Source organism: Eretmochelys imbricata, chromosome 10 (assembly GCF_965152235.1).
Source record: "Eretmochelys imbricata isolate rEreImb1 chromosome 10, rEreImb1.hap1, whole genome shotgun sequence".
In the NCBI taxonomy this organism is placed as follows: Eukaryota; Metazoa; Chordata; order Testudines; family Cheloniidae; genus Eretmochelys; species Eretmochelys imbricata.
In genome coordinates, this window is record NC_135581.1 from 12616249 (window position 1) to 12729285 (window position 113037).

The window sequence follows — 113037 nt, forward strand, 5'->3', positions numbered from 1 at the left end:
ATTGTGTCAAATCAGTTGTGGGGTGTGTGCAGATGGTTAGTAGGATGAGACCAAACACATTTTACTTATAACCGAAACTAACCCCGAAGGGTTGAAAAGGCCACTGGCATTTATAAAAAGAAAAGGAGTACTTGTGGCACCTTAGAGACTAACAAAACTGGCATTTATGTAGGCCTTAATTGTTTTACCGATGCTGGGTGCTGGAGCCTCTGAAAGTGTGATTCTGCTCTAAGTATCTCTTAAAATGGAAGGGGGGGGGAGGTTCCCATTGTTGTCACGTGTCAATGATTCCGAATCTTTTTTTCTCATCTTATGAGTAAAAAGTGCCTCCTTCACCTCCCCTCCCCCAATCCCTTCACTACCAGCCCAATGAACCCAAGATCTGACAGTCTTACCCAGATCACTTTGACATCTGGCAGGCTGGGTTCTTTCCTTCTCACCCATTCTTGCCCGTGATGCAGATAATACAGGTCCAGTTCTGCTCCGTTACTCCTCTGCAGCCATGCTTCACCTATGCACCTGTAACGAAGACTAATTGGGGCAGCGGAGGTCGCAAAGGTGTGAGCGCAGGATGTGATCTGCATAATGTTTGTTAAAGGAGGTGATTCATGAGCAGGAAATAACCCAGCTGGACTGCCTGGGCCTTGGATGAGTTTGTGATACTGGCTGTTGGAAAAATACCTCCTTCCTCTTGTAAAGTGATCAGATTTGATTGAGATACAAGTATGGAGCCCCTCCAGGCCATTTTGAGAGTTGTTTTTCAGAGTAGAACCACATCTGGAGTTTGGCACGCTTCAGTCAGAGCTTTTTTTTTTGTCCATGTGTTAATTGCCCTCATACCTACAGCTTTGCCTCCCAAATGTTCTTGGGCATTTGGAGGATTGGGAGGGCATGTTTTGTTGTCTTGGGGCCTGACAGCAACATTTTCCTTTCCTATTTTCTTAAGAGTGTCTTGTTCTGTTTTGTCTCTTCTCCAGGCCACTCATGATGCTATTCCTTCCCTGCTTTCTGGGGAGATGCATCTCTCTTGAATAATTTTGTTATCAGAGTGAGTCATCTTGGCTTTTAATAAGAAGCTTCAGAAGTTTTTCTCACCCTCCCTAGGAGTCTGATGAGCCGTGATGGAAGATGCACTCAAGTGCTCTGTGTTATGGTGCTCTTCAGATTGAACTGTAGAACTCTCTGCATTTGTACAGCCCTGTATGAGTGCCCCATCATCAATTGGGAAGGAGTCTATTATTCTGAAAGGTCTCTGAGCCAAAGCCAATGGGAAGACTCCCACTGACTTCAGTTGGCTCTGGATCAATAAAGAGCAGAATCCAAGAAGCTGAGTGTTTGGAGAGCAGGCAGGAAAGATGGAGGCCCAGATTCTCAAAAGTATTTAGACTCCTACCTTCCATTGATTTCAATGGAAGGTAGAGCCTAAATACCTTGAGGATCTGGGCCAAAGTGCCTAGGGTCAGTTGGCCGTGAAGGTGGCTTCCTGTTTAGTTTTGGAGAGTTGAGGGGTTTTCCCCCCTCTGAGTGTGCGACTCAGTGACCAAAATCAAAACGCCATAGAGCTGCCCTGGGACTCTCGACCGGTGTGCAGTTTTCAAATAAATAGGCAGAAACCCAGCAGTACAACTGGAGCAGGAGCTCTCTGTGTCTCAAGACTGCTTTTAGCATCCTTACGTGCCTGGCAAAGCTCTCAAGACCGTGCTTGGTGGAGCTCAGGCTGTCCATTCAGATTCCCAGCAGGCGTTGGGTTGTGAAATGGTTTTGCATCCCGTATGGCCTTCCTGCCTCAGACGTGTGTTCACATAAAGGGGTGGGAGCTGTTCCTGAGCTGCTTAGGGGAGAGAATCTGTGTAGACTGCCATTCTTGCTCTGTATTTGTACCGCACTTAGCACGCTGGGGTCCTGGCCCTTGAATGGGGCTCCTAGGTACTACAATACAGTCCATAAATCACAGCCTTAATGGGCAAGTCTTCTGGGTCGAGATATCTACAGTGCATCTCCTGCTTTGACTCACTGCAGATAGAAGAAACAGGACTAGATAGTAATATGACTCTCTTGCTTCCTGTGTCATCACAACCTGCTGGCTATACCAATGCCTCATAGATTAGGTGCTAAGGCTTTCCCACCCCGTGGTGGAATATTGTCTGCATTTGGATTGCTTCATAAAACTGCTTCACTCCTTCCCAGAGGACGCAGGAGGGGTTGGAACCAGCCTGGCCGCCGCCAGCTGTCCAAGCACTAACGCACAGCTACTGTACCAGGCTGTTCCAGGGCTGATCACAAAGCAAATAAGGAAGGGCATAGCTATTAAAAACCAAACAAAATCTTGACTCCCTCCTCCACATTTCCACGAATCCCGTGCTATCTGTGCCATCCTGTTAATGTTTATATGGCTGGGTCTCTGGTGTATCAGTTTGTCCAAAGGACAGCTCCCTGCTCTCCCTTGAATCTGGGGGCTAGAAATGAGCTGTGAATCCAACAATGTTTTTGTTACACAGAGAAAGCTGGCAGTCAGGTGACTGCTTGGTAACTCGATCTTCTCCTTCACTCCACCTGTCTTTTTCTTTCTCTTCTTTCCCTCTCCCAGGTACAGATGTTCTGGGGGTGAACTCTGAGCCCTTGCCAACGTGAGTGGCAACACCGCCTGCAATTGGGACCTCTCCACTTACATGTAAATTCTTCTCACCCAGCCCTTCCCCTGTCAATGGTGGGGGAAGAGATATTTTTAGTCACTGGTGCATGTGGCTGTTGGCTTGACACCATCTGAATTTCCTTTCCTGCAAGGTAGGAATTGTGCGGGGAGTGGAAAAGGAGGTTGCGTGGAGAATTCTTTCTTTTATCATTATTTAAATAGTTATTAATAGCAGGGATCAACCTCTAACACGGATCTTTCCTCCCACAAGCCTGTAGGAGTTTTGGCAAACAAAACTTCTGGGTTAGCTTCAGGGAGATGCAGTTAATGGGGAAAAAGGAGAAATCTATTAGTTTATCCATTCATGGGAGAAACTTGTTAAAGACTCTTTTTAAATCTAAGTGTTGTTAAACTATTTGGATTCCTGGAATACAAGGTGCTACACAGGCAGTTTAGCTGAAGAAATGAAAGGCCAAAGATGGCAGATGGGGTGTCTGGAGGCCTTTGGGTCTGAGGCCACGCATCAAAAGAAGTGTATTGTGAGGTCGGTCCTCTCTGTGCCCAGACATGGGAGACGTGGTGCCCAGAACATGCTGACGGTTGTTTGCTCTGGAAATACTTTGTTCTTTGCCTTTATAAGGTCTGGCTTGGGAAGGGGAACCCTACCAGACACTGACCTGACTCTGTTGTGGTGATTGGTGGTGGTGGAGATTTTCTAAAGGGCTGCTATGCCCCAGCTGGGTTGCAGGACTCTAGTCTTGAGAGATTTCTGCTATGCTCCAGGGTTGGCAAAATAGAATTTTTACATACATCCCAAAGTGCTTGATGAGCTATGAGATGCAGCCCCACTGAAATGCAGCTGGCTCTGGGTTGGAGGACGTTGGCCAGTGCATGGTACACTGACCACACAGCTAGGTACAACAGCTATTTTAAGTGTTAAAAATGAGACATGAATTCCAGTTTGATCGTGGATACATAGACACAATGGGAATTGCAGCCAAGGGCAGAATCAAGGTGCCCTTTGTGTCTTAGAACCATAGTGGAATGAGGCCACCTTGCTTTCCCTGAGGATTTTTTTATGCGTCACCTGGCCCTGAGGCTGCTGTCTTGAAACCATCTGAGATGGGCAGAGATTGAACAGAGAGCCCATGTCAGCTCCCTGATCTTCTATGCCCTCAGAATCTTGCGGGAAATGGTGGGTAATTTGCCAGAGATTCCTGTTCTTATATCCTACCATTAAATGGTTGTAGCTTTTATTCTTGCTTGGCTTGTGGCTCTGGGAGCCATGGGCAGTGCCAGTCCTCTGGCTTCTAGGGTAGCACCAGTGTTCACTCCTGGTGCTAGACCACCGAGGAGAATGGGAGCCAAAATTTCAGGCAGCCACAAGTCTTTCATGCTGCTAGTCCATTCCCAAGGCAATGGTGATGTGTGCACAGCATGTCAGCAGGAATTTCTTCCTGGGCAATCGGTGCCTTGATGATTTATCGGCAAGGTTCTACCTCTGTCTCTGAGTGGAAAAGGGTTTGAGGTTCTATTGATTGACTGAGACCGGTCATTGCTCCCTCCCTTAAATCGCTGAGCCTGACTGGCAAGGGAAATGGATCATAGGGGACCCTGAGCAGCAGGTCAGAGACTTTTTTCCTTCCCTAACGTGTGACAAGCCCCTACCAGGACAGCACAGGGAAGAGTAGGAGGAAAGACCAGGAAGTGTGTGCATGAAGCAGAGATGGACAGACAGGGAACAAAGCTGACTCTGTGTACAGGAGGCTCCGCTCCTGAAGGTGGTTCTACTGAGCTCGTGGGGGGTTTTGGGCGTCATCCCCAGTAGAAGCGAAGAAGCAGATGATGTAGTGATTGGTTGGTTTTTAAAAAGAAAAGGAGGACTTGTGGCACCTTAGAGACTAACCAATTTATTTGAGCATAAGCTTTCATGAGCTACAGCTCACTTCTTCGGATGCATAAAGTGGAAAATACAGTGAGGAGATTTATATACACACAGACCATGAAAAAATACACATTGTAAGGAGAGTGAACACTTAAGATGAGCTATTACCAGCAGGAGAGTGGGGTGCGGGGAGAGAAAACCTTTTGAAGTGATAATCAAGGTGGGCCATTTCCAGCACATTTCCAGGAGTTAACAAGAATGTCTGAGGAATAGTGGGGGCGGGGGGGGGGGGGAGGAATAAACAAGTATAATACTTAGTATAATGACTCAACCACTCCCAGTCTCTCTTCAAGCCTAAGTTAATTGTATCCAATTTGCAAATTAATTCCAATTCAGCAGTCTCTCTTTGGAGTCTGTTTTTTGAAGTTTTTTTGTTGAAGGATAGTCTTTTTGAGATCAGAAATCGAGTGACCAGAGAGATTGAAGTGTTCTCCGACTGGTTCATGAATGTTATAATTCTTGACATCTGATTTGTGTCCATTTATTCTTTTACGTAGAGACTGTCCAGTTTGCCCAATGTACATGGCAGAGGGGCATTGCTGGCACATGATGGCATATATCACATTGGTAGATGTGCAGGTGAACGAGCCTCTGATAGTGTGGCTGATGTGATTAGGCCCTGTGATGGTGTCCCCTGAATAGATATGTGGGCACAGTTGGCAACGGGCTTTGTTGCAAGGATAGGTTCCTGGGTTAGTGGTTCTGTTGTGTGGTATGTGGTTGCTGGTGAGTATTTGCTTCAGGTTGGGGGGCTGTCTGTAAGCAAGGACTGGCCTGTCTCCCAAGATTTGTGAGAGTGACGGGTCGTCCTTCAGGATAGGTTGTAGATCCTTGATAATGCATTGGAGAGGTTTTAGTTGGGGGCTGAAGGTAATGGCTAGTGGCATTCTGTTATTTTCTTTGTTGGGCCTGTCCTGTAGTAGGTGACTTCTGGGTACTCTTCTGGCTCTGTCAATCTGTTTCCTCACTTCAGCAGGTGGGTATTGTAGTTGTAAGAATGCTTGATAGAGATCTTGTAGGTGTTTGTCTCTGTCTGAGGTGTTGGAACAAATGCAGTTATATCATAGAGCTTGGCTGTAGACAATGGATCGTGTGGTGTGGTCTGGGTGAAAGCTGGAGGCATGTAGGTAGGAATAGTGGTCAGTAGGTTTCCGGTATAGGGTGGTGTTTATGTGACCATCGTTTATTGGCACTGTAGTGTCCAGGAAGTGGATCTCTTGTGTGAACTGGTCCAGGCTGAGGTTGATGGTGGGATGGAAATTGTTGAAATCATGGTGGAATTCCTCAAGGGCTTCTTTTCCATGGGTCCAGATGATGAAGATGTCATCAATGTAGCGCAAGTAGAGTAGGGGCATTAGTGGACGAGAGCTGAGGAAGCGTTGTTCTAAGTCAGCCATAAAAATGTTGGCATACCGTGGGGCCATGTGGGTACCCATAGCAGTGCCGCTGATTTGAAGGTATACGTTGTCCCCAAACGTGAAATAGTTGTGGGTGAGGACAAAGTCACAAAGTTCAGTCACCAGGTTTGCCGTGACATTATCGGGGATAGTGTTCCTGACGGCTTGTAGTCCATCCTTGTGTGGAATGTTGGTGTAGAGGGCTTCTACATCCATAGTGGCCAGGATGGTGTTTTCAGGAAGATCACCGATGGATTGTAGTTTCCTCAGGAAGTCAGTGGTGTCTCGAAGATAGCTGGGAGTGCTGGTAGCGTATTCTATCTGCTACCCAAGATCCATAAACCTGGAAATCCTGGGCGCCCCATCATCTCAGGCATTGGCACCCTGACAGCATGATTGTCTGGCTATGTAGACTCCCTCCTCAGGCCCTACGCTACCAGCACTCCCAGCTACCTTCGAGACACCACTGACTTCCTGAGGATACTACAGTCCATCGGTAATCTTCCTGAAAACACCATCCTGGCCACTACTGAATTGGAATTAATTTGCAAATTGGATACAATTAACTTTAGGCTTGAATAGAGACTGGGAGTGGTTGAGTCATTATACTAAGTATTATACTTGTTTATTCCCCCCCCCCCCCCCCACTATTCCTCAGACGTTCTTGTTAACTCCTGGAAATGTGCTGGAAATGGCCCACCTTGATTATCACTTCAAAAGGTTTTCTCTCCCCTCACCCCACTCTCCTGCTGGTAATAGCTCATCTTAAGTGTTCACTCTCCTTACAATGTGTATTTTTTCATGGTCTGTGTGTATATAAATCTCCTCACTGTATTTTCCACTTTATGCATCCGGAGAAGTGAGCTGTAGCTCACGAAAGCTTATGCTCAAATAAATTGGTTAGTCTCTAAGGTGCCACAAGTACTCCTTTTCTTTTTGTGAATACAGACTAACACGGCTGCTACTCTGAAACCTGTTGGTTTTTAAGAGACTCTTGAGTGATGGTGGGTGACCTTCCCTATTGGATAAGAACCCAAAAGCTGCTGCTTCTTTGGGCTATGTGGCCTGTGCAGTGGGCCTGGCAGTCTGATGGGAACCAGTTTTCTTGTAAGAGCCCTGTGATGCCCACGAGAGTCTGGCTAGAAGTACCCAGGGAACTGCCTTGTGCGCAATATTTACTCCTTCCTGTGGGCAGAGCCCAGGAAAGAGGCTTCCAGAGTTTCTTGTGCATTTCAGTAAATCCCTGCTTCAAGAGGAAGGCTACTGGGAAAAGGTTCTAATGTTAGCCGAGACCTTGATCTGACAAAGGATGTCGGGAATAAAAACATCTATTCATCTGCCCCCTCTGCTGAGTATTTCCCTTTGTGCTTCCCCTGCTGTTTTCCTCTCTCCTCTCCTTGTGCTTCCCCACCCCTTGCTCCCCCAGCCCCTCTGTGCTCAGTTCATACTGACTCCTGGTATTCCTCCTCCTCCTGCTGCTCACTGCTCTACCTTTGCTCATTGCCCCCTCTCTGTCTGCTGCTTTGTTCTCTAACTGCCTTCCTTGTTGTATTTACATTTGCTCTCTCCTCTCTGCCAGATGAGCAATACCACACACACCAGCATGTCCGCTCCCACCGAGGATGGTGTAGGCGTGACCAGCATGGCTGGCAGCATGCTGCAGACCAGGATCATCCCTCTGACAGACTCCAGCCATCTCTCCCCTAAAGACGACTCCCTGCTCAGGACCCTCCAGAACTACTCCCAAGATGGCCAGCAAATTTTCCTGACCACTTCGGCAGCGCAGGTGATCTCCGGAATCTTTGTGTGGTCGGCACTGATTCTCACTATCCACCAGGTAAAGGCAGGGCTCTGCAGGGAGAGGGGTGTTCCCCTGGACCTGGGTGTGTGTTGTCACCTGGGTGCGTGCACACGTGGGGGTGGGGGAGGTAGGGCAAGGGGAGCTGCTCAGGACCTCAACTGAATCTCAGGATTCTTGAATGCCTCCATGCCTGAGCTAGTTACAGACTATTTCCTTGTCTCTAACTGCTTCCCTTACTTCCAGCGAAGCATCTCCGTCTCCTGGCTATGGCCTCCCTCCTATTATAGTGTCTACAGCAGGTGCCTCTGCCAATTTCAGACCACCACGTTACAGGGAAAGATGAGTCCAGCCTTTTCAAACCTAACAGCTTGGTAGAGCAGACTTTGTCCTTCAGCTCCCCTGAGCGGCTGCCTGCATGGCCTTCCTCGCTGTGTTTATCTGAAGTGCTTACCCCAGAGGGAAGCTGTAACAGTTCCTAGAGTATCAGCGGTTCTAAGGTTAAGGGAGTGTCCTCCATTCTCCTTTCTGGGGAGCCTGGATTTCCTAACGTCCCCATTCCCCACTTAACAACACGTGACACCTGCTGTCTGAGGCCATGTGTCCTCTGGGGGGTTAACTGAAATATTTGTCCCCAGAGCCCAATTCTCAGTATGTAGGTGTAAATCTGGAGTAACTCCACTGAAATCAGTAGAATTACTGCAGATTTACACTGGTGTGGCTGAAAGCAGAATGTGGCCCAGCGTTAGTATTTGTATGGCAGTTAATTCCTGGGCCAAGTGGTGCAGTGGGGTAGACACACTGACTCTTTACCCCGCAGACCCAAATTTAAAATTGATTGGGGTCACAAATGAAATGAGTTATTTGATCTCAGCCCACTTGTTTCGTGGTGTGGAATTCTCCCCCCCTTCCCCCCGGATCAGCAAAGTTCTTGTACTCTTGGTAATTGCTGCTTAGGAGTCCCAAGCTGAAATAGTAGATGTGCTCCAACCCTCATCTTCTATATTCTGTGTGACAGGTCAGGTTTGCATTGGCGAAGCTGTAGAGGAACTGGGACTGGAATAGCAGGGTGCTTGCTGGTAGGACTGAGGTGTGGGCAGTACTTTGTGTGGAGATTTTGTGCCTCTAGCCAATGGGATTAATCCTCCCACACTTACACTTGCTCCCTGCAGGAATGCTAGTCTCTGATTTCCTCTGCATAATGTCTTGGCAGCATGTGTTATGTGCTTCCTGCAGGTTGCAAGGACCATGTGGTGGCGGGTGGAGTCTGGCAGGGTATCTGGTTGGATTCTGATTCAGGCGTCAAGAGATCTCACTGTAGATCTGTTTCAGGGAGCAAGAAGTGGGCAGGAGGGAGACGAAGACTGGAAAACCACATAGGGACACTCCTTTCTGCACCCACAAAGCAGAGGCCTGATGGCCTGTTGCCACGTCTGCTTCTCGGCTTCTCTTCGGCAGGTATCTCTTATGGGCCTAATGTCGCTGCATTGCCCGGATTGTCTCTCCCTTTCCCCAGATCTACATGCACCTGAGGAACTACACTATTCCTAACGAGCAGCGCTATATTATCCGCATCCTCTTCATTGTGCCTATCTACGCCTTTGACTCCTGGCTCAGCCTCCTCCTCATTGGAAGTCACCAGTTTTATGTGTACTTCAACTCTGTGCGTGACTGCTATGAAGGTGGGCAAGGCGGGGTGGCATCTATGGGAGAGGTTGGGAGGAGAATGGTGCAGGAGGAACCTGTGATGGAGGGCACAAGGGTTTTGTCTGTCTCTCCCCTCCAGTGGAAGCTAGGCAAGATGGCACATCAGCATGACTTGGCATCTCCCCCTCCGCCCCACCCACAAATCAGATCACAGTGTTTCAGGGTCCAAGAGGGAACCCAGGGAGAGTTTTCAGGTTGCCTGATAGTAACTCTTGAGTTTGTTGTCATAGAGACCAATGGAAACGATCAACACCCACTCCTCTCCCTGTCACCAAAGCTGGTGCTGAATGGAGATGGGCCCCTAAGCTGCAGTGATGCACTGGAGAAGGCTCTTGCGAGTCAGGGTGGGGAGATGAAGGTTCCTGGGAGCCCCTGGTAAAATTCCATACCAAACTGAAGGGGAGGGTTGAGGTGACTACTTACCTCTGGAGTTCCACTTGGGGCAGCTAGCAGTACCTTGCCAGAGATGGCTAAGAGCAAAACGGAATAAAACGGCCATAGGCTCCATTATCCCTGTGGCTCAAATACTTCTGAAGAACAGAATTTTCGTCTCTGGATTGTGCCAGGGTTTCATCAAACGGCAAATATTTCCAATCCTTTTCCAAGGGTGGATACTGCCAGCTGCCTCCCTTCACATCAAATCCCAGAGGTCAGACTCCCTGCTATGCAATCAATACGCTCAGAATATATCAGGAGCAAAGTCTGTGTTTCCAGCAGTTTAATAGATGTTTGCCTGGGGGTGGGAGGGCACTGCCTCCCTCTTCGGTGATCAGTTTCAACAGGACTATACCGTGCAGTCCCTCCCAGGTTAGCTGACTGCCTGATTAGATGAGCTGCTAGGGTCTTTCTCATCTGCAACCTCTGAGAGACACAGTCACGCTGCATGTGCTTGTTAGCTGGCTGGCTGTGCTAGGGGAGGGGGTTTGAAGTTTTTAAGTTGCTTGGCTCACCGGGAGTGGTTTATGTTAAATGGTACTGCTGGACTTACGGGCTTTGGGGGTTTTGTGTATGATGATTTAAATACAACGGCACCCGGTGTCAATGAACAGACACCATCTTTTAGCATTTGCATGCATCTAAATGAAATCAAATCCCAGGCAGAGAGAGCCCAGTGGGAGTCCAGCCAGGGAGCAAAAAGGCCTATGAACAGGGACCCATCACACCTCGCAGAGCTCTAACTTGTCTGCAGGCTCAGAAACACAGCACTGTCTATCCACATTGTATCGGGACGGATTTTTTTTTTTTTTTTAATGCAACCATTTGTGGCAGAAATGCAATATTTGTAAAATGAAGGTTTGAGTCCTTGAGAAATGGATGGACTCAGCCAAGAAGTAGGTGACACTGGGTCATTTTGAGCCCTAAGCCCACTGGAGTTTAAGTTGTTGGTTGGTTGACATCATTGCATTTTATACTGTTTGGAGTAAGAGTCTGAAGGTGAAAGGGGAAAAATACCAAATTGGGTTTGTTAATGAAACTTAATTCAACTAGCTCAAGCTGCCAAGGAAATGAGCTGATTACAGGTCAGACCAGTCCAGGAAGCTCCACCCACAGAGCTCTCCCACTGCGATTGTTACATCATCAGGAGGAGACAAGGGGAGTTTGTTCTCAGAAGGCAGGACATGCTTAACTACCAGAAAGCAGCTAATAATACTAATGTGTAGCATGTACGTAGCCCTTCCATGAGTACCTCCCTGCCTCGTCAATCCACTGCTCACATACCCATCTTTGTCTTGTCAGCATTTGTAATCTACAGCTTCCTGAGCCTCTGCTTTGAGTACCTGGGAGGGGAGAGCACCATCATGTCTGAGATCCGGGGGAAGCCCATCGCGTAAGTCAGAGTCCCTATCCCGTTCTTTGGCCCCCTTCACTGGCTTTATCTCTAGGGCCAACATCACCAATTCTCATTGTGTTCTGATTCTAGGTCCAGTTGCCTTTATGGGACCTGCTGTCTGCAAGGAATGTCCTATTCCATTGGGTTCCTCAGATTCTGCAAGCAGGTTGGTCTCTGGCCTGGACTGTTTAGCTCATATTACGTAGATTAAGGCTAAACGAGAGCCCTGGTCCATCAAATTGTAGGGGTCTTTCTGGGCAGGCTGTTCTTCGCTGCCGCCTTCTGGAGGCGTTCATGCTTCCCTCCTGCGCCTGAGTTTTTGAATTTTCGTCCAAAGTGAGGCAGCGCACCCAGCCCATTAGGCACCGAGCCAGCAGCAATCAGCTGTGCTTGGTGTCATCTGCTCTGCCTCTTGACTCATTGCTGAGTCAGGGTCCCCTCCCACTGGGGTGCCTAGATCCTGTTTTAGTCCTCCCAGGCTCCTTTAGCTATTGGTACTGATTACCCAAGGTGCCTACCACCAGGCAAGTTTTGGCACATATCTGTGCGGGTGCTGTCCTGGGCTGGAGGGAGGGTAACTTCAGTTATCAGTTATGTATCCTAAATGGGTTTGCTGCTATTCATGACAATCCCATGGGGCTACAGCCCTGCTTCCTTACTGTGCTGCTCATGTATGAGCCCAGGGGGAAGCTCCTGAGGGTTTGATGAGGGGCAGGCTTTAGTTGATAGGACTGGATTTCTTGGCACAGGAAGGCCACAGAGAGACCTGGCAGGTGGGGGAGATGATTGGTTGGGTTGGAGCACTTCACTGGGATGCCAGGGAAGGCTGGATGCATGTGGGGGAAGGGATCCTGCCAGTAAGGTGCACTGTGGCTGCAGACATGCCACTTGCTAAGGGCTGGTCTATTTCACTCCATATCACTGGCCACCCTTGCTAGTGGTGTAAGTGTTTGCTCCCTATCTGAAGAGAGGGAGGAATCTCTCTCTTCTTCTTTCTCCCCAAATGTCAGAGCTCCTTGCCCTCCAGCCTGGGAGTGGCGGGGACCAGTACACACTCAGTTCCTTTCTCTTGGGGTCAGGTGGAGCGGGACTGTGCGTACTGCGGTCCCAGCAGCTCTTGGGAGAACAGCAAGTACCTCCGGTGGGAGTGTGGTGGGATCTCTCTCGAACACAGAGCTGGAAATAGCACGGTGTCTTTTCCTCTCTTGCTGCAGGCGACGCTGCAGTTCTGCATTGTGAAGCCCATGGTGGCGATCCTCACCATTGTCCTGCAGGCATTCGGGAAATACCACGATGGTGACTTCAAGTGAGAATGCGAGGGCGATGGGACAGCCCATTGCCCCTGGGCTGAGATGGCTGCATCAGTCCTCTCCTCTAAGAATAGGCAAAGGCATTTCCCCTCCCCCTCCCACATCCCCAGGGCACTCTTTGTCAAAGGGGGCTGCTCTGGGAGTGGTGGGGACAAGAAAACCAGATATGGGGAAATTAAATGCTCTTCCTTGGGGCTGCTGGATCAGCACCGTGCTGTACTGGGGACCCCCTCTCCGCTCTTCCATTGCACTCTTCCTAGCACAGCGAATGCTCAAGGGGGTTGCGGTCTATGGAAATCTTAACTCCCAGGAGCAACAGGGCCCAGACAAGCCTTGGAATGGGGAGAGATGGGCTGTTGCCCTTTCCTGTGCGTGAACTTGAAATGGTATGTCCAAGAGCTCTAAGCCCTGTGATGGTAACCATGGCCATGGGTTGTGGGGGGGTGTGTACTGGGGTGAGGAGGGCTTTGCCTGCCTTCCATAGATGTGCAGTAGGGGGCGAGGCCTCGGAATCAAGGAAAGATTTTTATGCTGTTAATCCAGATACACAAACCTGGGCGTCTCCCACACTTCTTTTAACTCCAGGGCTAGACTGTGGCTGGTTTGTAAAAATACACCCACTGTATTTGTTCTAGCTGTGCACTTTAATTTTTGGACCAAGATCTTTCTGGGCCTTTAACCTCCCATCCTGCTACCAAGGAGCCCTTAGCCTAGTGAGCCACCATGGTAGCAATTTCCTGTGTTTCTGTATGCTGCTTGTCACCCAGCCAAGCACAGCCCTTTGCAATAGGGCTGCAGGTGCCTTTATCCGAAGTGTGGAGGAGATGCTGCAGCTGGAGAGAATCAGTTCCAGTATGTAACACTCCCTCATGATCTGGTTCTCTGTAGGCTCCGGGTAGCCTCTGTGTCACAGATGAGGAGTGGCTGCAGCTTGTCCCATGTAGGTTCCTGGCGACCTGCCAGTGTGATCTGTGATTTGGGCATAGTTCCAGCAGCCCAGCTCAGTAACTCCCTCTCTTCAGCATTCACAGTGGATACCTCTACATCACCATCATCTACAACTTCTCTGTCAGCATGGCCCTGTACGCGCTCTTCCTCTTCTACTTTGCCACCCTGGAGCTCCTGCGCCCCTTTGAGCCAGTCCTCAAATTCCTCACCATCAAGGCCATCATCTTCCTCTCCTTCTGGCAAGGTGGGTCCTAGGGCTTGGGGTCTCCAGGAGGACGGCCCTTCTTCTCTCCCAGCACCTGATCACTCCACCCAATGAGTTGGGAGGCAGCAGAAGGACCCATGGTAGCTGTACAACCTACTGGACGCCCTGAACCAGAACTCACCCCCTTTCTGCGTCTCTTTACAGGGATGCTGCTGGCCATCCTGGAGAAGTGTGGGGTGATCCCTGAAGTCCAAATCATTGATGGGAAGGAGGTGGGAGCTGGGACGGTAGCTGCCGGCTACCAGAACTTCATAATCTGCATTGAGATGCTATTTGCCGCCATTGCTCTGCGCTATGCCTTTACCTGCCAGGTATACAGAGAGAAGAAGGAAAACTCAACAGGTAACTGAAGCCATCCTCTCTACACTCGAGGGGCCCCAGGCACATAAGCAATGAGGGGATCCTGTTCTCAGTTGAACAGTAAAGAGCCTTAAAAGCCACTTGGCTCTCTGCTGTTAAATCCTCCCTTTAGGCTCTTTTCCCCATGATGCCTTCAGGCAGTGCTAATGGCTGGGAAGAGCCCTCTCAGGAGGGATTGCTGGGACAGAGGATTGTTAATATTACAGATAATGTTGTCAGGAAACACCCGGTGTCAAAAAGGATTCAGATTCATCAAGTTGTGCATGAAGCTGACCTCTTGAAATGTGTCATGGAGTCCCTCTCCCATTCCCTCCCACTGCTTGTTGTCCTGGCTTCTTGCCTTGAATTAGGCTGCCTGCTCTTGTGTTATGAAGACATGGCTGCTGCTCACAATGGAGCCCTGATATGGAGGGTGGCCCCTGGGTGCTGCTGTAATAATGGTGACAGTTGTTCTCTGTAATAGCATCCCTTTTTATAAGGGATATTTCAACCAAGCTGGTGGGCTATCTCCTGCCAAGCCCCAAACTCCACTTTAAATCCCATGACTGGCCTCTGTCTCCAGAGATGGGAATGTTGCAGTTACTACACTGGGTGCCCATGGGAACAGGGAAGCCTTGTGTTGCTCCAGTAAGGACCGGCATTGCTGCTCAAGGAGCAGCATAGCCTCAGAAGACTTCCCATCCAGCCTTTGCTGCTGGACCAGGGTCTCTGTGCCCTGGGGTCCTGTGGTGTAGGTGGCAGTGGTTTCAAGGAGTTGGACTCTTTATAAGGGGGAGGTATCTGGCTGGTCCTTGGTGTGCTCTGTGGCCTTGGGTCCTTTACAAACTCCAAAGGCTGAATGTGCAAGAGAGTGAAAAGGTGGGGGAGTTGGGGAAGGGGCTAGTTTGGCCTCTTGTTCCTCTCCCCACAGGAATGGCAAACAAAACCCTTCACCTAAATGGTGCTGTGGGATGGGCATCCTGCAGGGATGGCTTCCTATCTTCCTAGGAAACTTAGAGAAAGATTTACTCTGCTCAGAGCATCCTCTTCTGTCACTGGCTATTGACCTGCCTATGATCTCTGGGAAGAGCAGAGTCAGAGCAGTTGGCTTGGTGTGGGCAGCATGCAAGGAGATGGATTTTATCCTTTTGTTGGAAGAGGTGTTTCACCCTTTGTATCTGGACCATGCTGTATCTCTGCATGCTGCCCACCTGCTACCTTCCACATAGGCTGTACTTGCTCATGGCTTGAAGAAAAGCACCAAGCTTTCATTTTTTGCTAGGATTGGAGTATAGAAGGGATATCTCGGTCCACGTTTCTAGTTGTCCATTTAACAATGACACAGAACTTTTCATCTGTGGATGGATTTAGATGGCAATGGATTTAACCCTTTCTGTTGCACATTACCCACTCACTCATCTCCAATTCTACGAGGGCATATCAAACTGTAACCACTCAAAAATCAAACGTGTCCAGTGTGCTTTGATTGCTGCACGTTGGGACTCATTTCCTGTTGGCCAGAGGTTTTATTACATCGCTAGGCTCAGGACCTCTATGTCTGGTCCCTCCTGCCCTCCCATCTCCCTTGCCTAGCGAGGCACTTCCTTTTAATAGTGGATCACTCATAATAAGTCTCTCTGCTTTCAGCAAACGTGGCCCCAATGCAGAGCATCTCTAGTGGGCTGAAGGAGACAATGAGCCCGCAGGACATTGTCCAGGATGCTATCCACAACTTCTCCCCCACATACCAGCAATACACTCAGCAGTCCATGCAGGAGGCGGAGACAAAAGCTCCTGGGCAGATTGGGCACACGGCACCCAAAGCTGATGGGCAAAATAGGAAAAGAAGCAAAACCATTGAGAAGAGAGTGCTGATGCTCTCAGACGATGACCTGTAGGTGAGAGCTGAGAGGACAGCAGCCCGGGCAATGTTTAAAACCGCATTGTCCCTGCAATCTGACTGGAGCCAAAAGAGAGCAACAGATCTTGACCAGAGAAGCCAAGACCAGCTGTTGTTTTGGAAGGAAAGAAGCAAGAACCAGAGAGGGGTGGGATGCTGAACTGTGCTTGTCTTCTGCTGTCCTGCCCCTGCTGATGTTGGAGATTTGGTTCTTCTCTATTCCCATTAGGCCCCTGTACTTTTGTCGTTCGGTGGTTCCTGTCCACCAGCCTGCCCCACTGCCCGTGTTCTGACGCATGACAAGCATCTGTATCGGTGCTGTGGGAATGACGTGACAGGAAGCAACCAGGACTCCTGAGAGTTCCTACCAGTGCTGCAAGATGGAGGCTGGAGTCCAGCTCGTCCTCTCACCGATGAACAAGGGCAAGGTGGGGAAGAGAATTGCTCTGCGTACCATGACTCTGCTCTAGTGACTCTTGGCCTAAGTAAAAAGACTAACAGCTCTCAAGCCCCCGGGGAGAAGAGCAGACTGGGAAGCCAGCTGCACATCTCCTCCTGCTCTGACATTTTGAAAGTTACCAAAGTTTATTTTGGTTAAAACTTGGGGGAATCTCAGGAGTCTTGTAGGAAAGGGAGGGAGGGAGAATGAATGAGCTATTTTCTGGTACCTACCTGCCTAAAATTTAATAATCCCCAAGGAAGAGGCTAAAATGAAATTCAACGGCTGCCACCTGTACTGCTTCTGGAAGGGGGAAACCTCTTTATTTGTGTCTTAAAAGGACTATGATCCACTTGGAGTGGATCAAAAATTAAATGGATTCCAATGGGCGTATTAAATTGCTTTTCAGGGAATTGAACTGTCACAACTGTGACTGGCAGGGTTAGGAATTCACTTACTGGAAACGATACTTCTTGAAAACATTTGCTATTAAGCTCCCCTCCTTAAATTTAAGAAACAGCTTTATTTTAATGCCTACACTTGGCTTCATCGAGACTGGAGAGAACCAGAACTATTTACAAAAATTAAATACCACAGACCCATCTGTGGGAAGTGTGCGTGCAAACCCCTGCCCAGATCTGCCCTACTGGGGTTACACTGATCACATACCAATCTATTGTTAGGTTCACACGGGCACCTTTATAAAAGAGGCCATGTCCCCTCTGTGAACAGAGGTGGGAACCTAAATGACAGAGTGGCTCTGTTCTAGGATAGTTGGGGAGTGAAATATAAATAGGCCTGTGTCCTCTTGCTGTTGACCTGCACAATGCCAGTTGTGGGAGACAAATGTCCTAACATGGGATCAGCTGGATTAATTCCCCTCTGCTGAACAGCAGCAGATAGCGCACCTCATTCTGTGAACCTTCCCATAACATCCCACCAGACCTGTATTTTAGATCTTTGAAGACAACCATACTAATTTCAGTCTATACTCCCACTCTCCTACCAGAATGACTGCTGGAAACTCATTTGGTGTTGGCATTGCTTTGTCTTACTTCATGGGGGGGAAGGGGACAGTTTGTGTGTGTCTTGAAAGGACCTCTAGTGCCTCAAATTGCTGCCATGTAATAAATGTACAGTTAACGCTTATGGTTCTGTTTAGAAGTGGACCCTTTTTAAAAAAAAATCTTGACATTTCCCCAGCTCTGAGATCCCTTGAGCCTGAGAAGTGGAAATTGTAACTTAACAATCCCGCATTTTACTATTTATAAGGTTCTTGTTTTTCCTAATAAATGGATGTTTCTATTACCACTCCAGTGAGCGCTTCATTTGGCAAAGCCTTGTTACCCATCTGGCGGGGAGGGTCTCTGATGTGATCCAGCAGCTCTCTGCCATCCAACACTGACGCTCATAAATTCAGAAGCATCGCATTGGCCTCTACACACTATGGCAACTGGGGCACTAGGAATGCCTGCGTGGACAAAATGTACCATGATGCCCTAGCTCTGGTGGGGAGTCCTCCCATCTCGCTGGCTTTCACATCACCTCTTCCAGGCTGGAAGAACACAGTGCTCTCCTCTGCATCCCTTCTACCTCCTTTCTTGTGCTCTGGAGTTGTCAGAGAGGTTACACCCAACCTCAAACTGGGCTGAGCAGCGTTCTGCAGCAGTGATCGGACAGTAGTAAACAGAGTTGATCAGAGAAGCTTCCCCGTCTCGCTGAAAGCCTGTGATAGCAATACTGTAATAGCAGCATGTAGCTGAGACAGTCTGGCGGCTCCCTCTGAGTCTCTCCAGCACTGCTTCTGCCTCCTCAGCTGGAGAAGCGGCTTCCTGCAGGCTGCCTGTTGGGAGGTATAGCTAGAGCCTTATGTAGGACTCCTGCATGCAGCAAATCTAGTCTTGGGAGGGGTGGGAGCATTCTCCTGCCTGTCTAGGTCTAGCTCCAGCTCCGTGACAAGAGAGCAGCTGCCAGGCATGACAAGGTGCCCTGTGCGGATACTGACAAAGCTGTTCGGTTTTACAGCACAGGCATCAAAGAAGCAACATGAGCAAAGAAGTCACTTGAGCTGAACACATTGGTCTTCCCTACCCCAGCTGGCTGGGGGGTAATTATGTCAGATCTGGGACAGAGGTTGGTTGCTTCAACCACTGGGGTGCGGACAGATAGCAAAAGTGACTATAGCACAGCTGTTAAAGGACTTGCCTAATGTGCTAGGATAAAGACTTGCACAAGAATATAAACTTAATGTAACTTACATCCCTGCATGGAGTCTGAACTCCAGGGCATTCATCTCTATTGGCAGCAGGTGCAAGTCCCTGCTACAGACCATGACAACGGTCTAGCGTGGCCAAGCCCTCATGTATTAGATGTAGGCCAGCTCTTGTTCTCAAAAAACGCACTCTGATGTACCACCAAAGTCAAGAGTGTGCCATCGGCCTCCAGCAGCCCTGTGTGTAAGGCTGAATGCTCGTGGCTGCTGTGCCCCTAAACAGCAGGCATGACCCACTGCATAAAATGATTGGGGTCTGTCTGAACTCTTTGCTGCTCTTTCATTAGGGTGACCTAATTTCAATGTTGAAAGAGTGGTGAACATGCATGGAGAACAAAGACCTAGGAAACACCTTAAACAGAACGCTGCCTCTCCTCGCAGATGAGTCCCAGGCTCTTATGCCAATAAACAACCCCTTTCCCGGGGTGGCCAACCTGAGCCTGAGAAAGAGCCAGAATTTACCAATGTACATTGCCAAAGAGCCACAGTAATACGTCAGCAGCCCCACATCAGCTCCCCCTGCCTCCCGCCCACTGGCAGCCCCGCTGATGAGCACCTCCCCCTCCCTCCCCACACCTCTGGATCAGCTGTTTTGTGGTGTGCAGGAGGCTCGGAGGGGGAGTGGGAGGAGCGAGGGCACGGCATGAAGGTAGGCATAGTGGTCGGTGGGTTTTCGGTATAGGGTGGTGTTAATGTGACCGTCACTTATTTGCACCATGGTGTCTAGGAAGTGGACCCCCCCGTGTAGATTGGTCCAGGCTGAGGTTGATGGTGGGGTGGAAGCTACTGAAATCGTGGTGGAATTCTTCCAGGGTTTCCTTCCCATGGGCCCAGATGTCATCAGTGTAGCGTAGGTAGAGAAGGGGTGTGAATGGACGAGAGCTGAGGAAGCGTCGTTCCAGGTCAGCCATAAAAATGTTGGCATATTGTGGGGCCATGCGGGTACCCATAGCGGTGCCACTGATCTGGAGGTATATATTGTCACCAAGTTTGAAATAATTGTGCGTGAGGATAAAGTCACAGAACTCAGCAACCAGTTGTGCCGTGGCATCATCAGGGATACTGTTCCTGACAGCTAGTATTCCATCTGTGTGTGGGATGTTTGTGTAGAGAGTCTCTACATCCATGGTGGCTAGGATGGTGTTTTCTGGAAGATCACCAATGCATTGTAGTTTTCTCAGGGAATCAGTGGTGTCACGGAGATAGCTGGGAGTGCTGGTGGCGAAGGATCTGAGTAGAGAGTCTACATATCTGGACAGTCCCTCAATGAGAGTGCCAATGCCCGAGATGATGGGGCGTTCAGGATTTCCGGGTTTGTGGATCTTGGGTAGTAGACAGAATAACCCCGGTCGGGGCTCTAAGGGTATGTTGATTTGTTCCTGTGTTAGTGTAGGGCATGTCCTGAGTAGATGGTGCAGTTTCTTAGTGCATTCCTCAGTGGGATCTGAGGAAAGTGGCCTGTAGAATTTGGTATTGGAGAGTTGTCTGGCAGCATCCTTTTGGTAGTCAGACCTGTTCATGATGACAACAGCACCTCCTTTCATCAGCCTCTTTGATTATAATGTCAGGGTTGTTTCTGAGGCTGTGGATGGCATTGCGTTCTGCACGACTTAGGTTACGAGGCAAGCGATGTTGTTTTTCCACAATTTCTGCCTGTGCACGTCGGTGGAAGCATCGAACGTATAGGTCCAGACTGTCATTTTGACCCTCAGGAGTCGTCCATGTGGAGTTGTTCTTCTTGTGCTGTTGGTGGGGGTGGTATCGGTGTATCAGTGTGCTGTTGTTATTCTGAAAGTATTCTTTGAGCCAGAGATGGCGGAAAAAGGCTTCCAGATCACCGCAGAACTGTATCATGCTTGTGGGGGTGGCAGGGCAGAAAGAGTCCCCAAGATAGGACAGGTTTCAGAGTAGCAGCCGTGTTAGTTTGTATTTTCAAAAAGAAAAGGAGGACTTGTGGCACCTTAGAGACTAACACATTTATTTGAGCATAAGCTTTCGTGAGCACGAAAGCTTATGCTCAAATAAATGTGTTAGTCTCTAAGGTGCCACAAGTCCTCCTTTTCTTTTTGCAAGATAGGACAGACTCTTCTGCCGGGCTGAGTGTGTAGCTGGATAGATTGACGATATTGCTGGATGAGTTAGGGGTACCACTATTGTGGCCCCATGTGGCAAGTAGGATTTTAGACAGCTTACAGTCCTTTTTCCTTTGTAGAGAGGAAGTGTGTAACGTAGATCTCCTGTCTTATTTTAGTAAAGTCCGTTTGTATGGAAGGTTGGTTATTTATGAGAGTTTCCAGGTTGGAGAGCTCTTTTTTGATGTTTTCCTGTTTTCTGTATAGGATGCTGATCAGGTGGTTCCTCAGTTTCTTTGATAGCGTGTGGCATAATCTCTCACTGTGATCTGTGCAGTATGTAGATAGCAATGGATTTTTCACCTTCAGTCCGTTTGGTATGATGTCCATCCATTTGCCTTTGGAAAGGAAGATGGTATCTGTCTGTACTTGTGCAAGTTTCTTCATGAGGTTGATGGATTTCCAGTCCATACGGCTAAATGCAGAGCCTTGCATGGCGTCAAGTATCAGAGGGGTAGCGGTGTTAGTTTGGATCTGTAAAAGTGGCAGAGTGTCCTGTGGCACCTTATAGACTAACAGACGTATTGGAGCATAAGCTTTCGTGGGTGAATACCCACTATTTAGATTGTATGCTCTTTAGGGAAGGGATATAGGATTGTGGTAGCATGCCACGCTCCTGGTCCATGCCTAGCACTACTATGTGCTAGGCACTGTACAAACAGAGCAAAACCAAGAGAATTAAGGGAGTTTAAGCTTAAAGCTGGGTGTGGCTTTGTATGATTGGACTACCACAGTGGGGCAGAGAGAGAGCTACACTCCACTAAAAGCCAGCGTGGTCCCTACAGAGCAGGGCAGCTACCTTCCATCCCTGTTCTACTGAAGCTTCTCTCCTGCAGGTTGTAGCAGTTTCCCTGCAATTCTCAGGGGAAGGGACTAGTCTATCTTTTGCAGGAGCTGAACTTCTGACTGGTACTCAAGGGGCAAGTTAGGTCATCTGAAGTTAACTCCTTCAATGTTGCAGCCATCCGCTCAGGCTTGCATCCTCCTCCTACACTGAACGGTCACTGAATCTAGTCCCTGTCTTCACAACGTTAACAGTTGGGTCAGAAGAGGAGGAGTTTGGGGGTGGGGGGAGAATCTACTTCTACATCAACCACCCCAGCCACTCTGACTCCTCTAGTGCTCCTATCGGGTCTTACCAAAAACTAAGCCTTCCTCGTTCAGGCCACATCACGTGTGTCTCAGCCACCCCACTGAAGTGTCTTTATCCACTAGCATGTTTAATGTGCTTATCCTGGCCTAAAGCTCCTATGCAGCTTTAGTACTCCTCTAATCAAGTCTGCCTTAACTCCCCTTTTTAATTAATGCCCTGGTCTATTAAACACGTGCCTAACCTCCATTCAACTCCCTCCGAAGGCTACCTACAAATAATGAACTAAGGGATTAAAAGGGACCACCTCAATCACCCTGTTTTCTGTAACTGCAGTTCCTAAAATGTGGTCTGTGACCTATGGCAGCTAGTGCTTAGGGTACCAGCTGTTTGGAGAAACAAATGGGAAAGGGGAAAAAAAAGCAACCCCCCTCCCCTCCCCCGGCATCATATTGAAGGTTTAAACTATCAAATATTTTCCCCAGGTGCAAGTGCTGCCCTTAGCTAGTCACAGACAGACAGGGAAGGTGGGGACACACGTTTGAGGAAAACCCGTTCTACGGTGCGAGCTCTCCAGGATAGGAGCCGTCTTGCAGAGCAGCTAACGTACTGTCAGCACTTTAACTGGGTCCCTGTTGACTGAGAAGGAAGAATACAACCTATTGCAGTGGTAGCACATGCTGGTTCCTGGGGGGCTTCTTCCCATCAAAGTACAAACAATGCCTGTTGACTATAGGTAGAGACTGCATGGCTAGAGACCACTGTGAGTATGCAAAAAGTGCAGCTTGGTGCAGAGGAACGAACACACACACACAGTCAATTCCAGATGAATCATGAAAGTAGAAGCAAGCGGGCCAGGGAACATGCTGAACCAGATGCCACTTCAAAATGACTAGGGAACCAAAAATTGTCAGTGGGGAAGCTGGTTATGAAGGGAGTGGAGTACACGCTAGCTCCCTGAAGCACCTAAATCATGGCTTTGAGATGAGGTGAGTTGACAAACCAGCAGCTTAGCACAGGGGTAAACAGTTTGTTGCTACATGGTCAAGAAACCTGGGTCTCCTACAACTCCTCACCAGGCCTTAGCAGAGTAACACCTGCACGTGCCCAGCCTGGCTTTTAAAGGCAAGGGTTGGTTTTTTTTTTTTTAAATAGCAGGCCCCAGCAAGCTATATAACGTACAGGCTGAAATAAAAGATTAGGTTAAGGAAAGTGCTCTACTGAAGATTAATTCAGGCTCCAAAATGCTGACCATACACCAGCACAACTCTGAAACCAGAAAATGCTTTATTGGAAAGGTACAAAAAACCAGTCACTGCAGCTAAATTTACAGCAATAAATTACGTTGTGGCTGTCAAGAGACCGTGGTGGACACATACACAGGGCTACACGCCTTACAAACAGGAATCCACATTACTTGGTATATCAATAATTTATTTTATAATAAAAAAAGCAGCAAAATAAATATTGAAATGAAATTACTGAATAACCACAGAGGATAGAATGAGTTGGTGATAAACTTAACAGAAGATCTACCATTTAAAAAAAAAAAAAGAAAGCAAAAGACCCACCATCTACAGAAACACCCCAGCAGACTGAAGTACAGATGACAAAGGAAAACAAACCCACATTACAAAAGTTTTTTTTCTTTAAATGAAATCATGACAAAGTTTAAATGATCTGAAAGAGAAAAAAATGCCTCCTCCTCGGGCTTTGAGTCACACTGTAGCTTGAATGTCCCACTATCCCAGCAGTGCATAAACCTTGCCACTCCCTCGCCCCTCCCAGCCATTATTCATTTTGCCTGCTGCCTTCCCTCGCCTGTCCCAGAAAGATGTGGCATTACAAAACGCACAACCCTTTTGCTCGTTAAATGTTGTTTCCTCAGGCAGAAGATATAGCTGGGCAAGAGCAGAGACGCTAACTTGCTTCAAAGGGCTCTGACGCTTCTCTAGTGGGAAACTATTCCCAGTCAGGAGCACAACAAATGCACGTACAGGAGCACAGAGAAGCCCCTGATAAGAAGGACCTGTTATTGCTCAATGTAAACATCCCACAACGCCCCAACTGTGGGTTGGGGACACAGCGCTGGCTGCTTCTAATGTCCCCACCTTCATACTGTGGTTCCTATGCACAGGTGGGTATCGGAGGAAAATTCTGGGCCTGGGTTCAGAACTGGAGCCTAATCCTCATGAAATTAAGGCTCGTTGCTTCCCTCTAGTGGTGGTGTGACAAGATAAGAGGGGCAAGAAAGGAGCCCTAGTTACTGCAGTAAGGAGAGACAAGCAGGAAGTGGAAGGAGGGTTGAAGAGAAATAATCACTCCTTTTCAACAGGGCTCTCCTACTGATTCTGCAAGCATTGGCCCAATTCCCCTCATGTGGCTTTTGCCCTGGGCATCAGACTTGCAAGTGCAGGACGGAACAGAAACAAACCCCAGAGGAAGAAGGGAGAGGGAGTTGTCTCTCCAATGTGGTGAGCAGCTTTCAGATTGTTACTCCCTCTAGGTTACCTTGCAATTCTGACCCACCTGTTGAAGTTAGCCAGCATGCCTCCTTTCCCCCCAAATCACCACCCAAGGAGCCCTGGACTGGCAATTTCTTTTAGTAAAGATTTACAGTATCAAACTTGGAAAAAAAAATTACGAAAAATCTGTATGATAAAATGTATATAATATATTTATATATATATATATATTTATTTCTCTTTTTAAATATTTCCACGTGGTCCTTATGGATATCCAATATGGATTACCTACCATGGTTATGGTATCAGCTTTAATAACACCCAGGTCTCATTCTTGATTGAGTGATCAGAGACTACGCGCCTACTAGCACTAAATCAGCAATCACTTGGACAAGCCTTTGGCACGCTTCTGAGAACTGGAAAATGCTCAGCCACAATGGAAGTACTAGCAAAGAACTCAGATCTAGTCCTCATCTCATTCCAACAGCAAGAGAACCCCACAGAATTACGTATAAATTCCCCATTACACTCCTGTCTCGATCTCATTTCCTTGGTGCAGTGACGGATGCCCCGGATGGTGGTGGGGTGGTGGTCTTATCTGTTCAGGAATGTCAAAACTTTCATGGAGCTATTATAGAAATGGGGAACATTCAGTCATTTCCAAGTCCACCGGATATTTTTCTGTTTTTCTCTTTTCAAATCCCAACAGTGCTAGGAATCTAAACATTGCCTGTATTAATGGTGGCACCTTAAAGATCTGGGAAGGTTTCCAAATACTTTTGAGTTACAGAACATGAAAAGGGTCTTCTCTTCTCTTCCTCAGCTTCTGCTGGGGGAGCCAATAACTGGTATCAGGACATCAATCTGCCTGTTAGGAGGTGGTAAGGAAGTGGAGGAGCTAAATACCATCCAAACTATATTTGTTGGTAACTTCCTGTTTGCCTCCTCCAGGAGGAGATTAATCTGGTGGGGTAAAAGCCATCAAGGAAGCATTACTCTTACACATTCTATGGCTCAGTAAAGTCATCAGTGTAGATGTTTAGGACTGAATGAGAATCAGGTTCTGCCTCTCTAACTACTTGACTTAAGTACCTTCTTGGGAAACCCAGAGATTCCCAGTAACTGGATAAAAGTGAGCCAACAACAACTTGTGTTTGTCTTTAGAAGAAAGACAGAGCTTCACTAAACTTGTGCATTCTTCTTGCTATTCAAGACACAAGATGACTTCACAGACGGTATCCTACACTGGTCTAGGATGCTAATTTTCTATCCTCTTCAATGATACAAGCATCTTCCTTTATCCTTTTCAGTTAAACTAGAACACCAATCATTTTTCTCCATCTTCTCCTTTGTACCTTACTCTGGAACACGAGTCTACCAAACTCTTCTGAATATGAACATCAGCCATCTCCTCCAGTCACCTTAAACTTCAGGAGTCTCAACCTCTTCTCACCTGCTTTAGAACAGGCATCTGACAGCCCACAAATCTTTGACCTACTCTGGAACACCAGGCAATCCCTTTTCTTTCCTACTTCAAACACACAAACATGAACATAGTTATTTACAATCTGACCTGGAAACTTAGAATGTCTTTTCAGTCCTGTTAAAGAAGAGTGGACTCTTCTCCCTTTGGCTTCCTCTTTTCTGCCCACTGCTGATCCACGGTTACCTCTTCCCAACTGTCCTTCAGAACCATAAGCCCTACTTCTCGACCCCAATTTTACTATCCCCCAAAAGCCACTGATTCTAATCCTGCCCTCCATGCATCTCCTGGGATAATTCACACCCCCAAGAAATGTTGAGTTTCAGGGTTGTCTTCAGACAGGTTCTCTCAACCCTCCCAACACAAAACACTATAGGTTTTTCTACTCTTTGGAACCCAGCTTTAATGACTGAGATCGGGTTAAGAATCTTTCTTCTTTTCAGCTTCCACCCAACATCCCATACCCCATCTCTTGTTGGCAAAGACTAGTGTACATGGCCCCTGAGGTTAGGATGGTTACTGTTCTAACAGGCAAAGGCTTTAACCACCACTACCTCGGTCATCCAGGAGTCTCTGCTGGCTTTGATCTTCTTACACATGTACTATTGGCCTTCTCATTACTTCAGTGTTTTTAACATCTTTCTAGCATGCTCTACGGAAACACCTTTCCACAGGGCTGATTTCCAGAAGAACAACTTCCCCCACACAGCAACCTACTCTGCCTCAGTCCAGCAAAACTTTAGTATTTCTCTCTATGCCCCCCAACATACCTCCCTTCTTAAATTTTACTGTGCCTTCCTCCTTTGAGGGTCAAGGAACCCTGAATATGCCACTATTACAAACCTGTGGATCATCTGGAAGAAATAAACTGCATAAATATACCCAATTTACAGGCACATCTTGGGGAAGGAGCTCTTGGTAGACTTGGCTTTGTATAAGGGAGGCTGCAATTTAGCTTTATAGGCCACACAGGTATGGGGTGCATTAAAACATGTAAACTGGTAACCAGTATGGGCTGAAGACAGGAAGGTTTTTCCTAACTGGTGTGGTCTGACCCAAACATATTACCCCTCTGTATAACCAACCCTCCTCTCCTCCCCGCAGTGCATGGCAGAATGCACTCTGCTTCAGAGTTTATTTCTCTGCCACTGCTATGACAGATGAAGGTGGTGGTGGGGTGAGGTAACTTCTTAATAGGAGTTGGATGCCACTGAAGGAAACTCTTCTCTATACATTCACCTCACATGATTTCGACAGTCCATCTGTTAGCTGGCTCTTGAACATCATTCACGAAGACGACGAAGGCTCCTCCAGTATCTTCTCCCAATTGAGAAGCTGCCCACAGCTTAAAGAGGGCTGGGGAGGCAGGGAGAGGAGGAAGAGAAAGCTCAAACTAGGTACAGAGCTCAAATCCCAGCCACAAGAGTTTCCTGGAACCACTAAGTTCACGGAGGAGCAGCCAGTTACATTCCCTTTGTAGATTTTTTTCTTTTTTTTGCACTTTTGAAAGAGAAGGAATTGTTAAAATGCCAATTCTTGAAGTGACCAAGGACTCTGGAACGGTGCATAAGAGCCCTTTCCGCATCCCTCCGAAAGGCTGCTAGTTCCCCCATCTAGGGCACTAGGATGCTGCTGAAAATGGCACAGAACTGGATGAGATTTCAGCTGATTTCACAATGGTGATGACACTAGTGGTGGCGACTTTGGTCGGGGTAATAGGCCCCCGTGCAACGGTACGAGCAAAGGTCTGCAACGCCTCGTACTTGGAGCGCAGGGCATCCAGCTCTAGCTTCATGCTGCTGTTTTCTCGGGCCAGCTTCTCCACCTCTTGCTGCAGCTCAACCCGCTGCCTCTCCAGCTCCTCCTTCTGTGTCACACGCTTGATGCGGCAGCTGGCAGCATAGCCCCGGTTCTTGAGCGTGCGCCTCCGCTGCTTCAGGCGGATGACCTCTTCTTTCGTGAGACCCCTCAGGTGCTGGTTCAGCTCCCGGACGGACATTGACACGAGTTCATCGTCACTCAGCACTGGGGCGTTCTCTCCCGACTCCTCCTTTACCTACAAGCATCAATTTCACAGAGATAACAGTCAACAGCAAGCAACCTGACCAGGTATTAAGCAGCCATCCTGGCTAAAGCAAGAAAGCAACTATGCTACCCTGCAGTAATGTAACTATATTCGTATAGCACCTCTCCAGACAGAATGATCCCAAAGCACTTTACAGGCTATTCATACCACTGAAATGCAGCCACCACTCAGTGGCACATGGCAGATATTTTAGCATAGTATCTTCAGGGCGTACAAACCACTGTGATGGGAGTTGGCAGAAAATATCTAGAACATTACACAGCCATTTGCAGGGGGATACAGCAATGGATTTCTTATCCAGATAAAACAAGGAGACTTTTAGGGAGACTGGAGTAAAATTGTTTGAGCTGAAACGTGCCACAGGATCTTTATGGCAAGGGGTCAGGACCATAGCTTTTCATCTTATCTCCAGCAGCACCGTGCCTTGCAGGATTATGCTGAGGCATTGGGTCAGTACTGACCCAAAACAAACACCGCCACCTCCTGCACCTTGTGCATTTCTTTTCTGAAGGTGTCCCATCCACATACTATCCAAACCCAACCCTATTTAGCTCATAAGACCACATCCTGAAGTGGTAAGGCTGCAGGCCCATTTACTGGGCCACAGTACAGGGAGGTTAGATGAGGCAGACAGAGAAACTCCCCCTCTCTCAACCTTTAAGAGGTTATTTATTTGTTTTTTATCCATAGTTATTTGCAGAACTTTAAAGGGGTAAAAAGAACGTCTACAGAGAATGCAGGGCACCTGGAGGAGAGACTCAAGACACTAGAAGGGATTTCTAACAGGCTCATCAGCAAAACGTGCCATCGAAGCCATGAGGCAAGTGTGTCTATGAGGAGTTCACGGCCTGCTCAGATCTATAGGTAAGAGACATCTGCAAATCTGCAGCTTCCTGATCAAGGTGCGTGTGACCCTAGTAGCAGCAGTCTCTCACGCCCGCAGACCGTACGTTTCGCGATGCTGTCAATACACCTCAACCCCCGCCTGGTTAGACGTGTCTCCTTAATACCAACACAGACACTCCGGTCTATGCGCAATCCCGGAGACTCTTGTCCTCCCCCCTCGCCCCCCCATTATGTCATCAGTGCCCCTCTATCCTTTCTTCCCACGTGCTTCCCGGCTGATACCAAAGAAGCGTTCTGACACACTAATTTGCAAGCAGAACCCCACAGAGAATAAATGGCTTTTGGCACTATCGGCATGGCTCCTTGACCCCATCCCATTTACCCAGAATCATCTCAGTCAGGCTCCCACCACAGCCTTACCTTTAATGCCTTGTTCGGTTTGGGATTAGTCGTCATAACCTGGGCACGGTCTCCTGGACAGAACTGGTCAGAAATTGCAACTGGAAAAAACAACAACAGGATTTTCAAAGGGAATAGGGAAGGAAACAGACCCAACATTCAAGACATAGTGACCCATCAACCTTTAGGACCACCAGAAGGATTCAGAGAGGAGTGTCTTCCTCCAGCCACGTATGGGAGGGTCTTCTTTGTATTGCCAGCAAGTGCCACATGTAAATACAGCTTGTTTTGGTTTTTTGAAGTTAAATGGGGCTTGTTTTAAATTCTTGGTAATACTTTTGCTTAGAAAAAGTGCGAGGAAGTAGATGAATACTGGATTCCATCCTCAAGTAGCAATTGTGCTGGCTACCATACACTACTGTGGCAATGTGCTATCTCACCTCTAAGGGCTAGAGGGGAGTTCAGTCTCCATGAGCCAGTCAGTTCTTCATCTGCCCTGTGGAGGATTTTGAGATATACAGATCCAGCCGTTAGGGACTGGACTAAGACTATCAACTCATTTCACAAAAGACACAAAAAAGCCACCAGACAGGAACGCCGCCGCCACCGCTCCCCTCCCATTTTGGTCATTACTGACCTGGATTGGCTTTGAACCAGCAGCCTGGGGAAGAAAGGTATTCCATTACTAACCCTTAGCCCCAGACACCGCAAATATATCACTTTTAAAAAAGCAGGCAAAACCGATTATTAAGACACGGGGCGAGTTTCTGTGCCTCCTGGTAGATCAGGACTGTTGCTTCATGTCTCACCCTAAGGCTGCGAGAAGTCACCTGTCTGATATTCCTAGAGGAGTATCCATTGACAAAGAATGTCCTCTGCTGAGAAGCTGCCCTTCACTCTCACCTTCGCTGCTAACTTCTCCCCTTCAATCAGCACTTTAGAGAATCCGTCCAGGGGGACCTTATTCCAGAACCTTCACACCCACCAAGTTGGAGAGATGACATTGCCAGAGTGATTGTTCGTGATGTACCTACCACAGAAGAGGGCACTGCAGCTGTGACATCACAGCATCTGCCTATACTTTCCCCAGCATCTTGGCTACACAAGCTGGGGAGGGTGCGAGGGCTCCAGCTCTGACACAGAGTCTGTCCCTCCCAAGGAGCAGCTGGAGTGGATTTCAAAGGCTGCAGTGGTGCTGGGTGTACAGAACACACAGACTGTCTGGCAGGAGTTCTGCCCCCCTCCCCATCCCATTTCCACGTCTGCATCGTGTCACACATTCTAATCATTGATGAAAAATACAGCCAAAGCATCCCAAGCATGATTCCCTTCTGATAGTTGCCATGGTGACCTTGGGAAAGTAGCCAACCCTGAGCCAGTAACCATGGAAACAGAGAAGCCCAAAAGCAATGATGACTTCAGGTCATGTCTGTGAAAAGACATCATGAGGTCGTCAGAGAGTAAACAAACTCATTCATATCTGCAAACAACCCTGGAGGTGGGAGGTCCAAGGGCATATGAAAGTGGGGTGCAGGAGGTGACAGGGAGTTGTGCGGGTAAAGGAGGCTGTCTCAGTTCAGGCTGCTTTTGCTTGAATTGTACCAGTCAAGATACTTCATCATGTGACATGCACACAATTGAGGGAGAGGAAAGACAAAGAACAAAATCACAAAGTAAAACCATTTCCCTGGATTGCAGAATGTTTTCAATAAAGCACCTCATCTCTTTGTCAGCCTGAGACAGAGATAGTATCTCTCCATCTGCATGTCTCGCCCCCACCCGACTGCCTCCTATCACGCAGTACACGAGCCAGACCAGCGAGAGACGCTTCATGATGAATGGGCCACTTAAAGCGACTGGTACGCAGTGTCTTTTGTGCGGCACCACACAGGGTGGTGCATTGTGTCGTATTACACCCCATCCTCACAGCAGTGCCAGCTACTCTCACCTCCTCCCCGGCAGCAGGAGCAGACTCAGCAAAGCCCACTAAAAATGCCCTGGACAAACGGTCATTATTCATCATGGACTGAGTAGCACAAACCCACCTGGGAGGGCACCTCACCACTTACTGAGGGGGAAAAGGGATGGGTGTGAAGCTGGAGTCTGACCTCTCTTCTATGTGAAATACAAAACTTGCAGCGCAACTAAGAAGCCTGAGGGAGGGTTGAGTCTTCTCTCTCACACGCAGACATCTGTCCAGACATCACTTCTCCCCCTTTGCAGTTCTCCTCTCCCTCACTTCCCAGTCACAGTTGGTATTCACTAACTACGCCTAGCAGGAGCATGCTCCTGCTCAAGCCAGAGACACAAACACACATCATAAGCACAGACAGGAAGAAGGAAGGGCTCCTAGACCTGGCCAAATGGCCCTAAGGAGTAAAAGGAGCAGCGAGTTGCCCATGTATAAAGAAAACACACTGCACCCCCTTCTCTTCGCCTGCGCACGCATGCACACACAGCCTCAGGCCTGGCAGTCAGTTGGTGCCATAGCTATGCAGTGAGTCACCAGCTGTTTACAGAGTTGGAGAGCTAGAGCTCACATTCCCACAGACCCAGAAACCCTTCCTTCCTTCCCTCCGCATCCCCCCCAATCCCTGCAAGGAAGGGGCACACCCGGCACCTGGCCCAATGAAAACGGAAAAGGGAAGTCAAGAAAGGAAGGGGGGAGGGGGCAGAACATGACTCGGTCACACCCACCGATTACACAAAAAGGCTTTTGATCCTCACCCAGTGAGTCTTCAAAGCACTTTCTACACCAGTCGATGGAAAAACTGAACACTCCACTGGCTGCTCAGAGAGGGGAAGAAATGTGGAATATTGTGGAAAGCAAGTGCTGAGGGTGGAGACTTCCCCGGGGATCACTGTTGGGGGTTAGTCTGCCACCCAAAGTAACTCTGCTTATTTTTAAAAGCCTCCTGCGACTCTGTGTGATGAACCCCCCTTCTGGTCACCTGTTGCTTTGTGCTGGATGTCTGCTGAAGGGATCTCTATTTACATTCCACACTGCTCAGAGGAAGGTCCTAGACTCCTCCATGTTTGGTACCAGACCAGGCACTCTAGTGCACACAACAATTTAACAAGGGCCCAGGTTGTTACAAGTGTTATAGGTGGCAGTCATTAGATTACCTGTAAATAATAAGCAAAAATCAGCATCTGGAAGAAGACCCCACACAGGAATTTGGTTCTTGCATAAGCATCAATTCTCAAATACTGGTTCAAGCACAGACACTGGAGTCAAGGTCCACTGCTATTTGAGAACAGACTCCTACTTGAGAGTTTAATATAGTACTGTTAAAAGCACCAGGATCACTCGAGTGACTGAATATCCCACGATAAATTTATTTTATGCCGGTGATCATCACGTGGTGTGGTCTGAACAAGACTTAGTACCATGAATTAGGTTGTAACCCTGACAGACAATTATGCACTCTTAGGCCTAGAGCAAGTTACTTAACTTCTGACTCAATTTCCCCATCTGTATAGCGGGGGTGGGTGGGGAATACTTACACAGTTGGTGCTGTTTATGGCTATTTATCATCTACAAGTGGTTAAATACACTATAGTATGTGGCATTTCCTGTACACAGACTGAAAAAAAACCAGAAAACCCTTTAGTAAAAAGGTACACACAGTGCTGCAAACATTCAATTTTTAATGGTGTCCAGTGCACATACCTTATAGGGGTGTCTGCAAGGCTCTATATAAATGTGTGATCTTATTACGATAAACATTTTCTTTCCCTATTCCTTGTTAACTGCATTTGCAGCCTCCTATCTCAAGTTAGACTTCAAGCTTTTCGGAGCAGGGACCGTTACAACTTTTATTCTGTAAGCCGCATGGCACATTTCTGAGTGATATATAAATATGTACTAAGTATTATTATGCCCTTGGTAAAGGGACAAGTGTTTCTATAAGGTTGTGCTTCTCATTTATATTTAAAACAAGTGTTTTTATTGGAAGTATACAAAGAACCACAGTGCTAGTGTTTTTATTATAAGGTTATCCCACAGCACTTCTGTCCAGGGCCGGATTTACACCTTATGTGCTCTTAGGGCACAGCATCTTCAGCACCCCCACTCACAGCTGACCTTCGTCTTGCACACAGTTTTAGAGAGGTAAGTTGCGCCTAGAATGCCTGCGCCCCTAGGCACGTGCCTACTGTGCTTAATTGGAAATCCAGCCCCACTTCTGTCAACACCCTTGCAGTTGACCCTCAGATGGCTCTGATCTGACTTACAGGATCCTCATGAGAGCTTGAAGTGCTCTTCTTATTTAGCCCAGGATCACACATTTGATGGTTTCAGTTTGGCACACACTGCAATACCCACTATTTTCCTTTGGGGCTCTCCTCTTCCCCACCCACTCAACCAAGACAACCCTTACTAGTAGGATGAGGTGGGGCAGCACTGCTGTGTGAGAAGAGCACAGCAAATGAGATCAGAATTTGGTTTGAACAGCACTTTTCACACTCCAGTGCTCCAAAGCACTTTTCAAAGGATGGGGTTAGATACCAGCAGTCACTGTGTAGCTAACAGCAGCCATGGATGCACTTGTTTGTAGTTCATACATAGCCTTGGATGTTAAAACTCATTTTAGTACAAAAGGGAACATTGGCAAGGACATAAATTATCCAGTAGGAAGCACCACAGTTCTTTAGGTTCCATTCACACATGAAGCAGCACGTACAGTAATATGAGACTATATGACCCTCACCCCAAACCTGCAACAACTTTTCCCCTCCTAAGGAGCAGACAGAGGTGTACAGTTTAAGCAGGAAGGAATTCTCAATTTTATCTGACAATTAATCATCAATAGTCTCAATTAAGCACAGAAGATTATGCTAGGAATACACCCTGTCCAGCCATACTGAAATCCAGCTAGATCATTTCCAATGAAATTGTTCTGTGACTTACCCAAACTTTCCGTTTATCCACAAGCTATTTTCAACTCTTGGCTCTTCCTGCTTCTGCCTGTAAGTCTCTTTTAAGATTTAAAAGGCTGGCTACTTGGAGCTGGAGTGTGGCTAGTCACCATGAATGAGTAATCCATAGCCAACAGCCTGCCCTTATGTCAGAGGCCAGACAGACTGCCCTGGCTGCTGCGAGAAGCTGAATAGCCACGCTATTCCTGGCCCCTGCAGAGCATTTCAATTTGACAACTGTTCTCATCCAGTGAAAAGCACACACTTACCCAATCCCTACCGTCATACCTCCACATGCCATACCTGCAAGATGGTCACGTCAGTTAACCATGCCTACAAAGCTGGCCACATGACACATCCACCAAGGAGGACATCAGGTCTGACAGGTGAGGGAATGACAGATGCTTAAACCCTAAGCCCTGTGCTTCCGTCCCCTGGAGACATAGCATAGATTTCCAAGACACTGCAGTGTGGAATGCAGAGAGTATCTTTCCCTCCATCATTCACAAGTCCTCCTCCTGCTCTATCAATCCTCACACACACTGAGAGGCAGACTGACACTTGTCATTCATCTGTAACAGAGAAGGGGAGAAGGATACACCGATGATGTGAATCACACAGAGAGCAAGCATACATGAGGCAATAACTTCTACGTGAATGGACAGAAGACACACAGGAGGGGTGAGTCACTGTGTTTACTGTTCTAGAGAGAAGCTACACAAGAACACTCACCCAGCTAGCCAGCTTTCCATTTCGCTTATGGATCAGAACCAGCATCCAGAAGCAAAGAACAGATTCAGAAACCTTCAGACTGAATCAGACTGCTGTCAGGACAGGACTCTGAGGCTCTCTCTGGGGAAGCCTGGACAGGGATCAGACAGTCTTCAGTGGTTTAGTAAACAACTGAGTCAGATGCTGCAGAGCCCTTGTGGTTACAGAGCAGAGGATTCAGGGTATCATGAGAGCGTGGCTGTGTGTCACGTTACAGAGACCCTGGAGTTTCAGGGAGGGGAGACTGGGAGCTACTGAGGTCAGATGTATTGCAGACAGCTTCTGATATAAAGAGGGTACAGAGCTCTGATTTCATGTGCATTTATAAAACATAGTGATACATAATGTTCTACTAATATCAGTTAAATCTCACACCAGCTCCAGAGGCAAATAAATATTCCATTTTACAGACACTGAAACTGAGGCCCAGCACAGTGAAGTGATTTGTTCACAGCCACAGTGGGATTTAATGGCAGAACTGGGATTAGGATTTATGAATTCATGGCTCTTTGTCATCCTATGCTCCAACTATTCTATCACATCTTTCTCAGCCTATATAGTGATAGTTAGCAAGGAGGAGAGATAACAGTACTGTTATGCAGTGTCCCATATGTTGCAAGCCAGTGGAATTTGCTGCAGATCTACCTCTTGCTTCAGAACTGAGCAGCAGGATCATGGCTTTCATTAAGGAGAGTTTCCAGGCTTTACAGTCACAAGAACATCTTTCCAAACATGAACCAATGCAGTATTACCTGCCTGAGGCTTTAGACAGCCTGAAACAATCGCTCAGCAAAAAGCGAGAGGCTTATTCATCTCAATAGGGTCCTGAGCTTGGGATTTCTTGATAACAGAGAGTTAGCACTGTTTTAGCAGGCATCTAGCTACGAAATACTCAAAGTACAGGTATGTTTGTGGGATAAAAATCAAAACAAAACTGCACACCATGCCATTTCAGCCGCCAAAAGCCCCAGGCGTCCCACCTTCAGTTCTCAAACTTCCAATATAGTTACACGTTTTCAATAGAGCACCTGAACACTGACTGACAATGTAGACTGAACCAATCGTTTACAGTTAATTCAATAAAGACATAAATTTTGTAATGTCTAAGTCTGCCAATCTGTTGCAAAAACAATGGAGGCTAAGGCACAGAATTAGGGGAAACTTATGCAAAGTGCACAGCCCTCAGACACTAGAAACAGAGTTTGCGGATTTCTGCTTCCATATTTTTTAGATGCTGCACTTTTGCGGTGGGGTCTGCGTTAACCCTAACGTTTCAAAGAACATTTAGCACAATTAAGCCAAAGTGTGAGAGCAAAGCCCTGACAAATTTTGCCAAGGGTCCTGCTAACTGGATCCAGCACAGCCCCTGCACTCTGTAACCATATCCTCATTAATAATTATCCTCCACATTCTCTCTGAAGAAAAGGAGTACTTGTGGCACCTTAGAGACTAACAAATTTATTTGAGCATAAGCTTTCGTGAGCTGCAGCTCACTTCATCGGATGCATTCAGTGGAAAATACAGTGAGCAGAATCTCTTTAGGTACACACAGGGTTAATTCTCCCTCCCCCTCAGCCCTGCCCAGACTATGCACTGTCATTGGATAATAAAAGTGTCCATCATCTTTAGGAAGAGACAGGAGGAGGCAGGCGTCTCTGCATTAGTTTACACACGGAAGGGGAGAGAAAGAGAGCAGGCGACAAGCACGACTCCATCAGTGCGAAAGCAGCAAGGTAAATAAATTAAATACTAAACCATGGCAGCAGCATAATGGAACATACCGGCTGGGCTGGTGTTGGGAGCAGGGCTGCACCTTTTCCAAAGACACAGGGCCCAAAATCCCACAAAAAGGGATGCAGTTTTCCCACTGTGTGGGACAGGAGCATTTGCTCACTACCTCTCTGTTCTTCTTCGCAGACCCAGCTTTGCTCTAGTGAGGAGCTACCCAGAGGGCAAACAGGTCAAGACAATTAATGGAGCCCTTTCCATTTTCTGTAAAGCCCCTTTGCCCAAAGGGGTTTGTTCCCAATTTGAGATCTCCTGGCCTGTTTTCTGCTGGGATCCATAGAACAGGGCCCCTCCTTCACTAAGCAACACACAGAGGAATGGGGGGAGGGAGATAGAGGAAATGGCCCTTGGCAGCAGCAACAGATCTCTCTAAAGTTGACTAAATCATGTTTTTAAGGTTCAGAACACCTCCCTTCCCCCCTCCTTTGTCCCCTCAGCAGGGATGTTTCTCTAGCTTGTGCCATCTCCTTCCCTGTCTGAAGAAGATAGAGGAATAAGGTTTCCCCGCCCTTATCTCGGTCTAAAAATCCAAAGTGATCAGATGTATCCTGCACAGTCACCAGGCAAATCTACCGCAGAGCAGATGCTCTGAATGTTAAAGTCCCCCTCCCCGCTCACTCTTCATCAAGGGTGTGGTCTCTGAACTGCTGGAGACCATTTTCAGATGTTTCCCCTTTCCAGGTGTAGCCCTCCTCAGAGTCATATTCATCAGGCCAAAGGCCAGACATGAGACTATGTGCAACTCTATGTATCTAAAGGATTGTGGGGTTTGTTAATAAGCATCTCCTTCCCCTCAGAAGGGGAACATTTTGCCTCCTCGGAATTCCCATTCTCAGCCAGTCTAGGAAAAGAGTGGACCAGGAAACCAAACCTGCATTTCTCACATCAGCCCAGAATATTACTGTTAGCCCAGAAAAAAGTCTTTTCTAAGCAAACTAATGTATTTTGTAGGGAGGATAAAGACCACCGAGATGCAAACTGCCAGTAGTAGGGATGCCTGCTTATCAGTGTTTCCAGATCCTCCTTGCTCCACTCGGAACTGTGGACCCATACTGATTTTACCCAGAATTCTCAATGCTCTCTTTACATTTCAAAGTCAGTCATATTTAGAACTCCGAGTCAGAGGGCACAGCTTTGCTAGAACCGTGTTCAAGAACCATTCAAAATTAGACAATCTGTATACTTGTCCTATGGCACAAGCTAATGAGAACCACCACTACAATGTGGGTACAGAGTCCCCTCCTCCACTAGCTTAAGCTTTTGGCCTTCCCAGTGATAGAAAACATGCCAGTTGTCCGTAGCGAGGACTGCTGGCCATTTCTGATTCAAAATGCAAGGCATCTTATGTTACTACAACCATGTCTAAACCAGGAGGCTCTTTCAGTCTCATGGGTGGCCATGTGGAGCAGGTGATTAAGCAACATGTGCCTTACACAGGGTTTCAACACCCCAAAAGGTCACATGAAGGTGTGTTCATTTGTCATGGTTAACACAATGCAAAGAATTACAAAAGTATCTAGGGATGTGCAGTTTCCTTTAATGTTGTAGTAGTAGGGTTCACAGGAGCATCTGAATTCTAGCAGTTGCCCTTCCTCAGGTACTTCCTGTGTGCCACCAACATGCATGCATAGAGATTCCTTTGCATGTCATTCGAATGCTTGATGATGGGGCTGCATGGGTTCTTTAAGGGGACAGAATAAAATCATTCAGAGATGAGCTATGCACAAATGCTAAATTCAGAAAAAGCATCACAACTTGGAGATGTTACACCAGCAGCACTATCTAAATTCAGAAGGATTTAACTGAAAAGTTGCTTTGCTGAATCATACAGCTTGCTAACACTACAGCCTGTTCTAGTGGATGCAATCCTTCCAGCCCAAACATTAACTCCCTTCAGGCTTTGTGTTCACTCCAGCTATGTCTACACTGCGCACCTTACAATGGCGCGCCGTTGTAAGGTACGCAGTGTAGCTGTTCTTTGTTGCCAGGAGAGAGCTCTCCTGAGGACAAAATAAAACCACCTCCAACGAGGGGTGGTAGTTTAGTCGGCGGGAGACCCTCTCCCACTGACAAATCGGTTTGTCCACACCGGTGCTTTTCACACCCCTAGGCGACAAAAGTTTTAATGCCCAAAGTGCCATGTAGACATAGCCTCACTCCCAACTACCATCCCTCTCTACTCTCCTTCATGCCTGCCCAGGCGCTCTCTCTCCCCTATTCCAGACTGGAGAGGATAGGCAGGGGATTGGGGTCTCTGGCCTAGTTAAAGTCTCCTGTCCCAATGCCCCTTTGGCCAGGCACCCCCTCCTCAGTTAAAAGACCATTTCAGACTCCACTTTTCATCTTGCCGGAAACTCTGGTCCTAAGACCCTCCCAATCTTTCTGATCCATTCCATTCACCTCCCCTCTCTGCTCAGATTTCCTGCTCCAATGCCCCATTGACATAGTCCCACCAGGAGAGTGCTAATCCCATATACTTCTGCCCTCTTCTCCCCAAGACCCTTGTGCCACCTGCAGTCTATGAGCCACGATTGCCCCTCAAATGCTCCTGGTACCCTCCCTACTGTCATCCAGCTCCTTCTCGTCTCCCCTCCTATCCCCAGGAGAAGGGGGCAGCATCCCCGACCCCTCACCGAGCCTCATTAATGGCCCAGATCCCGCTTCTCGCCCTCGTGCCACACTCCATGCACCCAGCCCCTCCCCCCAATGCCAAGCCGGCCGGCCCCCACTTCTCACACCCCACCCGGAGCCCCACTGCCCTCTGGTCAGAGCCACCCCGGCTCCTGCCGCTCCCCTCGCAGCCGGCGCGCCCCATGGCAGTGCGCCCCCCACCCCGCAGCGCCCCCCACCTGCTTCTCACCCCGCCCGCGCCGAGCGCGTGGTGGGGCCCCCGTCCGGGGCAGCCACGTGTGTGAGAGCCGCCGCCGCCGCTCCCGGCGCGGAGCCGGACGCAGCACCACTGTCCGGTCCGGCCCGGCCCGGCTCGGCTCGGCCCGGCCCGGGACGGGGTGGACAGACACCACGTGTCCCACGCGATGATGACTCAGCGAATTTCCAGCTCCTGCTACAAAGTGCCCGGCCGCTCCTTGCCCGGCTCGAGGGCTCCGCGCGGGCCGGACCCTGCCCCACCCCGCCGAGCCGAGCCGAGCCGAGCCGGACCCGACGGCCGCACCCCGGGGGCTGCGTCTTACCTGGGCCTGTCAGGAGCGCCCGGGGGGGAGGTGGCGGTGGAGGCGGGGACGCGCGCGGCGCGGGGGAATGGTGGCGGGGACGCGCTTCTCAGCCGCCCTCCCTGTGTGTGCGAGTCCCGGGAACAACAACAAGCGCGGGGCCCCCCCGCCCCGGAGCCGACCAACCAGGGGCCGGGCCGCTTCCGGGATCGCGCCTCACGCCTCGCGTCATCTGGCCACGCCCCCTCGTCGTTGCGCGTCGTCTGGCCACGCCCACCGCGTTCATTCATGGAGCGCGGATACGGCAGGGGGAGGAGCCGGAGTGGAGACAGGCGGGGCGGGAGAGCGCACAGGGAAGGGGTCGGAGGATGGGGGAGGGGCCGGGCAGGAGGGGCACGGGGCCCGGCAGTGGGAGGGGGGCAGGAGGATGCGGAAGTGCAGTTGGTACAAGGGGGGTGGGGGTGGGGGTGGGAGGGGCAGTGGAGGCAGGAGAGTGGGGCGGGGCATCCTTCCCGTGGTAGTGTGGGTGGGGCAGATGAGTGTGGTGTGAGACAGCCCAACATCTGTCTTGTATTGCTGACCCCCATGAGGAACATCCCTAACCCTGCACACCCCGCCCTGCGGAGGTGCAGCCACCTCTGGGGCGGGGGGGCGGCGGGTAGCAGCTTCACAGGGTGGCCAGAGACAAGCAATTTGCTTCAAACCCTGTCCTGTACAAAAAAAAAAAAAATGCCCTAGACCCCCTAACGTCCTGGCAGAACTCGGGCATACAAGGTCTTGCCTGAAAAGCCCCCCACGCAGTAAACTGCAGGGTGCCTGCTCTGCCTAACTTCTTTCAGACCTCAGGGGGCGTGGGGCATTTCAGATGCAATGTTTAGAGCGCTGATCATCATCCCCTTTGGCAGCCCAGGGGGGCTGAGTTCAAGATAGCTGTACGGGCACGACAAGGTAGGTAAGTGGTGCCAAAGGGAGGCTACAATTTTAAGAATCTAGGATACAGCTGCACAGCCGTGTTGGGCTTCTGTAGAATAATGCACTGTTCATTTCTAAAGTAGTGGCTGATTGTCATGTGTTGTGAAGCTGTTTTCACCATCTCTTCTTCCGCAATACTAATAAGTGAAAAGAAAAGGAGGACTTGTGGCACCTTAGAGACTAACACATTTATTTGAGCATAAGCTTTCCTGAGCTACAGTTCTCTTCATCGGATGCATCCACTGAATGCATCCGATGAAGTGAGCTGTAGCTCACGAAAGCTTATGCTCAAATAAATTGGTTAGTCTCTAAGGTGCCACAAGTACTCCTTTTCTTTTTGCGAATACAGACTAACACGGCTGCTACTCTGAAACTAATAAGTGAGTTTACCTTCAATATGGAGAAGGGGGTTTCCTTTAAATTTATTCTCATCTGGGCTCTCCAGTGCCATTTGTCATCTGTGTATGTTTTTTAGACTGTAAGGTCCAGAGGGAACAGACTGTCTTTATTGTTGTGTATTGTACAGCACCAAGCACCTAGTCAAATAATAACAATCTCTTTCACATCTTCTAGAATTAAGCAATTTTTCTTCCTTGCTTTTTAATAGAAGTTTCTCATATTATTTCTGAGATCTTGTGATGTATCCTTGTTCCTTATATTTTTGGCAATGGAGGAGAAAATGGCTTTCAGTTTCAATTTTTTTCTCAGTCACATGGATTTCAAAGTACTTCCTCCTTGAGTTTCAAGTGTGACTTTTATGCAATACTAAAGTCCACAAGAGGAGAATACAAGTGTCCAGTTACCATATAACACTATATTTAGGCTTGTAAGGATTATATTTTTTATCAGCTAGTGTTAGTAAACATCGATATCATGGTACAAGCACACCGACAAAAAAGTTTCCACAAGTAATTGAAACGTACAGATAGGCAAAGGAAGAAAAATGTTGCTTGAGAACTTAGCATTTGATTTAAGGCTATTTACTTTATATAGTTTGACATGTGATGTTGACAATTTGTGTTTTAATAATTATAAAGCTTTAACTTTTTGAATTTCAGTGCTTACTGTTATTAGATAATTGTCTGACCCTGCCCGAATTTCCCACAACTGGGAAAATTTAAATTGATAAAACTTGAAATAAAAAGCATGAAACCCACAATTTTGTGCTACTGTGAAAATTAAGCCAATAAAAAGATTTTAAAATGCTTAAAAATAAATATTGATATTATCAGTTGAAATTATATTTAAAAAAAATTGAATTCTGCCAAGCTTAGCTATATATCAGACTGGAGTCTAGTAAGAGAAAAGGAGATCTCTATATAGTGCTTATAAAATTTTAAGTCCCCTCCTCTTATGAGCAACTACTGCAGCAGAGAGAGACAAGATACAATCTGGGACAGCAATAATAGAAAGGGGTGAAATTTGTTTTCTTTATTTGCTGGAGTCAAGAGACTCTGAAATGACAGTGGTGGCCAGCAGGGTTCATCCAGTTATCCTATAACCATGTCATCAATATTGCCAATCCCTAGTGTTCAAAAAATTATAAATCAAGTCTCAAAAATCATGAGATTTTTAATATATAATAAATGTTGGGTTCTTTTGATTTGTCTTCTGCTTTTTGAGCTGTTAGGATTCATGTTAAGTTTTTCTCCATAACCATGAGGGCTAGAAACAGCTTTCATTTTAAAGAAGCGAGAGTCTCATGTAGTCAATGACTTAAGGAGCGAGAGCTTCAAGGCTGCAGCTCAATAAAATCCTGAGATTTGGCAACACTGCCCTAACTGAATCCAATATCAACAATGTGCTCAACCTTTGAGACCTCAATAGCAATACATCTACTTAGTTTTAGACTATGATGATGAAATATCATGGACTGTTAGCTAGAACAGTGGTTCTCAACCAGGGGTCCGGGGCTCCCTAGGGGGCTGCGAGTAGGTTTCAGGGGGTCCACCAAGCAGGGCCAGAATTAGACTCACTGTGGCCCAGGGCAGAAAGTAGAAGCTCCACCAACTGGGACTGAAGCCTGGGGCCCTCATCCCCGCCACTCAGGACTGAAGCTGAAGCTTGAGCAATGTAGCTTTGTGGGGGGCCCTGTGGCATGGGGCTCCAGGCAACTGCCTTGCTTGCTATCCCTTAACACTGGCCCTGGCTTTTGTATGCAGAAAAGCAAGCGTTGTGGCTGGCACAGGTGGGCCATGGAGTTTTTATTGTATGTCGGGGGGGCTTAGAACAAAAAAGGGTGAGAACCCCTGAACTAGAACGTATGAAAGGCTGAGTGTTTTAAAATCAGACTTTCAATCTGTCTCTGCACTTGGTCTCGTATGTTTGAAACTGTCTGTCTAAGCCAGTGATATTAATCCTTTTCAACCTGTGGGCCAAACATATTATTAAAAAAAAAGATCAAGAGGCTACAATTAATATTTTAAGCCAGACTCATTGCCTTGTGCCACTCCCTTTGCACTACCCAAGCGGTGCAAAGGAGCAGAAACCACCTGCAAGTTTCCTGTTGGGGATTCCTCTGGAATAAGGGGAGTCTCCAGCAGGTGCAGAGCCAGCATACCCAGCTCCTACACCTCCCCTCCTCACAGCCCTATTTTAGGAGACATATTGAGAGCAGGGTGGGGAAATGGCTATCACAGTGCATTGACTGTCCCCCTGCTGATATGTGGTCCCTGTGGACCTATAGTCAGGTAGTACAAGTTACAGCATCCCTAGGCTGCTCTAAGCTTTGCTGAGGCAGAAAATCAGGGAGCTGATTCTCAGCTTCTCCTCTTTTCCTCTCCTGGGTATCCCAGGACTTTAAGAATCACATCCTTTTTGAACTGACTTAGCTAGGTTGGCTAAAGCTCTAGTACTTTAAATAAAATAAAAGCTACTGCCTAAGACAGGATCAGTGCTGCTTGCCGTCAAACCTCACAAGTTTACAAAGCGTGTTCAAAAACTGCAATAGACTAACTACCATGCTACGGACCATGGTCCAAGGCCTGGAGTGTGCCTAAAGAGCATACATACAGCTCAAGCTGAGGGTTCAAAGGCAATTTTTTAGTCATCTTTGTGCTCCCCCATTATGGGGCCATTGAGCATTGGGTCATTCCCAGCCACAGCATGGCTGATCTAAATTAGGCTGACTTCCAGAGTCCTGTGGGGGCATTCTGGCAGATAGGGAATGTTGGCCCACATGGATGCCCTAGGCATACCCTGGTTTCCCCAATCACACCCTCCAGGTCAGCAGCTAGGAGGCAGGATGCCGTAGGAGCCACTGTGGTAGTTCTCCATCACCTGAGGATCCTCTTACTTGAGTGGTATCCTCAAGGAGTTGAATCTACTGACTATTAGGCACTCATAGGTCAGGCTTTGTCCCTATGAGCCTGACTCTCCACTGTCTTGCACCTTGTGTAGCCATTTACTCCTGTGCAGCCATTTATCAGAAGAGAAGCATTTTCCGCTCACTTTACACAGGTGTAAATGGCTACATAAGATACATGGCAGTGGAGAATTAGCCTCTATGTAGAGAAAAGTAGCTTGTAGCATGGGTTTGGCTAGCTACAGCCATGTCAGAAAATGGTTGTCCAGCATGGTTTGAGATTCATCTCTGAACACAGTAATAAGTAGCACAGTTCAAGACGTAGGACCAGATCTTCAGCTCTGCTAAGGCTACTTTGCATTAGTGCAGTGGCACAAAGCAGCCTTCCACCTGCTCAGCTGTCCAGCAGAGGATTCTCCTTGTTGGGGCCAGTCTACAGATGGCTTTAAACCTGAAATTCCACACCCAGGTGAAGTGACCAATTCACAGCAGCCCCTACTTTATGGCTTGTTTGTTCTGATATTCATATTGCACAGGGAAATCCACAGTTAATCTGAAGGGCTTCTGCATTTTCATAGTAATCTCTAGACTCTGATGGCTTTTGTTAATGAACAGAAAGAAGTTCTTCAATCTGTATTCTACAGTGAATGTAGCAGAGAAGAAGAGCCTTGGTGGAGAATGTAAAATTATGTACTTGATTTCAGCAAGCGAGCATATGTACATGTGTATTGGAAAGGGGTCCCAGGCAGAAATCTGGATCTGAATGCACCCACACTTCAGGGAAGTTAGGATCTGGCCCATCTGTGACTCAGGCCCATCTGTAGTATGTACATCTGTAGCGAATACATAATGTAGCTATATATGTCTATGTGACATATCAAGATACAATCCAGACTAATGAGAAGCTGTGTCATCCCTGCTCTCTAACCTGGGACCCTTTACAATGCTTTGCTGCTGTAGCCTCCAGCCTGGATTTCTCACAAACAACCTCCAGTATGCAAGTCAGTCCCAGCTATGTCTGGGTGTGAGCTTCAGCCAGCCACACCTTGGCTCTTACCAGCCTTGGTTATAGTCCGTTATTGCTTTACTAGAAATAATATACACATAATTTTCCACCCTAAATGGAGTTTCCCAGACACTTCCATTTAAACACACTGGATTAGATAAAACAATAAAACACGTTTATTAACTACAAAGAGAGATTTTAAGTGAGTACAAGTAATGAGGCATAAAAGCCAGAAATGGTTACAAAATAAAGATAAAAATTCTACTAGTGTTTAACTTAACAAACTATGTTAAATTCAAAGCAAAGTTTTCTCATCGCATGCTTTCAACAGTTTTACTGAGCAAACTCCTTAGGTCAGAACCCCTTTTCCAATCCAACAAATGCTTCCTTCGTTGCTTCTGGTGTCATGAATGCAATAAGCAGGGACGGGGGGTGTCTTGGAGTGTTTATCCCTCCTTTTTGTAGTGTCAGTCCCCCTCTTGAAAGCCATTTCCAGCTGAGATTGAGGAGATAGAGTCTATAGAGAAGGATGTTCCCTGTTGCTTTTTCCTCACCAGTTTGATGACTGTGTTTACTGGTTAAATGCAGATTAAGCAATGCACACATTCCTTTGTTTGAGTCAGCTCTTTTTGCAACCTCAGTTTGGAACATGTGTTAATAACAACATACAGTGGCATCTCATAACTTCACATACAATGTTGCCACACCCAATTTTCAAGACAATAATGACCTGCAAATTATGAGTTTTTAAATGAAACCTCACAAAGATGATTACCAGTAGTGTGTGGGGTGTGGACACAGGGGTATATCCTATCAGTCTATATCTGTCTATCTTATTTATATAGGGGAGGCAGCAGGGTCCTATGGATAAGATGTTGGACTAGGAGTCAGGAAACCTGGATTCTATTCCTGGTATTGTCACTCACTATGTGGCCTTGGGCAAGCCACAACTTCTCTGTGCATCTGTGCAATGTGGATAATAATGCCTATCCATTTTTGTAGTGGGCTTTGAAATCCTTTCTAGAAACTCCCACTGAACTCAGACAAGGGAAAAGCTCCTAATAAACTTTGTATGACCTAATTGATAGGAATATGGCTTTATTAGAACTTTGAATATAAACAAAAGGCATTCAGGTAGAAATAATCTAACTTCCTTAGGTACCCAAGAAATGTACAGGAAGTTAGGATGCTTGCGCTGCTAATAGACTGAAGTGGTAGAGCCCATGTGCCGGGCTTCTTTTAGGAGGTTTATGGTACAGCAGGCACGAAGTGCTGCAAGCTGGGAGACCTCACTGTCTTCCTGAAACCACAATGTCAAGAGGAGACAGGTGTATGTAAGCTTCTTAGCTCTCACGGATCAGAGGCAGGGGAGAGCAAAATAGCTAAGTATGTTCAGCAGGGATTTCCAGAGAGAGAAATGGTGGCCCAGTGCATTGGCAGGGGGGATTTTTAATACCAACTGTTCATAGCGATCCGTTCAAATAACAATTTGGGGTCCTGTGTTCCACCAGCCTCCACTGAGGTGGCAGGCCAAGTCCGTCTGCACCTGTGAACCCCTGCGCCCAGGGGCATTTGGTGCATGGATCAGGTTACTGCATTTTCGCAACCAGTTTGTTCATGCAAATATCTGCACACACAGCTGCAGAGTTTTGCATCAGCATATGGCTGTATTAATGGAGTCAATAGACAAGGTGGTCCTGAGTGTCTTGGGGAATATGCATTAAATAAAGCTGCTTGGCTGTATGGGGCAGGGATTGTCTTTTATTATATGGCTGTATAGCATCTAGCACAATGGGGCCTCACATGATTGAGGCATCTTGGTGCTACTGCAGTGTATATATTAAATAAAATATTTAATTGTACATCAAGAAAAGTAATTTCTCTGTGCTTTTGTTTTGCCTGCAGAATGCAGATTTGGTGTGAAAAGCGTTTGAATTAGTATATGTGCAAATCTATGTTTTAGAGAAATAATGGCTGTAGTTTAAGGTGTTGGGAGATCTCTCCCTTTCCTGCAGTGGCAGCTCAGCAAGGCTCTTTGTTTGCAAGGAGGCCCCAGAGAAGATGTTTGTATGTGAGATTTCCAAAATAGTTCTTTAGTCATTTATAATGGGATGGAGGCTAAGGCACGTTCCTGCCCCAAAGATTTTACAATGTAAAGTCCAGTACTCCAGGGAGCTGGAGATCTTCAATGCCAATTGTTTTCAATGAGAGCTGAGCGTGCTCAGCACCTCACAAGGATCTCAGAAAGCCACAGCTGTGGTAGGGTGGGTGGAGAAGGGCTCAGCCCATATAACAGACCCTGGAAACATTATCGCTCCCTAAACTCAGAAATAGCTGGAATACCTCTGGAGAGCACTCACTGGAGTAGCAACTGCAACATCCTTAGAAAGGCTTGTGTGTGTGTGTCCCACCACTTCCCTGGCTTTGGTCTGTCAGCTTGTGCAGGAGGCTAGCTACCTCTGCTGGTAGTGCTCTTTGTTTCTCTAGGTGCTCAGTGAGAATGCAGACTTAAACAGCAGCTGTTCCTTGTACAATGTGTACGGGAGGGCTCTTGGTAGATTCTCCCAACCCTGTGAACCTGTGCAGGGCCTGGACTTACATTAGGCAAAGCACTGAGCAGCAGATCGAGTAGGGCAGGGTCCTGTTTTCCACCTTCAAACCCATCTCCAGAGTCAAGAGTTATTCTGTATGTTCCGCACAATGCAAGTATTACGGCAAAGGGACCAATGACCAGAGCTGCAGGGATTGTATGTTGCTCTAAAGTTATTATGAAAAACAGTGAGCAGGCAGCAAGACAAGGCAGGGAAATTCAACCTCGGGGCTATGGTATGGTCTGATGTCACTTATTCTTCATGATGATTATTCTCCTGTGGAAGAATCTCCTCATCAGTAGGGTAGGATTTTCTCTGCCAGTTCCTTCATTTGGTGCTTTATTCCCTCCCTCATTTTAGCACATGGAAGATGAAGTCCTACCAAAAGCTGGCAACAGACATCCCCCAGCCTACAGAATCCTATGCTGAAGAAGAGAGCATTGATGGGAAGCCGCCCTACCTTTGGAAGTTGTCCACTTGGTGGTTGGGTGTTGGCCTGCTGCTGATGGTAGCTGGCCTGCTGAGTGGAGTCACCATGTGGGTGCTCAGACAGGCATCTGGGGACCACTGTGGACAGACACCCCTGGAGAAATGCAGCGCTGTTCCTGAGCCTCTCCGCTTTGACTGCTACCCTGAGAGGAACGTGGTGGTGACGAAAGAGCTCTGTGAGAGCAGGGGGTGCTGCTTTATTGAACGTGACCAGCCTTTGGGGAGCAGGAGTGGAGTGCCCTGGTGCTTTTACCCCCCTGACTTCCCCAGCTACACCCTGGAGAGCCTGAACCAGACTGAGCTGGGAATGGTGGGTTTGCTGAGGAGGAAGGTGAAGGCCTATTATCCCAGAGACATTGAGAGGCTGAAGCTGAGCGTGGAGTTTGAAACAGATACTCGGTTACACATCAAGGTGAGCTGCCTTCTCTGGTGTGTGTGTCCCTTCCCTTCAAGGCCTCCATGCCTAGAAGGGTCCTAGGTAGGGCCTCTCAGTCCGGCTAACTAAATCCCCTGGTCTCTGCAGGCTGACACCAGCCCCTGGCCAGCAATAGAAACCATCTCATGTCTTAGTCTAGGGTCAAGCCAGACATGGCAGCCGTACCCCCTGGCACTAGTTGTTGCTGTCTTCTTGCTGAGTTTAGCTTGCTGTCAGGTTGCCCCTCTGAGCCAATTAAACACTCCTTTGCCTCCTGCTTCGCTGTTTGTAAGGCATGTTTTCCCCCTTTTATAGATCACGGATTCCACAAGCCCTCGATTCGAAGTCCCCCTGGAGGTTCCTCAGGCAATGAAGAGAGCAGAGAATCCCATATACAGCCTGGAGTTCTCCAAGGAGCCTTTTGGCCTGCTGCTGAGGCGCAGAGCCTCTGGCACTGTGCTGTAAGAGTTCCCCCTCCTCTTCTCTCTCTCCAACTTCAGCAGCTGACCCCACCCGTTAGCTCCCCCTGTGGGGGTACCACAGAGCTGAGGCTAGGAGGGGGGAAGGAACTGTCTCTCTCCTCTCCTAAGCCCAAGTCCGCCACCTGCTTGGTTTATTCACCTGGGTTTGGGTGGGAAGAACATGAGCTTTGCTGTGTCAGCATGACCTCTAGGCTGGGGGAGACAGCTGATCTCCCTCTTCCTCCTTCCTCAAGAACCGCGGTTTCAGACACCATGGGGATGGGCACTGCATAAGAACCTAGAGAGGAGCACATCACTTCCTGGGTCTGGGTAGAAAGAATGCAGGGCTGACTCTCGGAACTTGGTCAATGTGGTCATGATGTGGCTTGGCACGGAGAGGAGAAGAGTTTGTCCTTCTGCATTTACAAAGTGCTTGTTTGCATAATGTATTAATGACTTAGTGATTGTCCGGTGCCTTCCAAATGTAAAGCATTGTGTAAGTGCTAAGTGGGATTGTTTTTACGCTGCACACCAGATGGCCTGTGGGGTGCAAGTTTGGACTGAGGCCAGATACTCTGGGGAAGAAATCAGTGTGAGGGCTGTAAATCTGGCTCTTTTCTCGCACACGCACACACACTGGATTTGCCAGGGGAAGGGCCAAATGCCGTCCTGGTGTAAGTATGTACAGATCCATTCTGTGACCTGCCCACAGCCTTAAGCATGTGGCCAGTTCTAGCAGGACGGGGCATGTTAGAGAAGAGCTCTTTGCTTTGCTCTCCACCTCAAATGCACCACCCTTTCCTTATTTTACTGTTGCTTAAAACTTTGTGTATTTGCTAAACCGGTCCTCTTCGGAGTAGTTTGCTGGTGGTTAGACAATCAGGAAACCTCACTCCTGTGTTGTTTCTGTAGCTTAGAGAGTTAAATATAATCTCCGAGGAGACTTTCGCACCTTGACTTGAAACCTAATCTCTGGATCAGACTGAGTTGTGTCCTGGCTCTGCATTTGGCTGGGTTATGAGAGTTCACTCAAATTGCTGAGCCATGGGATTTGTAACAGAATTTAGGAGTCTGTGCGCCAGGGGTGGAAGGTACCTAGTTTGTGCAGTAGTTTGAGATCCTGGAGGGAAGGTGCGGTGATTGCTATTCGCAGCAGCAGAGGAGCAGGCTGACATTGTTTTAATGATATTTGTCCTCTCTTGCTCCTGCTCTGTCCCTCACCCTGCTTCTTGCCCACTTTTTGTATCTTCTCTCACTCCCCTCCCGCCACTCGTCCAGGTTAAACACAACCGTGGCTCCCTTGATCTTCGCTGACCAGTTTCTCCAGATTTCGACCGTCCTCCCTTCAAAATTCCTCTACGGCCTCGGGGAGCATCGGAGCAGCTTCCTGCACAGCCTGAACTGGACCACCCTGACGCTGTGGGCCCGGGATGTCCCTCCCATGGTACTATGGTCCCCTCGGTGATACGTGCAGGGCCAGAGTCTTGCTATTTCAACTCCGCTGTTGCCCATCAAAGGTTCCCCTCAGGGGAACAGACCCAACCTGCACAGCTGCCTTACATACAAGAACTGTGTTTGCTTCCTTCCATAGCCCAGCTCAGAACCCGGCATCAGGTTACTTCTGAGCAGACACATGACCCATCTGTGTTTTGGTGTAGCAAGTCCCCTCCTGTGCTGGTTTGGCAGCCCGTCCTCTCCCCTCTAGAGCAGATAACACCCCTCTTCTGGGAATGGCTCTGTGCCACTATGGTGCACAGAGGTTTTTACTGCTTCCCAGTTCCCTCGGGAGTTTGATGGGTGGAGTCTGACTACTGGCAACTCCTTCAGCAAAGCTGGGTGAATTTCTGAGGAAGACAGAGCTCTGATGAGTGTTTTAGACCCCGAGTAACAGTGAGATGTGGGCAGGCTAAGAATGTTATGGTGTCTGCTAAGTCTTTTAACATCCAGAGGGCTTCCCCCCTTCCTCTCTGTGGTTAACTTGAAGGGTTACGGGAAGGTCATGCTGGGTCAAAGGCGACCAGGTTCAAAGGCGACCTCTCCACTCAGCAGCAGAGGACTCTTGAATCACCTCACCAGCTTAGTCTGGGGTCTCTGTTAATAGAGACTCCTCAGCTGAGCAGAGTTCCTTTTGGTGTGGGACACGGGCCATTAGGGATGGAGCTGAGACACAGCAAACTTGGGTCACATAGGAAGGAAACATCTTTTCCCTTTGGGTTTCTCTCGCCCCGTTTTACGTTTGTGTCCTTCACTCCCCTCTAGCTCTGTTTAAAGATGACTGTGTCCCATACATGGATTTATTTAATCTGTTGCCATGGGCTCACATGGCAGCCATTTGTATCTTTGCCACTGTGAGAGAAGTATGGTCGTTGTGCCTGGCAGCCCTACTTATGCATAATTCCCTTGCTTTATGATGCCTTCTAGAAGGCCCTTTGTAGCTCATCCTGTCCCACTCCATCACTGATCCCTTCTGTTACAGTAGCTTCCGTTTTGGTTTTTTTTTTTTTTTTTTTCTCTGCTGAAATACCCCAAGCCCCTTTGGCCTTCAGATGTAAACTCTGCAATGATTCTGGGTGCCCATTGCCCCTTTCTCTCCAGGCTGATCACGACTCTCCTACATATTGGTGACCAGAACTGACATGCCTAGCCAAGGTCTAAATCACGCTGAGCCAAGAGGGTCCAGAAGGCATCTGTCAACTGCTCCCCATGGCTCATAACTCTCCTTCCTAAGACACCTCCCTTGTTATCCATTCTGCCTTCCTTTGGGTGACCCTGACATATTGAAAACAAGTTTCTTATCAGACAACTTCTGTTTTGCAGGAGTCATACAACCTCTATGGAGCTCACCCATTTTACCTGCTGATGGAGGAAGGGGGAGCTGCTCATGGTGTTTTCCTCCTGAATAGCAATGCAATGGGTACGTGCTTTCTTATGCTACATTGGGGTGGAGCAGGCATTCAGGGCCTGATGAGGGAAGCCCCCTGCTTTACCAGCCTGCAGGCCCTGACGGTGGCATCTCATAGATATTGGTGCTATTCCTATCATTAGAAAAGGGGCCTGCTGGCTTTGGGAGCTGGAGCTGGCCAGGTTGGGAGGGCTGACCTGAGGTGGCAATTCAGGAACTTGGGGAAAAGAGGAGCAGTAAAAGAGAAAGAGGTGGTTTCATGGCCCCTTTATTGAGCCAGACATCTGTTTCCTGGGTAAACTTAGGCTCTTTAGCAACTGTCGAGCGGTTTAACCACACAGGCAGCTGCTGAACTGTAGTCTGAAAAGCCAGCTTCTCTCATGCCCCTGGTCCAGCCGTGTTCTCCTCTAATATATCTGCCCTTTAACTACGTGGAGAGTGCGACTTCTGGTGCAGGCAGGGATATAAATCTGCTGGCTGCTTTTCTCACAGTGGTACCCTGCTGATGCCAGCTGTGGCTTCCACAGAGAGCTGCTATAAGGCAGCAGCCTGTCCATGCCAGCTGGGACTCCAGAACTGTAAGCATCCGCTCACCGATGGCATATTGGTACCAGCCAGGACTCCAGCAGGGTGAGCTTCCTGATGGTCACGCCAGGCCAATGTCAGCAAGGGCACGGACACTGTGAGGTTCTTTACACCAGTGCCCTGTTCGTGCCACCTGGGACCCTGATGTTATGAGGCTCCTCACACCAGTGCCATGTTCGTTCCACCTGTGTATGTTTTATTGCAACAGAACTCCCAAGAATAACTGGGCAGGGAAGTGCTGTGAAAACACGCCAGCTGTATCGGAGGTGTGAGAGTTTACACATACAGTGCACCCTTTCCAGCAAAGCCCTCAGTCCGACAGACAATCGCTCTCACATTCAGCTCTTAATTTATCATTCAGTTGTGTGAGCTCTGGAATGGGTTCTACGCTATCGAGACAGAAAGCACTGTTGGGCTTAGTTCTGGAATGGAAATGGTGAGAGCGCCACACCTTTCAGGTCTAGAAAACAGATTTTGTAATAATCCTTTGCACGTCTGTTGCTCCTGAAATACAGTGATACCAAGTCACGCTGCAGCCTTTAAGCCTCCAGAGCCCCCGGTGCAATACAGAGGTGCTATTACTCCCACTTTACAGATGGGGAATTGAGAGACGGGGCTATAGACGTATATTTTTGCCTATGGTCACATTTGTCTGTGGAAGAGTCATGATTCGAGTCTGGACTTCTGACCCCATTTCATGCTTTAGCCATTGGACCACTGTTTCATTGTCTCTATTCTGTCACTTTCCAAAGAGGTGGCTCTGCAACCAGCTCCTGCCTTGACCTGGAGAACCATTGGGGGAGTTCTGGATTTTTACATCTTCTTGGGTCCTGATCCCAACATGGTCATCCAGCAGTACCAGCAGGTGATAGGTAAATATCAATACCCCAGCCATTCCCTGTGCATCTCACCCCCAAGACAGCCTGTTGAATAACCATTCCTTTGTATGCTTAGACATGCCCATCATCTCCATCCACTGCCATTGCTGTCACATTTAGACATTAGCACCTGTCTCACCAGATTTATCGTGACGTTCTCCGCCACCAGGGGTGTTGCCTCTTCCTCATCTCCACCAGAGCCTCCCTCTCATTCAGAATTGCCCTAGTCATTACCGCCTCCATCAGGGTTGCCAAGTTCGTCATTGTCTCCATTCCAATTGTGTTGTTCCAGGTTTCCCTGCCATGCCACCATTCTGGGGGCTGGGGTTCCACCTGTGCCGCTGGGGCTATGGGACAAGCAATGAAACCTGGCAGATTGTGAAAGCCATGAGGAATTATCAGATACCACAGGTAAAATAAATACCTGCTGTCCAGGGGAGGCTAGGCAGCTCCACAGAAGCATTTCCACACCATGCAATTCTGCACCTCTTCTTTGCAGGATGCTCAGTGGAATGATATTGATTACATGGAAGGGTACCGGGACTTCACCTTTGACCCCATGAAGTTTGACACCCTCCCGCAGTTGGTGGAAGACCTTCACAAGCATGGCCAGTACTACGTCATCATCCTGGTATACTGACTTCTCTGACCTTCTTCCTCAATTATACACTGGGGTTGTTTTCATTTCTAAAACTTCAGGCAGATGCAGCCAGAGTCTGCATGTGAGATGTTTCAGAGTAGCAGCCCTGTTAGTCTGTATCCACAAAAAGAAAAGGAGGACTTGTGGCACCTTAGAAACTAACCAATTTATTTGAGCATAAGCTTTTGTGAGCTATAGCTCACTTCATCGGATGCATTCTGTGTTCACCTTGCAAATACAAACAAGAGCAGGAGCTACTCGCTGCTCCATGAGGTGTCAGGCTCCCCACAATAAGAGTTACTTCTGTCTATTTCAATGATAAACATTTTGGCACAGAGCCTTAGCTGGTGCTGATGTCAACAGAGCTATGCTGATTTACACCAGCTGAGGATCTAGCCCTTTGTTTTTTAGCATATGCCTTACCCTCTGAGCAAGTATGATGCTTGGCTTTGAGCAATAGCCTGAAAGAGCATCAGGTACTTTTGTGACCTTCTTTTTAACACACACACCCTTGTCCCTCTCTTGGCCTCACACAGGCCTCTGCTTGGGAGGAGTGGCTAGGACCCCCACTGGAATCCGTAAGCACGACCTTTGGAATTTCCCCCTTTTCTGCAGGGGAGCTCTAGCGACAGGTCCAGTGTTATCCCGCTGCCTTCCTGTCTGCTCTGTGTGTAAACCTCCCAATGTCTCAATCACACAAGGAGACACTGATGCAGTTATCTGTCAATCAGTCTGATTCATGGGTTCTCAACCTTGGGGTTGTGACCCGGTCATCACCTCCCTGCCCCTCTTATACTGGTAAATGGGAGGCAGGTTCCAGCTAAACCCCAGCTTGATGGAACTGGGGGTCCTGGAATGGAAAAGGTTGAGAACCCCTGGTCTAACAGAGTGATTCCACTAATTGTTGTTCCATTGGCCATATACTCAGCATTGCTGTGAGATGATGCTTCCTGTCCTTGGACTTTTGGGGCCTTCCCCCTCGTTTCCTCCCTCCCTGCCCTGCCAACAACAAAAAAAATCTATCTATAACCCAACCCTTGATCCTTGGAGAAGTGACACTTTATACAACATTCTTTCTCACAAGTGGAAATGCTGCAGCAAGTTTCTGTTCCTCTTGGTCAATTTGGCAGTAACATGTGAGCTTTCGTCAACCTTAATATGGTGGGCCAGGGCTCTCAGGATGAGTCATTTGTTCTCTGAGTTACACCGGGGTGTATTGGTGAGGCTTCAGGGACACTGCAGGGAGAGTGTAACCTTCTGTCCATATGTTTCCAGGATCCTGGGATCAGCAGCACTAATCCTCCTGGCTCTTATTGGCCTTACGATGAAGGCTTGAGACGTGGCATATTCATAAATACTACTCAGGGGCAAACGCTGATTGGACAGGTAAGAGGGGGAGCAACTCGGGTGAAATCCTGACTCCACAGAAGTCTATGGGAGTTTTGCCATTGGCTTCAGTGAGACCAAGATTTCACCCCTAGTGTTGTTAAGGGGAAAATAATAAAAATAATGGTCCAGTGACCTTTCCGTCCTGTCTGCTCTGGGCCTGAAGCTCTCCTTGTTCTCTTAAGTGTAGTTCCCATTGACATCACTGTAAAGAGAGCTGAATAGGCCGTGTGGGGAAAATACTGAGCCGGATTATGATCTCACCCCCATATGACTCCAGGGTGACCTCTTGGAAATCAGTGGAGTCACATGAACACAAGTGAAGTCAGAATCTGTTGTGTGGCCCTAAACTGTCAGTCTGATTCTCTACATTTCTCCCTATTTCTGGAATGATGAAATATTGCCCCTGGTGAGCAAATCTGTGGAGTTGCTCCATTTATTACCTACAGTCCATTGTGACTTCTCATCCAGCTCATCTCAGGCTTATAAATTGTGGGCTCCTACTGCGTACCTCTCTTTCTCTCTCAAGTACTTCAAGAAAGTTTGAAAGGCACTGGAGAAAAACAGATGATCGTTAAGCTAAAAATTATGGGCCTGATTCCCTGGGGGTGTAAAGTGCTGTGAAATCCAGACTCTTCACTCACTCAGAGTATGGTGGTACTTTACACCTAGTTTGTGCTTGCTCTGCACATGTGTAAACAATTACACAGGGTGCAAGGCAGGGAAGAATCAGGCCCCATATTTAAAAAACCATTGGTCCCATTGTTACTACTGGCACCTTAGAATATTCAAGCTGAACTTGAAAAATCAAATGGGCTTTTCAGCAGCAAAGCTGCCCGTTCACCACCTGCATTTTAAATTCCGCCTTCTCCACAGGGGAGAAGGTGGAATTTCAAAAGTGGACCAGGCTAAGTCTCAAGCTCCAGCCACCAGTGGCAGATAGGAAGGTCAGTGGTGTGTTAACAGGTGGAGGGTGGCTGGACTGCCATCTTTGCAGGTGTACAATAGGCTGTGATTCCCTGAACGCGCTCTGTTCCTTGGTGCAGCTGGCCGATGAGAGGTTCACAGAAAGTGTTATTTGCTGGCCTTTCCATAGGTGTGGCCTGGCTTCACTGCTTTCCCTGACTTCTCCAACCCGGACACTTACCAGTGGTGGCTGGAGAATCTGAACCGTTTCCATGCTCGTGTCCCCTTTGATGGGCTTTGGATCGTAAGTTCCTCCTTACCTCTGTTGGGTCTCAGCTACAAAGGCAGAGGCTCTCCAAGCTACTTCCCCATGCTCCCACCAGCATGGTGCATGTCTCACTTATCCCTGAAGCATTTGTACCTCTCTGAGCTCCTGTTTTTCCAGTTTCCTTGTCCTTGACAAGCTCTGTGTCCCTGAAGGCACATATACACTGGGAGGCACACGTAGTGCGTGTCCAGTGTACGCTTTCACTGCGCTGGAGAAAAGGGCGCCAGGCTGCACGTTGTTCCAGGTACTGAACATGCTGGAGTTTTAACAGGTCGGGACCAACGATGCAGTTGGCTTCCCAAGTCCAGGGGTGGATTAGGACTCCAGCTCTGAATGGCTCAAGAAGCAAGGACAGCCGTGGAGAGGTCCCATTGGGTCCTTGTTGCTTTGGCCACATGGCTGGTCCCGTAGGGGTGTAGGTGAGCAGCGTCTGGTCTCTGAGAAGAGGTCAGCTCCCAGTTGATAATCACCAAAACCCTATGAATGAAATTTCAACTTGACTTTCTCTGTCTAGGACATGAATGAACCATCCGACTTCAAGGACGGGTCGGTGGATGGCTGTTCCCCAGGGAAACTCGATAACCCTCCCTACATGCCCGGTAAGAAGGGAAATAAAAGACAGGCTGTGCTGGTGCAAGCAGGTGTAACTTCCGTTGGGAGCTGGGCCTACCTACACCATGGCTTCATGTGACCCATAGGTTTTAGCCTCTCTATATGTGTGCAGGTGTGTAAGTGTATATATGTGTGTGTGCTGTCTGTTCTCTGACATGCCTGTAGCACGGCATTCCCAGCACTCGGGGTTGTGCACATGGGCTCAGGTTTCAAACACAGGTACCTAACCGTGTATTCAGACACCTGCATGACCAGTTTTAGCCCTGAATTGTTGACTAAGGAACCTAACCAATGATATGCCCGCACAGGGGGACAGCTGGCCCACGAACTGTTACCAGCTCTGCCGGCTTTATGCTGCTGCGGGGTTCCTGACTGGCTGCTGCTGGCCAGCACCTAGCCCCTTGGTGCCGTACGAGCAGCCTGGAGAGCTGGCCCAGAGGCTACTGAATAGTGTGTGAGGCGCAGGTACCTGTGTCTGGGGGCAGGTGTTTGCTGGCTGCCGTGCTGCACAGAGCTTCTTCTCACAGCCTCTCTCCCTCCCCATTAGCTGTGCTGGGCAGTTCCCTCTCTGCAAAGACCGTGTGCGCCTCGGCGAAGCAGAGCGCTTCCGTGCACTACAACCTCCACAACCTCTACGGGCTGATGGAAGCCAAAGCCACAGCTAGGTAATGGCCAGCGTGTGTGTCGGCCCGTCGACTCCAGTGAGCAGGGTCAAGCCCTGCGTCAACGAACGGCTCCACAGAACTGTGTCCGAGACACCAGCGTGAGGCATCCCGCCCACAGGAGACTGGTCTGTTCCCAACGCATTGGCTCCAGGCTGGGGTTTGAGCCCCTGAGCTGGGGGTGAAATGCTCTGGCCCCCCACGCTGCATTCACAGCCCAGGGGCGGGAGTTTAACAGAGTCTGAAGCCTCAGGGACTGGTGAAGGGGAGAGTACCCCCACCTCTCCGGTTCATGGAGTTTGGGGCTACACAAGAGAAGTCCTGGGACTGCCCTAGACCTGTGTCCTCCTCATGGTTTTCATGCAGCTCCCATTGGTGAGGCTGGGGCGGCTGGTTCCTCCCGGTGGTTTCCTCGCCTTGCCAGGCTGGGTCTCAGAGTCGCACTGGGTGTGGAGCAGGGGCTGGCTGCTGCCCTGAGTCACTGCACTGGCTGTACCCTTGGTTTTGAGTCTCACAGTTGCCCCCGCCTGTTCCCGGTATCCAAGTCTCCACCTTGTCTTTCAGCGCCTTGATCCAGATCCGAGGGAAGCGCCCACTTGTGATTTCTCGTTCCACCTTCCCCAGCCAGGGCAGGTACTCGGGACACTGGCTCGGTGACAACAGGAGCAAGTGGAAAGACATGTACTGGTCAGTCCCAGGTGAGCGGCTCTCCTGGCAACAGGCAGGCCTCTCAGACACCAGCCTTCACCCGCTGGGGACAGAATCGCCCCCAGAGACTGGCCTGCGTCTTCCCTGGTCGTGCTGGCTCCTCCCTTCCCACGTGCTGGGCAGCAGCTCCTCCATTAAATAGCCATGGGGAATTACATCTTATCGCTGGCTTGTAATTGAGATGGGGCCTTTCGCTGTTACCTTCTGGGAGGGCAGCCGAGGGTCTGGAGTCTGCTCCCAGCACCAGGACTGGCTGCGATGGGAGCTGGCTGCCAGCTCGCAGGCATCGTGGCAGCTGTTTGGTCCTGCGGTGGGTGAGAGGTAACCCTCCCCAGGCATGTTCCCAGCCGTGTACGTGTCGCAGTCTGTACAAGGGAACAGCACAGCGCATCCGTCTGAGTGTTGTCCCGAGGAGGATCGGGGAGATCCTCTCCAGATGTCCCTGGCTGCTTCTGGACTCCATGCCTCTGTGTTTGCAGGGGTGCTGAGCTTCAATCTCTTTGGGATCCCGCTGGTTGGGGCAGACATCTGTGGGTTCTCCGGCACAACCTCGGAGGAGCTATGCACCCGCTGGATGCAGCTCGGAGCCTTCTACCCCTTCGCCCGAAACCACAACACCGAGAATGAAAAGGTAACCGGGAGGCTCCCTCCCAAGGGACCGCAGCACCCATGGGGGCTCTAGGGCTGATGCCATCCTCGGAGAGCTGCATTTGAATGGGGGAAGGGCCCAGAGCAGTAAGGAGAGGTCGCTGCTAGTTGGGGACAGGGGGATGGTTGCTGCTGGGAGCGGTCAAGGGGTGTTGGTCGTCCGTTCTCTGCAGCTCCCTGGGACAGACTCCTGGTAGAGCCCGTTTGTCCGTCTGTCCTGCCTGTTGACACTCTGGTTGTCTGGCCTGTCCAGGCCCAGGATCCGGTGGCGTTCGGCTCAGTGGCGCGGACGGCCATGAAGGAGGTGCTGCTGACGCGCTACGCCCTGCTGCCCTTCCTCTACACGCTCTTCCACCGGGCACACCTGCAGGGCCACACCGTCGCTCGACCCTTGTTCTTCGAGTAAGAAACTCCTCTGACCGCTCTGGATGGTTTCCTGCCCCACGGGCGACCCACAGCGGGGCATGGCCCCCTGACCCCTGGTGGGCATGCCTGCCTCCCTCCCTTCCCCCAGGTGAACACAGCCCCCCTCCCTTCCCCTGGCAGGCACTCTCTGACCCATGGGGCCCCTCCACTCCTTTCTGTGGGTGGGCCTGGCCCCAGCCCTTCTTACCCACAGGCAGGATCCATGAAAGCTGATGCCATGGATCTACAAGCAGGCATGAAGTCACCGACTGTGGTGCCGCTAATACAGGCAGTTGCTACCCCCTGTTGGTGCTGAGGTTCGGGGGCACTGGCCTCGTTCAGGCTGCAGGGCCCAGAGGTCAGTGGCATCAGCAGGTCAGCTCCGAGGCGCCCTCTTCCCGCTGTAGGTTTCCGCAGGACGTGATCACGTACTCAGTTGACAAGCAGTTTCTGTGGGGGCGGAGCCTGTTGGTGACACCTGTGCTGGAGCCCGGAGTGGACTCTGTGATTGGCTACTTCCCCAGAGGGGTGTGGTACGATTACTACACGGTAAGGAGCAGTGCATGCTGGGAGGTGGGACAATGGATTTGTGCATTTCCCTACCCAAGGGCTATGGAGACCCTGGCTGCAAAGGGCCCCTCATCTGACAGAGCCCTGCAGCCTGTGAAAGCAACCGGGGTGCCGACTGCATCAGAAATCAGAGCAGGCGTGGGTCCCTGTGCCAGAGGGGATGGGGAGGGAGCGGGGCAGGAGTGGCCAGTGCACCTCTGACCTGCCCTGCCTGTCGATCTGCTCTTCCCTGGGATGGGAGCTCACAATAGCCTCCTGTCCTGTCCCCTGGGCTTGGTCTTGAGGAGAGCAGAAATCGGAGGGTCGGAGAAGGTCCTTCCCAGACAGTCACCTGCAGACCAGCCGGTGGGCACCACTGCCACCATCAGAGACTGCAGGAAAGGGTTATGGCCACTGCCTCGTTTCTGAGCATGTCCTCCTGCCCTGTGTGTGTCTGTGCTCCCGCCTGTGTGTTCCCTCTGCCCCGTGCGTCTCTGCGCTCCTGTCTCTGCTCTCCTCCCGCCCCATGCACGTCTGCTCTCCAGCCTCTGCGTTCCTGCCTCTGTGCTCCCTGTGCCCCATGCACGTCTGCTCTCCTGCCTCTGCGCTCCCTGTGCCCCATGCACGTCTGCTCTCCTGCCTCTGCGTTCCTGCCTCTGTGCTCCCTGTGCCCCATGCACGTCTGCTCTCCTGCCTCTGCGTTCCCTATGCCCCATGCACGTCTGCTCTCCTGCCTCTGCGCTCCCTGTGCCCCATGCACGTCTGCTCTCCTGCCTCTGCGTTCCCTATGCCCCATGCACGTCTGCTCTCCTGCCTCTGCGTTCCCTATGCCCCATGCACGTCTGCTCTCCTGCCTCTGCGCTCCCTGTGCCCCATGCACGTCTGCTCTCCTGCCTCTGCGCTCCCTGTGCCCCATGCACGTCTGCTCTCCTGCCTCTGCGTTCCTGCCTCTGTGCTCCCTGTGCCCCATGCACATCTGCTCTCCTGCCTTTGCTCTCCTGCCTCTGCGCTCCCTGTGCCCCATGCACGTCTGCTCTCCTGCCTCTGCGTTCCCTGTGCCCCATGCACGTCTGCTCTCCAGCCTCTGCGTTCCTGCCTCTGTGCTCCCTGTGCCCCATGCACATCTGCTCTCCTGCCTCTGCTCTCCTGCCTCTGCGCTCCCTGTGCCCCATGCACGTCTGCTCTCCTGCCTCTGCGCTCCCTGTGCCCCATGCACGTCTGCTCTCCTGCCTCTGCTCTCCTGCCTCTGTGCTCCCTGTGCCCCATGCACGTCTGCTCTCCTGCCTCTGCGCTCCCTATGCCCCATGCACGTCTGCTCTCCTGCCTCTGCGCTCCCTGTGCCCCATGCACGTCTGCGTTCCTGCCTCTGCGCTCCCTGTGCCCCATGCACGTCTGCTCTCCTGCCTCTGCGCTCCCTGTGCCCCATGCACGTCTGCTCTCCTGCCTCTGCGCTCCCTGTGCCCCATGCACGTCTGCTCTCCTGCCTCTGCGCTCCCTGTGCCCCATGCACATCTGCTCTCCTGCCTCTGCGTTCTTGCCTCTGCGCTCCCTGTGCCCCATGCACGTCTGTGCTCCTGCCTCTGCTCTCCTCCCGCCCTGTGCGGCTCTGCACCCTTGCTTCCACGCTTCCACCTCTGCACTCCCCCAGCCCTGTGTGTGTAGGAGCCCCGGGCCGGTGGCCATGGTCTGCATGCCCCCTGCTCTGCATGCCCATGTCTGTGCTCCCCTGGATTGATGCCCATGCCCTGTGCTCCCCGTGCCCTGTGTGTGGTGGGTGTGAGATGCGCCAGTGCCCATGGCCTGTGCAGTGTATGAGTCCCAGGGCCAGTGCCCGTGGCCTGCTCTCCCCCTGCCCCCTATGTGTGGTGGATATGGGCCTGGCTGGTGCTTGTGGCCTCGGGGAGGGGGTGGTCTCCAGACCCGTGGACAGACAGCCACTCCCTCTTGCCCACCCTGCTGTCTACACTCTGTGTGTCTCTCACTGCCTCTGCAGGGCTCCTCTGTGAACAGCAGTGGGGAGAGCCTGAAGATGGCTGCTCCGCTGGACCACATCAACCTGCACATCTGGGAGGGCGCCATTCTCCCCACCCAGGTGAGGCTGCTCTCCCTGCTGCATCTGGAGCACCACCCCGGGGCACAGGAATAACCCTCGTCCCATGCTCCAGATCCCTGCGTCTGGCTGCCTGCTGCCCGGCTCCAGGGCATGTCAGGAGAGTCGCTCACCCTGCCCAGGATGCGCGGGACTGTCTGCCGCACCAGGAGGCTGCCCTTACAGGGCTGGTCTCCGTGCTGCAGCCAAGAACGTGACGCTCCTCAGGGGTCAGGGTCAGGAGCTTTCCTGAGATGCCTCCGTTGGCACAAACTGGTGGGAGGGCGGGGGCAGGATCCGTGCTGTCTGGGCCATTGTCTCCACTCTGTTGCGTATTCACTGCCATGGCCTGCCCCGTGTCCGGTCCTCTACACCTGGAGAACGAGGGGGGCCCCCCTCAGTGGAGTGCCTGGTCTCAGCAGTTGCTCTCTTGAACCCCAGAAACCTGGGAGCACCACCTGGGTGAGCAGCGGGAACTCCCTGCACCTGATCGCAGCCCTGTCCCAGAATGCCAGCGCCTGGGGGGACCTCTTCTGGGATGACGGCGAGAGCCTGGACACCTTCGAGAGGGGTGACTACTCCTACCTGGTGTTCAACGTCACACAGGTAGGGGACCCCAGCTCGGGGGTGGAATGCGCTACCCCCCACCCCCACTTTCCAGAGCCACAGGCTTGCTCTGGCCCCAGGCAGCTGGAGCCACCTGGCCCATTGTGGGGGTGCAGATGGTACAGCATCCTCCTGCCTGAATGGGGCTGTGGTCTCTGGACTCGGGTCTCTGGACCTGGCCAGCTGCGGGAGCTGAGACTGGGGCCTGTGACCAGTGCCCTCTGCTGGAGAGCGCTGGGCTCAGTGTGCTTGTCTCAGTGCCCGAGGGGCTGGGGAGCAGAGCAGCCCGAATTGCACACGTGGGCGGTGGGGAGGGGAGGTGACTGTGTGATAGCCAGGGCGTGGCCAACAGGAGCAGTGGAGGGCTGGGGCTGTCCTCAGGTGTGGGTACAGGTGCTGTAGCCGTGGCTACCGACGTCCACTTAGTCTGGACGACAGCAGGCCCCACCTCTCGGCATCTCGCCTAGAACATCTTCACCTCCACTGTCCTTCATGCCAACGTGGAAGCCACCTACATCACTGTGGATGTGCTGAGTGTCTATGGGGTCCGGGACGAGCCCAGCAGGGTCACCGTCAATGGCAAAGAGAATCCCTTCTCCTACCTGGAGAACCAGGTAACTCAGCCCCCGCCAGCGCCTGGTATGTCCCTCCCCTGCCCAGCGACACCCGCCTCCTTCTCCTGTCAGCGCCCCGCGTGCCCTCCCCCGCCCAGCGATGACTGGCTCCTTCCCCATCAGCCCCCCGCGTGCCCTCCCCCGCCCAGCGATGACTGGCTCCTTCCCCACCAGCCCCCCACGTGCCCTCCCCCACCCAGGGATGACGGGCTCCTTCCTCAAGCCACACACTCTGCTCTGGCTCTGACAGGGTCACATTTCTGTCCTGCGGGACCGTGCAGAAGGGCAGGCACTTCAGCTTCCTCCTCTGTTGCCCATTGGCAGCTGGCCTCACCCCACTGGCCCTGCCCTCCGAGACCCCGGTCTGGGGGTTACCCAGAGCACCTGGTGCTGCTCCCTGCTCTGGACTGGGCTTGTGCGCCGAGTGGGGGAACTGGGAGCGGGGAAGGGCTGTTAGGGGTTAGAGCAGGGCAGTGGGAGTCAGGATGCCTGGGTTCCATCCCCAGCGCTGCCGGGCTCGCTGTGCCTCGTGCCCCAGGGGGCTAGTTGCATGGGCCCCTCTCCAGCGGAGCTGTGAGCTCAGCTCATTGTTTGCACAGCACTTGGAAGCGCTCACTGAGTGGGCAGGTGCAGATGCTGAAGGTTGTTCTAGCCCATTGCCCTGCACTGCCCCTTAGCACCCGTCTGCTCTGCCCCCCCCAGCCCCAAACCATCAGCTGTTACGTCACAGGGCAGCGTGGCGTGTGCTCCAGCTGTGATGGGGGGGGTGCACCCAGCCCAGCGCTGTGTGCTGCATGGGCCCCCATGTCCCACTTTGAGCTTGAGTTTCTCCGTGTACTGCAGGTTCTCACGGTGAGCGACCTCAACCTCAACCTCAGCCAGGGATTCTCCATCCACTGGCTGTGATTGCCGCACGCGCCTGGAGCTGGGCTCTGGAGGTTTCTCCGTCCGTCCATGTGTCTCTGTGCGGGGGTGGGGATAGGGAGGAGTTTCTGGGCATCCATGCGCACGCCAAGGCCCTGGCTGTGGGGTGCCGCTCTGTGCCACTGCTGGCTGGTTCCGGGTCCCAGTTCAGGGCTGTCTCCTGCCCACATCGGTTTGGACACAGACTGGATTCCACAGCTGCTTTGTGCCCGAGCTCAGCCTGCCTTTCCTGGCTCTCCCTGTCCCCAGGGGACTGCTCCTGCAGGGCAGCGAGAGCCAAAACTCTGCCCTGCTGACGCTCCCGAGCTCTGCCGAAGACGCTCTCTGCCTTGGCCCTTGACGCAGGGTTTGTGTTTAAAGACTCGGCTGTCCCATGCCCAGGACTGTGGCTCTGGGGCCTGGTGAGAGGCTCTGGTCAGCCGTTCTGTTCGCCTGTCTCCTGACACCAGCAGCACAGCAACGTCTCCTGTGACCCGGCTTTCACAACCTGCTGGCACGGTGCATCCCAGAGGGCATCAGCGTGCTGGGGTGGGGGGTGTGCTATACTGCCCAACCGGCAGGCCACGTCAGCGCTGACCTTCCTCCAGCCAGATGTCCCTGCATTACGGACAGTACTGCAGCACCCGGGGGGGAGGGAGGGAAGCACTGTGTACACAGGGGCTCCATGGCGGCCCACCAGGCTCCCATGGCACTGCGGGAGCAGCCTCAGCGCTAGCAACAGTGGTGGGATTTTCAGAAGGAAGCTGAGAGCCGCCCCACGCCGGGTCTGGCTGTGACACGGGTGGCAGTGCTGGGAGAAGTTAGGGAAAGGCCCCTGAACGCTCCTGGTGCCGCTCTGTCCGGGATGAATAAAGGCAAGTAGAGGTGGCTGCTGTCTGGCTGTTGTTTCTGGGGCAGGGTGAGTCTGTCCTGGCATTCACTGCACACCCTACCTGTCTGCAGTGCCCCATGTGGGCCCGGCTGCGTCCATCCCATGACTGTGACTTCCCCCCCGCCCCCTTTGGTGTGTCCCCTCTGCCTGTTATGTGTTGTCATGATGCAGCCGGTGCATCCCCTGGGACAGGGCTGGCTCTAGTGCAGGTCCGGCTGGTGCCAGCACAATGGGGCCCTGATCCTTGATGGGGGTCTTGGTACAACCTTGATTCCAATAATAATGAAGCCGCCCTGGTCTGAGGCTGCATGTAACAGACTCTGCCCTGTGCAATATGTGCCAAGATCGGAGCAGGGGAAATGACGGGAGAAGCCCGGATTGTGCAGATTCATTCAGCAGTACTGTGCAATGCACCCTAGCAAGCTCCCCTGCCAGCCCCAGTGCAGCAGGGAAAGGCTGGTCCGAGGCCAGGCTGTCACACGGTCCCTGAGTGATCCTGGGTAAGTCATTTAGGGTACGTCTGCAGCTGAGAGGCGTGATTCCTCGTGGGGGCAGATGTACCCGTGAGAGCACTGCTCGTGCCAGCCCACGGGGCCAGGGCAGCCTGAACAGCCACCTGAGTACGTTCCCCAGGATCTTGGAGGGGATTGTAGTCGGGGGGCGAGCCCAAGCCCCCGCCCCGTCACCCTGCTATGTTTAGCATGCTGGCACCTGGAGGTCTGCCAGAGCTGGGAATTACACCCCAGACCCCTCCTACCCTCCGCCAGCTGAGCCCCGTAGCTCACGAAAGCTCATGCTCAAATAAATGGGTTAGTCTCTAGGGTGCCACAAGTCCTCCTGTTCTTTTTGCGGATACAGACTAACACGGCTGCTCCTCTGAAACCTCTGTACCCTGGGGCCCCGCGCTGTCCTGCAGCTACTGTGACAGGAGGTGGGCGGTGGCTCCGGACACAGTGCGGCCGGTGCTGGGCCATGCATGGGCTCCCTGGCCCCGGCCGCTGTCCTGCCCAGTCTCAGGTGGGTGCCCAGGGAGGTTCCCCCCCGTCCAGGTCCTGGGGGCTTGGCGCGGCCCAGCCGCCAGGGGCCGTGCAGCGAGAGGGGCGGTGCCTCCTGTTGCCCACCAGGTGGCGCTGCGGAGCTGGCGGGTGGGTGCAGTTCCCCCGCTGCCCTGGGCTGGCGGCGAGGCGGGGTGTAGGTCACGCCTCGGGCCACCAGGGGGCGTCACCTACGGGCAGCCCTCGTGTGTGACGGGTGCGGAGACGGTGCGTGCCTGCGGAGGCAGTTCCCGCGGCGGGACGCTCGGTGGCGACGCGCGGGGACGGTTCCCCCGTCACGCCGCCAGGTGGCGCCGAGCCCCTCCGGAGCCATCGAGTCGTCGGACAGGGGCAGTCTCAGTTTTGGTTCCGGGTCAATCACAGGGCGACAGTAGCCGTTTCCGGTTCCGGTGTAAACGGGCCCGGCTTTGAGCGGCAGGTGGGTGCAACCCAGGTCCCCTCCCCCCCTCCTGGGAGCAGCGCGGGGCTGGGGGCAGGATCGGTGAATACCGGGGTTAGGTGGGGGGATGAATGGCGAGGGGAGGGGCTGGGATGGAGGGGGTTACTGGGGGGGCTGGGTGAGTAGCGGGGGGAGGGGCCGCGGGAGTAGCGGGGGGAGGGGCTGGGGTTACGGGGCGGGGGCTGGGGCTGGGATGGAGGGGGTTACTGGGGGGCTGGGTGAGTAGCGGGGGGAGGGGCCGGGGGAGTAGTGGGGGAGGGGCTGGGGCTGGGATGGAGGGGGTTACTGGGGGGCCGGGGGAGTAGTGGGGGAGGGGCTGGGGCTGGGATGGAGGGGGTTACTGGGGGGCCGGGGGAGTAGCGGGGGGAGGGGCTGGGGCTGGGATGGAGGGGGTTACTGGGGGGCCGGGGGAGTAGTGGGGGAGGGGCTGGGGCTGGGATGGAGGGGGTTACTGGGGGGCCGGGGGAGTAGCGGGGGGAGGGGCTGGGGCTGGGATGGAGGGGGTTACTGGGGGGCTGGGTGAGTAGCGGGGGGAGGGGCCGGGGGAGTAGCGGGGGGAGGGGCTGGGGCTGGGATGGAGAGGGTTACTGGGGGGCTGGGGGAGTAGCGGGGGGAGGGGCTGGGGCTGGGATGGAGGGGGTTACTGGGGGGCTGGGTGAGTAGCGGGGGGAGGGGCCGGGGGAGTAGCGGGGGGAGGGGCTGGGGCTGGGATGGAGGGGGTTACTGGGGGGCTGGGTGAGTAGCAGGGGGAGGGGCCGGGGGAGTAGCGGGGGGAGGGGCTGGGGCTGGGATGGAGGGGGTTACTGGGGGGCCGGGTGAGTAGCGGGGGGAGGGGCCGGGGGAGTAGCGGGGGGAGGGGCTGGGGCTGGGATGGAGGGGGTTACTGGGGGGCTGGGTGAGTAGCGGGGGGAGGGGCCGGGGTTACCGGCGGGGGGAGGGGGCTGGGTTACCGGGGCGGGGCGGTTGTATCAGCCATAGCCTCGCCCTTCGCCCATCCCCTGTCTCCACTCCCAGACCCTGCAGGTGACGCTGCGGCGCGGAGGCCCCGGCGGCATGAATCGCCCGAAGCCGGCCACGGTTCGCCGTCCCAGCGCGGTGCCCAAGCCCTCGGGTGAGTTCCAGCCTTTATCAGCGGAGGGGTCGGCCAGGCCTTGCTCCTGGAGGAGCTGCGGGGCCCTAGCGTGGTGGGTCCCATCACGGCAGCCTGGGTTGAGCGGGGCCACTGGCCACTAGCTTAGGAGGGAGAAGGGGAGGCTCTTATAGTGCCTCGAGCCCAGCTAGGTGGCTCAGTGGGGCTGTTGATGCCTAAACTCCAGGCCTCCCAGTAGGGCTGGCAGCTGCTTGTGAGCCCTGCCCCTGGTGCCAGCCTCCAGTGAAATCTGCCGTGGCTTTGTCTCTGCATTGCTTTGTCCTGAGGCCTGGGGTGCCCAGGGCACTGGGTGGGTTTGTGGCTCAAGGGAGGGGATGGGGACGGGGACTTCTGACTTTGTGGTCTCATCTCTGTTTTCCTTTCGTAGCTCATCCTCCACCAGGAGATTTTATTGCCTTGGGGTCGAAAGGCCAGGCCAATGACTCTAAAGCTGCTGTCACACTGCTTAAGCCAGCCCCAGCTGGATTGCCCTCTGAGCGTAAACGGGAGGGGTCCGCTGCTTTATCTAGTGCATCCAGCCTGACGGGATTGACCAAACGCCCCAAACTCTGCTCCACGCCTCCCCTGAGTGCCCTAGGACGTCTGGCAGAGGCTGCAGTGGCTGAGAAACGGGCCATTTCACCCTCAATAAAGGAACCGTCTGTGATTCCAATTGAAGGTAAAGCAACATTCTGGTTTCTGCTCGGGAGTTGTGTGATTGTGAGAGAGGGGGTATAGTCATGTCCTGCTCTTCTACTCAGCACTTGAGCTGAGAAGCCTTTTCGCTGGGGTCTGTATGCTGGTGCTTGGGGAATTCCATGTGCTTCCCCAGTGATGCCACTGTTGGCATAAGGCTCATGGGGAGTGTAACACTAACATCTTCCTGTGTTCAGTGCAAAGCAGGCACACTTTCTCTGCAGGCTTCCCGCCCTGACACAGTAGTGCCGGGTGGGATTCCCTCTCCTGAACTCTCTCTCATCCTTCCCCCGTCTGGGCATAGTGTTTTTCTTTTGGCCCTGCTTCTTTCCCCTCTCTCTTTTTATACTTACTGCTCCATCTAGTTTTTCACTTCAGGTGGATGTCCAATACCGGCACTTGAAAGGTCTCTCCTTGGGAAGTCATTGACCCCATGTTATAGCTCTTTGTTGTGTAACTAATGTGTTGAGGGGGCAGCTGTGCACTTTAATGAAAGCTCTGGGGGCCTGTATGTTGCATGTCTTTTTGCAGAAGGTCTTTCTGCTCCCTGGTGTTCGATACAATAATGGGGTTAAATTCTAGCAGAAAGAGAGACAAAGCGAGAGAGATCAAGGAATACAAGCAAAAGGGAACAGGAGTCTTCAGCAGAGCTTGCATGGGTGGAAAAAAGTGAACAGGGCACCATTCCACTCTGTTCAAGTCTCCCAGGACATGTCTTTGCTGCATGGGGATCAGTATTGACAGCTGTTTGTCTGTGATTGCAGTTGTCCCCACGGTGCTGGTGGATGAGATTGAAGCAGCTGAGGCAGAGGGCAATGATGACCGCATTGAGGGGGTGCTGTGTGGAGCTGCGAAGCAGCTGAAAATGAACAGAGCCAAGCCTGATCCCACGTTGTACTTGAGTCTGATGTATCTGGCAAAAATCAAACCCAATATATTTGCCACCGAGGGTGTTATTGAGGTAAGAGCTGTGTTTGTTTTGATTAACGAGTGTGATGCGATGTCACCTCACTGTGCTGACAACTTCTGAACACAGTGGGCTCCCCTGGATTGGCACTGCAGCCTCTTAGCACAGTGACATTTGCCCTGGTGCCAAGAATTGGGCTGAATGAATACAACTGTAACTGTGAACTGTGTGATGGGTTGCTCTGTGTGTTCCTTCTCTCAGCTCTTTACTGTGTCTAGGGTCTGCCACCTAGAACTGAGGTACAGCTGAGCCCTCTGTCTCACCAATCTAGGTTCCCTCTTGAACTGTGACATCGTGACAAGCTGCAAAGCCCTCCAAGTTTGCACTCACACCAACCTCCACAGGCAGGGACCACACCCCTCTGTGTTCATGAATGCTCTGGCCAGCCACTCATGAACCGACAGTAGAGAGGCTACAGCCAAAATACTCACAGTTCCCCAGCCTAAGACCCCAGAGCTATACCATCCTGCCCTGGTCAAAACCCAGCCAGTATGAATTTATAACTCAGTCCGCCACTTCTGCAAAGGAAAGTGGACATGCCCCGACTCTCGTTCATGAGCTGAGATTTATCCTCCTTCAAACAACACACAATGTTTTAAGTAAAATATAAAATAGATTTATTAACTACAGAAGGATAATAAGTGTTAAGTGATTATAAATAAGAGCAAACAGATCAAAGTAGATTACCATAAGAAATAAAACAAAACTCAAAATAAGTCTATAGTATTAGATAGGGTCTGAATCAGTAATATCTCACCCTGGCTGATGATACAAGCAGTCCACCAAGTTTCCATACACAGGCTAGAAATCCCTTTAGTCTGGGACCAGCACTTCACCCTGCAGTTCAGTCCTTTTCCTCCGGTACTTTCAGGTGTGTTATTGTAGGGAGAGTGAGGTGCAGTCATGATGTCATTTCCCCCTTTTCTATCTTCTTCCAATTTGCTGGAAAGCACTTTTGCTGTGACCTGGGTCAAACAGTTCCCGTTGTGTAGTGCTATCTCTGAGAGGTTTGTATGGTACGCAGTTCCTGGGGTAATCCTTGTGCTTGTGTGCATTTCCTCAATAAGCCATTAACATTGTTTGAACTTCCTATTGGTCTACCTGAAAGGCTGCTTGTGGGTGTTCTCAACCTCGCAACATATTTCAGTAGCACATACATAGCCAAACTTCATAACTTCACATAAATTCAACAAGACATTAATGTCTACCAGATCAAGACTTTTAGAATGATACCTAACAAGGCATACTTTGTACTAAACATAGCCTAATTGTAGGACAGTGGTGAATAAGTGGTTGCCAGGGTGTCACACCTCCCCCCACTTAGTTTACTGCAGGAGTAGTAGTCACTGACTAATACAGAGGCAGTGGCCTAAGGTTCTCTTCAGGTTTTGACTATACAACTCCCAAATATTATGGAACATTGTAGTGTCACCCACAGGTGTTTCCTTGTTTTCATCTTTTGAGGGATTGATTCTTGTCTGACATCTTCCAGGCACTGTGTAGCCTCCTCCGGCGAGATGCCTCCATCAACTTCAAAGCCAAAGGGAACAGCCTGGTGTCCGTCTTGGCCTGTAACCTTCTTATGGCGGCTTACGAAGAGGACGAGAACTGGCCAGAGATCTTTGTCAAGGTACATGGTAGCTGAGGGGAGAGCACTCCCACTGGGTGATGCCATGGTGGGCGGGGCCAATGTCATTGTGCTTGTCACCATGTAGGGGAGGGCAGGGTGACATTGGAGAGGAGCAGAGGGCTTGTTGCTACTACCCTGTGATGCTGTAGAGGGGAGAGTGGGTCATTGCTGTTGGGAAATGGAAAAAAGGAGGTCGCTGTCTGAGGTGGGGGCAGATATGCAACAGGACCGGTGGCTGCGTTGGAAGATTGTGAAGGATGAAGTCCATGTTTCTCAAACAAAGGTCTGCAGCTAGGTTTTCATTCAACATTGCAACGCTGCTCCTCCCCTGCCTCTCTCTAGCCTTCCTATTCTCCCTTCTGAGATATGCTGCCTCCCCTGATTGCGCATCCTTGTGCAGTGGTGTTCCTGGCTGGTTTGTCCGTGGGGCTTGAACCCATGATCTCTGGGTCTAAAAGCACGAGATTCTTGCTGCTAGAGCTACAGAGTCAGGTCTGTTAGGTCAGCAGCAGTAGCTGACTTAAATATTTTGATGTCATCTAGCTATGAAAGCGGGGAGACCCACAGTTTAGGGGAAGAAGGATTTCCCAGTGGTTAGGATACTAGCCTGTGGTTTGGGAAACCTGGATTCAGTTCCCTGCCCCCGCACGAGTTTCCTGTGTGACCTCGGGTGAGTGTTTTGGGCCTCAGTTCCCCATCGTGCAACAGGGATAATAGCCCTGCCCTATGTCACAAGGCTGTGGGGAGGATAAATACGTGAAAGATTGTGAGGCATGCACATATCTCGGTGATCGGGCCATGTAAGTACTGAAGATGGATAAATGTCAGCATTGCTCCCATTTATATTCTGGTTCTTGCCCCTGGCAGGTTTACATTGAGGACTCGCTTGGAGAGCGCATCTGGGTGGACAGCCCTCACTGCAAGACGTTTGTGGATAACATCCAGACAGCCTTCAGTACAAAGATGCCCCCGAAGAGCATGCTGTTGCATGGGGAAGTTGGCCGCAGTGGAGGTGATCTTAGTGCAGGTAAGGAGGTGGTCGAGAAGAGCCTAGAGATATTTTTAGCCTGATAGTCTAGTAACAGCTCATCAGAGGAGATCCCAGTTAGGGCTTATGTGGATTGGGCAGCATGCTTCTATTTGGTGAGATGGGGCACCTCTCATTGCTCTCTAGTGCCCACTCCTCCCCTTGAGGGATGCAAGGACTACCAGGGCCGAAGGTCACTTTTGGGAAGGAAATGGATGGGATTTGAGTGCTCCTCTAAGTACTGCAACACACTGGAAGATCCACCTAGAAGATTGTGGGGAAAGCAGTGACAAGGTGTGGCTGAACACCAGTGCAGAGGCGCTGGTAAGAGGACTTCTGGGGAAGAGGCTGTTGGAGGGAGCTACTTGGAGCGGAATCTCTCAGTGCTAGTGAATGGTCTAGGGGTGCTAGGGGTGTTGCTGAGGCGTTATGTCCATTCATGATTGTGTGTTGATCTGTCTGTAGGGAGTAGCCCCCACCCCGCCATGGCAGAGGAGGAAGATAGCCAGAGTGAGTTGCTGATTGCAGAGGAGAAGATGAGTCCAGAGCAGGAGGGACAGCTTATGCCCAGGTACAATGCCCCTTCCCTCCCCAATCACAGAGCCTTTTGGCATTGCAGCTCTCTGTGCAGACTCCTAATCCAGAAACCACTCTCGCAAAGCTGATAGCTGGGAACATCTCCCAACCAGCTCTCCTATGGCACACCCTAAAGACACAGTCTCCCCCAGATACTGCCCAGTGACGTTGGATTGGTTTGTGCCGACTCCTGGATACCAGAGTGTTTTGTTGTCCGTGCTGTTGAGTGGCCCTTGCTCTCCAGGTCTTGGTTATGTGCGGGAGGTGTTTCAGCAGATACTAGGTAAAGGAAAAGTCTGGACCTGAGCAAATGTGGGATTATTGTGCCTCAGATACGAAGACCTCGCGGAGAGTGTGGAAGAATATGTCTTGGACATGCTACGGGACCAGCTCAACCGGCGGCAGCCAATGGATAACGTCTCCAGGAACCTCCTTCGACTGCTGACGGCTACTTGTGGCTATAAAGAGGTCCGGCTGATGGCTGTTCAGAGGCTTGAGATGTGGTTGCAGAACCCAAAGGTAAGAGTGTTGGTGGTATTTTCTCCTGACCATGAAGGCTGTAATTACACTGTATCTAGTCTGGAGGCCAGGCCAGTAGGACCAGGAATTTCTGACTTTGTGTGTGATAGCGGTTGGTTGTTGACTCTTTCTGGTCTTATTGTATAGCTGACCAGACCAGCCCAGGACTTGCTAATGTCAGTCTGTATGAACTGCAACACACATGGGTCTGAGGACATGGAAGTCATTTCCAACCTGATCAAAATCCGTCTCAAACCCAAAGTCCTTCTCAACCACTACATGTTGTGTGTCAGGTAAGCAAGTTAATAGGAGCGTGTGACAGTCTGAATGCAGTACAATGTTTGCAAAGGGAGCCAGCTTCTGTTTAAAGAACTGGAAGGGAGGTCTGGTTGAATGCAGTCTCTTAGAATCCCTTCTTGAGGGCATGTTGATTCTGAGTGTCACTGAGTGATTGATTGGCAGACAGTCCTTTCTCTCTGCTGGAGGACGCGGTGTCTTCCCTTCTTGTCACACTGTGTTTGTTATGTGAGCTGAGAGACTAGAACTGTATGCCCCATAGTAAGAAATCCCCGGTCCATGGGATGCTCTGCTAACTCTGGATTCCCCTTGCAGAGAGCTGCTGAATGCTCACAGGGACAACCTGGGTACCATGGTCAAGTTTGTGATTTTCAATGAACTTTCAAATGCAAGAAACCCCAACAACATGCAGATTCTCTACACAGTGCTACAGCACAGCTCCGAGCTAGCACCAAAGGTAGGGACAGGAGCCTTGCAGGTGTTGCGTGTGTGATCAGTACGTACCTGAGGGGGAGAGTGGCTGAACTGGATCTTTATTTTAATGGAGTCTCCCCAACTGTGCGGGTATTTCCTTTGGTTTGGAAATCTGTGTACAGTGTTTGTCTGAAACAAATGTGCACGGGCAGTGTCAGATTCCCGAACACTTTGGGTATGTGTCTTTGTAATTAACAGTGCTGTCATCTTCAGGAGAAACCTCCCTGACGGTGGCTCTCCCAGTAGAGCTCCCCAGTGAATTCATTCAGGCCCTGGTGCGCTGATAACACCAGCAGGGACTCAGTGTGTCTAGTCTCTGTCCATGGATGTTGGTGCTGGATATTGGGCGCTAAAGGGCTTCTCTTTTGGGGCCTCAGTTCCTGGCGATGGTGTTCCAGGATTTGCTGACTAATAAGGATGATTACCTGCGGGCCTCGCGGGCACTGCTGCGAGAGATCATCAAACAGACGAAACATGAGATCAACTTCCAGGCTTTCTGCTTGGGGCTCATGCAGGAGCGGAAGGAGGCCCAGTATACAGACATGGAATTCAAGGTACCACCTCGTCTTGTCATACCACCTCTGCTTCTCATCCCAGCACTCCAGCTAGTGTTCTGAGGGACTCTGTGGCATTCTCCCTTCTCTAATAGTTTGACCCCTCCATGCAGTGCTCTCTTGCTCTCCCTTCAATTCTACGTGGCTTACCTGCTGTCTTCTCTTGCTCATTTCCCCCATGATATTGCTCAGGTGGACATGCGTCGTCCCCTTTCCTCCTTGTATGTATGGCTTGGCTACTGCTTCTTGCAGTTTAGTGGCCACATTCCAGTCCCTCTTTCCTATCCACGCTGCTTGGACTTATGAACCCTCCTTCCTGTTTCCTGTCCCAATATCCCCTCACTGGCACCCCTGCGTTGCCTCTCCACCCTGCATGATTTTACAGGCATCTCTGGCAGCGGGTGCACCTTTGGATGATGGACACTCATCCTCCAGATGCAGCTGGGATATCAACCGTAGTGATCTGTTTTTAGGAGCGGTTTGTCATCCACATAACTGACCTGCTGGCTGTCTCCATGATGCTCGGCATCACGGCTCAGGTGAAGGAGGCTGGGATTGCATGGGACAAAGGAGAGAAAAAGAGTAAGCCTCCTAGCCTGTATTCCTTTGAACATCGGACATGTGGGGTAGAGAACATCCAGAAGTGGCATCGGGGGAACATTGCAGCTGGGAGTAGTGAGGCTGGGGGTAGGAGAGGACCCCGAGAATTCTGGCTGGTGGAGTTGGGGTATGAAGGGCCACATCTTAGTAAATCTACCAGCTGGATGCACAGTCAACCCTGGGAATCACTCAGAGCAGAGGTGCTTGTAATAGCCATAGAAAACAGTGGCTGGGAGACACGTACTAGGAGGAGAAAAGGGGGACTGAGTTGGCGTGGTGGGAACAGTTCAGAAATCTGGCTTTTGTATGATGGAGCAGCTGTGAACATTATAAACTACCTGAGAGCCAACTATCTGGGCTAACAGGAAAGCTGCTGCCTGTGCATGTCCATGTCCTTGTCTTAGCCTTGCATTTCTGCTAAAATGTCCCCGGGTTTATTCTAGTTCCCAAGGGTGGTACCAGAAAGCCCCCTCCGCTACCAAATGTGTGTGCTATAATAGTGGTGGGTGCTGATGGTTAGCTGGTCTCGTGTGCTGGGCCTCTCCAGGTAATTCACTGCTGATTCCTTGGAGCCATCTGCTTGTGAGATGGCTGTTCATAACAGTCACACCCCAGCTTCCCAGGGGGCTGTGAAATACGTGCATAGTTCCTGACCTGAGTGTATGTCTGTTTCAGACTTGGAGGTGCTGCGTTCCTTCCAGAACCAGATTGCTGCCATCCAGCGAGATGCTGTCTGGTGGCTCCACACAGTGGTTCCATCTATCAGCAAACTGGCTCCGAAGGACTACGTGCACTGGTATGAGGTTCAGTTGAATGGAGCGGTTCCTAGCAAACCTGCTCTGGAAACCCCCCCAGTCACATTACTGACTCTACTAAACATGCTACGTAGAGACAACTGGAGTGTCTCCCCCACAGCAGCCAAGCAGCAGGAATGCTCTGCCTAGTGGTAGGGAGATGGATTTGCTTTCCCTTCGGGATTTCACGTGCACTTCTGTACAAACTTTAACGCTAAAGGCTTCTGATAGTATTTCAACAGTATTTCCATTCCAATTATGCTGTCAAGGAAACAGCCCCTTTGGACCTGTGTTTTGATCTGATCTGATAATGGAGGGAAAGGTCCCTAGATAGGGAAGCTCTTGTACAGAGTGGAGACTATATAGAGCTCTGTCTCCGAGACTTTCTGCCCTTGGAGGCAAGCATATACTACAGAGGATTAGATGGTTTGAGGCATTTGTAATGGGACCAAAAGATCAGCTGAAGTCGTTAATAACTGAAATCTGTTCCCACCTAAAGGCTATTGGGGTCTCCTTGGAAGTACTGCATATCGCACCACCCATCGCCATTGCAATTGGTACTAACTGTTCCCCTGGTTAGTCTTGGCAGAACTTTCCTCTTGCCTGAGGAGGGAGTCCTTCTGGGTCAGAGTTGGGACAAGTTAGCAGTGTGGGGAAGCTCACCTGTATGATATATTCTTCTGTGGATTGTATTGCGCTCCAGTCTCTACGGCTCTCCATCCACCACCTCTCAATTCACACACCGGGGAAAGATACACTGGGTTTCAACGAAAGTTGAGAATTTATTATTGTCTCTCTCTGCAGTCTTCACAAGGTGCTGTTCACAGAGCAGCCAGAGACCTACTACAAATGGGACAACTGGCCCCCTGAGAGTGACCGCAAGTAAGTACATGCACCTCATTTGCGATTGGGTTTCCATGGGGAGAGCTGTGGAAGTAAGGAGAGGAGAAATCAGACATTTATGGTGCTTAACTAAGCTCTCCATAAGGATGTTTTATACCTCCTGTCTTTGAAAACATCAGCAGAGCAGAGGTCTCCTTGTCCCTGTCGGAATTTTCAGAAGATGGGGTTTCTCCAGTCTCCACCTGTCCCTTTTCCTCCTCCCCCCATCCCCACACCAGTTGGTGCTGTGACTGCAGAGAGAATGGCCTTGCATTGCGTGTGGTGCTGGGGATCTGAAGCCTGCCTGCCTAAGTCTGTAAAGTTCAATTGCAGGGGGCAAACTAAGCCGTGTTCTGGAAGGGGGCTTGTTCTCATATGTGACTAAGCTAGGGGTTGTGGGCACTGGTTCCACATCCAAGCAATATGAGCCCAGCCCCAGGCTGCGATCAGGAAAGGTTCCCCTTTCTTTGGACAGTGGGTCACTGCCTTCTCTTTATTTCTCATTCCCAGCTTCTTCCTGCGCCTCTGCTCTGAGGTGCCTATCCTTGAAGACACGCTCATGCGGATCCTTGTCATTGGTTTGTCACGGTCTCCCCTCGGCCCTGCTGATGCCATGGAGCTTGCTGACCACTTGGTGAAGCGGGCGGCAGCTGTGCAAGCAGACGGTAGGAATGCTGTGCGAAAATGGTTTGGTGACGTAGCAATTCCCGCCCTATTGAGAGTGGGCAGCCTGTCACCTTCCTGTCCCCCCTCCATGTGGGTCTGAGAGAGTCTGCAGTGCACGTGTACCACTGCTCCCCTGATCTACCTCAGAATGGTTGGAGCAGGTAGTAAGTGCATCTGCATTAGACTTGGGAAGAGCGTTTTGATCTAGTTGTTGAAGCACACGACTAGGAGCCAGGAACTTTCTGCCACTGGCTCTCTCTCTGTCTCTGGGCAAGTCACTCACCTCCCTGCACTATTCTCTGTCTGCAAAATGGAGCTAAACACCCCTGCACAGTGGGTTATTATTTGCTAATTACTGGCTGTGTATGGGCTAAGTAGTGCGATTGTTATTACCCAGAGAAAACTAATGTTTTTACAGCCAGTAATTTAACTGATATGTAGAGCACAAAAGTCAATTAGAAATATTCTAAGCCCTAAAAAAAAAAAAAAATAGTCAAGGTGATTTACTAAAGTATTCTTTTGGCCTTACAGCTCATATTCAGTATTGACTTGTGACAGATCACCTTCACAAATCACCTGGCCAACCAGATGTAGTTAAGAACTCTGTCAGTGTGGCTGTCACTCAGATGAATATAACCATATGATTTGAGCTGTATGTGTTGAGTGTTTGTAAATGTGTCTGGGGGAGAATTCAGGGTGGTGCCAAAGCATGTCTCTAAAGCACATAGCATACGCTGGAGATTGGGCAGTAAACACAAAAGTCTAAAAGGTGAAAAAACTAGACTTTATTGTTTGACCACATTTTCATTGGTGAATCTGTCACAAAGTATTAATGCTCTAAATGCTGCATCATTTCACGTGTTGAAACAGTTGTAAGTTAGAGGGGCCCAGAAAGGTTAGACAGCAGACTTGGACTGAAAAAGGGCATTTTTCATTTCTCTGAACTCCTAAACTACTGAATGGATTTACTGCTAATTTTTTTTCTAAACCTGTTCCGTAGAAGTAAATAGTGTAGTGCTTGTTAAGTTTGAAAAATGTTTTCCCTAATCAAAGAACTTAAAACCCATCTTTAGCTGAAAAACTCAATATATATTTACTTAGAGTTGCTCCTGATCCTGATTTCTCCATAAACATCTTGATTGTTCCCAAACCCATATGATACAATCAAAGCCTGTGACAGTAGACTCATCTGAGGTTAGCCTTTCAGTACAGCTTATTAGCATGTTTGCTTAAGAACTATCAGCCAAGTACCCATGTCTATAACCTGTTCGTTCTCTTCCCACTTTAGATGTAGAGGTCCTGAGGGTGGAGAGAATCCAGCTGATCGATGCAGTCTTAAATCTGTGTACTTACCATCATCCGGAGAACATCCAGCTGCCCCCAGGGTGAGGCTTGTAGATGCAAAACTCGGAGTTGCAAAGTTCTAGCCCATGTTCACCTTGTTTCTGAGAGTACTGGAACCCTTCCCTAGAGTAAGCTTGTAATAATGTGTTGCTCTGGTGGGAATTTCTGGGGAGCAGTGGGTGGGCTCTGTACCCTGCAGCTGATTCCCAGTGACTGGACTTGGTCGGAATTTCCCTGTGGAGAAGCTCTGAAATTTATGCCGGTGTGGGTATTTGCTGCTGATCCTTCCAGGTCTCTGTGCTCACTCACTTGAGCAGGGTATTCACCTGATATACCTGCAGGACTCTGACAATGCTGAATGCAAAAAGCTAAGCAGAGAAGCAATGTGTCTAGTGCAGTGGTTCTCAACCCGTGGGCCGCATGTGGCCCAATTAGCACAACTGTGGCCCAGCTCAGCTATGTGCTAAAGGCCCACCCACGTGCAGGGGTACACCAGATTCCTGGCTGCCCTGCCACCCAGCAGGGTCGGTGTCAGGGCTGCCGGCCCCTGCGGCCCAGGTAACACATTGCGGCCCACAATGTGTAATAAGTTGAGAACCGCTGGTCTAGTGATTAGAACAGGCAACTCTGAATACAAATAACTTGGTTCTGTCAATGGCTTTTTCAGGTATCAGCCTCCAAATCTAGCCATCTCTACCCTCTACTGGAAGGCTTGGCCTCTCCTTCTGGTAGTGGCCGCATTCAACCCTGAAAACATTGGTGAGTTATGAGCACTTCTCTGAGCACCAGCACAGCTGGGATGTGTCACAGGAGGGAGCTCTGCTGACTCCTGCTGTCTCAGCTGTAGATGCACATGAGGATGGCTAGGTTTTGTTGTTGCATGACTCCACATTGATGCATATGCACTGCGTAAGCAGAGCTCTGTGGGTTCGGGGTCTAAAAGGAATTTGGATCAGATGGTAAGTGGAGCATAGTGTGAGCAGGGGGATTAGTTGTGAGTGCCCGTTCTGTTTGTATGTGTGAGGGAACGAGTGCTTGCACTCTGCGGGGATGGGAAGGGAGTGTGGTATGCTCTGTGCACACACAAATATCCTGACTGGGTGTCTAATCCCCTGACTGCCCTTTTCTTCTGGGTTGCAGGGTTGGCTGCCTGGGAGGAATATCCCACACTAAAGATGCTCATGGAAATGGTCATGACTAAGTAAGTGGTGTTTAGCTCTTTCAGTTTCATCCCACTCCTGAAGAGAACGGATTTCTGAACCACGTTTGCACCTGACGGCTTCTTCCTTTCTCTGTCTGAGGGGTAGGGGGAGATGAGGTTTGGCACAAAGCTTACGGAAGTGAAACCTGCTGGACAGCAGCTGGGCTGAGCCTAGAAAGAGCGAGGACCTCTCCCTTAGCTGTCACAGATCGGCAGTGAAGCCAGGCTCTGTGAGAGGAAGGGATGCATGGGGCGTGGCTTTTCATCCACATTTGGAAGGCCCATTAGTGTTTTCATGCTGTCTGACTGAACCAAGAACATTGTGGCATTTTGACTCTGCTCAGCACAGAATTTATAGCACAGAAGGTCAAATAATTTTTGTGCCTCTTCTTCCCAGTAATTACTCCTATCCCCCCTGCACTCTGACGGATGAGGAGACCCGCACAGAGATGATTAATCGTGAGCTCCAAATATCCCAGCGGGAAAAGCAGGAAATTCTTGCATTTGAGGGTCATCTGGCTGCTGCATCTACAAAGCAGACTATTACAGAGAGCAGCAGCCTCTTGCTGTCCCAGCTCACCAGTCTGGACCCCCAGTGAGTAGTCTTCTCCACTCTGGTACAATCAGGGAGTTCCCACCTTTGTAGTGGCATCCTCAGACAGGAAGAAACAAGGCTGAAGATCTCACTTGGAGGCAGAGAGCTCCAGGCAGAGGCTTTCAGGTGGGCTATGGTAGAGTAGTGGTGACTGGCCAAGGAAAAAGAGGATTCGGTGGCCGTGTAGGGCAAATACAATGTGCCCTCTCCATTTGGACTGCTTCCTACCCCTTCTGTCACATGTGTGGCTTTTATGCACTGATGACCCAGTGTGTGTCTGTCTCTTTGTGAGGGTGGGATTAGCTGTGTGTAAGGCCTCTTTGTTTCTCTGGCAGGGGCCCCCCACGCAGACCTCCGCCACATGTCCTGGAGCAGGTGAAAAGCCTAAATCAGTCCCTCCGCTTAGGACATCTCCTGTGCCGCAGCCGCCACCCAGACTTTCTCCTCAACATCATTCAGAGGCAGGTGGGTTTCCTGAGGATCTGGGAGACTGGAACTGGCTTCTCTGGAGCTTTGAGGAAGCATGGGAGCAAGCATGTTGCAGGAAGGTATCTCAGTAATGCAGGGGCCTGAAGCCTGGGTTTATGGGATCTGCAGGGATAGAAAGCAGGAGATGAATCAAATGCAAGGAAAAGTGGCTTATTTCTCTCCCCTGGAGTGTGGGGGTTGCCTTCTGCTGCTTGAGAACTAATGGGAGATGCTTACCAGTCAGTGCAATGGTAAACGTGCAGGAACGCCTGGATTTTCCAGCCCTTCATTGTATCTGTCGTGTTCCCTAGGCCTCGTCCCAATCAATGCCATGGCTAGCAGACCTGGTTCAGTCCAGTGAGGGCTCCTTGGATGTTCTTCCAGTGCAATGTCTTTGTGAGTTCCTGCTGCATGATGCTGCTGATGAATCTGCCTCAGGCGAGGAAGAGGAGGAGGGAGAAAGTAAAGAGCAGCGTGCCAAGAAACGTCAGGTAAGTGGCCTCCTGGGTTGGTTGCTTCAGGTATTTGAGTGGCCTGGTTCTGATATGATCTCATTGGATGGATACCGTCTCTTTCCAGAGACAGCAGAAGCAGAGGCAGCTGCTTGGGCGCCTGCAGGACTTGCTCCTGGGCCCCAGAGCTGATGAGCAGACCACTTGTGAGGTGTTGGACTACTTCTTGCGGCGCCTCAGTTCCTCTCAGGTGGCCTCCCGAGTGCTGGCCATGAAGGTAAGAAGAACAGACAGTAACTGGTTTGGGTTTTCCAGGGATGATGGGCAGAGTCTCTCACTTACGTGGTTCAGACAGCACTTGGGCATGGAGGGGCTTTTGAATGGAGCTGTTGTTCCTTATTTTCTGCATGCTGCCCTTGAGCTAAAGGCAAGAACCTTGCTCCATCCTCATTTGTCCATTTGAACTCTTCTCTCCTGTTTCGTGGATGTCAAATGACTCTGGTGCTTTGCTCAGACAGGGCTGCAGAGTCCTGTCCTTCCAAGCAAGCAGATTGTCCAGGTACAATACAGTAAATATGTATTGGAGGCCACCCTTGCTGGGTAGCCTACCTCAAGATCTCCCTAAATGTACCAAGTTGATTGTTGCTGTTTGCTGTTAAAACACCACCTCTGTTCAGCAGCTGGTTTTTCTTTTTATGTCCTTTTGAGTATGTTCACTTAAGCTGGGATTAAGATGCAGATCCTATGCGTGCAGAATCCAGACTGCAGATCCTGGGGCTCTTGGGGAAATCAACATCAGTTGTCCTTGGGGTACTCCCAATAGAATGTAAATGGGGAAACTGCTGTTGACTGCAGACTTCTCTGAACATACTTGGTACCATGAGGACAGTAGAGACGTGCTCTCCTCCCGTGTTCTGTGTTGATTGTTGTGATTGGGTACAGTAGTCTGAAACCTCTCCCAGGGTAACTGTTAAGTAGAGAGTTCTTTTGGTTGCTGCTAGAACACAAATGGCCAGTTCCAGTGACCCAGAGTCCATGTTTCTTCCTGTGATGCATACACATCACCTTCAGGTTGTTAGTGGATGGAATTTGAAGCTCTGTTTTCAATTTGGGGTTCTTGGTTTATGGTATAGTATGAAAATGCTGACCCAGCTGTTGTTTTATATACATGGGCTTTGTCCATTGTACATCTCCCTGCAGGGTCTGTCCTTGGTGCTGTCGGAAGGGGGATTGCGTGATAGAGAGGAAAAAGAGCACCCTATGGAGGAAGATTCTGGTGACTCTGAGCTCCTGCAGGGATACCAGTGGCTGCTAAGAGACCTGCCGAGGCTGCCATTGTTTGACAGTGTTAGGGCAACTACATCTATTGCCTTGCAACAGGTAAAGGTGACTGGGAGCAACTGGAGGTGTTGGGGAGGTGGGGCAGGGATAGGAGTGGCCTGCTCCGAAGGCAGAGTGTCCTCTGCCCTATTGATGCTAAACTGAACCAAAGGGATGTGTGTATATATTGGGATAAGGGATGTTCCCTAATTTGCTACTGCTTGTTGCTCTTGTCTAATGATCACTAACTGGAAAACCTCTTGTTCCAGGCCATCCACATGGAGACCGATCCTCAGACCATCAGTGCTTATTTGGTGTACCTATCCCAGCACGCCCCCATAGAGGATCAGGGGCAGCACAATGACCTCTCTCTGGTAAGAGAAGGGATTGAGTGATCACATGGAAACACTGTATCTCACACCTCTCTGCACAATAACGACCACAGGCTCGTAACTGAACCAGAGACTTGCTGTACAAACTAACCACCTGTTAATGAGTTTACAAGTCACACGCGGGGGTGTCTTGTTTCTTTCAAGTGTCTCACATTGGAGGTCAGACTACATGTGACTTTCTGATTTGGGAGGTGGATAGCCATTCGCAGGAGTATGGTGAATTTGAGACTATAGATAGGTTTAAAAAAAATAAAAAATCCCAACCCTGATAGAGAGTGCAGTCTCTGGACCCAGCTGGAGAGTGTTTGCCATTAATACCTAGGTATATGATAAATGTTGGGAAATTGGGAGTGAGGCATAACAACATGACAAGTCAGGCACATTTTGTAGTAAACAAAGAGGAGTTCTGAATTTTTTAAAATATCCTTTGGGCCATCTTGGGTACTTGGCGTCTTTCATTGTTCACAGATTTTAAAGGGTACCTTGCCAGCACTTTCTTGCCTTTTGTGGGGGTTCTGTGCTGCCCTGGTGATCTCCCAGTGATAGGGACGTAGGTCTTATGGAGAATCTATTGAATCGTTCTTTGCCTCCTGGGAGTCATGTGGGCTGGTCTCCAGGCTCTGTGTGCGCGCATGCCCAGTGTCTTAAGTTACGATTGTTGTTAAAATATAACAAAAATCATGGGATCTCTGAGTCTTCTAACAACCATGACAAACCTTCCACCTGACTTAAACCTGGTAACACTCCCTGTGCTATAGGTGTATGGAAATGTGGATATACCATAACAGAGGGGGCAGTTGTTAGGTAAGGAAGATGATTTGTGCTACACCTGCTCCAGTGTTGCACACCTCCCAAAGATTGCAGTTCCATCCGTAACGTCCCCGTGGCCCTTACGTAGCAAGATAGACCAGTGGACTGATCCAGGGCAGGACCAGGTGGGCAAATAGCTTTTCCCACAATCAAAGCTGGAGAGGGCTAGGGAGTGAAGCAGGAGTGTCTGTGTGAAGATTTTCACAGGTGTTTTCTCCCCGCAGGATGTGGCCAGGCTCATAGTGGAACGCTCCACCATCATGTCTCATCTCTTCTCGAAACTCTCATACTGTGCTGAGTCAGAGGCAGTGCTGGTTGCTCTGCTCTCCATCTTCTCTTGCTACGTTAAGCGCATGCGCCAGAGCAAGGAAGGGGAGGAGGTGTACAGCTGGGTAAGCATCTCCCTCAATCTTCTTTGAGTCCTTCTCTTCCCTCCGGCTGTCTGCATCTCTCTATCTCTCCTAGCATTCCTATTTCTGTACTCTCTTTCATGGTTACTTATTTTCTTTCCCCTCCTATAGTCTGAGTCCCAGGATCAGGTGTTCCTTCGCTGGAGTAGTGGGGAAACAGCCACTATGCACATTCTTGTGGTCCATGCGATGGTCATTCTGTTGACGCTGGGACCACCTCAAGGTTAGTAATGTGTGTTGAAACGGATTCACATGAATCACTGCTCTGATGTAACTTCCTCCAGCCTGCACCATCCTGGAGAAGGAGGCAGTTGGGTCCTCATCCTGCACTGCTCAGGAAGCCAGGACACTTAAACGCGTAGACTTTAAAGTCAGAAGGGACCATTGTGATCATCTAGTCTGACTTCCTGCACTTTGCAGAACTTCACTCACTTCTGAAATAGACCTCTCACCTCTGGCTAAGTTACTAAAATCCTCACATGATGGTTTAAAGTCTTCAAGTTACAGAGAATTCACCATTTACACTCGTTTAAACCTGCAAGTGAAATGTACCCCATGCTTGAGGAGTTGCCTTCTTGTGAGGCATCTCTGATATTGATTGGTACTCCCTACAGTGTCCTTAGCTGTCTATATCAAAGGCCACAACAAAACCCACCTCTATACTGCCTTTACATCTTTACTAGATGCTCCAAATACCTGGCTATGTGGCATATGTGCAGAAGTAACTTGCATCCCACCCTGGTTCATTGCCTCTCGGTCAGGTGTAGCTCACTGCTTGCTGTGAAACCAAGGAGCATGGACGAAGGAGTGTGATGTAGAGTTTGCCTCTCCTCTTGTTTTTTTCCATTTCCCCTCCACTCTGCCAGCCATGATGACCTATTTGTTGTCCTCTCTTTCTCCCATCTGGGTTCTTCTAGCCACTCCAAATGCTGTGGGAATTTTCAAAGGCTCAGAGAGGGAGGGAGGTGCCCATTAACTAACTCCCCCTTTGGGCCTTTGAAAGTTATCCGGGCTCGAGTCCCAGCGTGTCCCACCTTTCTCCATTTCTGTCTCTTTGCCTGAAAGCCTTTTTGGGGCCAGGAGTTTTTTCTGTGTTACTGTTTGTTATAACTGGAGTGCCCAGCAGCGTACAAGTTACTTCACAAACAAGGCATGTATCTGCCCCAAAGAGCTTGTATTCTAAATACTAGACTAGACAACAATTCAGAGCAGCAACCAGCGGATATGTATGGGGCAGGGAGTGCAGGGCTTACAAATTCTTGTTTTGCCGCATGTGTTGCGAGCCTCTTAAGGTTATAAAGAAACGTACGTTTTACTTTTTTCTCTATTTGATTTAAGCACTTAGTCTCTGCTCAGCAAGTAACCCAAAATATCCTAGGAGCTGTTGGGAACATTTCAAATCCATTGTTCGGTTCAGTGGGTTATGTTTGAACATTGTTTTTATTGGCAGCATCCAATTTTAAAGTTACTGATGGGAATTCTCTCCCCCAGTGTAGCGTGAGAGTCAGACCATTTGGCATATGGCTCACATTCCTCTTATCCAATTTAAGCTTGTCTTTTGTTGCTGAAGCAGAATGGTGGTTTGCGGCCTCTTAACAAGGAAGTGACCTGGTTTATACTGAGAAGGGTGGGGTATATCAGTGTGTATAATGTGCATGTGGAATAACTTTTGTAACTGTTCTGGTAAGCAGGGGAAGGTGACTTTTGCGCCTTGCTGGACATTTGGTTCCCAGAGAAGAAGCCCCTCCCCACTGCCTTTCTTGTTGACACTTCAGAGGAGGCCCTGCTGCTTCCTGACTGGCTGAAGCTGCGCATGATCCGCTCCGAGGTCCCTCGTCTAGTGGATGCAGGTGAGTGGGGCCCAAGGGACACGTGCTGGGGGTTGGGTTGCCAAAGCCAATGAAAGATATGGAAATGCTGCATTGAAAAATTAGCCCAGCTCCTTTGAGGTCTCAGCCGTCTTTATCCCATAGGTGCTGTAGATGAGTGGAGGGATAGAGGGGAGTGTCTGTCTGTTAGCAGATTTGGATTTCTTTCTTTGCAGCAGAGAGGTTCCAAGCACAGGCCTCTTGCCTTGCTTCACTAGGCTGTTTGCTAAAGGGCTTCCATTGCCCTCCAACAGAGACTTAGGGACTTTGGGCTAGTCCAAGCGGGGACGTGTGTGTAGACCAGTGGTTCTCAGCCCCCAGACCACGTGCAGGCCAGTCAGCACACAGCGGCGGCCCATGTGATATCCTCAGGGCCATACAGGTAGTATATATATTGTGTGGATGCAGCCCACATAACCCAGAGAGAGCTGCATATGTGGCCCACAATGGTAAATAGATTGAGAACCACTGGTGTAAACTCTTCACTTACTCCTTACATACTACTCTGTGTTGTCTACCTTCAATCCCTTTCTTTTCTGGGAGGAGGGGTGCACTGGTACATGGGGACTAGTATAAAGTATTTAAGGACTGGGGCCGACTAGCATCAGGCTCCTGCAGTTCAATCCAAGTGGAAGGTGAATAAACAGCAGCATTCAATCGAGGGGGGTGGGAGGAGCCTTCTCTAGGCAGCTCTCGACTCCAATATCAAACCCCCTGGCACAATGCAGGCTGTTCTTTCTGCTTACCGTTGAGCTCTGTCCATGCCTGTCTTGCACTGGCTGTGGTTTTGGCATTTGCACCAGGCCGGGGAACTGTTCGGCCTCTAAAGTCTTATTAGGATTGTACTGCCAGCTTGACTATTGAGCTTTACCATTTATTTTAAAGGGAGCAAGGGCTGTGGAATTAGAGGACCTTCCTTTTACTTAAACCAGATCCATTTGTATTCCTTTGACTAAATTAACCTGCAGAAAACATACATCTGACCACTAGGGTGAGTGCATATCACAGCTTGCATAGCACACGACAGTGCCTACAATGGCAGTAGCAGTGCCTGAATAATATAACGGATAGCTGCATCTTTTAGCATCACGTGGCTCTTCACTGCTGTCTGTTCTTTGCATTCAGAGGTTTTGTCCCTTCCTTACTAATTAAATGACAGCTCTCTCTTGCCAGTGATTGAATTATTCAATAATTCCTGCCCGCGGCCATCAACAGAGAGGGTGGCAGTTATTTTTAATACAGATGATTTGGTTCCTGAGGTTTTGATCAAATTAAATGGAGGATCAAATTAACCCCGGAGTGAATTAACTGGAGGATGCAATAAGAAGGAAAATATGTGCAGAGTCTGTACAGGGCAAAGAGAAACCCATAAGCAGCTGTCAGTGTTGGCTTAGGTCCTGTGCAGCCCTGCTAGTAAAGGTGTCATTGATGGCGTGTCCAAAACCACATGGACCTGCTCACGAACATATCCTGCTCCTATGTGTGAGTGACTCAGAAACCTGAGGATTCTGACTGGCCATGTCTGCGTGTTTCAGCACTGCAGGATCTGGAACCGCAGCAACTGCTTCTCTTTGTTCAGTCCTTTGGGATCCCAGTCTCCAGTATGAGTAAACTCCTGCAGTACCTGGATCAGGCAGTGTCTCACGACCCACAGACGCTGGAGCAGAACATCATGGACAAGAGTAAGATCTTAAGATTAGGCTGTCTAGGAATCTGTCTCTTTCTGGACCTGCTGTTTAAATCCTCCTTTGTTAGCTCGAATCATTTTGCAGCTTCCTTGTAGGTTCCAAGATAGCTCAGCCTGACCTCTGTCAAGGCCACCTTAGCAGCCATTGCTGTCCACAGGGACCTGTCTGAGTAGGCTTGGAGTGTATTTCTCAAGGGTGTAGCATTTTCTATCTTAGCTCGTGAGAAATTTGGGATTGTTTGTGGGTGATTTCTGGCTGTCTGTGAAACAGGGTTTGTTCTTGCTGGGGTTTCTCTGTTCACTTGGAATGCGGAGGGGTGTGTAAATTCCCTGCAGAATGGGAGCTGTGCACATGGCAGCATTTGTATCCAACTTCAAATTTTGTCCTTTTTCAGATTACATGGCTCATCTTGTGGAGGTTCAGCATGAGAGAGGAGCTACGGGGGGGCAGACCTTCCACTCTCTGCTCACCACTTCCCTGCCAGCATGCCGAGGTATTGCGCAACATACACTAATCACTCTCACAACAAAGAACTGACCAATACGCCACCTCAGCCTTTTAGGCCCAGCTCTAGTCTGTCTTTCTGAAGTGTGGGTTGCTTTGTTGTCCTTCAGGCGGCTCCCAGGCTGAAAAAGGAGATCAGTCCCCTTCATACAAACTTCTCCACCAATGGACACCACCCCCAGCTAGAACTTCCCTATCTCCACTCCTGGACTAGGAGAGGAATTCTGGTTTCTCTGGAGGATTTTATTACAACAAATTCTATCCTTGTTTTTTTCTCCATGTTGTTTAGCTCCTCATGTTTGGTCTAAGGAGAAAAGGCTGCTGTTTACCTTTCTACCGGTTTGGGGTCTGTAAAACTGGGGCACATCTCTTCATTTGGGCCCCAATTGGTGACGCTTGCCTATGACAGTGTTCCTTTAATCTCTCTGCAGATGGTGCTGACACTCCAAAGCCCAAAACTAGTCCTGAGACCCCACAAGGACAGAGTAGGATCCGGGCGTTGACTCAGATCCGGGTCCTGGGTCCTGAGGATGACCTGGCGGGCATGTTTCTTCAGGTATTGTTACTGTATCTGTTATTTAGAGAATAGGTTTGTCTGCAGCTACTCCCTTCTGTATCCCCAGGCCCAAGAGCTGCAGTGCCTTTTCCAGACCCAACGCCTACATTCTAAGCCTGGTTTGATGAACTCTGGCCTCTTGCTTTCACAGTGCTTGGAAGGAGGGAGTTATAAGTCTTTGGTGGTGGGGGCCATGCTATTTTAAAGATAATGGAATTACTGATGGAAAGATCTTATGGTTAGAGCATGAGGTTGAGACCTAATTCTGCCACTATTAGTAGTTTTGTGGGCAAGTCACTTAACTGCTGTGCCTCAGTTTCCCTATCTGTGTGGCTCTACCTCTGAGGCTTAATTTGGTAATATTTATGAAGTGCTTGTGGATCCTTGGACAATAGTTGCTGTGTAAATGCAGGATATTAGTATCAGTAGTCTTATTTGATCTATATAGACACTGCTTTGCCTGTTCCTCCCTAGGTCACTAAAGTATTTGGAAAGCAGGTACTGTTAGGTCCCCTCTAGTGTACACGGTCAGAGCCACGTCTCCATGTCAGGGAACAACCCTATGTAAACCAATTCCCTGAAGCAGTGGCTGTTATTGTGCAGATGGTCCTTTTGTTTGTTTGTTCTCATACAAGCTTGCTGTCTTTCAATTTTCTGTCAGCTGTTCCCACTGAACCCGGATCCCCGGTGGCAGAATTCGAACCCGCGCCCCATCTCCCTGGCGTTACAGCAGGCACTGGGTCAGGAATTGGCTCGCATCCGCCAAGGGAACACACAGGTGACAGGGATTTCAGTGCGTCTTCTCCAGGCAGTGGCAGCATTGATGAACTCTCCACATAGCGGGGCTCTGGTGATGGCCATGCACCGAAACCACTTTATCTCCTGCCCACTGCTGCGTCAGCTGTGCCAGTACCAGGTGAGCCATGTGGGAGTGGGCTCTTGTCTAGCATGGAATTGGGGGCAGAGGGGAAGGGAGCAGTTAAGCTCAGACCTCTGAAAAAACCAGCAGCCTGTAGCACTGGCAGCCTTGCTCTTGGGGACTAGTAACTGCAGTACAGGAACACCCTAGAATAGCCTTCAGAGCAGGGAGAGATTTACCTTAGGAGATATACTGTATTAGTGAAGGAAGGCATTGAACTAGATCTATGTAGTTGTTCTGTATCCTTGCAAGTGAGTCTTTCCAGATGTGCATGGGGAGATGCAGGTCACAGAGTTGACATTCAGTGAGCTGGGGTTCCAGGTAGCCTGTCTGCTGTATGGGCCCATGCATGCTGCGGGCGTTATCGCCTTGTCATCTTTGTACAAACAATCCCCACCACCAGGACTCCCAGCTGCACCTTCCCTAGCTTTACACCTGTAACTTTTGGTATTCTCTCCCCAGCGCTGCGTACCCCAAGACACCGCCTTCTCCTCGCTCTTCTTTAAAGTCCTCATGCAGATGCTGCAATGGCTGGAGAATCCTGCTGTGGAAGATGGTCCTCTGCGTGCTCAGCTCAAGTCCTTTGCTGTGCAGTACTCTTCAAGGCATAGGATCAGTGATGGTAAGAGGCATTAAGCAGAGTGTGCATCTCGGAATGGACAAAGTGGGGCAGAGAAGGGTCAAAATCAGAACCTGATGCTGAGTCTAATGTGGCTGTTTTTCCACCCCCTTTCTGAGAATGAAATGGAGAGGGTTGTCATCGTTTCAGCATGTGGAGAGCTATATAGAAATGCCCAAGAGTAAAAAAGAAAGGGGGAGATTAGGTTGTGCTCATGTCCACATGTTGTTCGAGTGACATTAATAGGGACAGGAGGCAGCCAAAATGATTAATCATTAGGATAATTTGCAGTGAAGGCCCATCAGCTGATGGCCTCTTAGAGAGCAGGCAAGTGGGATTGTGGGAAATCTCGGGACTGTGGATATCAGAGTTGATGATGTGAATGTAGTTGTCCTTGATTTAACACTGTCAAGAGACTGCAAGGTGAAACAGTTCCACGCCGTTGTTTGTTTTGCTGTCCATCATCTAGCCAGAGTTCCAAGGCCGGGGGATCTGGAGAGCACAGCCAAAAGTACAAGCTTGAGGTTTGGACTTAACTGCCTTTGGGTTGACCATAGGGTCTTCTAGCCATAGATGCTTGTGACTCCGGCCCCAGCACTCTGTTGGGGTTTTTTGATGGGCACGAAAGTGCTAGTGTGTGCAGGTTTCAGATGTTAAGCTCTTAGAAAGTCATGTGAAGTGTTTGTATGAAAGAAGCCACAGCAAGGCTGGCGGAATAATTAAAGGAGGACCCTGGTGTGGCTTAGTGGTACTGATGCTGTGATTCCCTGCAGTTCGAGGTGGGTTCCTGCACCTGGCAGAAGCACTGGCATTCCGTCGTGACCCTGATGTGATCAGCTCCACTGTACGAGCCATCATGGCAACCCTGAAATCTGGAGAGAAGTGTAATGTGGAGCCAGAACTCATCAGCAAAGGTATGGCTATCCTTCTGCCCTGCCTTCTGGAACTGCCATTGGTATTGGGGACAGAACAGAGATGTGCATGCTTGCTCCACTGCTTAGTGGGAGTGTAGAGCTGGGGAGACTGCTTTTGCTCTCCTGGATCAAGGGTTCTGACCTACTGGAAGGTTGCTCCTCTCTCATTTTACCTCCTTTTGTTGCATTCTGTCATATTGGTTTATAAGCTGCTTGGGACAGGGACAGGAACTGAGAAACAGCGCATAATGCTGGGTTCTGCTTCCCTAGTGAATAGTAGAGTATCCATAACTTCTGTAGAAAGTTCCAAGACTGCCCTGTCTCTCACTGAGATTCACTGTAAGGGAGTGCAGTACTAACCGGCTTCATGAAAGATACAATCATCTGGCTCACCAACTTCACACTGCCTCCCAAAGCCTCTGAGAGAAGTCTCTTTCTCCCTCTGTTAGTCCTTCAAGGTCTGATTGAAACACAGTCTCCTTACATGGAGGAGCTTCTGACTGTCCTCTTCTCGGTTACCATTGAGACCACAGCCAGGTTCCCTGCCATGAGACCAATTGCTGTGGTGAGCTCTCTGCTGCTCCAGGAGAAAGAGGAGACACCTGTGAAGAAGGAGTTGGATAGCAGCAGGTGAGTCTCGGGGTGGTTGGTACTGGTCACTGTCTGGTTTTGTGGCACCTTTCCTGATATTTGTGCTGTGCTCTTAGTGCTGAAGCTGCTCGTCTAGGGCCCTCCTCGGGCCTTCTCAATGACTGGCTGGAGATGCTGGACCCTGAAGTAATCAGCAGCTGCCCAGACCTCCAGCAAAAGTTGCTGTTCTCCTGGAACACGGTACGAATCTCTCAGCCAGGAATGAATCTTAAACTGAAGCCCCTTTCTTGAGCTGCAGCCTTCAAGTCTGAATCCCTCAGTCTGTTCCACTGTATTAGCTAGTGGGAGAAGGGGTCTGTTCTGCTCCACCGATAAGAGCACGTTCTACACCAATGGTCACCAACCAGTTAATCACGATCGACTGGTCAATCCTAGAGGATCTCTCTTAGGGGCAGGGTAGATCTTGAGTTGCCCTTAAATTCAAAAAGTGATCTTGGGCATAAAAAGGTTGGAGACCACTGCTATACACAGTGATGCCAATTCCAGAGCAGCACAGTCTGTCTCTAAAGAGGGCCTGTAGTGAATTCTTCTCTGGGTGGGATTTTGCACTCCATGTCACTGCCATCCTGGAATCTTGGCATTTCGGTAGCCCCCTTCTCCCAGGCTCTCTCAGCACTGTACAGCTATCAGTTACTTAGTCCACAGCAGACCTGCGGCTAGGTTTTCTCACCATTTTACAGATGGGCAAACAGAGGTTTGGAGAGGGCTACTTGCCCAGCAACATGCAGGGCCAGAGTCAAGACTGGAACTCATCAGTCTTGGGTTCTGATCACTTGCTCTAACTGTTAGGCTTCACTGCTGCTCTAATCCTATGTCCTCAATTTTTCATGTTCCATGCACAATCTGTATCCTCTGTTCTAAGTGTATCTGAGCCCTCCTCTGCTACTCCTACCCCCTCTACCTAAGTGTCCTAAAATGGATTCAGACTTCCATCTCTCCCTGTTCTCTCCAGACTAAAGGTTATTCTGGGTCTCAGGTGCCCTCTTTTCGCCCATATCTGTTGGCTCTCCTAACTCACCAGTCCAGCTGGACAACATTGCACCAGTGCATCAGGATTCTGCTTTGCAAAAACCGGGAGCAAAGGTGAGTCTTTCAGATACCAATATTATATTTGCAGACATTCCCTTCTTCCAAAGCTCCAGTGATTTGTAGAATCTATCGACTCAGGGCTATGGTGTCTCTAATCTCAAACTTGCTGTTGAACCCATTGAAATTTTTCTGTCTTCTGGCAGGTTTGACCCGACTGCATCCTTAGATTTCTTGTGGGCCTGTATTCACATCCCTCGGATCTGGCAGGGAAGGGACCAGAGAACTCCTCAGGTAGTGGTTTAAATCCTTCATAGTCCCTCTCAGGATGGGAGAAGGGGATGTGCTTTTCACACTGGCCTGGTTTTCCATGATGTCTTGGGGGACCCTGGTGTATAATAGCAGATTTGCTGCCAGCACCCCAGCACATTTGTAATCTCTTGTGCTACAGTTGCACATGGAGATGGTGATTCACAGTTTTGGTTCAGAACTGATACAAATAAATGTAAATTTTCCCAGATGTAAAACTTTCACTGCAACAAAACAAGCGTCTGGTTGTAGCTCTTGCAGAGACTGTTAAGAGTTATAGTGAAAATGTAGCCACATAGCTGCATCTTTGCAGAACTAACTGTCCGGTAGGCAAGTACAGATGGAGTGAAAGAATAATTCCCCCCTTTGGGTTGGGAAGTGTAAGCCACCCCCAGTGGGGAGCTCTTTGTCCAAGTTTGTGTAGTGGATGAATTGTCAGTTCCTTTCTAGCCAGATGCCAAGGGATGGAAGTTGATATATTGTGAAAAATTGGGGTAGAGAAGGGAGGTGCAAAGCCCCTCATTTTGGGGGGGGGGAGGGAGAGGGATTATATTTTGCCTGGTTTCCCATTCCTGGGCATGGTGCAATTTTTAAGCGAGGTACAAAGGGAGTTTTTGTCATGTAAAGGATTATCTTCCTGTTTGAGAGTGTGTGACTAAGGTTATTGGCCAGCCCTTGCCCCTGGCTTCACCTTGAGAGTGTTTGTGCTGTTACAGAAACGTCGAGAGGAGTTCGTGCTCCAGTTAAAGGCATCAGAGTTGATCAGTTTGGTTGAGCTGATCTTGGCTGAGTCCGAAACCAGAAGCCAGAATACAGAGGAAGCCTCCTGCACGCTCATCCAATCACGGTTACCCCTGTTGCTCAGCTGTTGTCATGGAGACCTAGAGAGTATTAAAAAAGTAACAGAGTATCTGACGGGCTGTATCCAGCAGTGGGGCAGCAGGTGAGGATGCAGAAATGAACGAACCTTGAGTCCATCGCACTCAGCAGTTACTTAGGTGGCTATTTGGGCAGCCACGTGACCCAAATGAGGCTTGCCAAGGCTGCTTTGCTAGGATCGCTGCATTTCAGAATGCATCTAGAAACTGCCCAGTATGTTACCTTCATGTCAGCTTAGAAACAGTTTGACTCTGAATGTGATACTCTGGTTATCTGTATGTGTCTTTTCTGTAATTCAAGATCGAATTGCTCCATTTTACAACTCAGAAAGTGTGTTTCTAGCTGCCAGCCCTGCATCCACCCTCCCACCTCCCCAGAACTGGAAGTCAAGTGATGTTTTCTCTACCTGTGAAATCATCACTGGTAATCCATTCTGCAGCTGGAACTGAGCTGACTCTTTTGATGATTGTGCTGAAGGCGGAATGGAGCCCAGCCTGCTCTCTATAGCTATATGGGCTCTGCAGTGCTAACAGAAAAGAGCACGTATATGTCAGTAAATCAAGCCAATCTAAATCCTGGACTCATCTATGGTGGAGCTGGAAAAGACTTTCTAGGTTATCTGGACTGTCCCCCTGCTGATGCAGGATGTGACTCAGCCATGTGGAGAGCAGGTGTGCTGAGTCAGAATGGGCCATTTTGTATAATCACTTTTTACTTTAATTACTTTTTAAATGAGGGATTCACTCTTTGATGGTAGGATTTGCATTTTTAACACTGATGTTGTGCAGAAACTCTGCTTTCTGGACTTTAAGAGGGACTTACTGGTTGCCATATGCCCAGTGGCAGCTTTGCAATTGCAGTGCTTTCTGCTAGAGAATCAGAGGCAGTCTCACTGGAAAGCTCCGTGGAACTGCTCTGAAAAGCAGGCAGCTCTAAGGAGGCTATCTCAGAGTGAAGTGCTATTAAGTCAGCAGTACGGCGGTGGTTGTAGTTATTTGCTTCTAGCTGTTTAGGATGTGCAGCTGGGGAGGGGCGGAGTGTGGATATTAAGGCCTCTGATCTGCATCAGACACTTTCTCCTTGGCCTAGGAATGTAACCGTGCATTGTCATCTCCTTTCTCTTTCAGCTCAGTGGGAAAACGCTGCCAGGACCTTCTTCTGCAGCTCTACCTGCAGCTGCCGGAGCTCCTTGTGCCCATGCCTGAGACACTGCTGACCAGGGAAGGGGCTGCAGACAGCAGTACCTGCAAAGTAAGGAGTAAAGGGACATAGAGGCAACAGAGTATGCTTCTCTGTTCTTTAAATCCATGTGATGAGCATGGGAGCTGAGTTAATAGGCAGGTTGCAAAAAGAACAAACACACTGCCTTGGACTGTAACCTTCTTCATCTTGATCCCATGTGGAGCTCCCACCTTTTGCTTCCCTTAACTCCAGAACACACTGGACTTTTAACATTTTGTCCTTGTCTAAACCCCGGCAATATAAAGACTGCAGGTATTTTCCTGTGTGATATAAAGGCTTAATTAACACGCCTGCATTCTCCCAGGTTATGTTAGGCACCTTGTTATTATATGAGAAGCAGAAATGTTCAGCTCCTGCTTTCACAGATGGGAAAAATGAGGGACTTGGGACTGTAGATCCCTTGCTTGTTGGAAGGTTGATGGCTTACCTGAAAATCAAATTTAATTTTTTTTAACCCTCTCCCTACTTAAAAGGAAACTTGGAACCCCACCGATAGGCTGAAAACTTGCTCCTCCAGCTTCAAGCCATTGAACTTTGTTTTATCAACTATGATTCTTTCTAGCTTGATGCCCTGGTTCACAGATTCATCACCCTCCTCGCAGAAGCCAGCGATTCCAAGTCAGCTGAGAGCCGTGTATGGGATGCCAACATGGCATGCAGGAAGCTATCTGTGGCTCACCCCATCCTTCTGCTTAGGTACTGCCCTTCTGGCCCTTCTCTTCACCAGGCCAGCGGCTGGAGCCTTTTCAGCTGGACCTCTGTGTCAGTATTAGCACTCACCCCAGAACGAGAACGACATTCCCACTGCAAACCTGATTATAGCACTGGAGCATGCTCCTGTGTATAAAAGAGATGCTATGAGCAGCAGACCCACTCAAGCCGTCTCTCCTGATGAGGTGATGCCTCTGCTAGCAGAGGAGTCTTTTGGAGGTGGGCAGCGAAGAAGAGAAATGTGGTGGGAAGGGGAATTTGTCTGGTCGTGGACATAGGGATCAGAGCATGAAATCTTGCAGAGGCTGAGGAGAGGGATGAGCTGAATATCTTAGAGTTGATTCTGTTACACAGTTGCTCTGGAAGGGCTTTGGAATTTAATGCTTTACTTTTGCATTTCAGACACTTGCCAATGATCGCAGCTCTGCTTCATGGGCGGGTACATCTCAATTTCCAGGAGTTTCGGCAACAGAACCACCTGACTTTCTTCATCCATGTCCTGGGGATCCTGGAGCTGCTTCAGCCACAGGTGTTCCAGAGTGAGCACCAGGGGGCGCTATGGGACTGTCTTCTCTCCTTCATTCGCCTGCTACTGGTAGGAGAACATTACCCTTTACAGACTGCATACAGCCAGCCAACTACTAGGGGGAGAAGTTGGTATCTGACCATCTCAGGGTGCTGTGTGTCACACTTTACATGTGTGTATACTGTGTGTGCTTGTACGAATACATGTGCACAAACGGGGAGGGGAAGGACGCGTGGACTTTCAGGCTTCCCCTGGGTGTTAGTGGTTTCGGTTAAGTGTGGTCTCCCTCCATCCCTCCAGAATTACAGGAAGTCCTCACGTCATCTGGCTGCCTTCATTACCAAATTCGTCCAGTTCATTCACAAGTACATCACGTGCAATGCCCAGGCTGCTGTGTCTTTCCTGCAGAAACATTCTGACCCGCTCCAGTAAGTGTTCTATTCTGACCTTACTCCCATTGCTATGGTGCCCCCCCCCCCCCCCGCTGTGATTGCCCATCTACCTGGCATTACTTGGCTGCCAGCAAATTCAGTAGTTTTTGCTGATGCACAGGCAAAGGGCCATCTGTTGGGATTGCTGTCCACCTTAAAAATAAATAAATTGCTGGAGTCACAGTCTCCTAACCAGATAGGAAACAACAAGAGCAAAGTTACTATTGAGCTTTTATTACAGTGCTTTTCCCTAGAGATTTCCATGTGCTTTTAAAAGGTACATGAGCAATAGTGTCCCTTTTACAGATGGGAAAATGAGGTACAGGATGGTTAAGAGACTGGCTGCAGCTCACAGAGACTCCAGGAATAGAACCTAGGTTTCCTAACGCGCACACATAGGACACTGCATATTACCAGGCAGGCAGCAGCAGAGTTCTCCCCCAGACTAGTGGATACAGGGTCCCATCTGCAAGTACATGGGACAATATATTTTGGCCCCCCCTAGAGGGAGGGAGCTGGAGTTGCCATGCTGCTTCAGCAGTTCTGGCTACTGTCTGTTTTCTGTCTCGTCTGTTGACGCCTCTTTGTCCATTACTTGATTCCTCGTTCTCTACCCTTTATTCTCCTTCTCCCACAGTGACTGAAACTAATCTTTGTTCCTCTTCCCCACACGTTCACATTCATACATGTACCCTCAGCTTGTTCCTTTTCACTCCCGGATGTTGAGCTGATTGTTGCTGGTTTATGCCAGAGATGCCTTTTCTTTTACCATAGTGACCTGTCATCAGATAACAGTGACCTAGTGATGCTGAAATCTCTCCTGGCTGGGCTAAGCTTGCCCAGTAAGAGTGGTGTCTTGGACAGAGGCTCTGAAGAAGAAAAGGATGGTGAGTGTGTGTAACTCTTTGGGCTAGATCAATGATCCCCACCCCTGTGCTATGTTTTGGAGTTCTGTTGCTTCTATGTGGACTTCAGTCTGAGCTCTGCACTCCCAGCTCTAATAGGACAGTGAAGGGGGGAAGGAAAGGAACTGAGGGTGAAGGTTGTGTCCTCATAGACATTCCTGTGAGGAACTGGTCAGCAGTAGTGAAACCAGTGCCTGGGAAGGGGTAAATACTGACTTCTCACTTGTTATAACTCTCGGAGCTTCCCAATGCAGTGGAATAGCAGCACCAAAGGTATATATTGCTAGGGAGTCTGCTCTCCTCTGCTTGTCTTCAGGCTAGCCCTTCAGGAAGATCTCCTAAGGATACATCTGCTCCTTCCCTACTCATAGACATCATCCTGACTTCTGATAGGATTGTCCCTTAGGAAATTCTGTGGGTGTTACAGGGGCTAAAGATAGTTACCTCTCCCTTTCCTGAGCAGATGCCCTGGTAAGGGGACAGTAGACAGTGATGTAATCCATTGACTGGGAATGCCAGATTCACCTTCATTTTAAATGTGCAGAGCATGCCTGGGAGTTAACTATTTCTCTCTGTCCTAGATGAAGCAGCCGCCGGCTCTCTGCCCCTGGTCAGTGTGTCCCTCTTCACTCCCCTCACTCCAGCGGAAATGGCCCCATACATGAAGAGACTCTCCAGGGGCCAGACTGTGGAGGGTAAGTGGAGACTGCTTTCCCAGAGCACCTCATAGACTTTACAGACAGGAATCACTCTACCCACCTCCTCTTGGCTGGAACATGGTAGCTGCTCCTAGCCACACTTCCCGAGAATGTTAGACCAGAACTACAGGAAGCATATAGACAAAAATCAGCTCAACTAGTATTTGGCTGGGACAGGAGAAGCTGGTTTGCAGCCATGAGCCCTGTGCAGGGACGCCACCAGCAGCCAGATAAGTTCATCTAGAATTGAAACCATAGCCTATAGTCTTCTAAACCATGCAGTCCCTGTAAGAGAAGCTGCAAATCTCCTAAAGCCAGTATGCATCTCATGAGCTAAACAAGGTTGAATCTGTTCTGTGTTTGGATGGGAGACCTCCCAGGACAATTTAGGTGCTCTGGGAAGTGATGTGGTTGATTCACTGAGTGGTACTTTGCTAAGGGTCAGTACTGAACCAGTGTCCCAGCACAGCATTTGGGGTGCTGTGTTGCTGGAAGTGCCGTCTTTTTGGATGAGATATAACATTTAAAGTTCCAGCTCCCCATTTTAGGTTATCAAAAATCCCCTTGTGCTCTCCACAGAAGTTCAGGCTGTTAGCATAGTATCCTAGGGAGCTACAGTTTGCTTCTCTAAGGTTCTTTTAATATCATTTACATCCAGTATTCTTCACTATCCTGATCTGGGACATTACTGTGTGGGGTTAGCCCACTGCTGCCCAACTCAGAAATAGGGAACAGGATCCCTACGTGTGCATGGTTTGCAGATTTGCTTGTCATGATGTTGCGGTATGAGGCCTTATATAAAGATCAATCTCTGTTACAACTGAAATTGATCCAGAACTGAAACTTGCCACAGACAGCAATGCTAGCAACTAATGCGGCCTCTGCTGGGGCAGTTCTGGAGGTGTTGATCCATAGTACAGAGCATCCTTCTAAGGTCCTCTTTGAAGCATCATCTCTGTCTTTTAGCTTTGCATGCCAGGTTGAAAGACTTTATAGCTCAGCAGAGGACTCTTGTGTTTGAGACAAATGTTCCTTTTGGAGCTTTGCGGACTCCGCTATGTTGAAAGGAAGGTTTACCCTTTTCCATCTGTGACATTCCCCCCAGATATCTTGGAGGTGCTGAGTGATGTTGATGAGATGTCCAGACGGAGACCAGAAATTCTCTCCTTTTTTGCTGTGAGTATATGCAGCCCAGAAGTGGCTTTTGGAAATTCACTTGCTGTGATGGGGGATTCCTTGCAGCAGAGTCTACCTTGCACAGTTTATTCAGGTGTTATTTTCCCTCTGCTTTATCAGGTCATTATCACGGTGTCTGTGGGTAGGCCAGTTGTGAGGAATTACCTTCTCAGTTAGTTTAGGCCTTCAACTGCCACATGAGTGTGTGCACTAAGCCATTTATACACGTGTGCTCTCTCACACACACGCACACACACTTCCCCTCTCCTTCTCTCCGTTACGCTGGGTCCCTGTCACCCCGTAATATCAGTCTAGAGAGAAAGGGGAACAGTTCTGCAGGAAAAACTTCGTGAGGGACCAGGGAAATTGATGTAGATCCAATTGTCCTGTTTAGAGCAAGAGAAAAACCCCTCTGGATGCTTAAAGCAATCACAACTGGCTGATCCTTCTTACAGATAGAAATCCCCTGCATGTGACCCTGGCTCAGCATTAACTTGCTGGATAGATGGTTAGCGGGCTGGAGCAGTGCCGCACGGGTGGTAATGTGAGCCTGAAGTGCTTGTTCTCAGTGTCACCATGGGATCTCTTGCTGATCAGCCTTGTCTCCTCTCAGACTAACCTGCAAAGATTGATGAGCTCTTCAGAAGAGTCCTGCCGGAATCTGGCCTTCAGCCTGGCTCTGCGCTCAATTCAGAACAACCCCAGGTGAGAAATGGAGATATCCATGAATGTCAGGCTTCTCCTGAGTCCCTTCCTCCTCTGTCAGCCATGTGCCCTGCATTGTCCTATGTACGGCTCTGACTCTTTCTTGCTCCCTTGATGCTAAGAGTGGGGATGCTAAGACGGTGCTATGTTTTGTTCCCAGCATTGCTGCTGATTTCCTCCCCACTTTCATGTACTGCCTTGGCAGCCGAGACTTTGAGGTGGTGCAGACAGCGCTGAGAAACCTTCCTGAATACACCCTTCTCTGCCAAGGTAGGTCTAGGCTTCTGCGTTTGCTGCTGCACACTCAGCCGTGAGAGGCTGGAAACTGATTTTTCCAGAGGATCTCCTTCAACTGCTTTCAGTGTCGGATTTATTTGTGTCTGTATTGGAAACTGGAATTTCCTGGGAAGTTCTCGCTAGACATTGGTGCTTGGTTCGGTGCTATTTCCTGGCCTGCCCAGTGGCAGCTTCACTCTGAACGCCACGGAAGGAATTTATTGCGGGGACTCCCCATGTTGCCAGCATTGGCTTCTCTCTAACAGTTCTGATCATGTAGCAATTTTCCTCTTCGAGTTAAGGAGCTTTGTATTCATCAGATACTTGTCTGGAGTGTTAATTGTATGCCTGGGCGTGATGGTGTGTAGTTACTGCCTTTCCCCATCTGGAAAGTTTAAAACTTAGTTCCGCTGCACTGGTGTTTTCTCTTGCTGGGACTAGTCCTAGCACTTCCTCTGTGCCGTATGATTGTTACTGGCAAGTCAGGACTGGTTAGACCAGTTCTCTTACCCTTCTCTTTTCCCCTTCGCAGAGCATGCAGCAGTGTTATTGCACAGGGCCTTTCTGGTTGGGATGTATGGACAAATAGACACCAGCTCGCAGATTTCAGAGGCCTTGAAGGTTCTGCATATGGAAGCCATGATGTGAACATCGATGCCCCAGGAACTGATTTGTCCAGTTGACTTGAATCGCTGTGAGGAAGCACTTTGTATTCCAGCCTGTGGGCTGGGGGGGACAAGAGAGAGTGATCATGGAAGGCCAGCCTAAGCAGAAGGAGAGCTCACGCCTGGGGTCTGACTGAAGGAATACAGGGATAGATCCTACTTAGGACATCACTTCGGTGGGAGCAAAGGGGCTTCTAAGCATGGTGTATTACAAGGGACCACATCCTTGGGATCTTGGATGGTATTTACCACTTTCTGTTGGGCAGTGGCTATGACTTCAATCACCACCTCACATCCAGGAGACCATGGCATTTGGGGTAGGGGAAGGGAGAGTTGCCGGGGGCTCTCTAAGCTTGTGACCTCTGGATTGTCCTTTGCATGTTGGAGAGAACACAGAAATCTGTACAGAGCAAGAGACTCAGTGTTACTGTTTGTGACTCCTTTTTAAATTAAAACTCTTCTAGTTCCTATTAGGCTCCCTGCCGGCATTACTGCTTTTCTGCATTAGGCTCGGTCCTTCTCCGAGTCCCTCTCTAGGCTCTCTCTCCGTCTTTCCTTTGGACGGCTGTTCCGCAAGACGGGACTTTTACAGAAAACCTAGTTGCAGCCCTCTACAGCCAAAGTGGACTCTTCCCCTTTGCCAGCAGCGTTTGTTTGTTCCTTGTTCCTTCTGCTGCACAAGCAGAAAACCATTCTGGAGGATATGGAGGTGGGCCCAGCCTCTGCCAGATTGACCTTCCTTGCTTGGGCCGTGGCAGCCAGAGCTGCCACATTAGGGATTGCTGTTCATTACTATTTTTGTATGTCAACAAAGGGTGCCTTGCTACGCCCACAGAAACCCCTCCGTGGCAGCAGAGTATACACAGAAAGCATCTTTGATGATCCGACAACATTTTCCCTTGGGTTCTGCCATTTACTTAGTGCACCAGTATCCCTGCAGACAGACTCCTTACCTCCAGGTGGGAGGGCGGGCCGTGTGGCTTGGTCCTTCAGCGTGGATACCCATGACCGCAGGAGTGTGGGAGGAGCAGAGACTAGTAGGTTCCCCCCTTCCCTTACAATTAAGCACATCTTCTTAGTCTCTGCTTAATATGCTGGCGGTCCTATTTCCTTCCCCTTGGTCTCTTGCCATATCCCAGGAATGGTGTCAGTGCAGTTTGGCTTAACGCAGTGTAATCAGTAATGACTAAGGTATGGCTCCTTTCACCTCTAGGTCTGCAGGTGGTAGAGATGGTCATTGCACCCTGGTTGCTGTTGGGCAGTGAAATGCGCTGGTGGGAGAAGTATGTTCCTCATTGACAAGGATGCACCACGCAGTTGGCTCGTTTGTTAGTATTCTCAGCAGAGAAGCCAAGACCTCAGGGTACGTCTACACTGCACAAAACAGTGTGTTCTTAACCCAAGTTAGCTAACCAGAGTTAAGAGCACTTTTTTCGGGTGTAGACATCGCCTAAACTACTCTCCCTCTATCAGGGCTGAGGCCGCAGTGGGGAAGCCTGTACTGCCCCTGCCTTTTCTCTACCTGTTCTGAGGATAAGTAGAAGACTCCGCTCTCCACTGCTGTTAGTCTGGCATCTTTTCATGTGCCCTGGGAAAAATGTGAGGCACCTTTGGTGTCTCTCACCCAATTCTCTTCACTGGCTGGAGTTCACAGGGGAGGGGAACCCACTAAGAGAAGGCTAAAGCCGGGGGAGGTATCTAAAACCCCAGACAACTCTAACCACAGCCCATCAGTCTCTTACCTGGGCTTTTAAATAAAGAGATTAGAGCCATCAATTCATGATGCAATGTACTCCTGTTTTCCAGAGCATCTGCTTTACAACCAATGAAGGGGCTGTAACAGTTAACTAGAAATAAATTAAGTGAAGAAACAAGCTGAAGATCAAGTCAATAAAATAGTATGTTTTTTTCCTGAGGGTCTCAGTGACAGTGGGATTAATGCCCTGGGTTCGCATCTGAAAGGTTACAGATGAAATCTGTTGGCTATTCTGAACTTAGTCCCTTTATTGAGCATCATTAAAACCTCTTCACAGTTCATCACACTAAGCAGGTGTCTCCCCCAGTGGTATAGGTCAGGAATAGCCAGGAGGCTGCAGGGCAGGATTTGAGGAGCCATTGCAGAGTGGTTTGTGTCAGGTGGAGTGGGAATGTCTGGGGACGGTGACAGCAAGAGGGAGAGGAGGTTAGTAAGAAATACACTGGCCGAGCACTGGGTCAGCTTGTACCCTGCTCCTGAACCCCCCTGCAGAAAGGGTTCATTGAAAATCCCAAATGCAGAGTTGGATCTCAAAGTCTTTGTTCAAATGAATTAAACATTGAAATGGGTGAAAACAAACACCATGTTGTTGGTTGCATTTGCTAATTTGCCTCTGTTCATGAAACAAGGGGTCTCCCAGGTGTGTTTGGCAAACAGCCATGTTGCAGGTGTTCCAGTCTGGAATAGCAGAAGGTGTTTCCTGGCCACACTCTGGGTTCATTGGCAGAGATGGGTGTGTGGACAAACAAGATTGCTGGTAGAGTGCAGTGGGGGGCAGCTGCATTGCATGTGCCTGGCTTTGAACTGTTCCCTTTCGAGATCGGCAAGGTAGTTCAGAGGTGGAGGGAGTGTGAGAGGAAACGTGGGTGGCCAGGATGTGAATGGTGCAGTCACTTGATCTGGCAGGACAGCGGCAGCCCCTCTAGCCTAGCTGGAGTTCGTCTTTATCTCACTGAATAAGAGGCATCACTTATGACTTGCTGCCTTCTGTGCATTCCATTGAATCAACCCCTCCCATGCCTAGATCCTACGGCGATGGACACATTATAAATACTGGAGCCTATGAGAATACTGAGTTAGATGTTCCAGCTGCGATCTGTCGTTGAGGCTGGGAATGCAGTGCGGCTGCTGCGGCTGGGGACTAATAGGATCACTAATGCATGCCAGTATTAATGTTCAGGTTGAGTTCCCGGTGCTTTTAATTTGGGGGCTTTTGTGCGAGAGGTTTGAAGGCGAGGCACCTTGAAGCGCCAAGACAGCTCGAGGCGGGGAGTATGTTGCCGCTGGAGTGGAATGCAGGGATGATGGGCCTGGAGCCCAACCCCTCTTATCTGGGACGGGAGAAGTGACAGTTCTAAAATGGTTAGCGACGGCGTTACTGATGCAATGACACTGGCCCGCCTTTTAATCAGTGCTTGTTTATAACTGTGTTTCATCTCTGTCCGGCTGAGCTGGTTCTCTCCTCCCCTCCTCCAAGAGGGAGTAGCAGAGCTGAGCTAAACTGACAGCGCTATCCACTGCAGGCCTTGTAAAGCCCTCTGCTTTGGGGAGAGTGATCTAAAAGCTCCCTTGGTAGAGAAGTGAGGGGAGAGGTTTATAAATGGTTCCGTTTGTTGGGAATGGGGTGGATAGGTAGTTAATGGAGGAGCCCAGGATGGCCACAGTGGAATCACCACCGTGGTTCGTCTGCCTTGGGCTGAGGGTCTCTTCTGAGCAAAAACGCTAGAGAGAGGCACAGGTGCCAAACCAGTTTCCTCGAGCCTCTGCTCTGTGGCACTGAGCTTGTATGGAGGCACTGCCACAGGATTGGACGGCTCCCTTGAAAGCCCGTGGGCTGAGTTTGCTGCCTCCTGAGTGCTGTCAGCCTGGAGAGAAGTGTCTGAGCTCCAGAAGGGAACTCCCCTCCCAAGAGGGGCAGCCACCAGACACGCAGGGCTAGGGAGAGACGCTCAGTGACTTATAGACCACTAACATTTTACCTGCTATATCCCAGGTCTGTACACATGAACGCTTCTGTAGAAACTGCGTCTGAACCATACATTTGTTCAGTAGATAAATCCTTCTGAGCCTGTCCCGTGAGAGGCAATCCAAGCTGAATTGCTTGCCCCGGGAAAGCAGGAGTGTTTGGTATCCGGTCATCTCTGTCATGTTCAGCCTGTCGCTGGGTGCTGTGGTATCAGTGACGTGTAAACTGCTAGTTAACAGGTGACTAGGAGGCTTTTAACTGGCCCAGATTCTGAGCAAACCAGCTGCCTCTTGACAGGGGAGAAGTTGCTGGATATTGTGTGTGTCCTGCTCACCTGCCTGCTTTGCCTCATGCTGCCTTGGCTCTTTTCCATCAGGGGTGAGCTGCTCTGGCCAAGCCCTGCTGGAGGTGAGCGCCCCTTGCTGACCGTGTTTCCTGCTTTGAAGTCTGATGCCTGAGTGATTGGGCTCCCTCCTCCCTCTCAGCCCAGTCGCTTTTTGAAGGGATGTTTCAGCTTTACTCTGCAAATGATCCGGGACTGAATGCAGACAGCCTGGTGCAGGGGGATCCAGTTACAGACAGTCTGAGAACACACAACTGGGAATGCTTCCCTGTATCCAAGAGCTATGACTATCTGTTACCCGGGGACCCATCGAGAAGAGCCCCACGCTGGATCTGATATGGAAGTGGATAAGGATCTTTCCAAGGGCTCCCTGCTGCAATGAATTAATGCATTAAACTTCCACCTGATCTGGGGTCTGGGTTTAACTGTGGAACCATTGTAAAAGCCTAAGGAGGGCGGTGGTCTTGTTTTAGTCTCTGCCATTGCAAATGCTTTGCAGAACTGGCAGTGTCCCAAGGAGAGACCCCGGACTGGAATAGTAGGGGGTGAAGCTTATCGGACGTTAGGAGCAGTAGTAGAGCTGGGGGTCCAGACTGGCAGAGCTGGGGTGCTTCAGATCAGAACTGATGTGAATTGGCAGCAGGGAGGGGGATACCTGTCTCTGGGACCAACTGGACTAGCGCCCAAAGGGGAAGGGCCAAGAAACACCTCAGCCTCCCCCCGACTGCTTCCCTGGGGATCATAGCAGGGACTGGAACTAAGGTGCAGGTCTCTAGTCTCCTCCCACACCAGCAGAAGGTAGAGGAAGGGACAAGAGCATCACTCTCCTGCCTCCAAGCACTGGAGAGAGCTGCTGCTGCTCAGTTCTTGCTCTGCCTTGGGGCTGGAGCTCAATTCTTGCATTAGCCCCAGGGCGCCCTGGGGAAACACACAGTTCCCGCTCCCTCACTGACACACAAGCATGGCCCTCCTGGGTTCAGGGCTCCCGGGGACAGGATTCGCCCACTCACCAGCCTGAGTAGCTAGGATTGCATGTGCCCATAGGATTTCCAGTCAGGACCAAAGGGCAATGGTGGGAAAAGGGGATGCAGGTCCAGACATTCCATGTGTCTTTCCTGTTTGAGGAGCGAGACTCTGTGTTGAGAGAGCCTTCTCCCGTCTTCCCTGCAGGTCTCTCACTGCACATCCTCCCCCAGCCCCCTTTCCATCCTGTGGTTTCTGGTCCTTGCATCCATGCCTGTGATTTCAGGACACCAGCCCTGTCCTTCATGCAGTCACTCTGGGCTGAGCAGCCCATACCTTGGCTGCACTCCAATTTGCTTGTGTACCTAGGCTTGGTTGTGTATCTGCTCCAGAACAAGGGTCTCAGTATGTGGTCCCATAAGCTCCTTGCTTGCAGCTGGCAGAAATCCTATAAAAGCCTGCAGGCCTTTTTGCTTTTGCAGGTTAGTGGGAAGAGACAGTCTAGTGTAGCCATTAAGCAGGGAGAGTGAGCGCTTTCTCACTGTCCCCTAGAGCAGTGCTTCTCAAACTATCTGATGTGGCGGACTGGCAGTTTTTTTCCCCCAATGTGCCAGGAACTGGTACCATATTTGCCAGGGACTGGTACCATATTTGTGCCACATTATTATCATTTTCGCATAGGCACGTAGCACATCAGATCAGAAAAACTAACATTCTTCACTGTATTAATTGGAATGGGAGTGTGGCGTACATGTGGAGATGTTCCCATTTAAATACATTGAAGACAGACTGAAAGGCTATGCGTCTGTGCGGGTAGTATAAAATGACTATTATTCGTTTATGATCCAAGAAAATATTGTTTGAACATTCGTAGTAATATTAATTTATATCGGAAACAATATAATGAATACAATAAAAGTTGGCAGACATTTTAATTTTGTTTATTTTGTAAACAAATAATACAATATTACAATACAAATAAAAATATTTAAAAATCAAACCAGCAAAGTCTCCTAATAAAGATATTATAAAAAAAATGTATTAACATAATAATAGGCATGTTAAAACCTTAGCCTTTACTAATGTGAAAGGTGAGCCTGTTTCTTTGTCAGTTTATCCAGTCGTGGTTCAACTGAGGACAGTGCCACATGCAATGGAGAATGACTATCCATACTATTCCTGTACTTTGTCTTAATAACACTCATGGTTGAGAAGCCAGTCTCGCAGAGGTACGTTGAAGGAAATGGGAGAAGAGTTTTCAGAGCAATTTCAGTAAGCTTAGGATATTCTGCTTTCACTTTTATCCAGAGGGAAGCAAGTGATGTTGTAGTTTCGAAACTCATCTTCAATCTTTAGCCAGCAGCCAGCTCCAACAATTTATCCTCCATAGTGACAGTTAAGTCATCTTTCAGTGGAATAAACGGATTTCAGATCCATCCAGTCTTCCGTGGATCTTCTTCTGCTGGAAAGTAAAACTCAAAACATTCTGCCAAATTTGTCATGTTTACTGATGATATTTCGTAGAGATGTAACATCAAGGTCTTCACCTGCATCGGCGATGATTGTCGCTAAGTTGTGAAACATGTCATAACAATCTCTTGACACTCGACTCTTCCATGCTTTTAGCTTTCGTTTCTGTCTGTCGATCTTGTCTGCCATTGTAAGACATGAAGCCATCCTTCCCTGCATGGAGATTGTTAAAGATGGCAAAGATATCAGCCAAATAAGCCAGCTAGGCTATCCAGTCCACATCTCGGAACAATTGTGACCAATTGGTTTTTGTCATGAAGAAACTCGGCAAGCTCGTTTCGGAGCTCAAATACTCTTGACAGGACTTTTCCCCTCAATAACCAACATACATCGGCATGCAATAGGAGCTGTTTATGATCAGCTCCCATATCATCACATAATGCAGCGAATAGTCTTGAATTTAAAGCATTCGCCTTTACATGGTTCACAATTTTTATGACCTCGCTGAGCACACTGTTTAGTTCTGTTGACATGTTTTTTTTGTTGCAAGACTTTCTCAGTGAAGGAAGCAGTATGTCGACATGCATTCGGGTGCAAGCGCCTTAATCTGGGTAACGACTCCAGAATGCCATCCTGTCATCACGGCAGCGCCATCAGAACATACGCCTACACAAAACTTGAAATCCAACCAACGTTTGTTAACGATGTAGTCGCTCACACTCTTGAACACTTCAGAACTAGTTGTTTTTGTTGGTAGTGAAGCAGAAAACAAAAACTCTTCCTTCAAATCACCCTCATGTTCAAAACGCACATATACCATCAGAATTGCCATATTAGCAACGTCTGTACATTCATCAAGCTGCAAAGAAAAGTACTTTGCTAATTTAATCTAGCCTATGAGCTGATCTTCCAGATCGTCAGCCAGATCGTGAATTCGTCGAGCTATAGTGTCATTTGAAAGTGGCACCTGAGCCACTTTCTTTGCCACCAGCTCGCCCACCATTTCCATGCAAACATCTTTAATACCACCTATCGCTAGTGTCTCACCAGTTGTGTATGGCTTTTTAGCCTTAGCAACGCAAAGCGCTACTTTATAAGAAGCTCGCAAAGCACAAGTATTTATGTGTGACACTTCAAAGATCTGTTTCTGATGGCCTTTTAAATCAACTTGCTTTCTTTTGAAGAACTCTTTCGGCTTTGAACTAATTTCATTGTTTTGTATTTAAATGCCTCTTGAGCTTTGACGGCTTCATTGCGTCGTTAGCCAACACATCACCACAAATAACACACTGCGGTTTTGGCAGTCCATCATCATTTGTGGCTACAAAACTGAACTGAATGTATGAGGCGTCTATTTCTGAGTAAAGCTAGTATGAATTCTTTTTGTTGACAATACTTCGGTTTCATTTACATTGGCGTCATCTGATTCAGAATTGCGTGTTCAGCAACCAGATGTGTCTGCTTGATAAATATGTCAACTGGGCCTCGCTTTGCCATTTGTAAATTAGGCATAAAAATAATTAATATAAATTCCATTACCACAGGTATATACTTAGTTTGTGATATTAGGATGAAATCCAAATAAATGCAGTGGGAATGCTTTTATTGAGAAATATGTGCTGGAGAACATTGATTAATAGAACATTAATTAATGTTAGGATAAGAAGATAATATAAATGTTAAAATTGCAAACAGGATAATAATTGGAAAGTTAAGATGGTTTGAACATATGGAAAGAATGAATAATGAACATCAAAAAAAAGATTTACCTGTCTGAAAGATATGGAGTGAGAAAGTGAGGAATTTCGAGAACTTCCTGCCAGAAACACGTAGGTTTGATTCTAGAAGAGGGGAAGGCTATAAGTAAGAACAATGAGAGCGTGTATGAAACAATATATGGATATGGAGGAAGCGAGGATGTTATGCTCATACGAAACACACGGGATCTTTTCGGGGGCAAAGGCAAATACGCCGCATTTATTGAAAATACAACAGTTAGCATATGCTTTTCAGTCACACACGCACGCACACACACACTCCTGCCAGTTGTTGTTTAAAGTTACCAGTCTGTTGTAGCCTGAGGGAATCTAATGGCCAATTAGATTGAGCACGAGTGGGGAGCTGGGCTCTGTCAATTGCGATCCGATGCTCCAAGGCTTTGCAGGACTGAACCCAGAGTTCCATGGCAAAACACCCCAGCTTTATAGTTGTAAATACCCATTTGAGTCCATGCATTTTGCAATGTCATCCTGCAATCATTAGTCCTTACGTGGTGTTAATCTTGGGGTTTTCTGCTGTTATCATTTGATGGTTATTGTCGGGCTTCCCATCATTATCTCCTATTTGTTGTCTCGCCTTCAGGGGTGCCTGTCTCACCTCTGAGGTCGTCAATGCTGCAAACATGTTTAGCATCCGATACAGTGGATGTTTTCTGATTGTCTCCTGGTCTTTCCAAGTCTCACTTTTTCTTTCAGAGTAGCAGCCGTGTTAGTCTGCATCCGCAAAAAGAAAAGGAGGACTTGTGGCACCTTAGAGACTAACAAATTTATTTGAGCATAAGCTTTCATGAGCTACAGCTCACTTCATCAGATGCATGCAGTGGAAAATACAGTAGGGGGATTTTATATACACAGAGAACATGAAACAATGGGTGTTAAGTAAATTCTCCCCCCCCCCCCCAGTGTAGACAGTACTAGGTCGATGGAAGAATTCTTCCATTGACCTAGCGACAGCGATGGGAGAAGCCCTCTAGTCACTGGAGTGTCCGCACTGAAGCGCTGCTGTAGTGATTTATGTGTAGATGTAGCCTTAGGAAGGAGGCTGTGAGAGAAACTGACATGGAAACAGCAGCAGGTTTGATGGTAAACTCTGAGGCAGGCCCAGCTGAGGCTGGCTCTGTCCCTCTCCTCTCTCTTTTAAAGCCTCTTAGAGCTGTGGTGTGACGGGCTACAGCCAGGATGGCAGGGAAAGTACGGTGCAAATTCTCTGCCCCTCAACTTTTCCTCTAGTCCTATAGCACACCTAGCACGTCTAGTTCTGCCCTAGCTCTGCTCATCCATCTCAGTCCTGTCCTGCAGCACCCCCATCTCTCTCTCTCTCCTTCCTCTGCTCCTTTTCTCCCCTCTTCCCCACCCATATCTCCTAGCTCTGTCCTTTCCAGTCTGCCATGGCCTCCTTCCTGCTGTATCCCCCCTCCACCCCCACAACTGTCTTACCCTCTGTTTCCTTTTCCCCCATTCCTGCTCCCTCTGTTCAGTGTTTCTAAAGCCTCCCCGATTAGCAGGACTCCCTGTTGCCCAGCTCAGCTTTCAGCCTGTCCCCTTTCAAAGAAAGGCAAATTCCTTCTCCAGGAGACCAGGTAACGCTCCTTCATTGTTGCAGCAATGGCGGGGTTACACATCCTCCCGCAAACAGCAGGCCGCGGCAGCGAAGGCTTCCCATGACAGTGATGATTTCTCTCTCGAGAAAACTAACCGTAGTTTTTATTCGATCGTTCACTCCCACTGCAGCTTCAGAGTGAGACATCAGTGCCCACAATAGGATCCAAACGAAATCAAGGGCTAATCATTCAGGCATTGCCCTGGACAGCGGTAGTTCAGACTGTGCTGGTGGCTGGCCATTCGTACAAGCCTGTGCCCCAGTTACTGCCCTTCAGCCGGTTCCAAGGCCCAGTGAGTGGAGTGTGATCCCTCAAGCTATAAAGATTTACTGGCTTCAAAGCAGAGCTTTCTCTGCAGCTTCCCCGCGCTTTCAGCTGACTGAAAGTACCCGTGCGGAGTTAGGGTGTTGCAATATGGTGCGTGCTCAGCACTTACATCCATTGCAGTGTGGTTGGAGCCATGGTGATCCCACGACATGAGAGGAGACCAGCTGGGTGACGTTATATCTTCTGTTGGTGGAAGAGACCAAAGCTCGAAAGCTTGTCTCTTCCACTCACTTGTGTCTATGTCATTCAGGGCCACCACTTTGGGAGGAGGTTACTTTCTGCTCTTTGGTGTTCTTTGCTTTGCCTTCCGAGCTCTGTGCTTCTGCATTCAGGGTGTGTTTCTGCTAGAGCTGGGATCCCCTCCTGCCTGAAGAAGGCACATGTCCTAGTAGAGAGGAGGCTCGTGAAGGGGAACAAGGAGCTAAACTGCAATCAGTCCAGTGGCCTGACCTAGCGGCTGCAGAGAATATAGTATGTATTCCCTGCATTGAAGCGCTGTTACAGCTCAGGAGGATAATCTCTCCTCCCTTCTCCAGGCTGCACTGGCTTCTGGGCTTTGCCCATGGAAGGGAAGAAGAAATTGTCCATTGTTCTGATTTTATCAGTGAAATCTCGAAGTTCTCCACCTCCGAGCCATGGGAAATGGCAACAATCCATTAGGTCACCTGGCCCCTCCTCCTCCTGCTGCTGCAAGATCCTTTGTTACAGAACATGCCCAAGTTCATTCTCTAACTGCTTGGAAACGTCCCAGATGAGGAAGCTCCCACTGCTCCCTTGGGAGACT

The 113037-nt window shown here is 49.7% G+C and overlaps 4 protein-coding genes across 11 annotated transcripts; 3 read left to right on the top strand and 1 right to left on the bottom strand.

Annotated features, from left to right (window-relative positions):
- Positions 1-7553: 7553 nt before the first annotated feature.
- TMEM184A (transmembrane protein 184A) lies at positions 7554-16070 on the top strand. Its single transcript, XM_077828549.1, has 8 exons — positions 7554-7811; positions 9289-9454; positions 11217-11307; positions 11401-11476; positions 12525-12616; positions 13643-13812; positions 13978-14175; positions 15820-16070. The coding sequence occupies exons 1-8, from the start codon at positions 7554-7556 to the stop codon at positions 16068-16070; spliced, it is 1302 nt and encodes a 433-aa protein (XP_077684675.1).
- A 7205-nt stretch (positions 16071-23275) lies between these two features.
- Positions 23276-40125, bottom strand: MAFK (MAF bZIP transcription factor K). Of its 4 annotated transcripts, none has more exons than XM_077827852.1 (3): positions 39955-40125; positions 29306-29385; positions 23276-28009 (listed from the first exon to the last, which is right to left on the bottom strand). In XM_077827852.1, exons 2-3 carry the CDS (start codon positions 29339-29341, stop codon positions 27575-27577), a joined length of 471 nt encoding a protein of 156 aa, XP_077683978.1. In that variant the 5' UTR covers positions 29342-29385; positions 39955-40125; the 3' UTR covers positions 23276-27574. The 4 variants fall into 4 exon arrangements, with proteins under 4 accessions (XP_077683978.1, XP_077683979.1, XP_077683980.1 ...); XM_077827853.1 differs by lacking the exon at positions 39955-40125 and adding an exon at positions 39613-39672; XM_077827854.1 differs by lacking the exon at positions 39955-40125 and adding an exon at positions 34508-34630.
- Positions 36669-65472, top strand: LOC144270910 (lysosomal alpha-glucosidase-like). 3 transcript variants are annotated; one of them, XM_077827850.1, is made up of 20 exons: positions 36669-36708; positions 48167-48707; positions 49026-49171; positions 50450-50615; positions 51989-52085; positions 53411-53530; positions 53829-53947; positions 54036-54167; positions 55452-55562; positions 56659-56772; positions 57311-57395; positions 57956-58073; positions 58635-58768; positions 59258-59409; positions 59680-59828; positions 60239-60380; positions 62374-62472; positions 62911-63075; positions 63543-63689; positions 64533-65472. In XM_077827850.1, the coding sequence occupies exons 2-20, from the start codon at positions 48177-48179 to the stop codon at positions 64593-64595; spliced, it is 2790 nt and encodes a 929-aa protein (XP_077683976.1). In that variant the 5' UTR covers positions 36669-36708; positions 48167-48176; the 3' UTR covers positions 64596-65472. The 3 variants fall into 3 exon arrangements, with proteins under 3 accessions (XP_077683976.1, XP_077683977.1, XP_077683975.1); XM_077827851.1 differs by lacking the exon at positions 36669-36708 and adding an exon at positions 40768-40881; XM_077827849.1 differs by lacking the exon at positions 36669-36708 and adding an exon at positions 46539-46601.
- A 1441-nt stretch (positions 65473-66913) lies between these two features.
- INTS1 (integrator complex subunit 1) lies at positions 66914-102517 on the top strand. 3 transcript variants are annotated; one of them, XM_077829180.1, is made up of 48 exons: positions 66914-66957; positions 67993-68089; positions 68496-68786; positions 69568-69764; positions 71263-71400; positions 72268-72427; positions 72893-72998; positions 73336-73522; positions 73670-73815; positions 74135-74276; positions 74671-74847; positions 75321-75429; positions 76123-76243; positions 77046-77123; positions 77634-77788; positions 79078-79174; positions 79801-79892; positions 80274-80334; positions 80732-80929; positions 81265-81394; positions 81709-81888; positions 81977-82126; positions 83050-83229; positions 83439-83543; positions 84596-84763; positions 84893-85004; positions 86470-86631; positions 88185-88331; positions 88732-88830; positions 89273-89397; positions 90059-90313; positions 90779-90938; positions 91709-91849; positions 92299-92479; positions 92557-92680; positions 93453-93583; positions 93733-93820; positions 94552-94778; positions 95842-95965; positions 96519-96652; positions 97070-97262; positions 97494-97621; positions 98399-98511; positions 99111-99224; positions 100333-100403; positions 101017-101108; positions 101269-101378; positions 101917-102517. In XM_077829180.1, exons 2-48 carry the CDS (start codon positions 68032-68034, stop codon positions 102030-102032), a joined length of 6573 nt encoding a protein of 2190 aa, XP_077685306.1. In that variant the 5' UTR covers positions 66914-66957; positions 67993-68031; the 3' UTR covers positions 102033-102517. The 3 variants fall into 3 exon arrangements, with proteins under 3 accessions (XP_077685306.1, XP_077685307.1, XP_077685308.1); XM_077829181.1 differs by having other exon boundaries at positions 86473-86631; XM_077829182.1 differs by lacking the exons at positions 66914-66957; positions 67993-68089; positions 68496-68786; ... (1 more) ...; positions 71263-71400; positions 72268-72427 and adding an exon at positions 72629-72751.
- The last annotated feature ends 10520 nt before the right edge of the window (positions 102518-113037 follow it).

What these genes read in the sequence shown, in the direction of transcription:
- TMEM184A (XM_077828549.1), top strand. Translation starts at nt 7,554, where the DNA reads ATGAGCAATACCACACACACCAGCATGTCCGCTCCCACCGAGGATGGT. An exon ending in TGTGCGTGACTGCTATGAAG is followed by an intron (nt 9,455 to 11,216) that starts GTGGGCAAGGCG and finishes TTGTCTTGTCAG; the next exon opens with CATTTGTAATCTACAGCTTC. An exon ending in CTTCCTCTCCTTCTGGCAAG is followed by an intron (nt 13,813 to 13,977) that starts GTGGGTCCTAGG and finishes GTCTCTTTACAG; the next exon opens with GGATGCTGCTGGCCATCCTG.
- MAFK (XM_077827852.1), bottom strand. Translation starts at nt 29,341, where the DNA reads ATGACGACTAATCCCAAACCGAACAAGGCATTAAAG. An exon ending in AACCGAACAAGGCATTAAAG is followed by an intron (nt 28,010 to 29,305) that starts GTAAGGCTGTGG and finishes TGATGCTTGTAG; the next exon opens with GTAAAGGAGGAGTCGGGAGA.
- LOC144270910 (XM_077827850.1), top strand. Translation starts at nt 48,177, where the DNA reads ATGAAGTCCTACCAAAAGCTGGCAACAGACATCCCCCAGCCTACAGAA. An exon ending in AGAGCCTCTGGCACTGTGCT is followed by an intron (nt 49,172 to 50,449) that starts GTAAGAGTTCCC and finishes CCACTCGTCCAG; the next exon opens with GTTAAACACAACCGTGGCTC. An exon ending in GGAATTATCAGATACCACAG is followed by an intron (nt 53,948 to 54,035) that starts GTAAAATAAATA and finishes TCTTCTTTGCAG; the next exon opens with GATGCTCAGTGGAATGATAT.
- INTS1 (XM_077829180.1), top strand. Translation starts at nt 68,032, where the DNA reads ATGAATCGCCCGAAGCCGGCCACGGTTCGCCGTCCCAGCGCGGTGCCC. An exon ending in CCGAAGGACTACGTGCACTG is followed by an intron (nt 76,244 to 77,045) that starts GTATGAGGTTCA and finishes CTCTCTCTGCAG; the next exon opens with TCTTCACAAGGTGCTGTTCA. An exon ending in AAGGAGTTGGATAGCAGCAG is followed by an intron (nt 92,480 to 92,556) that starts GTGAGTCTCGGG and finishes CTGTGCTCTTAG; the next exon opens with TGCTGAAGCTGCTCGTCTAG.